The 128,247-nt window shown below is 51.8% G+C and overlaps 39 protein-coding genes and 2 non-coding genes across 43 annotated transcripts; 15 read left to right on the top strand and 26 right to left on the bottom strand.

Moving 5' to 3' along the window:
* Window positions 1-1,740: 1,740 nt before the first annotated feature.
* Window positions 1,741-2,248, bottom strand: NCU07751 (hypothetical protein; the record flags this gene model as incomplete). The annotated part of the gene is made up of 2 exons (XM_953451.2): window positions 1,741-1,796; window positions 1,852-2,248. 2 exons carry the CDS (start codon window positions 2,246-2,248, stop codon window positions 1,741-1,743), a joined length of 453 nt encoding a protein of 150 aa, XP_958544.2.
* Window positions 2,249-7,679: 5,431 nt separating this feature from the next.
* Window positions 7,680-8,799, top strand: NCU07752 (hypothetical protein; the record flags this gene model as incomplete). The annotated part of the gene is made up of 3 exons (XM_953452.3): window positions 7,680-8,019; window positions 8,216-8,258; window positions 8,343-8,799. The coding sequence occupies 3 exons, from the start codon at window positions 7,680-7,682 to the stop codon at window positions 8,797-8,799; spliced, it is 840 nt and encodes a 279-aa protein (XP_958545.3).
* Window positions 8,800-11,242: 2,443 nt separating this feature from the next.
* Window positions 11,243-14,154, bottom strand: NCU07753 (hypothetical protein). The gene is made up of 2 exons (XM_953453.2): window positions 13,576-14,154; window positions 11,243-13,498 (listed from the first exon to the last, which is right to left on the bottom strand). The coding sequence occupies exons 1-2, from the start codon at window positions 14,004-14,006 to the stop codon at window positions 11,383-11,385; spliced, it is 2,547 nt and encodes an 848-aa protein (XP_958546.2). The 5' UTR covers window positions 14,007-14,154; the 3' UTR covers window positions 11,243-11,382.
* A 590-nt stretch (window positions 14,155-14,744) lies between these two features.
* On the bottom strand, window positions 14,745-17,543 carry NCU07754 (methionine permease). Its single transcript, XM_953454.2, has 3 exons — window positions 15,636-17,543; window positions 15,495-15,574; window positions 14,745-15,426 (listed from the first exon to the last, which is right to left on the bottom strand). The coding sequence occupies exons 1-3, from the start codon at window positions 16,782-16,784 to the stop codon at window positions 14,952-14,954; spliced, it is 1,704 nt and encodes a 567-aa protein (XP_958547.1). The 5' UTR covers window positions 16,785-17,543; the 3' UTR covers window positions 14,745-14,951.
* Window positions 17,544-17,566: 23 nt separating this feature from the next.
* On the top strand, window positions 17,567-20,060 carry NCU07755 (tyrosyl-tRNA synthetase). Its single transcript, XM_953455.3, has 5 exons — window positions 17,567-18,239; window positions 18,312-18,326; window positions 18,389-18,870; window positions 18,925-19,230; window positions 19,305-20,060. Exons 1-5 carry the CDS (start codon window positions 18,059-18,061, stop codon window positions 19,548-19,550), a joined length of 1,230 nt encoding a protein of 409 aa, XP_958548.3. The 5' UTR covers window positions 17,567-18,058; the 3' UTR covers window positions 19,551-20,060.
* A 481-nt stretch (window positions 20,061-20,541) lies between these two features.
* On the top strand, window positions 20,542-22,483 carry tca-11 (tricarboxylic acid-11). Its single transcript, XM_953456.3, has 3 exons — window positions 20,542-20,923; window positions 21,151-21,208; window positions 21,657-22,483. The coding sequence occupies exons 1-3, from the start codon at window positions 20,884-20,886 to the stop codon at window positions 22,099-22,101; spliced, it is 543 nt and encodes a 180-aa protein (XP_958549.1). The 5' UTR covers window positions 20,542-20,883; the 3' UTR covers window positions 22,102-22,483.
* Window positions 22,484-22,677: 194 nt separating this feature from the next.
* NCU07757 (transcription initiation factor TFIID complex 60 kDa subunit) lies at window positions 22,678-24,561 on the bottom strand. Its single transcript, XM_953457.2, has 2 exons — window positions 24,063-24,561; window positions 22,678-23,971 (listed from the first exon to the last, which is right to left on the bottom strand). The coding sequence occupies exons 1-2, from the start codon at window positions 24,445-24,447 to the stop codon at window positions 22,959-22,961; spliced, it is 1,398 nt and encodes a 465-aa protein (XP_958550.1). The 5' UTR covers window positions 24,448-24,561; the 3' UTR covers window positions 22,678-22,958.
* A 398-nt stretch (window positions 24,562-24,959) lies between these two features.
* On the bottom strand, window positions 24,960-25,662 carry NCU07758 (hypothetical protein; the record flags this gene model as incomplete). The annotated part of the gene is made up of 3 exons (XM_953458.3): window positions 24,960-25,138; window positions 25,278-25,289; window positions 25,500-25,662. 3 exons carry the CDS (start codon window positions 25,660-25,662, stop codon window positions 24,960-24,962), a joined length of 354 nt encoding a protein of 117 aa, XP_958551.3.
* Window positions 25,663-27,571: 1,909 nt separating this feature from the next.
* NCU11038 (hypothetical protein) lies at window positions 27,572-28,346 on the bottom strand (the record flags this gene model as incomplete). The annotated part of the gene is made up of 3 exons (XM_001728039.1): window positions 27,572-27,581; window positions 27,656-27,899; window positions 28,202-28,346. 3 exons carry the CDS (start codon window positions 28,344-28,346, stop codon window positions 27,572-27,574), a joined length of 399 nt encoding a protein of 132 aa, XP_001728091.1.
* Window positions 28,347-30,142: 1,796 nt separating this feature from the next.
* On the bottom strand, window positions 30,143-31,165 carry NCU07759 (hypothetical protein; the record flags this gene model as incomplete). Its single annotated transcript, XM_953160.1, has 1 exon — window positions 30,143-31,165. One exon carries the CDS (start codon window positions 31,163-31,165, stop codon window positions 30,143-30,145), a length of 1,023 nt encoding a protein of 340 aa, XP_958253.1.
* Window positions 31,166-31,797: 632 nt separating this feature from the next.
* gh61-2 (glycosylhydrolase family 61-2) lies at window positions 31,798-33,572 on the bottom strand. Its single transcript, XM_953161.2, has one exon. It carries the CDS (start codon window positions 33,235-33,237, stop codon window positions 32,128-32,130), a length of 1,110 nt encoding a protein of 369 aa, XP_958254.1. The 5' UTR covers window positions 33,238-33,572; the 3' UTR covers window positions 31,798-32,127.
* A 1,424-nt stretch (window positions 33,573-34,996) lies between these two features.
* NCU07761 (hypothetical protein) lies at window positions 34,997-37,059 on the bottom strand. The gene is made up of 2 exons (XM_953162.2): window positions 36,339-37,059; window positions 34,997-36,184 (listed from the first exon to the last, which is right to left on the bottom strand). Exons 1-2 carry the CDS (start codon window positions 36,660-36,662, stop codon window positions 35,381-35,383), a joined length of 1,128 nt encoding a protein of 375 aa, XP_958255.2. The 5' UTR covers window positions 36,663-37,059; the 3' UTR covers window positions 34,997-35,380.
* Window positions 37,060-37,507: 448 nt separating this feature from the next.
* On the bottom strand, window positions 37,508-39,537 carry NCU07762 (hypothetical protein). Its single transcript, XM_953163.2, has 2 exons — window positions 38,622-39,537; window positions 37,508-38,559 (listed from the first exon to the last, which is right to left on the bottom strand). Exons 1-2 carry the CDS (start codon window positions 39,303-39,305, stop codon window positions 37,726-37,728), a joined length of 1,518 nt encoding a protein of 505 aa, XP_958256.2. The 5' UTR covers window positions 39,306-39,537; the 3' UTR covers window positions 37,508-37,725.
* Window positions 39,538-41,396: 1,859 nt separating this feature from the next.
* On the bottom strand, window positions 41,397-42,583 carry NCU07763 (hypothetical protein; the record flags this gene model as incomplete). The annotated part of the gene is made up of 3 exons (XM_953164.1): window positions 41,397-42,293; window positions 42,364-42,418; window positions 42,474-42,583. The coding sequence occupies 3 exons, from the start codon at window positions 42,581-42,583 to the stop codon at window positions 41,397-41,399; spliced, it is 1,062 nt and encodes a 353-aa protein (XP_958257.1).
* Window positions 42,584-43,340: 757 nt separating this feature from the next.
* NCU07764 (hypothetical protein) lies at window positions 43,341-44,103 on the top strand (the record flags this gene model as incomplete). The annotated part of the gene is made up of 4 exons (XM_953165.1): window positions 43,341-43,436; window positions 43,763-43,798; window positions 43,926-44,001; window positions 44,057-44,103. 4 exons carry the CDS (start codon window positions 43,341-43,343, stop codon window positions 44,101-44,103), a joined length of 255 nt encoding a protein of 84 aa, XP_958258.1.
* Window positions 44,104-45,737: 1,634 nt separating this feature from the next.
* Window positions 45,738-47,293, bottom strand: NCU07765 (hypothetical protein; the record flags this gene model as incomplete). The annotated part of the gene is made up of 5 exons (XM_953166.1): window positions 45,738-45,847; window positions 46,080-46,264; window positions 46,502-46,592; window positions 46,702-46,804; window positions 46,913-47,293. 5 exons carry the CDS (start codon window positions 47,291-47,293, stop codon window positions 45,738-45,740), a joined length of 870 nt encoding a protein of 289 aa, XP_958259.1.
* A 260-nt stretch (window positions 47,294-47,553) lies between these two features.
* NCU16920 (hypothetical protein) lies at window positions 47,554-48,411 on the bottom strand. The gene is made up of 2 exons (XM_011396501.1): window positions 48,383-48,411; window positions 47,554-48,263 (listed from the first exon to the last, which is right to left on the bottom strand). Exon 2 carries the CDS (start codon window positions 48,204-48,206, stop codon window positions 47,955-47,957), a length of 252 nt encoding a protein of 83 aa, XP_011394803.1. The 5' UTR covers window positions 48,207-48,263; window positions 48,383-48,411; the 3' UTR covers window positions 47,554-47,954.
* A 540-nt stretch (window positions 48,412-48,951) lies between these two features.
* NCU07766 (hypothetical protein) lies at window positions 48,952-51,111 on the bottom strand. Its single transcript, XM_953167.2, has 2 exons — window positions 51,015-51,111; window positions 48,952-50,932 (listed from the first exon to the last, which is right to left on the bottom strand). Exon 2 carries the CDS (start codon window positions 50,727-50,729, stop codon window positions 49,125-49,127), a length of 1,605 nt encoding a protein of 534 aa, XP_958260.2. The 5' UTR covers window positions 50,730-50,932; window positions 51,015-51,111; the 3' UTR covers window positions 48,952-49,124.
* Window positions 51,112-52,890: 1,779 nt separating this feature from the next.
* Window positions 52,891-56,777, top strand: NCU07767 (hypothetical protein; the record flags this gene model as incomplete). The annotated part of the gene is made up of 7 exons (XM_953168.2): window positions 52,891-53,163; window positions 53,261-53,290; window positions 53,370-53,568; window positions 53,739-54,188; window positions 54,269-54,851; window positions 54,970-56,115; window positions 56,278-56,777. 7 exons carry the CDS (start codon window positions 52,891-52,893, stop codon window positions 56,645-56,647), a joined length of 3,051 nt encoding a protein of 1,016 aa, XP_958261.1. The 3' UTR covers window positions 56,648-56,777.
* Window positions 56,778-56,808: 31 nt separating this feature from the next.
* Window positions 56,809-58,290, bottom strand: NCU07768 (short-chain dehydrogenase/reductase SDR). Its single transcript, XM_953169.2, has one exon. The coding sequence runs from the start codon at window positions 58,012-58,014 to the stop codon at window positions 56,899-56,901; it is 1,116 nt and encodes a 371-aa protein (XP_958262.1). The 5' UTR covers window positions 58,015-58,290; the 3' UTR covers window positions 56,809-56,898.
* An 854-nt stretch (window positions 58,291-59,144) lies between these two features.
* NCU07769 (hypothetical protein) lies at window positions 59,145-61,808 on the top strand. The gene is made up of 4 exons (XM_953170.3): window positions 59,145-59,915; window positions 59,966-60,070; window positions 60,129-60,514; window positions 60,573-61,808. The coding sequence occupies exons 1-4, from the start codon at window positions 59,697-59,699 to the stop codon at window positions 61,492-61,494; spliced, it is 1,632 nt and encodes a 543-aa protein (XP_958263.3). The 5' UTR covers window positions 59,145-59,696; the 3' UTR covers window positions 61,495-61,808.
* A 1,312-nt stretch (window positions 61,809-63,120) lies between these two features.
* On the top strand, window positions 63,121-63,602 carry NCU07770 (hypothetical protein; the record flags this gene model as incomplete). The annotated part of the gene is made up of 2 exons (XM_953171.1): window positions 63,121-63,300; window positions 63,390-63,602. The coding sequence occupies 2 exons, from the start codon at window positions 63,121-63,123 to the stop codon at window positions 63,600-63,602; spliced, it is 393 nt and encodes a 130-aa protein (XP_958264.1).
* Window positions 63,603-64,736: 1,134 nt separating this feature from the next.
* NCU15074 lies at window positions 64,737-64,810 on the bottom strand. Its single transcript has one exon. It is a non-coding gene; the product is annotated as a tRNA-Asn (tRNA).
* An 886-nt stretch (window positions 64,811-65,696) lies between these two features.
* On the bottom strand, window positions 65,697-69,070 carry NCU07771 (hypothetical protein). The gene is made up of 3 exons (XM_953599.2): window positions 68,460-69,070; window positions 67,471-68,359; window positions 65,697-67,347 (listed from the first exon to the last, which is right to left on the bottom strand). Exons 2-3 carry the CDS (start codon window positions 67,553-67,555, stop codon window positions 66,149-66,151), a joined length of 1,284 nt encoding a protein of 427 aa, XP_958692.1. The 5' UTR covers window positions 67,556-68,359; window positions 68,460-69,070; the 3' UTR covers window positions 65,697-66,148.
* A 2,241-nt stretch (window positions 69,071-71,311) lies between these two features.
* Window positions 71,312-72,283, top strand: NCU07772 (hypothetical protein; the record flags this gene model as incomplete). Its single annotated transcript, XM_011396421.1, has 2 exons — window positions 71,312-71,332; window positions 71,810-72,283. 2 exons carry the CDS (start codon window positions 71,312-71,314, stop codon window positions 72,281-72,283), a joined length of 495 nt encoding a protein of 164 aa, XP_011394723.1.
* A 1,156-nt stretch (window positions 72,284-73,439) lies between these two features.
* On the top strand, window positions 73,440-76,424 carry NCU07773 (thymidylate kinase). Its single transcript, XM_953601.2, has 2 exons — window positions 73,440-73,989; window positions 74,108-76,424. Exons 1-2 carry the CDS (start codon window positions 73,697-73,699, stop codon window positions 74,742-74,744), a joined length of 930 nt encoding a protein of 309 aa, XP_958694.1. The 5' UTR covers window positions 73,440-73,696; the 3' UTR covers window positions 74,745-76,424.
* On the bottom strand, window positions 74,805-76,945 carry gch-1 (GTP cyclohydrolase-1). The gene has a single exon (XM_953602.3). The coding sequence runs from the start codon at window positions 76,405-76,407 to the stop codon at window positions 75,466-75,468; it is 942 nt and encodes a 313-aa protein (XP_958695.3). The 5' UTR covers window positions 76,408-76,945; the 3' UTR covers window positions 74,805-75,465.
* Window positions 76,946-77,770: 825 nt separating this feature from the next.
* NCU07775 (hypothetical protein) lies at window positions 77,771-79,619 on the top strand. The gene is made up of 2 exons (XM_953603.2): window positions 77,771-78,769; window positions 78,835-79,619. Exons 1-2 carry the CDS (start codon window positions 78,080-78,082, stop codon window positions 79,375-79,377), a joined length of 1,233 nt encoding a protein of 410 aa, XP_958696.1. The 5' UTR covers window positions 77,771-78,079; the 3' UTR covers window positions 79,378-79,619.
* Window positions 79,620-80,706: 1,087 nt separating this feature from the next.
* NCU16918 (hypothetical protein) lies at window positions 80,707-81,430 on the top strand (the record flags this gene model as incomplete). The annotated part of the gene is made up of 2 exons (XM_011396500.1): window positions 80,707-81,073; window positions 81,168-81,430. 2 exons carry the CDS (start codon window positions 80,707-80,709, stop codon window positions 81,428-81,430), a joined length of 630 nt encoding a protein of 209 aa, XP_011394802.1.
* Window positions 81,431-86,785: 5,355 nt separating this feature from the next.
* acw-5 (anchored cell wall protein-5) lies at window positions 86,786-88,277 on the top strand. The gene is made up of 2 exons (XM_953604.3): window positions 86,786-87,449; window positions 87,515-88,277. Exons 1-2 carry the CDS (start codon window positions 87,230-87,232, stop codon window positions 87,865-87,867), a joined length of 573 nt encoding a protein of 190 aa, XP_958697.1. The 5' UTR covers window positions 86,786-87,229; the 3' UTR covers window positions 87,868-88,277.
* Window positions 88,278-92,175: 3,898 nt separating this feature from the next.
* On the bottom strand, window positions 92,176-96,643 carry NCU07778 (hypothetical protein). Its single transcript, XM_953606.3, has one exon. It carries the CDS (start codon window positions 95,974-95,976, stop codon window positions 92,719-92,721), a length of 3,258 nt encoding a protein of 1,085 aa, XP_958699.3. The 5' UTR covers window positions 95,977-96,643; the 3' UTR covers window positions 92,176-92,718.
* A 4,435-nt stretch (window positions 96,644-101,078) lies between these two features.
* On the bottom strand, window positions 101,079-105,106 carry ccr4. 2 transcript variants are annotated; one of them, XM_011396423.1, is made up of 3 exons: window positions 104,543-105,106; window positions 102,763-104,420; window positions 101,079-102,707 (listed from the first exon to the last, which is right to left on the bottom strand). In XM_011396423.1, the coding sequence occupies exons 2-3, from the start codon at window positions 103,874-103,876 to the stop codon at window positions 101,440-101,442; spliced, it is 2,382 nt and encodes a 793-aa protein (XP_011394725.1). In that variant the 5' UTR covers window positions 103,877-104,420; window positions 104,543-105,106; the 3' UTR covers window positions 101,079-101,439. The 2 variants fall into 2 exon arrangements, with proteins under 2 accessions (XP_011394725.1, XP_011394724.1); XM_011396422.1 differs by having other exon boundaries at window positions 104,921-105,106.
* A 650-nt stretch (window positions 105,107-105,756) lies between these two features.
* Window positions 105,757-106,357, bottom strand: NCU07780 (hypothetical protein; the record flags this gene model as incomplete). Its single annotated transcript, XM_953608.1, has 2 exons — window positions 105,757-105,913; window positions 105,972-106,357. The coding sequence occupies 2 exons, from the start codon at window positions 106,355-106,357 to the stop codon at window positions 105,757-105,759; spliced, it is 543 nt and encodes a 180-aa protein (XP_958701.1).
* Window positions 106,358-106,865: 508 nt separating this feature from the next.
* Window positions 106,866-107,973, bottom strand: NCU07781 (hypothetical protein). Its single transcript, XM_953609.2, has 3 exons — window positions 107,792-107,973; window positions 107,426-107,728; window positions 106,866-107,338 (listed from the first exon to the last, which is right to left on the bottom strand). Exons 1-3 carry the CDS (start codon window positions 107,837-107,839, stop codon window positions 107,177-107,179), a joined length of 513 nt encoding a protein of 170 aa, XP_958702.1. The 5' UTR covers window positions 107,840-107,973; the 3' UTR covers window positions 106,866-107,176.
* A 1,490-nt stretch (window positions 107,974-109,463) lies between these two features.
* Window positions 109,464-111,904, bottom strand: NCU07782. Of its 2 annotated transcripts, none has more exons than XM_011396425.1 (4): window positions 110,923-111,904; window positions 110,287-110,457; window positions 109,781-110,222; window positions 109,464-109,720 (listed from the first exon to the last, which is right to left on the bottom strand). In XM_011396425.1, the coding sequence occupies exons 1-3, from the start codon at window positions 111,292-111,294 to the stop codon at window positions 109,863-109,865; spliced, it is 903 nt and encodes a 300-aa protein (XP_011394727.1). In that variant the 5' UTR covers window positions 111,295-111,904; the 3' UTR covers window positions 109,464-109,720; window positions 109,781-109,862. The 2 variants fall into 2 exon arrangements, with proteins under 2 accessions (XP_011394727.1, XP_011394726.1); XM_011396424.1 differs by having other exon boundaries at window positions 109,464-109,717.
* A 217-nt stretch (window positions 111,905-112,121) lies between these two features.
* NCU07783 (NADH-ubiquinone oxidoreductase complex 1/LYR family protein) lies at window positions 112,122-113,188 on the top strand. Its single transcript, XM_953611.2, has 3 exons — window positions 112,122-112,349; window positions 112,594-112,750; window positions 112,888-113,188. The coding sequence occupies exons 1-3, from the start codon at window positions 112,292-112,294 to the stop codon at window positions 112,982-112,984; spliced, it is 312 nt and encodes a 103-aa protein (XP_958704.2). The 5' UTR covers window positions 112,122-112,291; the 3' UTR covers window positions 112,985-113,188.
* NCU07784 (SAM binding domain-containing protein) lies at window positions 112,984-119,179 on the bottom strand. Its single transcript, XM_953612.3, has one exon. It carries the CDS (start codon window positions 115,872-115,874, stop codon window positions 113,481-113,483), a length of 2,394 nt encoding a protein of 797 aa, XP_958705.1. The 5' UTR covers window positions 115,875-119,179; the 3' UTR covers window positions 112,984-113,480.
* Window positions 117,513-118,810, top strand: NCU14055. Its single transcript, XR_897920.1, has one exon. It is a non-coding gene; the product is annotated as a ncrg9 (non-coding RNA).
* Window positions 119,180-120,574: 1,395 nt separating the features above from the next.
* Window positions 120,575-120,989, bottom strand: NCU07785 (hypothetical protein; the record flags this gene model as incomplete). Its single annotated transcript, XM_953613.1, has 2 exons — window positions 120,575-120,732; window positions 120,869-120,989. 2 exons carry the CDS (start codon window positions 120,987-120,989, stop codon window positions 120,575-120,577), a joined length of 279 nt encoding a protein of 92 aa, XP_958706.1.
* A 764-nt stretch (window positions 120,990-121,753) lies between these two features.
* Window positions 121,754-122,456, top strand: NCU07786 (hypothetical protein; the record flags this gene model as incomplete). Its single annotated transcript, XM_953614.3, has 2 exons — window positions 121,754-122,188; window positions 122,331-122,456. 2 exons carry the CDS (start codon window positions 121,754-121,756, stop codon window positions 122,454-122,456), a joined length of 561 nt encoding a protein of 186 aa, XP_958707.3.
* A 1,300-nt stretch (window positions 122,457-123,756) lies between these two features.
* Window positions 123,757-126,604, bottom strand: ccg-14 (clock-controlled gene-14). Its single transcript, XM_953615.3, has 6 exons — window positions 126,322-126,604; window positions 125,717-126,018; window positions 125,360-125,555; window positions 125,261-125,295; window positions 124,602-125,199; window positions 123,757-124,531 (listed from the first exon to the last, which is right to left on the bottom strand). Exons 5-6 carry the CDS (start codon window positions 124,660-124,662, stop codon window positions 124,176-124,178), a joined length of 417 nt encoding a protein of 138 aa, XP_958708.1. The 5' UTR covers window positions 124,663-125,199; window positions 125,261-125,295; window positions 125,360-125,555; window positions 125,717-126,018; window positions 126,322-126,604; the 3' UTR covers window positions 123,757-124,175.
* Between the last annotated feature and the right edge of the window lie 1,643 nt (window positions 126,605-128,247).

Genomic DNA, 128,247 nt, shown 5'->3' with positions numbered 1-128,247 from the left:
CCCCCATGGGGAACCCACATCTTACAAAAAAAAGGGAAGATCGCAGGCTGGATATCTAAGCGATCCCCACGCAGATATATTGAACCTTGTACCTACAGGTTACTCGAGATACCTCTCTACCTTACTAGGAAATACGGTGTAGAATGGAATAGAACCTAGGAGCACCGGCATGTCGGGATAGAAACCCTACCTACCTCTAGGTACCCTAACTACCTAGGTATCCTCGCCATCAATAGTCAGCCAGCCAGCCAGCCAGCGTCAGTCCACCAGCACCAGCATCACCCACAGTTCCCATACACAACCAACATCCTCAGCCACCCAACCATCAAGAGCCGCCATACCTACCTCTAGGTAGGTACCTACGTAGAGGTAGGTATATAAACGCCAAACATGTGAATCTGGCGCACGAACTGCATGAACTGCATGAACGAACTGCATAATCTGAGACCTTGTATGTTGACAAGTGTGCAAAGCCGCCGCATATACGAATGCTAGATGTCGGAGGAAACAAGGACAGGGTAGGTAAGTTGAGAAGGCAAAAGTTATTCTACCTCTATTCTACCCCGAGCTGTTACTGCAAGAAAGGCCAGCGGATGTAAGGGATTCCAGTGCAAGAAAGACTAGTGAAGGAGAGGAATCTCAAATATAGAAGGTTCAGGAAGTTAGGAGAAGGCATCAATCACCGGACAAGGCAGACATGTATGGTACAATGGAGATAGGAATGGCAAAGACAAGGACAAGGACAAGGCACACAAAACCAGGCAAGGAAAGGGACACAGCAAGTAGAGAAGCTGAGTTGAGTCTTGAGCAAGGCACGATAGGTGACGCGACCTGAACTTGGAAATATCGATGGGTAGAGGTAAGTGACGACGTTATCGAGAGATCCGGTCCATCAAGGACGAAACCCAAGGAATGAAATACCCAGGGGAACACCACTGAAGAAAATAACCCAACAACCAAGCCTCCACGCTATCCTGGCATTCAAGAGTCTGAGCCTTGAAACCCACATTCACACCGACATGACCACACCGACCAAGTCCCTGTATCCGACGCCGTCTCAAGTTCCAGCCACACCAAAAGCAACCCAACAAAGATGTGCGCCACCATGCGCTCCAGTCTTGGGTTTTCCGATGGTTGAATCTTCTCCCCAAGATATCCGAGGACTTTTGTTTTTGATAAAGTCCCGTGCAGCTCGTCGTCAAGATCCTCATCGTTACCTACCTGTTCAATATATACCTTCCATTGTTTTGTGTATATAAACCATTGGTAGCTGCTTTAGACTCAACTTATATAGGACGATAGTCAAGCACTTCTCTGCTTCTACCCATACCACCAAACCTCCTTCTCACCGTTCACTTCTTTCCCCTCTTACCATCGCTTTCTTCCCTATTTTCCATACCCTGCTCATGTTGAACATTATCCCGCCAATCCCCGCCCCCGTGCCTTACCTGCCTTGGTTTCTACCTCTACCTATAGACTCATACTCCAGCACTATGTCTTCCAATCCAACAATCAACGATATCCCCACTCCACACTTCTACCTACAGTATAGACCTAGAAAGCAACGTTTTCACTCATTGTTACTCTCTTCTCCCAGCCAACTCCATGCCCAATCCACTTTCCACCGTCTCTTTCCCAGATATTTAATCTATCGCCTCCCCTTCCCCTTCTCTGAAATCCTCGTCGCTCCACAACCCCCACAAACAACATGATAACAAACCATATCCGGATCCGCCCCCCTCACCAGCCCCGGCCGTGCTTTACACCACGCATACTCATTCCCTTTGCCTCCGCACCTGCAGCACGTCCATTTACCGCCTAGTTGCTCAAGTCTGCATTGCCCCGAGGAACACTCGAGGCTGGTCAGGCATGTTGAGGAGGCGCAGGGGTTGTTGAAGTCCATTGTCTGTGGTTGCGTGTTTTGTTGATGGCTGAGAGACATGGAGGCGGTGGAGGGATACAGAGAGCTGTAGTCGACGGGGAAGGGGGTGCCGTCTTCGGAGTAATAGAATGTGGTTGATGCGGAAGATTGAGAGGAGGTTGGGGAAGTGGAGAGGGTTGAGATGCTGTTAGACATGGCTGTGGACGCAAGGTGAGAGTCGTCGTAGATTGCGTTGTTGCAGGGCTGGCGGTTGCCGGTGGTGAAGTCGATAGTGGCGTCTAAGCAGAAGAGGTAGTGGATTACGAAGTAGAGGTCTTTTGGGCAAGGAGGGATGTGGTGGTGGTGGAGGTAGTGGTAGGTGCACATTTTGTTGTTTGTGTTATTCCTTCTCTTCCAAGCCTCGAGATCCGTTGTATCCTGCCTTCTTCCACTTTCTTGAAGTAGTTAAACCCTGTGTTTCTTGACTTCAAGTGGCCGAAAAACTAATATTTCACGTCTCAAAATAGTCCGCTGTTGCTCTGTTGTCGGCTACAATGACGTTTGGTGTGGAAATGGTGCTTCTTCTTTTGTCTCTCTCCGGGTTTGACAGCAGACAGCAGCAACTGGCCGTCCTTGATAAGTCTGCGCCTATCTGTCCGAGAAGTCAATTGATGTCAGCTTTCTGTTCATCAATCTTTGATACTGCGGTAGATCTTACAGGATGTTGCGGGATGAACTTTGCTGTTAGCTGTGTTGAAAGTGCGTTGTGGATCAATATTCTTCGCAAGAGCGTTTGTCTAATGTTTGGTCATGGCCGGAATAGTGATAAACTTCAAGTTGAATACTGTTGTCGCTTACAAGCCTGTTCAGTCACCTGTACACTTGAGATGCACCCCGCCATCTCCTTATATCCTTCCCTTCCTCTGTGCCTGCCCATCTCGATCCTCACGTATACATCAAGTCGGCATGTCTCGTCCGCTTCATCGAGCCATTCCTTCGGCTCGATGCCGATTCGGTCTCTCCCTGAAGCTCCGTGGGGCAGCACAAAACAAGTGAACCCTGGCGCAGAATTCGGAAGCGCTGCCCGCTGTGTACATCGCATACTTCCTATTCTGGTTGATATATGGTAAGCCATCCTCGAAGATGTGGTGCCATTTCACAGCCAAGTAAGCGCCGTTACGGTCAACAGCTCGGAGGAGCACGTGGGTGCCTCGGTGAACGATGTGCGAGTGTTAAGCGTGGGAGAAACGTGGGTCTGTGGATGTAGTCGGGCTAAACTCTCTATGATGGTTGTACAAGCTCTGAGACAGCTGTGGTAGTGCCTCTTCTAGAGAGCCAAGCGCCGGGTACGTCGACTTCTCGGCTCTTCTGATGTATACGAGGCTTGAACTTGCGACAGGACATGCGATTTGTCCATTTTGAGTCGGCGATGTCCAAAACAGGCCTTGAAGGTTCTTCAACATCCTTATCTCTCTGGACCAGACGAGTATGGCGGGAATAGCCTCTCATCATAGACGCCCTCCAAGAACAGGTTGGCTATCAAAATGCGTTGGGCGATCGCGGCGTCTCAGCACGGCGTCGCCTCGTAGGCTCTCGATTCGGCGATTTGCAGCCTTTCGAAACAAAGCAGCAACGGCGCGGAGTCTGTGATGGTGTCGTGGTGATCCAAGCTTCGTTTTCCTCTTGAGCTACGTCCGTAATCTAACGGATCTTGTAATCCGAATGGCTGTTGAGTCGAAAGCAGCCAGGCCGCCGAGGGGCCCGACTCGCATAAAGTATCGATGCTGAAACAGCCGTCGTGTCGTTTTTCTACTCTTAATGGTTAGTCGCGGGATATCGCGAGAGATTCGGCAGAAGCCAACTTCTCCGGCGTCTTGACATGAGCTTACTGCATAAAACCGAGACAGCAGCTGGGAGCTCGACCGGTCTCCCATGTCCAAGGTTGGTGTCGTCACACAAACTCTTCCTCTTTGGCCGCCTCCCGCCGTCCCATGCTGCAGACTGCAGAAGCGTTGAATGTCAGAAGAAGGACAGCAAAGGGCCCGAATGGCGTTTCCACTGAAGACTCCTTGTTGCAGGATCCCTGGAGACCGGCCGCCGGAGCATGCGAGGGACACGAGTGGCTTGCCCCTTTCTCTGCCAAACAATAAAACATGCCACGGCAACGGCCCTACCTTGTCGTATCTCGCCCCTCGCTTCAGGTAGAGAGGGATACCTAGCAAAATGTCTTGGAGACTTGCAAATTTAGCTCAGGCCTCCCAAGACAGTTGGGCTTGGCCGGCAATCGACATATGCTGACGCAAATAATGGAGAGTTAGTAGACTGCTTTCCGGCAGGCAAAGTGCGGCAACGTACAGAATCAGAACAGTACCTGCATGTGAATTGTACGTACCTCTGAGGAAGCTCCGTGTGGTTGATGAAGCAGGATCAAAGACCTTGGAGGGGCAGATCTGGACAGTCTAAGACGGGTATCACCTCACAACAGTCTTGCTTCCGCGCTTGTCTCCCAGATCTTTCCGACCCCTCGCTGTCCACAGATGGCTTCTCTTTGGACCATAGCTCTTTCAGTTCTTTCAGTAATCGCGCTTAGCCCAAGTCAGGGAATGAACGGCCAGCGTAAAGCAGCATGGCTGGTCTTTCAATAGCGCGGTTGTGGATGCGCCCACCACGTCTGTGGCTGGATATCGAGTTGGGAAAAAAGCAATGTGAGAGATACAAGCTGGGTTGTACCTTGGTTACACGAGGAATTTTGGCATATCGCGATATCTGATCCCAGATTTGCCTTCCAGGAACCTCGGTGAGGCGCAGGAAGACACACTTTCATCGTTCAAGGGAGCCCAGACTTTAGCGGCCATAAGCGAGGTCTCAGGAGTACACGGAGGCGGACAATATATCTTGATGCGTTTTGTGCTCCGTCCGCTCAAACAATGTCTCGCGTGGTGGACAACCCAATAAAGAGTCTCCTGACGCCTCTTTGACACGGCGGCATCCGCTCAGCTCCAATTTGTGTAGTGTATTTACGGAGGTGAAGTTGTAGTGGTTCAAAGCTCGGTGTGGTCGTCGAAGGCAAATACCAAGCGGTGCTGCGCGCGCGGGTTACGACGAGTAACAAGGAGAGAAGACGTTGACTACCACCAAGCCCGAGGAGCAGGTATTACGCTAGCTTCCGCGGGCCCCGAGAATGAGTCGATTGTGGCTCAGTTGAGCCCCGGTGGAAAGCCGGAGTATTGTCGTCGAGTAGGAGACGGACTCCGGGCTGAATCCCAAGGCTGAAACCACACGTGAAGTATTTTCAGACCGGACTGTGGCAATGTAACGGCGTCTCTCGCTGAGGCAGCCGAGACCAAAAGGCCTCCTGTTACAGTCTGTGGGGGAAACAGTCTAGTCTTTGCGGCCTGGCGTGGTATTGGTTCCGATACGGACTCGTGATGATGATGGTGACACTGGACTGAGGAGATCGCCAAGGATCGAGATAGGTTCTGTACTGAGCGGCAGGCATTGTCGTCTATCATGGAAGCGAGAGGGACCGGTGCTGAAGAATAGGTAGGAAGTGGTTGAAATCGGATCGCATTGTCAGCCGCATAGGTTGGTGTCGTTAGAGGCATAGAATGCATACATGACCTACAGCAAGGAGGAGAGCTTACCTAGGCGAGTGCTTTGCTCGTAAGAGCGGTAGTGTTCACTTTCCTACCCATGAGCTCTTGGGCATGGAGAATCGCTGCGGGCGTAAACCAGGAAAACCGGAGAAGCGGTTGAAACTTTCGATCGGCAGAGCGCTGGACGAGTTTTATGTGGAAGTCGTCGCCCACCGGTAATTTTCCACCATTTCTTCAAACTGCATGGCAGTCTGTCGTAGGCGGCAGGCTCGTCCAAGGTAGCTCGAGCAGGAAGGACCAAGCCGAAACACGAAAGCAAGCCGCTAGAGGCGCTCTGACGGCGGGAATCTGGGAGGATGAAGAAGGAGGAGCAAGTCGCGGCACAGGCCCACATCAGTGAACGCCATTTCATGTACGAAGACAAAGACCACGTCCACATTGAAGTCCTTGCGGTCAGCTAGAGGTGCTACAGCGCGAGACGAATGAGAGAGAGTTCAGAATCAAATGAGTATCTCCTAATACTGGAACCGCTCTGGTTTCCACTTGTGAAGGTGCTTTCAAGCTTTTACTTGGGTTTTCCTTGATGGGTTCCTCTTTCTACATGGGTTCAATCACGCCAATCTCACCCATTCTTTGCACTTTCCTTTTCGATTTTTCGTCACCTTACCATCAAGCTTCCTCACCCACCGGTCATCTCTTCCAATATATGGATGATTGTAGCCTCCTAGCTCTTTTTCCATGCAGCCGTCGCGAGCGACCATCGCTGAGGTTGGTACTCCATCAGAACTGCTTACCTGTACCTCTACCTCCTATCATTTCCATCATGGATCGACTACCACAAGCAATAATCGACATCCCAAACGAGATTGAGCAAATTTAGTACCGTCTCCAAAGGATGGTGGCGTGCTATAGAATGGCGGCTTTTCACTAAAAATGATGGTATTGTCTCTGGCTCCTTCCAGTTGTTCTTCTTCAACGCCATCCTGAAGGGGAAGACAACAAATATCATCGGGACTCGATCAGAAGCTTTACGTACACTACCTACCTCGTCACTTTCTTGTTAAATTCTCTTTCCCAAGCTGTTGCTTTAAATTTCTCGTCCTATCTCGGATGAAGCAACTCGCTCACCCGAGAGCATGAATCTCCATAGCAACGTCATCAACACAGGGAGTGTCGACTTTCATCTCATCGCCAGCTCCAGGTAAGGTGTTGGATGTTTCACAAACATTCTACTTCTTTGCTCCTGACAAAAGATGTAAGCAAGTCAGATGAAGTGACATGGACAAGATCACGGTCTGGACTTGGATATATTACCTAGCTATCAAGGTCCTAGTCTCTCGGGGCCAGTGGCTGGTCTACTCACACCTCCGCAGGATTTACTTGTAAGAAAGCCAACAGCGTCGCAACGTCTGGAGATTCTCTCTTGGACGTCTGGAGAGTCTGTTTTGGATATTCGCAGAGTCTAACTTGGACGTTGATAATCAGACGGCGAGTGACTCACATCTTGTTGGACTATATGATTTTCATCTCTTGTCCCTACCTTATGCTCCTAATTTGATCTTGGCCTGTCGAACTCATTTATGGATCATAGTAACAAAATGGTAGGACGTTGATACAGCATCTGGTTCACAGGTGTAGGCCGCTTCAAGTAGGAGACAGAGAGATCCATATACGGAGTTATCTTTGTTCTTTCTAGCGACGGCTGAAGAAAAAGCGTGCAAAGTTACCGTCGACAAGCCCTTCACCAAGTAAAAAACAGATGCGCAGAGACAACAAGGAAGGTGCGGGAGGTCCTGCCTAGAAGTTGAGAACAGCAAACATGCTGTACTCGCAGTATCTCGCCCCGCTCTACTCATCTGATCTAGTTCAGACGAGTGCTTCCCCTTAAAACTACCCGTGGACACGCATGACAATAGGCAACAGTGCTTTCAAGTACCTTAGACAATATCGGACTTGAGTGGGGCGTACGGTCTGTGCCTGCCTTCCTTTCTTCTATAAGTTGACGACTCCCCTGCTTGCCTTCCTCTTCTTCCTCTTTTCTTCTTTTTCAACTTTCTAGGAAAGTCAAACCTGACTCACTCACTCACATCGACGTGACCAGATCTTTTCTCACGGAAAGTTTTTACACCTTTACAAGCTCTCTCAACTCTCAACCACACTCAACCTCAACCTCACCAACTCTCATCAACTCCCACATCTCCTCCAACCATATCTCCGCAACCATGACTTCCCAGTGGGTTTGCTGCCAGTGCCTCGCTACTGGGCGAACCGGCGACCACTGCGACTGGGTGCTTCACGAGGAACCCTACTCTGCTGCTGCCCTCGAAGCACTCCAGCAGCAGTGGTCGTCGTTTGACGATGAGTACGTAGTCACCGAGGACGATGGAGAGATCGTGGTCTTCTGCAACCACAAGAGATGCGAAGGCTGCCCGGTCTGGCATCCCCAGCACCAGCCCCAGCCCCAGCCTGCCGTGCCCCAAGTTGCCCCGCCACAGCCGGTCATGTTTCCCCAGCCGCCGCCCTGGCTTTGGCCTCCTCAGCCGAGGAACAACGTTCCGCGTGGTAAGTTGACTTGAACCTGTTTTCGTCTATTCCCGTTTTCTCGTGTCAAGAAGTTCCAGTTCCGATCCATTCCAAACATCACATAGCAGAGTGAAAGACAGTGTCTTTTGACTTTCATTTCACCTTGGCCTCTACCTCAGAAACACATTCGCACTTCATCAAACAGTAGATGCTAACTTGCTTCCCGCCTTTTCAGTCTCCAACACCATCTTCGGCGACCTCGCGGCGGCGAGGGGAGAGTTCGGGGGCTATGCCCAAGAGACCGGGGTCTAGCGCTCCTCGGCTCTTGGAGCAGACACCCTCGGCTCTCCCTCGTCTGCCAGAGCAAAGCGCCCTCGCTCCGGCTCCGACAGCAGCAGCAGCAGTAGCAGCAACAGCAACAACCTCAGCCCTCCCTCCAAAAAGAGGAAGCTGTCTGCGTCCGGCCCCGGCCTCCCCTCCTCTGGCGAGGAAGAGGAAGAGGAAGAGGAAGAGGACGAAGAAGAAGACGAAGACGAAGGCGAAGAAGAAGAAGAAGAAGAAGAAGAAGAAGAAGAAGAAGAAGAAGAAGACAACGACGATGACTGGGGCTCCGGCCCCGACTCTCGCCCTGGTCCTGACCCCGGCCCGGGCCCCGGCTCGTCTGGCGCTGGGAGTGGCTCCCTCTCAGGCTCCGATTCTGGCCAAAGGAAGGTATACAACAAACGCCTTCTTCTGGTCAGGGCCGGGCGCCGCGAAGGGGGTACACGACGACGACAAGCTCGGCCGCAGACGGGAAAGCCGCCCCTTGTTTTGTGGTGAGGTTTTTTTTTCTTTTGGGTGTGGGAAGGGTGGGTGGTGGCGGCGGTGGTGGTGGAGGAGGAGGACGTGGTACTGGTGGTAGTGGTAGTGGTAGTGGTGGGAGTGGTAGTGACAAAGGAGCATAGTATTGGCATAAAAACCATACCAGCCTTCACCGTATCACAACCGTACGACCACGACTATAACTTAAACTTCTAATTGGAACGGATAATGTCAAAGTGACGGGATATTTTTGACGGGATGGTCTGGGGTTCGTCGCGGAGGGAAGAGAGGGTGGACGGGAGGTCTTGGGATGGGAGGTGTTAGCCGGGGGGGTGGGATGGGAAGGTGTTAGTGTGGGGAGAGGTTGGCGCCGCTTGCGGAAGGAGGAGCGGAGGAGAAAAGAATATGAGGGTCGTTTTCAGGAACGGCCCTCATGATTCGGTCCGGAGTTCATACATCAATTATCTTTTGTATCGGTTTGGGTCTGTGGAGGATTTATAGACGAGTGGAGTGAAGGTTATTGATATCGCGGAGAATGAAATCTGAACGTGGTTTGACGGCATCTTGTCCGTGCTGTCTACGAACTTCAAAGACTCTTTTATGAATGAACCTCCGTGATTTTACGTGCCTCTTTTTGTGGTTGGCACTGACGCATGGCATTTCCCTCTAAATGGGTCCGCTCATTGTCATTAAATAGTTCATCATCTTGTTCATGATGGGATGGTTTAGCGTTGCAGCCGGCGTTGCGAAGGAGGATGAGCTCACCTTGACTGGAGTGGCGGCTGTGTAGGTGATACCTAGCTCTACAGAGAGCGGGCTTGTCGCCCCCCTAGTTGACCATTTTGTTCGGCACGTCGGAGTGCGCTGATTCCAAGATGGGCAAACGATATGATGTCCGCCTTGCCGACAGACATATTGCTATTAAGCAATGTTGTGTTCATGAGAGTTATCTCTTGGGGCAGGCGACGAGCCAAGCTACCTCTAGGTAGTCTCGGAAAAGGAGACGTAGTTCTTGGAGGACATTGCGACGTCAGACTCGACGCTGTCATAAAACTTCTCCAGTTCTTTGCGCACCTCTCGGTACCTAGAGGGCGCGAGCTGGGCCCTTGTGGATGCGAGCGATCTCGTCCAAGTCGGTACCTACCTACGCAGGCGAGTGAAGGCGAGAGAGAGCACGTGGGGCCATGTTGCCACGCGAGGATGTCGAGTGCCTTGACCCTATCTCTGTCCCGGTAGTGGAGTGTTGCCAGTCCATCTATCTATGAACTTGATGGACATCAATCTCGTCGTCCCACACTCGGACATGCATGTGCGTGGAGATCTTGGTTCGTGGCTGGCTGGCTCAGTGGTGGTTGTCTGCCCTGTGGTGTCTTCGTATGGGTCGTGGTTGCTGAGGTTGCCTTTCCGTTGCACGTGGTCTTCTGTTCTTTGTTGAGTTAGTGCAGTGACAGAGTTGGTGCAGTGACAAATGATTTGGCTGATAAGGGCTGGGCGTCAAAGAATGTTGAGGAGACTGTGCTGACTGCGGTATCTAAAGATGGGGTCTCTCTTCTTCGTTGACGAAGAACATGATTTTGCCGGTACTGAAGCTATCGATGGGATCAGGCGTGCATCAATGGCTCCGGCACCAGCCTTCCTTGGTCAAACAAGCCGGTCGAGCTCATGCCACTCAATGTCACCCCCGATGAATTCGTCCTTGGTTCCTTTCCCTGTTGCGGCTAGAGGTCAAAACTTGAATAGATTGAAGCATGCTGAACATGCTGAGTGTCTCCATGTTTTGACTCATACATTATCTTGACCAACGGCTCTAACGCTTCGTCGCGAGGATAATGGCCGTAGCCGTGGCTGGTGGTACCGCCGCTGCATTAATACCTCTAGAGACGTAAGTAGTCATCTCCAAGTCGGTACCACTAGGTACCTGTAGGTAAGGTAGTGAAGCGATGAGGAGGGTTGCTACCTGTACTATGGTAGGTTGTTGCTGTAAAAAAGGAGCAAAGAAGACGCGAGGTTCACGAACTGGTACATGGCCTAGAGGTATGTGGTACCTTCCTTCCTTCCTTCCTTCCTTTCTTCCCTCCTTCCAGGGGCACTCCTTTCCTTCTCTTTGATTTTAGACGTCTTAGCAGTTTTCCCCGGCCGGGTCTCATTTAGCAAATAAAGGGAACATACGTACCTCTAAGGTAGGTAGGTAGAGGTAGGTAATAGAAGAAAGTAAGTACAGTAGAGGTAAGGTATTCTCGTTTCCCAAACGCTGCGTGCTGTGAAGGACCTAAAGAGGGTGCAATTAAGCAAACGAGTGAAAGAGGTATCGGGACTGGCGCGTTGTGTCTTTTTATTCTCTTTATCTGTTTTCTTTTCTCTCCTTTAAGGTAGTTACCTTGCTTGTCACTGCCATTTGTCTCACTGCTCTGAATCGAAAGACTTCCACTGTGATTTGGTACTCTGGTATTACATCCTTATTGTTATTTGTATGCTACCTAACTAACATCCAATTAACCCCCCCAAGCTCGCCAAATATGCTGACTACATGTACTGTACAATGCAAAAACTAAGCTAACGTAGATAAATACACTATATATACACAATATCTTTGTCTGAAGTTCAAATAAAGTCACTTCCCTCCCTATTAGAGGCAGCAGAACCAGCCCTAGGGCTCATCATCCTCACACCTTGCCCTTGCTGTCCTTTTAGCGCCGCGTACCCATGCTCTTTTTCACTCCCATTACCATTTTTCTCCCCAGGACTGATTTCCAACCAGGACTCATCCCCACTGTTGTCCCCCTTTCCCACATTCTTTTTTCCATTATAATTACCACTAGCCCGCTCGTAATCCTCATTATCCTCTGCATCCCACACATCCCCCACTTGCCCAGGTCGTGGTGAAGTCTCGACCTTGGCTGGCACAGGTGAATGTAAATCCCTTGTTGCTGTTGTGGTAGTTGTGGTTGTTGTGGTTGTTGTTAATGGTGCCGCCACGTCCTCTTCATGAACCTCAGCAAGTTCAGCAGCCATCAACTCCCGCATGATACTCAGCCCTTCCTTGCTTTCGGCTTCGTCACCCAGTCCTTTATTCAGTCCCCAAGCGGTCATAAAGGCCGTGATGCCGCGGTAGTTGCGATGGAGCCAGAGCATCTCTTTGGAGGAGAGGCTGGCGCGGGGTCTCCAGGTGGGGGTTGATGGTGTTGATGATGTTGGTGTGGTTCTACCTCTCGAGGAGGCAATAGAAGAAGGTCCCTGGACGATGGGGGTTGGGGGAGTGATGGTGGGTGAATAGAATCTGTGTTGTTGGAGGGGAGGGGTGGGTGCGACGGTGGTGGCGGCGGCGGCGGTAGTGGTGGTGGTGTCAAACGCAATCTGTTCTGTGACGCTAAAGTATCCTGATTTCTCTGTAGTCCGGAGGGAGGAAGTAGAAGCGGTCGATCTTAACGCTTGGGGTGCATGGTACGGCTTCTTGGCAGATCTGGAATAACTCAAGCTGTCGCTCCTCTTGGGAATCATGTGCGTCGGCACCGAAGACGCGAGGGCTGGGGAGGTAGATGCCGGTAATGATGGCGAAGTCGACGGTTTCTGCTGATGATGCTGATGCTGCTGCTTCTCAGGTGAGGCAGTCGCCGATCGCGAGGGAGCAGCGGAATTTGGAGACTGAGGCCGAGTTTGAGACAGAGAATAAGAGGGAGGAACGGGCCACATGCTCTCCCTTATTCCTCCACCAACTGACGATTCAGCATCAGTCTCCTTAGTTTCTGGCGGTGTCAAGGGAGGCGACATTACTCCCAGTCCGACTCCTCCATATCCAATTCCCAAACCAGAGACGTCGTTAGAGAAGGAGGAGGAGGCGGAGGGAGGCGGCGATGGCCTGTCGCGAGCAGTCCGACTTCCACTGCTGTTCTGAACCATGGCATTGACGATATGAGGAGCTCCCTGGTTGTACCTCTCCCTTGGAGTTGGAGTATCTTCCCGTTCGCCAAACTCCGATTCGGATTCAATAGAGGTGAGTGGACTGCCATAGCAGATAGCGCCAACCATGTTGATGTTCTCCTCCGCCCTTCTTCCACCGTCTGCCAAGGGCGTGATACTACCGGGGGCTCCGGGCGGTGGGGGGACCGGAAGAGGTTTCCATTTGGAGTCGCTCCTCGTGAGTCCTTGGGGCATCCACGCCTCTTCGGGCTGTGCGTTGACGGCTGCGCCACCGTCTTGGTTGCCAACTGAGGAAGACGACGACGAAGAGTTGGAGGGCAGCCTCAACGGCGCGGGATGGATGCTTCCATCGCTCTTGGTATGCCTGTGCCGCGACTGATGACCTTCGCCTTGTCCCTCCTGTTCATGTGGTTGGCCCCACCCTCCGTTATATACACCTCCCAATCCCAATTCCCTTAACTGCGGCCGTTCATGCAACTCGGGACTAGCCGGCCTCGGCGGCTTTCCCGTCGCCGTACCAGGCTTGGAGGTGACCGTCAGTGATTCGGGCGAATCGTGGTACAAATCCCCCCATTGCGTGACTCGGCTGTCGATGCTGTTGGCGAAGCTGGTTCGAGCCCGGCTTGGGGGAGCAAGGAGGGTGGGGGACAGAGAAGAGGTGTAGGTGGGGGACAAAGCAGAGGTGTGCACATGGCCGTTGGGGTCGACACGGCCGCCGCCGAGGTGGATAATTTCGACAGTTTGGTCTCCCGAATTGGAGTTGGAGGAGGAGCGGCTGCCGGGTTTCGATCTGGGTTCGCTGGTGTGCGTGTTAGTGATGTTTGGGTCTAGAGACCAAAAAGGAAAAGGCAAGTGGGGATATGAATGAACACGTACCGGGTTGAGTTAGATCTCTTGATGACCCACTCCTTTACCCTTTGGGTGGACTTGCCGCCTCCCATCATTCTTGACGATGATGAGGAACCCGAAGGTGACGGAGGCGAGAGAGGAGAGAAAGACCTGCTCAGTGCTGACGAAGGCCGTTCTTGTTCCGCAGCCGCATGCCGTTGATGGTTATATTGGGAGGTGGACGTAGAACTGGAGAAAGTGTTTGACCGCTTTGGGACATGCAAGTTCGGGATGTAAGCGTGGCCCCGCGAACCATGCGAACTGCCACTGGGTCTGGGAGGCAATTCGCCATTTAACGACTCCGGGATGGTCTCCATGTTGTACCTTCCAAAGTACTCGGCACTGGTATGTTGCTGGGTCGAATTCCAAGTGGTGGCTGTCTCGGTGGTTGTCAATGTCGGTGATGATGACGCTGTCATACCGCGTTCATTCCAGTCTGCAGCATCCACAAGCAGGGCAGCAAGGGCCGATGGAACACGATGATCACCGGCTCGAACTGGTTAGGGAGTGAACGATGGCGCAATATTACCGGTAATCGGGTTCCTTGGTGTCTTTGGTGATGTGCAGAACTGCAGATGGTGAGAGAGTTCTAGGCCAGGCGGACGAGGAATTGAGCACGGTAATATATTGAGCAACGCCAGGGTTCCATTGACACGCCGATTTGGGCTATACGCTACTGGAACTTTGGGCTCCGGGTCGTCGCTCCATGGTGGGCTGGACCACATGGGGTGGATGGGGTATCGACGTTTCGCTCGGAGCCTCGCTTTGTTTCGAGTTCCTGCACGGAATGGGGGAAATGCATCGTTGACGGCGCATCGAATGGCCGCCCGCCATGGTCTGGTATCACACTTGGCCCGTTGATGATTTCGGTCCCCTTTCGCCGATGTTTGGAAACATCCTGGGTTCGGTTGCATGAGTGGCCGATGTTGTTTCAAGCTTGGGCCCGTAGCTGTGGGTGTCCATGTGGTATTCGGGCGAGGAAGCGAGCCCATTGGCTGCATCGGAGCAAGACTCTTCCCAGTCAATCTCGAGGGTTCCAGCCAAGCCAAAATCCTAAAACGCCCCAGGAGGTATATCAAGCTCCGTTAAGAAAAACGTTCCCGAAAACTTCTTTTTCTTTCCGGAGTAACAAATGTCCAGCGTGGGAGATCACACATGACGTAATAAGCGATGCTTTTTGTGAAGTGATGAAGGCGGCCAGTGTCGCACAACATGTGAAATCTAGGTACTCCGATAAGCAGACCGCTCCCAAACGCCTGGGTGCCTGCAAAAGTATCCTTGTTTATAACATGTAACCTATATATCCCACAAGAACTCCAAGCCACTGCCATTTTTGGTATCATTCGTGTTCTCCTATCATGCCTCTAGTGTATAGCTCCGTAACTGCCGTGATCTGCCGAGGCTTCCGCGGTAGTGTTTTCCCTTAGGAGTGAGTCTCTTTCGGAAGACTCTCCCTCGGAAGACGGAACATTCCTCGCGGAAAGCTTTCTGTACCGCACCACTTCCGCCCCGGTCTCATCAAGAACCCTCTCGGCCACGAGTTCATAGCCCCCAAAGCGGGGCAGAACCTTGGTCCATACCACCCAGTATACTGCACCCAGACCCAGGACCCCGGTGCCAACAAGGGGGAAAGCGTAGTACGGGTAGCCGTCGGCATTCCAGTCGTCGTTGGGAGGGATGAAGGGGGTAATGGCAAGGAACATATTGAGGCAGAGGTAGATAAAAATAACTGGTAGCCAAGTGCGCCACGGTGAACTCCATTCTTCGGTCTTGCTGAGGCGGAGGTAGATGAGGCCACCGGCGACAAGGCCGTTGATCCAGGCACCGGGGTAGGTGTATCTGGTGCCACATGGTTAGACTTGAACGTGGCAACAACAAACGTGGCAACAAGGAAGGAGGGAGCATACAGATTGACAAGGAAGTTGTAGGCAGGTCCGGGAGGAGGCCCGACCAGGACAATGACAGTCACGATCCAATGAAGTAATAGCTATCACCGAGTCAGAAAATGACATGACGAAAAAAAAAACCAGATGACTTGAGCAACTCACTGAAGCAGCAGGCGTGTTGAACGGCTTGGTGGATGCCCAAAACTTGCTCCCAGGTAAAACGCCTTCCTTGGCCAGCTCCTGGTTCACCCGCGAGTGTGTAAAACTCACGGCCAAGACATTGCCAATGTTACTCAAGGCCACAAGAGCCGGGAGACTTCTGGCCGCCGCGCTCTCTCCAAACATGTTGCGGAAGAAAAGCCCGGCCACGATGACCTCAGACTTGGCCAGCTCGGCTTTGGGAATGGCAGCAAAGTAAGCGACGTTGGCGAGAACGTAAAGGATGGTCACGCCAACGACCGCCAAGGGCGCGGCGATGGACAGTGTCCGCTTGGGATGCTTCAGCTCGCCCATGACATAGTTGGCATTCTCCCAGCCCTTGTAGCTGTAGACGACCTGAAGGAGGGCAGTAGCATATGCATACGCCCCTCCGCCCCCGAAACCATCGCCCTTTTCGATAGACCACATGTCGTCAAAGTTGTGAGGGTCGGGGACTCGACGATGGCCAGCCAAGGCAGCAAAGCCCGAGAAGACAATCAATAGCAGGACTAGGACTTTGAAGACGCCGAGTGCGTTGGTGAGCCTCAACCCCCATTTGGGTAAGACGGAGTGGAGAAATACGACGAAAGTGATGCACAGCACGGCAATGGTCCTGGCCGGCCATCCATCAGGCAGGTTGTATCCTAGGGCCAGCAAGACATAACGGCCAAAAGCGAGCGAGTTGCCGGCAGAGAAGCCGAGAAGAACGATCTGAACAGCAAAGACGCTGGTGATGAGATAGACGGGTTGCCGGTATACTCGTTCGAGGTAGTTCTTTTCGCCGCCCGATTTGGGGATGGCCAGGCCGAATTCCAGAAAGACGCTGAGTCCGGACAGGGTCAGAAGACCAGCGACGGCCCACATCAACAGGCACACGCCAACCGAGCCAGTGGAAGCGAAGATGCTGGATGGGGTTGAGAAGATGCCTGTTCCGATCATCTTGTTTAGGATCAGGAACACGGCACCTGTGACACCGATTTTCCTCGACTCTGGTACAGCATATTGCAGAGACTCTCCCGAGATGGGTGAGCCGTCGACGTCGAGGATCTCGCTGGCAGCAACACTGCTGGCCGGAGATGCCACGGGCTTGGGCCCTTTTGTGTCGGTGCCCATTGTGGGGGTATGGTAGTGTATGATTATCAGAGAACCTCGGAAAGAAATGGCACGAAATAATATGAAGATGCCAGAGGTTCAAAGACGTGAAGGGGGGATTTGCTTGGTGGCGACTTATCAAGACACTATGCTATGTAGCAGCCAGGCTCTTTTTAATGGACCTCGCGAAACATGGTGACGAAAAAAGAAAAAGGAATCTCGACAAGGACACATGTCGGCGAGTCAAGAAACATGGCCATGTTGACATTTATGACAGATATGATATCTTTGGATGGGCAGATGACAAACCAAACCACCAAATGTGATGGTGATCACTAGGCCGATGGCGTGCTCGTGGGAAGCGATTTGCAGTGGTTGCACGGGGCTCCAACTCACCGACCACCATTCCCGATGCGGAAGTTGATGGTGTTCCCGGCCAGAGCACGTCTGCCGTTGAACCGCAGTGCCCCGGGGGTGTCCCGGCCAGGATTTGATATCAGGGTTGACTCCGTGTTCTGGCGCCGGATGGATTCCGAGATCTGACATTGGCGCTTACAGCTGAGTTGTGGTTGTGCTGCTCTTGGCATTGATGAAGAACCATCTTGAACGGCCAAGAGATGTTCAGATTGACGAGGGGCAGGGCGGGGTACGCAGGACAATATGGTCCGAATAACGTGGGGTATGAGTTTTGAGAGTGGGACGAGTTGAAACAGCAATTCAAGGGTCTTGGCTGGTATGGACTGGAAAGGTGTCGTCGATGGAAATGTCCATTCAAAATCCATTCAGGCGATGATGGAAGTAAGGTTGAAGCTGAAGATGCAGTCGGTAAGTATAGTGTAGTGTACATACGACGAACAGACTCCATCCGAGCGTGTCATGGCGCGTGACCCAGACCGATAAAAGAGACGACACCACACAGCAAAGACGTCTCGACGGCCCGATGCAGCCCGGCGGATCCTGCGACTGGCTGTATGTACTTGTACCTGACCCGGCGCTCCCGCCCTCAGCCGCCTTACCGATCCCTGTCACACAAAGGGTCCACCAAAAAGATGTCGCCCCTCCCTCTTTCAGTTTCAGCCCGCCTAGCCGTGGTGAGTGGTGACTCTTCAGGACCGACCGCCCTACACTACTTATCGACCCCGCTATCGGCCGGCCATTGGATCCAATTCCATTTGTGAAGCCATCTTCAATCGCAAATCCCAACCCAACTACTAGACACGACGCGCCGCCGTTGATTGTCCTTTTCCAAATCACCGCGACACGAGCCACGGTATACTTCGACACCCACAGCCACCATGACCACCGATTCCACTCTTGCCGCGACGGCCGACGCCAAGCTCGCCATCTCTGGCGACAACACCAAGTTGACCAAGGAGCAGCAGCTGGCCCTCATCAACGTCAACTTGGCCGAAATCCTCAACCCCGAGATTATCGAAAAGGTCATTGACGAAGGCCGCGCCCCGAGGATCTACTGGGGTAATTATGACTCCACTCCATAGGCTATATCGTCAGAAGAACCAAAGGCTAACCTCTCGCTCCCGTTTACAGGAACTGCCACTACCGGTCCGTACTTTGTCGCAAACCATGTTCCATGCTCGCAACATCTAGCTGACACCTGTTAAAAGGCCGTCCTCACTGCGGCTACCTAGTTCCCGCCATCAAGATCGCCCAATTGCTCGCCGCCGGCTGCCATGTCATCGTCCTCCTTGCCGATATCCACGCCGTCCTCGACAACCTCAAGTCCACCGTTGAGCTCGTTGGCTACCGCGCCAAGTACTATGAGCGCACCATCACCGCCCTCCTCAAGGCCGTCGGCGTCCCTACCGACAAGCTCGAGTTCGTCCTCGGCAGCTCCTACCAGAAGAGCCCCGACTACATCATGGATGTCTACAAGCTCGCGACCCTCGTCTCCGAGCACGACGCCAAGAAGGCCGGTGCTGAGGTTGTCAAGCAGTCCGACAACGCTCCTCTTTCCGGTCTCCTCTACCCCATTCTCCAGGTCCTCGACGAGGAGTACCTCAAGGTTGATGCTCAGTTCGGTGGTGTCGATCAGAGAAAGCTGTTTGCTGCTGCCAAGGACTGGCTTCCCAGGTTGGGCTACAAGGAGGTATGTCATGACTTGGCTGAGGAAGCGCACAACAGGATACTAACGTTCGGCTAGCGCGCCCACATCATGAACCCCATGGTTCCCGGTCTCCAGGGTTCCAAGATGTCTTCCTCCGACCCCGACAGCAAGATCGATCTTCTCGATGCTCCCGATGTCGTCACCAAGAAGATTCGCAAGGCCGAGGCTGCCCCCAAGGTCACCGAGGGCAACGGTCTCATCTCCTTCATCGAGTACGTCCTGCTGCCCGCGGCCCAGCTTCTCGGCAAGGAGGGCTTCCGCGTGGACCGCTCGCGCGACAACCTCGAGCCCCTCGTCTACACCGACATTGCCAAGATCAAGGCCGACTACGAGAGCGATGTTGTAAGTTGCCTTGCTTTATACTATACTACTATACGCTACACTTATAGTGAGTGTCCATACTGACATGACCATAGCTCACTCCCCAACTCGTCAAGCCCGCCATCTCGGCCGCCATCAACGAGCTCCTCGCCCCCATTCAGGCTGCCTTCCAGGCCTCTCCCGAGTGGCAGGAAATTGCCACTAAGGCCTACCCTCCCGAGATCAAGGTCAAGAAGGAGAAGAAGGTCAAGAACAAGGGTACCCGCTACCCTGGTGCTGCGGCCAAGCTCGAGGATGCCAAGGACGAGGCTACTCCTGAGCCTGCGACGGAAAACGCATAAAAGCATAGACTGCATAGAATGTGTTTGATTGATGAACTATTTTCTTGCATCTAGCGTCTTTTGTTTTTGATCATGTTTGGCTGGGTTTGGTTGGTTATGTAGGGTAGATAAAGGGAGTTATAAAAGTGTATAATGTCAGGGTTTGTTTGGGTCAGTTGCTTGTCGTTCGTTGATGTTTAAAGACATGGACCTATATGGCATGGATAGAGCTTTGGTTTCGCGACCCGGTGACACATATGCTCGTGCATTAAGGGATAGGAAGATACGAGCTGTGCTCTCTTCACGGCACAAAGGTTTTTAAGCTTGAGAAAGACCATGTATCGAGCCGTGACCTCCATCAGCAGTGGTCATCTTCCACAACCCGAGCATTGGCACAGACAAATCTCCAGCTATCACATCTCGAGAACTGGCGTCCAGAACAATGACGGCGGGCATGCGGTGGGGCATGACCATACATACAATGTACAAACAACACCACAGCACGCATCAACATAATCAGGGACTGAACGGATGAAAACACCCACATGACAGAGCATATACTACGTGATGAAATGTAGATCTCAGAATGAAACCACCGCCAGACTGATTAACTGACGTTAGAGATTAACGAAGGATCATTTCTTCTTCGAGCGTCCATGGGAACCAAAGCCCCCTTGCCACGTATGCACTGCTCACTGAAGAAACCCAATGCTATGGCTGGAAACACCCGGACTATCTGAAGAAGAAAAAAAGCAGAAGAAAAATTTCCAAGAATTCGCAGCGCGCGCGATTTGCAGATGTAGGTTGAGTTTGTGATGGTCTGTGCACTGTAGTGGGGTTGTCGGGCATGTGGTTTCTGGGTGGATTCAGTTCAAGTTGTGTGTCCATCATCACGTGCCGCCGGAGGGGGAAACGACTGACGAGACAAAAGAATGACGGTAGTAGAGGGTTAGGGTCAAGATTCGAATTAGCTTTGTTTCCATTGGTCACATTCATACCGAGGTGCCGAGAAGCTCTCCCAGTCTGTTGCCGCATCCCGATGTGTCTCTTTGCTGCTCTGGCGGCGGGCAGTGGTGGTGCGGTTCACAGGCCGTCGGTGCGGGCGGGTGCGACGAAGACGAATGCGCGACAACGGGTCCCGGGACGTCCTCGGGAAATGGAACATCGTTGATTGATCCCCCATCCACATCCACCCCTTCCGCAGTTCCAATCGATCCCGGTAGAGACCGTCAGTAGTCAATCTGCTTGCACCTTACTTAGTAGTTGTCTCCCAAACCACCACCACCACCGCCACCACCAACCATCACACCCCCTCCGTCGTCACCACTTCCTCGTCGTCGTCGTCGTCGCCAAAATGCTTGCTCAGCGCGCTGGTACCACCGCCCTTCGTCGGGGTATGTCTCTACTTTTTCTTCTTTTTCTTTTGTCCATGTTCCGTGTTTCTCCAAGTTGCTCTATGTTGCGCATTGGGTGGTGTAGCACATGCAATGATGCAATATCTACCCATCCTATTCTCTACTCCCGTCCCGTCCCGGCCCACGCGACTTGGTCCCCATCCCCCGTGATATATTTGGCGAAAAGAAGAAAGATGAAATGCTAATCGCGCTTCCAACATTCACAGTGGCCGCTGCCCCTAGCAGCGTCTTCAAGCTTGCTCCCTTTGCTGCTATGCAGACTAGGTAGGCACCGATCCCTCTCTCTGTCTCTCTCGAACATATACTCTCCTCCTCCTTCGTCACCGATATTGCGGTCCCGCGTCACCCGGTCGGTTCGGTCCATGCGGCTGCGATGGTTCTACATAGTCAACACTCATTCGTCGCCTATGATTACAACCCGTTGCGATGTATCGCAAGGAAAGAAAGAGGAGGAGGAAACACCAACAATCAGCAACCGGCGCAAGACACCACCAGTAAAGCGACCGAGATACCCGGGAGGGGGACACACGCCTGACCGCCGAAGCACCCGTCACCCATACCTATCATGTCAACCACGAAAGACCAACACCACCAACCAGCATGGACATCAACACCACCCCCATCACCAACCTACACCCCAAACCAACCACCTCGACTCAACCCATGAAACCTCTACTAACACCCCACCTCCCCCTTTCACCAAAAAATCCAGACCCATCCAAACCGAACGCCTCACTCCGGCCGACGAAGCCGCCATCCTCGCCAAACAGCGTCTCAACCGCCCCGTCTCCCCCCACCTCGAGATCTACGACCCCAAGCAAACCTGGTTCGGCGGTTCCGCCTGGCAACGCATCACGGGCGCCTCCTTCTCCGGCGCCCTCTACGCCTCCGCCGTCGCCTACCTCGCTGCCCCTCTTGTCGGCTGGCACCTCGAGTCGGCCTCGCTCGTGGCCGCTGCCGCTGCCTTGCCCGTGGCCGTCAAGGGCGCGCTCAAGTTCCTGGTCGCTTGGCCGTTTGTGTTCCACGCCATCAACGGCGTCAGACACTTGGCGTTCGATCTGGGCATTGGCTTCTCGAGGGCGACGATCATCAAGACTGGTTGGTACTTTTGGGGAGCGAGCATTGTGGGCGGTGTGTATTTGGCTTTTTTCATGTAGATCATCATTTTTCTTAGGAAGAAGGGTGGTTTAGGTGTGGTGAAGCTTGGTAGATAAGAGAAGGGATTGGGAGGAAGGAAGGAACGGGGGAAACTACTCTTGGACATAAAACTCCTGCGGTCATTTCCACGGAAAAAGATTGGGTCGTGTGCTGTATGAGTAAACCTGTTACCTAGAGGGGAGGAAGAGGAAGGGGAGGGAGGTTTGTTGAAATGGAGACATTCACTTTTTTTTTTCGTCCTTCGCGTGAAGCAAAGCACGCTTGAACCGTGGGTATATATATATGGTCTAGTGAGATCTGTGCTGCTGGTACGCAAACACGTTCCCAGGAACCTGCCATTAGTTTGTATCCAAAAAAAACTAAATAGAAGCTAAATCTTCGATGATCCAGCTCAGGGAACCATCGTGTTGTGTGGTTGTCGAGTGTCCAAGCACAAACGAACGAACGATCAATGATCACAACGAGTACATAAATCATCATGGAACAGTAGCCCGGAAGACAAGCATAGAAGGACGAACTGTTTTTAGGTCTAGTTCTCAAAGTATATCTTCAAGCCATGCAGTGAGCCAACTTTTCATCAATTTTGACCGACCCTCTGTACCTATCCGACTAACCAAGTCCATTCATTAAAACTCTCATATGAAAAACCAAACCCAAACGCCACGCTGTATGATTAAAAGAAAACCCCCAGGTAAGGATACAAAGTACGGGAAAATCTAAGTCCCGTAGGAATTCAACTTTTCGCGTGCTGCCGACCATTTTCCCTCCCTCCTTCAGTCTTTCTCTCACCTCCTTTTCAATCTCTTCTCTTCCATCATGATCGAGCTCTCATCGCCGCGGCGGCGGCATTCAACCACTACTCCAAATGCCTCACCTCCAAAATCCCCCGATTCAAATGCTGGTTCCCCAACCTCGCCACCCTTTCACCAATCGTCCTTCCCAAAAACTCAATCACCAACTGCCCCTCCCTCTCCAACTCGGCCACGTCCGCAACAACAGGCAGGGTGATCCCCTCCACCAGCGTCTCAATGGCCTTCATGATCCCTCCCACCAGCGCCTCGTACTCGAAATGGCTCGCCTCGCCCTTTTCGCGGAGCGGAGTCAAGATCCCCTCGTCAAACATCTTCAAGTTAGGAAGAACCAGGATGCGCACGGCCTCGGGCCCGCCGGCGGCCGCGAGCCCGCTGATGGCGCCGTACAAGACCGCAGGGGACTTGCTTGGGTCCAAAAAGAACTTGAGGCACGTGCGCGTGAGTTTGGGGCGCAACAGGGCGTTGGTCTTGGAATATTTCCGTGCGATGGTGCCGAGCAAACTGGCAGCCACTTCGCGGAGGCGGTACTGGTCTTTCAGGGCGTCGGTTCCTTCGAGACTGGATTCGGAGCCGCCGAGTTTGCGGGCCATGAGGCAGGTCAAGACGGGCGCGGCGAGGGAGGAGGCGTACGGGTCGAGAAAGATGGAGGGGTTGTCGAGGATGGCGCCGGTGAGTTCCATCATTTGCCGGAGCACAAAGAGGTCGTCGAGTCGGTGCGTCACTTGGTTGTTGATGAAGGACACAAAGTAGGGCACCAGTTGGTGGAGACCGGGGTCGGAGCGGACCGAGTCCAGAGCCGCGGAGCGCAGGCGCGTCTTTTCTTCGTCCGGGTCGTCGTCCATGATGGCCGCTTGGACTTTGTCAAAGTAGAGGATGAGCTCTTTGCTGATGACGTGCTTGACGGCGGGGCGGAAGGCGACGTTGTCGTTGCCGGCGAGGGCGGCGACGGCGGGGTTAGCGCCGGGACCCTTGGGCAGGAGGTCCTTGGAGGAGGTCTCGGCTGTGGTGGGGTTTTGGGGGATGGAGGGCTGGACGCCGTCGATTGCGAGCCAGTGGGCTGCGCGCGAGAGGAAGAAAAGTGTTAGCTGATGCGACTAGGTTGAGGTGAGGTGAGCACTGGGTGAGAGAGAGAACTGAAACAAGCTTACCAGTAAAGCTCATATCGCGGGGCACCTTTGGTAAGGGAGCGTTGATGACCTTCTCAAAGTCCACCTCCTCGTCTTCAATGTAGAACAGCGGTTGGCCGGGACCGATGCTGGCTTCTCCGTAGCGAAGTGGCCGCGTGGAATCGTATCCGTAGAGGGGCTCGACGTCGAGAACTCGTAGAGCTTGCGAGACATCTTGGACTGTCAGAGTGGTGCGATTGGCGGCGCGCATGAAGCGTAGGGCCTCGACGACGACCTGGCCAATTCGGTATTCGACATCTTGGGTGAGGACGCGGAGGGGCTCTTCGGTCAGGTTGATTCCTATCGACTCGGCGACATCCTTGACGTTCTCGGGGTTCCAGAGGAGTTTGGGTCCCTCCCCTGCCATGGTTCGTGAATTCGTCGGTTCGGTGTGATAATGTGGGTGGTAAAGTCTGTCTGGGGTGGGATGGTGGTCTGCAAATCGTCGATCCAAGTCGCGTGGAGGGAAGCTGTCGCGTTCATGGAATGATGTATGTACAGGTCAAACATCACAGTGGATGGACACACAAGGGCAGCTGACGAACCACGGAGAGCGGCCCCGCAGTGGGTTAGGGTTAGCGCAGTACCGCCAATGCTGATTTAGATACTATGTTAGTTTGGCACCCCGAGTAGAATCATATAGACTCGTCCTGAACGCCGTAATTGTCCTTCAACATGCAAATTTATTGTTGACGACATGGATTATGGAGCTTCGAGTGGCCATTTTCATCCAAACTCATGCCCTGGGAGTCAAAGAGCACTAATAACCACATGTGGTACCGTCTGGACAAGTTGACAAGAGGTCTCGAGCTAACAGACAACCCAGTATTGGACTGTACAGTGCAGACACTCCACACTATCCAACGACGTCCTTCGACTTCATCTCTTCAACCTCACCTTCCATTCACTCAGCATTGTCGTCCACGTTGTCGCCCGCACCCGCGATGTGGAGATATCTGGAGCATTCTTTCTGTACAGATTGTTGTACAGGATTCCGGAAATCAACAACCTCGCCTCGAAGGCGCCGCCAAACAGACGATGTATCTGGTCCGTCCCATCTGGAGTTACCAATCACCATCATGATTTGTAAACAACATCAACCTTCGACCTCGCTGTTCCTTCATGCAAGATTCGATTCCCAAGTTCCCCCCATATACGGACTTCAAGATTTCTGCTGTATTTTGCTTTGATACCTACATAAGCCCTTTTCTGGGCCAAATCATCAAGTGATTCATGAGTAACATGCCTCTACGTACGTTTGTTATTTTCCCATTAGTTGCTAGCTGACATTATTCTATCCTTATGGTGCTCATCTATGTCTGGCAGTGCTCCTTCACTTTTCTTTTTTTTTTCTCTTCAATTTTCTCTCCTCGTGGGGCTCTTGAGCCTTTGTCCAGTCTTCCCCCAAACTTTTCGTACCTGACTCGGGTAGCGGGTGTTGACAACGGAGGGTAGCATATAACGGCTCGAAGTATGGCTCATCACCATACCAGCGAGGGTTGGTCATCGCATAAGATGTGAGAAAGTTCCGCGCCGTTTCGATTCTCCCCTTTGAAGTATTTGCCGAATTATGAATCGACATCGCAGATCCTCCTGCCCTTGTCACAGAGCTAGCTGTACCAAACACCAGTGGCTAAATCCCATCCCATCAAATGTCCTTTATCCCAATATCTCCATCAAACGCTCAACGTTGCCCTGATATCCCTAGTAGGTACCCTAGTCTGGCTGGGAAATCCCCAACTACAATCAGCTCCTTTCCCATATGATGGCTTACACCAAAACAACAAAACTCTTTTGGAGACGGAAAAGGCTCCATGGACTATGTGCAGCTTTCTGTCCCAATACCGTTGCACACAGAAAAAAAACATTTCAGAGAAAAGACTGGACTGCTTCACTCCATTTGCAACAGGAGGCCACTGCAGACCCAACTTGATCAGATCTGCGTGAAACCGAAAGTCTATTCTAGGCTTGTGGCCTGTCAAGTGCATGCCCGTTATGTACCATGCTGTCGGCCCCTAGAAGAACCAGCCCGACTTGTCCCCTACCTAGTCCCTGGTAACGCGCCGTATACCAGTCATCATAGCTCCATCTTATGGTCCGGATGAACAGTAGGCTGAATCGGACACTCGCGGCTCCAACAAAGAAAAAAAATTACTGGATGGCGACCTCTTACAACCTCCAACTCAACTTCACACCGGCATAGCAACGGTAGGTAGGTACCTAGGTAGAAGGGGGATCTGGGCTGTGTGGGGCATGTTGCTTATGGACTTTCCAGTCAGAAAAAAACAAAAAAAACGAGATCAGACGTTCAGCCGTTAGACTACCTATGTTGTCCAGGATGAGCAAGCCTCCTCTTCTTCTTCTTCTTCATTCCCTTTTCCCAACGTTATCCAGATTATGGAAAACAGACACCCACCTACCGAACTAACCCTTGAACCAGCTGGCGTCAGCGTAAGCGTAAGCGGATCCGTTATTTTTCTTTTCGAAATTCAAGTTTCCGCTCTCTCTCTTCACCTTTCACCTTCATCTGGTTCTCTTCCTCTTCGTTCATTTGTTTGTTCGTTTTATTCCAAAATGGAAGTCTTTGGAGCACGGCCCCTACCAACTGACTACGAATACTGTACAACAAGCACGAAAACTTCTACTCCTCCTCCCTTTACGCTCACGTCTTCATACAACTACCCTCCCCACTCTCCGCCGTTACCTTACCTTCTGTTGGTGCACCTACTCCAAAGTCAACAAGCAGGATTGGCACGTGTAAATCGGCGTGTAACAAGGCCGCCGAACCCCTGCCGTCACCGTTCCCAATGTGGACTCCACCGCTTACGCTCATTTAAAGTACCTACCTGTCATGTTCCTGATTTACGACTGCGTGAATAGGTAGGTAGGTAAGAGGATGTATCCGGATGAAGGCACGGCTTCGCGGCCATCCGAAACTTTGTGGGGAACGCAGTCCCAAATAACATTTCGATGGAGGAGTAGGAGATGTATGTCAATTATTCACATCCGCAGATGGAGACGGATGTGGCGCAGAGGAAGAATTGGGGAAGCACCTGGACAGATTGAGGAGTGTGAACGGTAGCGCGTATCTAAGGGATTCATCAGCTATCTGCAAAGGGTTGTGCTGGCTGTGTGAGAAGGATGCTGGGGAGGGTGTGGATGGTGAAATGGTTACATGTACGTTGACATGTGGTGAGTGAGCTGGAGTCAAGCGATCAAAGTGGATGATTTGTGGCCATAGATATGGAGTGTTGTTATCGCGTGGCTCCCTACGGACTTGCTCGTGAAGCATACAGACATACATGAAGACTACAGACACAACTCTTCCCTCTTCCAACGACCCCGCCCCCTACAGACAGATCCAATTCGCAACACTCCCCGAGACAGTGCAACCCGATGTTTCAATTGCCTTCTCAATCAAATCCTCATCTACGGTGAAAAGACCGGCTGCCGTGGAGGCAATCGAGAGAGCAGTTCGAATCGGTGGCAAATTAGGCCGGCCTGTCAAACACCCGGTGATCCAGCAATTAGTCAAGAGGGTATCGACAACGGGGGAGGATATGGAGAACACTCACCTTCTTGGTCTTTGACTCGCCGAAAAGGTCCCTTCTTTAGGTGGGAGTAAGTTGGGAAGTAGATAGCCGAGAAGGGAAACGTCGCGGAGCCGGCCGTCAGAGGGCCCTTGTACAGTCCAACCAGACTCGCGAGACATCAAATCTGTAAACTTGGAGCGTCGGCTGAGGCGAGGGTACGGACTCCACATGGCAGAGCGCCCGGGAGCGTCCTCGACACTCTTAGCAACTTCACCCCGGACCCGCTCTGATTTTACAATTTCCAAAGGGGGGGGGGGTTGTGAAAACCTGGTTGCATAAGGAAATTGTTAGCATTGACGTCTCAACAACAAGAGAAACGGACACAAAGATGATTCGAAGGTGACTTGCAACTTGGCAACCCCCCCCCCCCCCCCTGGCCCTACTATCTATCCTACTTCATCGTGTTAGTTCTGTGCTGAGCTTGGACTGACGAGCGGAAGCCATGTGTTTACTCACCTTGTGCTCAGTCTGGGAGCACAGGAGCATTACCGCCCGTCACAACAGGAACAGCAAATAGGACGCCCTTACGGTTGCGAGCCGGGCAAGAGCAAGTTGATGGGGCCGGGGCAACCGGAGCAGCTGGTGGTGCTGCGGGTGCAGCTGGGACAGCCGATGAAGCTGTGGGTGCTGCTGAGGCAGCCGCAGCAGCACCCGTAGCCGATGTTTGATCCATGGCGGTGAAATTGATGAGGGGCTGAAGTGGAAGGAGACGTCAATAGGTAATCCTGTCATGGACGCCACGGAGGTAGGAGGCAGCAGAGCTTACCAAGAGAAAGTGCCAGCGACGAGCGAACCGAGGAGGGCACCAGCAGGGAGCAGGGCGACGATGGCACCCTGGCGCTACGCCGAGTAACTGGAGGTTGAAGAAGGTGGTGGTTTTTGGTGGTGTTGTTGACGTTCTTGAACGCAAGCAGCGACGAAGAATGGTGAGGAAGTGGTGGTGAACAACGATGGTTGTGTTTGATGTTGAAGGAAAGGGAAGAGGAGAAGAAGAGAAGAGAGGAGGGGGAGGGAAGTTAATAACGGGTGGGGAGGGAAGAGAGAGGAGGGGAAGGGAGGGAGGGGAGAGAGGAAACGAGGGGAGCAGCCGCCTGGAAGGCGCGTGGGAGAGTAAGAAACTGTGGGAGTCGAAATTGGTTGCTCGTAGAGGTACGCGTTCCTTCCCCTTCCTCCTTGTTTCTAGACGAGGGGAACAGACAATTTTTCTTGTGTCACGCTCTCCCGTACCTGGCAGGAACCCGACGGTCACGAGTGTACCGACTGGACTGAGAAGGGAAACAGCACCTGGACAGCACGGTGATCCTATGTGCTGTGACAGGACTGCCTCTACAATAAACGTCTCTTGTCAGGAACCTGTTACCTCTAGTCAACTTGTCCAGGCATTTCCAACTCTTGATAGTGCTCTTTCTTCCATTAGGAAAGCATACTCCTACAGTGATTGCGGTGATTTGGGTCAGGAGTACATGTCTTCGATTTGTACGGGAGCATTTCAAAATGTACGATCTCCCTTTGGAACAAATCAGACACATGTATGGCTCATTCGAAGTATGGAGCTGGTGGGAAAGACCAGAATAACACTGGGAAAACGATGATTGCACGATACAGTACATGTCCTTTCGCCTCTTCGAAACACTCTCTTTCCACTTTCGGGACCAGTTCTGGACTTGCTCCTCTGTCTAGGTATGCTCTGCTCTGAGTGAAGCACATTTTCCTTTGGCAAGCTTCGGGTGACGGCCTACCACCAATTACCCGCGCCTTCCTTCCAAAGTGGTTGCGATCCCATGCACCCGGCTGTCAAGCCTGCCCTTAATATCGATTCATCCAGCATCACTCTTTCTCTGTGACTTTGCTGCCGCCGGAGTGGAACTACCTTCCGCGCGCACGTCAGGACACTGAATTCGAAGCAAAAGAAAATGTCGTGCTGTTATTTATTCGTTGGCACTTGACAACAACCAGTTGTCTCGAGTTTGCAGGCTGAGAGTCCGCTGATCTTCGGATGAAAGTGAAAGGATGTAGAGGCAAAAGACGACTTCCAACACGAGCTCGAGAACTATGCCAACATTTTTTCCCCCCAGGTCATTCGCCGCTAGTGGTGAAGCCTCAGTATCTGAACTCCAGTCGCTTGTGTCGGCCGCTGGTTGAGCTGGTGAGCCGTCGATAGGTAGGTAGTCTTTGAGGAGTGCGAGTCTGTTTGATGGCGAGTGCGGGGATAAACTTCAAGTACCTAGGTAGTAACTACACTCATCGAAGAAGAAGAGACGGACGCCAGCAGCACAACAGAGCCAGAGGGGGCAGTGGAAGCGCACGAGCCATCAAGTTGACAAGTTCCGTCGTGATCGACTGCAGTAGATGACGCATGCAGGAGAAAAGTCGCGATGTATCGGGGCAAGAGCAACGGTGACAAGCACCGGCCAACCCTTCCGCTTGATGCATCTAATTTCATTGGCGATTGACGGTTTTGTCAACCGCTCAGAGCCGTGGAAGGAAAAGAAGGACCGAGGATGCATTGAGGCGGAAAATCAAGGTGAACAGCGTCATGTACACGGCGAAAAGGAAAAGGACCGATATTGCGGCGGCCGGTTCTGCTGTTGACGGGACTTCCTGATAGTTCTGAAGGGCACGAATCTCCTTTTTGAACTTCTCCACAAAAGGTGCCATTTTCGAGACAGTTGTCTTGAGCACGACAGGCACCTTTTGCATGGTACTTGGTACGTGTACCTTGTTGACGAAAGGTGTTTCCTTCATGACAGACATCTTCTCAATAAGAAGTGCTTTCCCCGCGATATGAGTGTTTGGCATGACAGATGTCTTCTCCACGATGGGTGCGTTCGTTTCTGCAGCTGCCCCCTTTTCCACCGGTGCCTCCTTTTCCACGACAGATGTCCTTTCTGTACCATGTGCCTTTCCCAGGGAAGACGTTTTTTCCACAACAGATGGCACAGATGGCTTTTCCACGACGGTTGGCTCTGTCGCGACAGTTGGCTCCTCTATGACAGGTTCCTTTTCTCTGATGGGTGATGACTTTTCAGCAATGGGTGGCGTATCGATGCGATAGTATGGCGTTTCGATGGAAGGAGATGTTCTTTCCTCGATAGGTTCCTCTTTGAGGACAGGTTCTTTCTCCGAGATCGGTGACCATTCCGCCTTGGGTGACTCTTCCCCTTCCAAAGTGGGTGACCCTTCGACGATAGGTGACCATTCCGTCACAAAAGGTTCATGCGCCTTCTCCATGACAGTTGTGTCCTCCATAACAGCAGGTTCTCTTTCAACGACAGGTAAATTTTCCTCGTAAATTTCGTCCTCTGGCCCGTGCGATAATGAAACCTCTTGCAAATGGATGTCTACGCTGGAATCCATGGCATTAGGTCCTTCTTCCATAGCATTAGGTCCTTCTTCCATAGCATTAGGTCCTTCTTCCATGGCATTTTCCTCCATGTCTTTTGGCTGGAATGACTCCTTTTGAGAAGAAGTGCTGTCTGTGCTGAACTCCATGGTAGCGAATTCTGAAGTTTTAGTTTTTTTTTTCTTTTTTTTCTTTGGCAGTGCGTGTGGAGATGGTGTTGAGGAAGTTGCGTTTGAGCTGCACGCATACACAAGATGAATGACAGCCCGAGAGATACAAGTGTCCTCCGGGGAAGAAAAATGGACGCAATGATAAGTTGAAACAATAAAACAACAAACTGGATACTAGGTAGGTAAGAAAAATTAAAGGCGAATGGGCAGAGCTTCAACTAAAGTCATGCTAACTCGTGGGCAGATCATAGACAAAGAAAGCGGGCTCGTTTCTGGTCTGTTCCATTCCATGCTTTGTGGCCGGCCGCCTTTCAGTTAGCGGCCGAAGCATGACATATTGTTTGGGCGCTGCATCCGGAATATCACTCATTTCACGTTAGAGGTATCATGATTCAGGTTTCTTTGTCGCTGGACTTTGTTTGCTCGTAATTCCTCACTCGGGAAGATCCGACAACGCCACCGACATCCCGGATAGGATGGCACTTAGCAATCACGCGTGGCTTAGGAGGGAGACTTTACTGTTTCCTGTTCGTTTCAAATCATTAGAGTAGAGGTAACAAGCCAAGGAACCTCTACATAACCCAGTATCAAAGGATAGAGACAAACAGCAATGGATATGATATGATGTATGTTTCTATTTGATGCAAAGCTGTATATGTACAGATACAAAAATTGGTTTGGAAAAATTTGAAAAAAATTGGCCTATGTTACAAGATTCCTTCATCCTTCATCCCTCTCCCGTCTCGTCTCCGTCTCCGTCGTCTCATCACTCCAGACGGTCAGTCATGGACATCAACCTTGTGCTCATACCATGTCATGCCATACTATCTTGTCATGTCATGCTATGGCATCGATCACCTTCTTCTTTTTCTCCATCTCCCCCTCTTTTCTTTCCCATCCTTCAATCTAGATACTCTCCCTTAAAAGGTAAGGTAAGGCACTTAGACGCACTGAGAGTACCAGTCGTTGTACTTGGTGCAAGTAGATCCGCTCTCGCACTCAGTAGGACCAGTGAAGCCGTTACCACCGCACTGTCCCCACTTGGTCTGCTTAGCCTGGACCTGGCCAGCACCGCCCGCCGCGGCCGAGGTAGCGGGAGCAGCAGGAGCAGCAGCAGAAGTAGCGGGTGCAGCAGCCTTGGTGCTAGTGACCAAGGTGGTAGCAGGGGCGGCCTGGACCTGGCTAGTAGCAGCCGCAGCGGAGGTAGCAGGAGCAGCGGCGGCGGCGGAGGTAGCAGGGCTGTTGCTACCGCCAGTAGCACCAGGGAGGGTAGCGGACGCGGTGGCAGTGGCGGCCATCTTGCTCTGCGCGATGGAGCTGGAGGCGCCAGCAATGAGGGAGGGGCCAGGAACGGGGTAGGAGATGTCGTTCTTGTAGATATCAAAGAGGATACCGGCGTCGGTGGCCTTGTAGAGCTCGGTGCCGGCGACGCCGGCGGGGACGGTGGAGCCGGAGCCTTCGACCTTGAGGTTGAAGCACTGGGGGTAGTTCTGGGCGCCGTTGGCCTGGCCGGCGCTGTGCAGGGCGATGATCTCGTGGCGGAGGACGTAGTTGCCGGGCTTGATGCTCTCGGGGATCTCGACGACCCACGAGTTGCCGTCCTTGATGAGGGTGTCCGAGGCCCAGCCGTTGGTGGCGTCGTAGCCGGCGCCGTCGATCTTGAAGAACTTGAGGGCCGTCTTGTCGACCGACTCGCAGTCGCCGTCGCAGGCGGCCAGGTAGTCGATGACGGGGCCCTTGTGCGACTCGGGCCACTGGTCCCACTGGAGCGAGATCTTGTCGCCGGCCTTGACGGTGGCGTGGCCGCCGGCGGGCTTGGCGGACTTGTGGCAGATGATGTCGCCGGAGTCGAAGGCGTCAGGCGAGACGAAGCCGTTGTCCTTCTGGTCGATGGTCCAGCCGATCACGGTGGGGGGGTTGGAGTTGTAAGGGAAGGAGGTGGGGTCGTAGTTCTGGTACTCGACGCCGTTGACGATGACCTTGGAGACGTGGCCGTGGGCGGCAACGAGGGAAGCGCCAGCCAGGGCGGTGAGGATGCTCATGCGGGCCATTGTGAATAGTGTTATATCGAAAGAATGACGATGGTTGGAGAATCGAATAGAAGAGAAGAGAATGTGGTAGATGTTCAGAAGCTGAAGTCTGTTGTCTTGCTTCTTCTTTTTTTCCTGATGACTTGGAACCTGTCGACGTCTTTATACCCTTTGGATGGATGTTGAACAACACAAGCCTCGGCCACACCAATGGGCCTTCTTCACCCATGCCATCGTTGCGGCGCTTGCAGTTCATGGGCAATGATGCAATCGCGGCGACACCGCAACGTCTGACGTTTGCCGCAACGCGTGGAGAAGTGGATTATTGGCATCCTGTTATTAGAGATTAGATGAGCAGGACCAGAGACCAAGGGGAAAGTGCAAGCGCCTCGGAAAGCCACCATGTTTGAAGACGGGTAGGATGTTGGAGGTGGACGGGAGAACTAGTGGGGGTGGATCGTCAGAGACAGGATTGCGTGTGCGGAAACTTCCAGTATTGGTGGAAAGGCCCAAGTCTGAGAGGAAACTTCGGTTAGCATTCCGTCTGAGGCTCTGAGTGACTGGGTTCAGGGCGATAGGAGTGCCGGGTACCGGACAAGCGAGGGGTGTTGGAGCAGGCTATTGTTTTCCTGAAACCGTTTTGTGGTAGACCCTGGATAGCATTTGAGCCGCCGGCCGAAGAGTCGATTGAACATCTGCCTTGATTTGGAGTATGTACGGGTCAGGCAGCGTAGTTATTGTGGCGTTGAAATTCCTCTGTAAATGTTCCTCATACTCGGATCTATACCTCGCCTCAGCCATGTTTCTCATTCACGACATTGAAGACCCTAAACCATCGAGTGTCCAAAGACCCTTTCGCGGCAAAAGACCCAAAAAGATGCCAAGACCGTCGAGACGCCTACTGCGATGCCCCTATTCCCGATTAAGTATACGGAGGCATTTCTTCCCCAGTTCCCCCTGGACAGGGATCCGTGTTTGTACCGGGGGGGGGGGGGGGGGGGTGTTCCTCGCCGTTTCATGGGAGGATGTAACGCTGCGGTCTATCCGAAAGGGGAAACATCCATCTGCTAGTGGGTCCTCCACGTCTTAGTGTCTTCGACAACGACAAACCGCGGCACAACTTTCCATTCCAGAACACGGTGATCGCGGTTGTCCATGTTCCGTGGTACTGGAAAACCGGTCTCTCTGGATTGGAAGACAAGTTTGAGAGGCAAGAATAGGTATGAATGCAACAGTGGTATCATGATGCAACTCTAAGCGAGCGATGGCGTTCAAGCGGGAAAAAGGTGAAGCCGCCATGTCTTGTATGTTCCGCCATCCAGGCTCCCGGAGCCGAAGTATTATCGCGAGAGGCAGCAAGCAATACCGGCATGCATACGCGAGGAGCGGTGCGGTACTTTGGAGTCCGTCTCCTATCGGGCGGTGATGAGGTTGATGCAACGGTTGGAAGAAGAGTTGGCAAATGTATTGGGATTTGGATTCTTTGCCTGGGCATGGGGAGGATGTGTGGAGCTTCATATTCCGGGTAAGCGTTACGCTGGAATTATTCAAGCGCCCGTTTGATATCGCGGCGTCACGCCCGAACCTCAATACCAGATGCATAAAGACTGGGTTAGACATGTAGAGGCATCTGGAGTTTTCGAACCACTTGATGGTTTGTGGGGCCATCGGCCGCGGTAAAGCGTTTAGATCTTTCAGTCGGAACCTATTTTAGAAAAACTCGGTTCGGAAGGCCGTACACCAAGACGGATCAAAGGCTGAAGATCTGGACGTCATCCTTTTGTGGTTGGCATAGCGGTGGTGCCTTCTGGTGAATTTTGGATGCTGTGTTATTCTTCAGCTGAAACTGAATAACCTTGAGACGCCCTCGTGTTTGTCACACGGGAGGCATCTTCACCCTTCATGTCCTGATAACAGAGCCCGAAGGCTTCCATGAAGATGTTCATTAATTCCTTTGAACGCGTGCTGCAGTGTGTAGGTGCTTTTTTAAGTGAAAGGAAAACCTTGATGAAAAGTTCCAGGTCTAACCACTGTCTGTCTTGGCCGAATTTAAGCATCCATACGTAGGTAGAGGTAGTCTCGTCCACCTTTGCTGCTAATCAAGACGAACAACAAGGCTGACACCAGACTTGAGCACCTGCAAGCCCCGAGCACTTACTCAGCCTCACTCACTCCTATCTTCCATGTCCTCACTCTTAACCTTCCGATACCCTTTCCCTCTTTGGGCCCGCCAATACCTCCTCGCCAACCACCCCATCAATCCCACCAACGATGCCAGCACCATGGAAAATATCCACAAATGCTCTCCAATCTCCAAAAACAACCAATTATCCCACCCATGCCACGTCCCTCCCCTCCCCTGCGTAAAGAACACCCACTCATCCATGCCCGGCCGATTATCCATCATGAGCCTATACAACCTCCCACTCACCTCTTCATCAACCACCACCCCTTCTACTGTCTTCCCCGTCATGACGTCCTGTCCCAGCTGCAACATCCGATGATACTCATCCCACGCCCCACCAATAAACCACTGTCCAACTCCCCAACTAATCTCCACATACCGCAACACCCCCCACAAACACCACCACCGCTTCCAGAACCCAGCTAACCGTTCCGTCAAGCTCCCAAGCGGCAACGCCCCCCTGCCCTCTATCAACTCCGCCACCACCCGTCCCCAAAACGGGTGGTTAGGTCTAGCAGCCAGGATATTATTACTTAGCGCTCCCCTGCCGCCATCGGTGATCCAGAGCGGGAAGTACGTTAAAGCGTCTAATGAGTCTGAGCCTGGCTTGATGGATGGCAGACACCCGTTGTCGAGGTCGAGGTAGATGCCGCCGTAGTGGTAGAGGAGGAAGTAGCGGAGGGCATCGACGCGCTGGACGGGGTGTGGGTAGGAGAGGTAGGCGGGGAGGAAGGTAGGGTAGTGGGTTGACAGAAAAGCGAGGGAGGATTTGTGTGTCCAGAGCTGTTTGTTCGTTTGTATCCATAAATCTATAATTAGCATGGGGTATGGACAGATTGGATGGGTTACAGGGATGGAAACAGGAAAAAAAAAGGGAGGGGAAAAAAGGGGAGGGGAAAAAAAAAAAACAAAAAAAAAAAAGAAAAAAAAAACATACGCGATATTCCCAATCGGGATTGATATCGATACAAGTATGCCTCTGTTGGTCCCAATCACTCGGCAGCGTTTCGTTCGCCGGGTCCTTCCAATTGTGAAAGATCTGGTGGATGATCTTGGGGATCTGAGGCGCCTTTCGCGATTCTTGGAGGGTGCCGTTGAGGTAGGCATTGGCGACTTCGCGCTGGGTGATGGCGATGCCGGGGTGTTGGAAGAAGATGTGGATGAGGGCGAGGACGTGGGTGATGAAGTAGTGGAGGACGAGGAGAATGGGCGTGGCGATGATGGCGACCCGGAACACGGAGCGTAAGAATATTGGTCGCATCTTGGTGGTCTCTGGCGTAGCAGCAAGACGGAAGACGGAAGACGACGGTTTAGTTTGGTCAGGACTGGAGCGGGATCAGTCCATTGGCGTGCCTCTGCCTCGGCTGTTCAAGACCGGAAAGATGGGTACGTGCCAAGCAGAGTGAAGGGAGTTCTCAATCTGTCGCAAGAAGGCGCCAGACGCGTATGTAATGCTTGAGAACTTGCGTGTACCGTGGTACCCCAACTTCCTAGGTGCATTTGGCCCCTCTCCTTTTGCTGTCGCCGAGTACAACTAGGAGTCCGAGTGCGGAAGACACGATGGCGTGACTGTCGGTGTGTGTCGAGATCCCCAGGGTCTGTCTCTCCAGTCGCTCTCAACTTCCAGTCGTTGTCCATTCAGTTTCGTTAGCGCCCGGCCTCCCAACGTTAGAAAAAAAAAAAAAAAAAGGAAGCGACATGTCGGTACCTCTCACGGGATCTTATCGCGGCATTTCTCAAGTATCACAAGGTAGCTGATAAACAATTCTTACTGTTACGTCTGCACAGTCACTTCGACCCCTGTCGATCGCTTAACTGTGGTATCAACATGCGCCAGTGCGTGCCCCTGCAGATGACCAGGCAGGTAAACTGAGCCGCATTCGCACAGTGACTCGGGGTTTTACATGCTTCAAGACGTTTGTGGCAGACGAGATGGCATAAACTAACTGAGTAGTACTGCTTGAGTTCAACGACGATAGAGTCGGGTCTGGTGATGTGGGAGGTGACGTTGACAACTCCGTGTTTGTGTTCACGTACGACACTCGCTCGATGATGGGAACTCCTGCGTCGCAAAGGTTTCAACCGCATGGGCAATCCAGTAAGTACACCAAGTAAAACATTATAATTTATTAACCATGTATTTATAAGAATACTCATGGGAAAACATGAGCCGGGTATTCTGCTCTTCTAGCATAGGATCTCGCCATACTCCGCCGCACATCTTTTCTGACTGGAGCAGTATGTGTAATGTAGGTCGTGAAGGTGTTTCATCCCGCTGAACAGCAACACGTTTGTTCATAGCCTTTCTGTCATCTCCCGGTCTGCTAATACTTTAAACAGACCATCTCCAACTCCCTTGCCAACTTTCCATTCGGCCCGCTCACCTTCCCTTCAACCTTCTCTCCCACAATCATCCACGGACTGAGATTACACCTTCTTGTCTCCTTCTCCCACGTCCAAGCCATGCACTCGCTCCCCTTCTCATAACACTTCTTGCCGCACTCCTCCGCCTTCTCGACACCCTCAACTACCGCCACCTCCCCACCACTCCCACCTGCATGATCCCAATTCGCATACTCTATTGGTTTCGCCAGCTCGTCTTCCGTCAATGTACTCTGCCTCCACGGCCTCGACATCCCATACACGTCCCAGATATCGCTCCATAGTAGTGGCTTGCTCACATTCCTGAAGCTCTCACCTGCCTGGTGCATCTTCTCCGGCTGGCCCAGTCCATGAAACGTGATAATAGGACTGCAGAACCGACCCGGGCGAATCTTGGCCCACCATGGAGGTTCGCCGCTGAACAAATGGCTGTACTCCTCATCCAGATATACCCCGGCTCTTATCAGTGTCCTGGCCAGCAAGCGGTCGCCCCATGTTTCCGACAGTGATTCGAGGTGGGCGGTGCGCACGGCGTGTGGATTGTCGAGAATGAGGGAGGACATGGCGCCTTGTGATAAGATGATGCCGGAGCCGCCGTGGGCAAAGCGAACGCGAAAGTCGCCGACTGCGTTGCCGAGGTAGTAGGGGACTTCGGAGTCGAGGTGGGCGAGGAGGGGTTTTAGGGATGGTTGGACAAGGTAGGTGTCGTCGTCGACGAGGAGGTACCACTTTTTGTTGGGGAACTTGGAGTAAGCGAGTTCGAGGCCCGAGATGAACTGTTAGGCCAGTGTTAGCGGGTGTCCGTGGTTATGAGAGATGACCGTGATATGTGACGTACCTTGAGCGCGTCTATCTCCCAGCCTGTGGACTTGGCCAGACGGTCTGCTTCTTCTTGTTTTCCATTCTCTATCGCTTCGGCAAATCGAAGGTATTTCGCAACTCGTGAGTTGGACAAGCTGGCGGCCGGTCCCAAGGAGCTCAAGGTCTGATTGACAACGTTGTGTATCGGTAGAGGCGTGCCATGGTTATTGGCCTCTTGACCTGGCTTGGAGGCATAGTCGGCGATAACGAGGAAGTCGCGGAACTCGGTGGAGGCGCTGAGAGCTTCGAACCAGGCGTTTGCCCTTGCGCGCGTGCCGTATCCGGTCTTGACAATGACGACAGTGTCTATGCCCAGATGGACCGGGTATGCTGGCGGCGCAAATAGCCATTTCTCGACTGGGTGTGAGTTAAGGTAGTGTTGGAACTTCTTGACATTAAATCGGAGGCCAAGACGGACAAGGTTGTCGTATGGGAGCATGATCCAGCCAAAGATGAGGAGGGTGCCGAGGAAGAACAGAGCGTTACGCAGTCTTCCGAGCGGACCGTATCGCATTTGCCGGAGCAGCGCCCGCATCCTTTGTCGTGGGGTAGGGCTTCGTCGCTGCTGGAGCAGAAAGTCGTCTTCGTTTTCAAACTCCATGATCTTGACGCCTAGATCGGGGTCGCCGATGACGACGGGGTGTTGTGATGGGTGCTGCATGGTGGGATTGTCCAAGGTAGCATCATGTCGTCAGCGAAGATGGACACAAGAACAATCCATTGGACCAAGTATTTGGTCGCGACGACGGAAGGCAGTACAGTAGGGTACTAGCTAGCCGGGCATTTTGCAACGGTGCGTGCCTTTGTGCCGGAATGGAAGCGAAAGGAGGAGAGGGGGAGAGATGGATCTGATGGACGGGTGAAAAAAGGAGGGGAGCGACAGGCGGCGGTCACAGGGCGGCAGTGGATGCAGGCTCGCGGCAGGGAGGGTGGACGTCAAGGTGCCCCTCCCGTTTTGGCTGCGATAGCCCAGGTACCTCTAGAGGTAGGTAAGGTCGCACTTTGATTGCCCGATAACGATACGATTACCGGTCAATTACCTACCTACCTCACTGAGGTATGGTAAGGTAGGTACCTCCAGATACGGATAACACGGCTCAGACATTTCATTGAAATGGTGTCGTAACGGAATGATTGGCCATTTCCATTTCTTGCTGAATTTACAGGCTTCATTTGAACCAACCGTATCGGGAGATTAATGTGCCATGGCGCGCCTAGATCCTAAAAGAGGTTGGCGTTTTCTGGGCGTTTCTGGGCATTGAAATCCGTCCTCATTCGTCATCCAATTTCCTCCTTCCATCTTCAAGTCTCGGCATCGATTGAACTGAAAGGAATCATCAACTTCTGGATATCGAGCCAGAACGACCTAATTGCCATGTGCTGATGTTCTCTCAATTCCATCCGTCGATCTGATGTGCGCATTTCCCCGGATTTTCCGGCAGCGACCGACAGCTGATCAACAGGCACCGTCTGTGCGCTAACCACGCTAGGTGGGGCGCCCTTAACAATCATTCAGGTCCGTCCCGTCGCGAGGGACAGCGCGTCCATCAATGTGGATAAGGTAGCGGGAGGTACCAACATCGAGGGGGACAAACATTGAGCAAGTTCAGATAACTTTGAACCATCATCATCACCTTCGATCGAACCCTTTGATTATATCTCTGACGTTAGGACACTCATGGACACAAATCCCTTTCTCCAAGGGCTAATTAAAAAGGGAAATACAGCGCACAAAGGGAGACCACGCGAGCACCGCGTCGATCATCGCCAAAGCTTCAATGACGTCACATTCGATCTACATACTCTGAAGGTGCTCGTCACCTTTAATCCCAACACTTCACTCATCACACGCACACCTGTGAAATTAGACCGTTCGGAGAAGTATTGCCCTTAAACTGCCGATGACTAGTGGCAAGTTCAAGACAGCCAAAGCTGCTCAGCATTACCAACCCTCTATCACAATCACTGGTTGTGTTGATGTTGAGCAACATTCTGGAGATACAGGTATCCAACTTGGTGGAGGTGAGGGGAGCGAGTACCTAATGATTTATGTTTATGTCCCCAGAGCAACCTCAACACCTACCTACGTTCATCTCCCGACGCACTCAAAATCTACATCATCGACTCTCTCTCCTTCTCTGACTTCCTCAAGTGGGACGGTTAGATGTACCCCGGACCTTTATTCTTTGTTTCTTCGATTGCCGACAAACGACCAGGGTGGGCGGTGGCAACTCATTTATAATATCATGCCGGGTAATCTTTGGGGTTACAACTCCCGTCACGCTGTTCGCCCATCTATCTACACCTTATACTTGCCCATATATTGTGCCGCAGTTTCTCCCTGTTTCGTTGCTCACGTGCTTCCGTCCCAATGGTAGCGTGGGGATTTTCCCTTGTTTCCATTGAAAGAGAGACGAGCAAGTGCCGTTCTTGGCTCCATCTGACGTTTACGACACCATTTCATAGGTGAGATGGGTTTTTAGCCGGCTATGGATGTCCTTTGCCTCTTTTTGTTCAGGGTCCACAGCTGCACAGCCGGAGAAAAGAGGTCAGACACTCGCTTGTTACGGCCGCTTTCAGTGTCCAGAGAATACACAAGGAAATTCATGTTCAAGGTTTTCGAGGTGAATCATGGCGTGTTGCTACAAAGGATCGACTTGCTAAAAGAAACGGTTGGGCAAAGGGGTATTTGACATAAACGAACGTTTCATCATCACCAATCAAACCTTGCTATGCAGAAAGACGAGCGTCTTCACTTCTTCATCGGATGTTCCGCCATACCCGGCAACGCCTCCAACCACCCATCCGTATCCTCATTCACCACGCTCTTCACCGTGCACTGATTCGCCTTATCAAACGTCTGCGTCTTCAATCCATTGCACGTCGGCCCAAAGCATCGATTATCCATCGCATGCTGCAGCCTATCTCCTTCCCACCCAAACACGTAATCACCATGCTGTCCGTACCCCGTCGTGTCCCCATTGCTCAACACAAACGGCTGGCTGCCATCGGTAGGCCAGTCCGCCTTGTTATTAAACTGGCGCGTGTCCCATACGATCTCGTAGTGCACCTGCGGGATCTTGACCGGGTGGCTAGAAGGGCACTGGGCGCCCACGACAGCGAACTGCGCTGGCCCCGAGACCGGATGGGCAATGTGTTCCGTGTGCGAGGGCGAATCGAGGTTCTTGCCGTCCCAGCAAATAGGAAAGATGACGCTCGACCGTATACCGCCCGGGCACGGCTGCTTAGGGAACGTCTCGGTGTCGCGCTGCGGGTCCTGGCAAGGCGCGTACGTGTTGCCGCCAAAGTTGGCGCCCGTGTAGCACCGGAAGCACGATTGCATGTTCTTGCCGAAGCCGGGGGAGGTGCGGCGGCTGGAGTCGCCCGAAAACATGCGGAAGCCGGGCTTGAAGGCCGTCACGGTCTTGGGGCCGGGCGCCGTGTAGTAGACGGTGATGCCGGCGTTGGCGGCGCCGATCTGGTCGTTGACCATTTGCGGGACGCGCTTGTAGGTGCCGTTGCGGGCGCGGAAGTAGACGTTGGCGGTCCAGTAGTTGGAGAAGTCCTCGGAAAAACTGCACGAGGTGCAGGTGGCGAGCTTGGAGATGTCGGCGTTGGGGCCGGAGGGCATGGTGGCGTTGAAGGCGTTCTGGGTGGTTTGTTGTTAGTGTGAGCTTTAAAAGGGGGAATGACCGGGAACGGGGAAGAGATTGACGTACGCCGCCGACGACTTGATGGACGTGTGAAGATGGCAGCATGCCCGGTTCGACAAGTCTGTGGTGGTGTTAGTGCTATTTTCTGAGAGAATAACTTTGGGAGAGGAACTCACGGATCGATACGGTCGATGACTGCTTGCGAACAGCCGAACCGCAGCATGTTCATTGAAAATCCTTGGGCCTGAACGGCGGCCACGAAGGAGAGGGCCCCAAGCCAGTACATGGTCACGATGATAACAATGCCTTGGAGGATTGACAGAAAAAGGAAGAGATGGAAAGCAATCTTTGACCCAGAGAACTCAGGGACACGGCAGCCTGAATTGATGGAGAGAACAACTCTGGGTTTTAAACAGGCCCATCTAGCATCGAGCTTTCTGGCGTCATCGCCCAATACTCTGTGTTGCTAACGGACAGGAAATTTGATTTCGAGTCATTCACAAGTGCCGAATCATGAACAATTCGGTAGTGGAGGGTATTTGATATTGCAAAGCATTTATGCGTGCCTATCGGAAGTCGAGATCCATATCGACGCTGTCGATCCTGGACATTTTGCCGGCTCTTGATGTTGCGTTCCAGAGTCACTAGCCCGACTAGAAACCGGACAGGCAGCCATGTGAAATGATACTGAACGTCTACCTCTTATCGCACCTCGCATGGGGTCTCGGCGAAGGAAAATTCACGATCACCATCATTGCCGGCTTCTGAAGTTTGGACGTTGGAGTTCGCCACATCAAGCTGGCCAACACTTGCACTCCATTTTGCCGCCGAGGTGCGATGGGCCATTCAATGGACTCAAAGGAAGGAAGTTTGACCTTGCCAGTCTGCCGACAAGGACCACACAGACGTGGAAGGAGTCCGGTCTCTCTCGCGCATGCTTGCCTTCAATTTGTGTGTCACAGCGGCAGTTGTCGGCTTTGGTACAGTTCTCCTTGGCTATTAGCCGATGGCTACGATAAAATTCACTAGGATGAGAGGACACGATGGTCGATGGACAATTCCATGTTCAGGCGTTCTCGATCCAACAGCCCGGTAGCAGATGGATGCTCCTGCTTTTAGGTTGCAACGCCATGATTTCGGTCAAACTTTGGTTTCTTCGCTCGGTTCCCGCGTCCATGTGGAAGTGGGATCTCCCAGACGCCTACTGCAGGGCAATTTTCCTTACCTCACTTACGCGCAGATGCATTTTAATATCCCAGAGGATGCCCGGAGTCCACACAACTATGCATTATGCAGCGCACAGGTCTTGAGAAAGTCCTCTCTGGAATCCGTTGGGTCGTGCATCTTACAGACCTCATCAGCTCCGAATAAACACCGTAGGTGGTGAGGAGTATCATGGCTGATAACATGGCATCGACGTGGCCCATCATAATGACAACCACAACACTCTCCTGGTGTTTCCTAGGGAGAGTGGCAAGACTTCAATGTCACAAAACAGGCGGTACGTTATTGAGCTCTCACGATCGTGGAACATTATGGGTTTGAGTGTCCGGACTGAACTCGTGCTGCTTCTGCAGATGATAACTCGGTGATCTTGACTATCCTGTCGTTACCTTTTCTATCCCCAGGAAGCTGCGAACAACACCTGCGCATCATGGCCGCCGAACTTCTGGAGACACTTCTATCATGCAGTTACAAATCGAGGTCCGTCCATACAAAATGTCGGACATTGTGTTGCATGCCCTCCTCTGATCAACAGACATGCAGAACAAAATGAGAAAAAAGCCACGTCCACTGATGTTCTGAACTGTGATAAAGAGCAAAATGATACGCTCAGTCTTGTTTCGTTCACATTTTCTTTTCCCTATTCATCACCGCACTTTTCTTCAAGTTCTGACGATATCCCAATAAAAGCCTAACGACTTGAGATACCCCAAGCAAAGAAGTCATCCCAACAATCATCACTATCCTATACCGTGTCCCAGAAAGAAACAATGCCCCAATCAAGAGACCAGTTGTGCATTTCAGGCCTTCAACAGCCCTTCCTCCGTCGCATGGCGACTTTCCCGGTCATTTTAGCCGCAATCTTCTTCAACCTCCTGTAAGTCCCGTCCCCACAGCCTCTCCCAACCTAACCCACTCTTCTCTTCTAGAGCGATATAACCACAGCTGACTGAATACAACCTCTCGGCAACACCAGAAAGCAATGGATTGCACAGAATATACCTTCAGTCTGGTGGCTCACATCCCTCCGTGGCCTCGGCGGTAATCTCTGGACCATTACCACCGAGGGGATTTCCATATCTGCCTTTCATGTCTCTTCGTTCCTCAGTCGACCATCACTGGCCTTATTAAACAGTCCAGAGCCACCACTCCCCCTTTGCCAAGATGACGATTCCTGCCTGGCTCATTGACGATTTTGACGGGCGGCACTTTGTACGACGGATCTCCCATCAAGTATCCTTGGATCGCGATTGCCCCGATGTCCGTCCACGCCGGTACTTAATCCGCACGTCCGGGGTTTACGATTGGCAGTACCGCTTGGTGTTTAGGACCGTACAGGGACGGGGTGCCGCTTGTTCGAGGAGCACAAGCCCGGCCAAGGTTGGCTTGGGGAAGGATCCCTCCCCCTACAGTTGAAGAGGATACCTACGTGGAGAGTCTCAGCTCCGATTCATGACGGATGAAGAGTTCAGTTGTGACTGAAGAAATAGGGATCGATTATCGTAGTTGCGGGAATAACTAGAGGTAGTTGTTGTTGACGAGCGGAAAGACCATAAACCACTTGTCAGGGAGATCTTGTATCACTAACGAGTGCAGGTAGATAAAGTAGGGGAAGAAAGCTGGAAAGAGATCAAGAAAAATGCATAATGGAAAATAGGGGATGAATCATGTATCATGGGAAAGAGATCAAAGAGGAAAAGACGTCACGGGGTAAGGGTTGTGGAAAAAGGGGTTAGAAGAGTGCACGGTGCTCAGGATGGAAGTACCAGGCCTTGGAGGAGATACCCTTAAAGAGATCTCTGCCATCAATGGAATCAATATCAACAGTCATTTATATAGAAAAGGTCCGCCTTTAGAATGGACAAGGCTCCTGGAGAGCCTTTCAGATTCTTTATAGGTTTTCTCTCTCGAGCTGCGAGATATTTTCTTGTCGAGTGTGTGTCCCGCTCGAGTGTTGTACTTGCATTGAACTGGAAATCTGTCGAAGCGTGGTGATGACTTGTAGGTACCTACCGCTAGGTAGGTCAACATCGACATGGAACTGAAAGTCATCGAGCGCTCGAGCTGAAGGTGATTACTTGACCCCTAACTCTTTTTTTATTATTTCATCATCCCATCCATTACCGGTCTCCATCCCTTTGTTTTGCTTACACAGAGGTACTTCTAGAACACCATAGCGGGCCTTCTCCCTTCCCCCTCCACTGAAGCTCTCCATCTCAGCCCCCATCTTTCGAAAATACCATAGCCCGGACTTCTATACTCTCCCTGGGTGTCGGCGGCTTGCTACAACAGCTTCCCACCTCAAGTTCGCCGCTGCTAGGTGGTGCTTGTCGAAACGAAGTATGCGGGCAGCCTTCCGTCATGATGAGAGATACCTGTTAGCAACTAAGGTACGTCTGTTTGTCACAGCAACCCCCCTCCCTCCTCCTTTACCTTTCCCTATACCCTGCAGGCTACCCACCTACCCAAGGTACCTGACATTGGCTTTTCGTGCATCCGGATCCCGCCCAACATACCTCTACGGATTTTAGAATCGAAAGAGACGGGACTCAACTTACACCCAGCTTTCACCCCCTCTTCGGCAGACATGGAATCGAACGTCTTGAAAAGCAGTACTTCGTCCTTGGTCTGCCTATTGAGATAATACCACTTCATTGCCTCATCGTACAGTGGGTAAAGCCCTTCGCCTTGGTAGTTTTTTCTGATGTGGTCGACGGCGATCAAGTTGTATGGCTGGAGGGTACTGCCGTCGCAAACGGCAAGTGGATAGTCGGTGATGGGGTGTCGAAGGGGCCGCCATGCGCTTTTTCATGTGCAGGGGATTAGAGAGAGGTTGTGAGCTTATCTGGATTGAGGTTGGAAAAAAAAAAAGAAGAAAAAAAAAGAAAAAGAAAAGGGAGAGAGAGAGAGAGACGTTAGTCGGGTAGAGGCACCTAACATATAGACCGGAGAGGTAGGTAGGTAAGGTAGGTGTACGTACTTGATGATTCGGAAGCGTCGTTGGAGGAGCTCTTGGGCCCGAGCCCCCATGTGGTGGTTTACTCGTCTGGTGGCGGCTAGGGGGCTTTGATCTAAGATGATGAGGTAAGATTAAAGTGAGTCAGTGTGTTGATTGGTGTCTGGGCTGACTGAAAAGAAAGAAAGAAAAGAGTGAAGAAAAAGAAATAAAGAGGTACTGACCAACGTGGACAGCATGCACGGGCTTCAGTATAAGCATTGGATCGTCGAGATCGATGACACTTCCGGCTTTTGCAGTAGTCCGCGTGTAGTCACTCGTTCGGAGCTAGGGATCACGGAGAAGTGAAGGTTAACGATGATTTCTTCTACATAAAATCCGCCGACTGCACATGGTGTCGAAGGATCACTTCATCTCGACAATACTCGCACTCACTCTCCAGTCAAATACCACCACCTCTGCCCCCGGATCAACACTCTGCAGTAATTCCACGATCTTTGGGAGGTAATCACACTCGATCCCTTTCTGGTCAGTCGGTATGGCTCCAATATCCTGCCTCACTATCTGGAATGCGTGGTCGTCTAGGTTGAAAAGCTCTTCACTGCCTCTGATATCGTGGATGGTCTGTTCTGGGGAAGCGGCGAGAGTGAAGTTCTTTCTGGGACAGCCCTCAGGGGCTTGGGAAATGAACTCGTAGGGCTTCTCGGTGAGGAACTTGGCTTCCCATTGGATGTAATTAAGCCTCGCTTTTTGATCTGCCCGGTCTGGCGTGGCGTCCCTTGGCCGTGGCGCATCTTGCCCGTTTCTACTATCCATTGGCGTTGTTCGGAAATGATGTCTTTGTGATGATTCGAGATTGAGATGAGACTCTTGTGTTTTGGTGACGTGCTAGGACTGGCCCAGTCTTTACTCGCAGAAGGAAATCGGTGTTCAATGGTGGCTCAGTTCAATGCCTGGCGTCTGAGTGGAAGGAGGAACGAAGAGCCAGCCTTTGTGCACAGCACGCGTGAATTGGAATTGGACATGAACGATTTCAAGATGATCAATCATCGTGACAATCACAGAGCGTGAAAAGTGATGAGCAAATGTGCAAATGTTATACGTTAAAAAACCTCGTCGTTTCTTGTTTGCGTTTCCTGTCCCGTGTCGCCCAGCCGCTAATAGCCGCCTTGTGTGTCTTCCCTTCGAATCTGTACGCACTCCTTGAATCGTTTGGTGATAGGTAAATTCTTGTTGGTGTGTGGTATCATGTCAAATTGTCCCCCTTTATGCACCTGCATGATATCCCAAAAGGACTTCACGAATCAGGCTCTAGCAAATGCACTGCTGAGGTTGCGTGGTTTCAGTCGATTTGCCTGCTATCCTGACTCGCCAGCTGATCCAGCCTCGAGATGCCTCAGCAGACCTGATTTCTGCAGGTAGACCAGACCGCATCTCACGGATGTTGTCTCCGCAGCGCAGTTTCGTCGTCAAAACCTCAGGCCGCGATGAACCCAACGCCGCAGGCGCACTCCGCTGAGTGTTTCCCACACTCTTTGCATACGTAGTCCTGCGAACCAGAGCCGCTTTTGGTGCCTGATTGAACGACAAGAAGGTCTCGTTTAGCGTCGCCGTTGCGGGATGTGCTTTTGTCCTTGCTGAAGTTCCTCCACGGTTGTGATCTGCCACCGGTAGACTTGGCGAAGTAATCGCTGTTTTTGGGGTCTGCTCCTGACGAAGTTCCAGACATTGCGTTCCGATGTGACTGCTCTTAAACAATTAACGTGTGATGTTGAGCTCAGAAGCCCTGATCTGAATTAGTACCGTGGCTGCAGTCTGAGGCTAGAGGTTTTGATCCAATGCTCCAGGCGTCTGTACTGCCCGACAGTGTTGATAAAATAGGTGTAGGTAGAGGTAGGAACTGACTGGGAGATGTGTCAATTTCGATGTGCCTTGATAACCGGGGGACGTTTGGAGATCTCACAACTATGCTTGTCCGAGCACTTACATCAACCCTTTTATTTCCTGTAAAAGCTGATGAAATGTCGGAAGAACCAGTGGTCTAGCGCAGCCGTTTCCGAATGCCGCTAGGGGAATCTCGCTGCTTACCTATCCATCATATCGCGGCCTAAAAGTGTACAAGGTGACTGACGGCTGCCGTGAAGATAATAAGAAGGGTGTCACTGCATAGCTGCCTTACTTGTAGAGGGATACACGACACGGCCACCGCCAATGTTGAATGTTGTATGGACACATCAACGCGGCTCAGTGCTTGGAGCCTTTCCCCGCGAACGGGCAAAGTATGCAGAGGGGTGGTAGCGCTGAAAGTGAGTGGCTTGAGAATCGGAAGAGTCATTGGAAGAGACCACCGAATTTGTGCGCACTGATATGGCACATGCTTCACCTTGATCCGAAAGTTGCCATAATCTCCCGTGTCTCTACACCACTTTTTTGATTACCAGTAGTAAGCATGGGTTTGAACTCGAAGTAAATCGGCTTACTGGTCATTTGATGGATGATGTCTGTCTAATAACAGGTTTTGAACACATCATCAAGTTACGCGTGAAACGCCCTGCGAAAAGACGCAGAATGTCTGGGGTGGAGGAAACGACTGAAATTCCACTGCATGTAGTGCGTGCGCATGTAAACCTCCCTCCCGACTAGCATGTCACCGTCCTGGACGAGAGAAGTGTGCCTTTTCGGGTAAATATCCTGAGGACTTCCGCGAACCTCTCGAGACCAAGCGCCAGCTCCTCATAACCCTGCGAAGTGTCTTTTGGAGAAACGGTAGGACTCCCTTTGAGTGTTTTAGAGGATTCTGTGGGAGATACAACTTGTCCTCACATCGGGTAAGAACCATCCCATTCCCTGCCCAGTTGAGCGTAACAGCCTCATGGGACCGCTTCAGGCTGAAGTTGAACTGGATCTTAAAATACTCTGGGTCCCATACTGTGAAACGTGCTCGCCGGGCTTGCTGGTTGTAGTCTAGTGCCCACTCAAAGATGTCATCCCTGAGGTGACGGAGCTCATACAGTTGTGAGTCCCACCCTTGGAACCTAAGCTCCAAAGAATTGTCCTTTTCCCCCCAATTCTTCGGACAACGGATGTCGATAAAAAAATTTCCTGGCCAGCTACCCTTCGAGTTGTAAAATCTCCCGGTGTATAAGTCCAGTTCTCGCGGACAAGAGTAGTTTGTGTTGTGCTCGCTGTCAATGCCCGTTCTCATTGTTCTCACAAGCCTGAGTTTCTGGTCTCGACTTTTCTTCGCCAATCCAACGTACTTCTTTGCCAGGTCAAGGTACGTTTTCCCTCCATCTTCAAATTGAAATAGCGCGGTGATGTATATCTGAGCGATCCAGTCTGCAACGTCGTTGAGTGGCATCGAATTCGTCAGAACCACCACAGCGGAATTGGATTCAGGGAACATGAAGATTGCGGAATAGTACCCAAGCCCGGCGCCTTGATGATAATAAGTCATCATTGGTTGTGATTTTGATCCGAGTACTGGAAGCTGGTCCCTATTGAACAGTTCTGCGTTGTCTCCCTGGAGGCCCACAACGTTTGGAAGAGCCGTCCGAACCCACCCGAACCCATAGAAGCGATGATCTCTGGATGGATTGTCCAGAGGCACTTGGTTGCTCAAGATGGTTGGGACATCTTCAAGAGGACCGGAGTATGACCTCTTTTCAGCAGCAAGAATCGCCTTCGCCCATGCAAGAAGGTCGTTGACGCTCGAGTAGATTCCCCCAGCAGTTTCGAATATGCTTTCCTCAAATGGTGGTGGTATCTTGTTTGGCAGTCGATAAATGTCGCCGTTGTCCAGTGCTGCATGAGCAGACGCAAAGTCGCCGTTTGGGTCTGGAGTTGTTGTGGTGTTGTGAAGTGATAACGGGACGAGTACATAGTCTCGCAGGCAATCTTTAAAGGACTTCCCCGAGTATTTTTCCAGAACCTTGCCGGCAAGACTGTAACCCCAGTTGTTGTAGATCCAATCATTTCGGAAATGTCCGGCCTTGCTGAGGGTTGCCACTGCTCGCAAAACTTCATGCTTTGGAAGGAGGAACTCTTGGTCTCCTTGATAGGCGATAGACATATCTCCGTCAAGCCCAGTTCGGTGAGAGATGAAGTCGGAAAGAGTGACCAAGTGCTGTAATCTGTCATCGGTGTTGAAACCATCAACCAGATCCTTCATCGGTGTACTCCATTCAAACTTGGCTTTCTTTCCCTCCAAACGGACCTTTGCGAGACACGCAATCACGAAGCTTTTTGTCATGGATCCTATGCCGTAGACTGTATCTGGACCAGGTTGCCGTGGCTTAAGGTTGAGCTGATTGCCGGCAACTGTTCCATGGCCCTTGGTGAAGATGATCTTATTGTCGTGGAGTACACCCACGGATGCTGAAGGGGCACCCGAAATCTTACACACATCGTCGACGATGGAGATAACGGATTGGAGACGGTCGCGTATGATCTCGTCTTGTGCGCAAAACATGATGATGAAACGTAAAAAAAAAAAAAAAAAGGGTCAACGGGAACGAGCAGGGAGGGGGAACACTACCGAAAACTGGAGAACGCCTTCATGCAAGTCGAGCGCAATGGCATCATAATATGGGCCGCTCTACACTGACCCTTTGCGCACCGTTCCAGTGGCTTGGCTTTGTGTGGGTTGATCGACCCAGTGAGATGAGAATATTCCAGTCCGAAGAAGAAAGATTGTAATCCTTTTTTACGTTCCTATCCTTTGCTTTCGTACGAGGTGGCTTGTATTATTGGAGGTCAATAAGCAAGGTGTTTGTTTGGCTGCTCGGTTCACGGATGTGCCTGCCCAACAAGTTGATCAAAGCATACCTGCAATGTACTTGGGTGGGGGACAGTCACACTTGAATGCCTGCGTGTGGATGAGACCAGTCTTCCTACTATCTTTGGGTAGGTATGATGGAAGCGACCGGTCGTACCTACCCCCTCGGGCTACAACGCGAGCTGTCATCGTACCTTAAGTAGAGGTAATAACCGGAGTACATATTGAAACGTTTTATGCCTGCATCGATCTTGATGGCTAGGGTTGAGGAGCGTACTTACTTCGAGAGTGATTGCAATGTTCACCGGCTTTCTGGTTTGTAAATAGTCGCGTAGTACGGGAGTGAGTGGCTTACACAAAGGTAATCAACCGGTCAGCAAAGGGTAGGTAGGTATGTACGCCCCCACCTCCCGTCGAGATAGCCAGAGTAGCCAGGTGTCCAATCAGTCGGTTATGAATTCTTGATGCTGGGTTTCTCAAAGCTGATTGAGACGAAGCGCCTCTAAAGTTGTGTTCGGGGCCGCTGTATAGCTGCAGAGAAAACCCAGTCCTTGTGTTCGCTGGAATTTTGGTTGACTGAAGGGTAGAGGACCGTAGAAATGGTCAACGAAGAATGTAGCACATCGCGGTACGGGTTCTGGCCTTTTAATTGGTTAGATGGAGGATTTGGGGTAAGTGCAGGTGGTTGCGGTTGAGTGCAGCGACTTCCTGGTTTCCCTATTATTGAAGGGGAAGGCGGGGAGGGGCGGGGAAACATGAAAAGCGACTGCATAACTGTGCCTCTACAGCCATCAATTTTGGTCCTGTTGCTTCCCCTCCATCATATCACCTACCCGGACACCCCCAAGTGTAAGAAGACAACGACGATGGGTTCTTTCGAACTACCCTTCGGCATCAGACCCAACGGGATGTTGGACAATACAAGGGCATGGAAGAGGTGGCCTTCCTCCAAACTTTTTTTTTACCTTCATCATGTTCAATGCAGCCTGCTTTGATATCCATACCTACCTTTTCATCTTCTTTCACATACATCTTTTCGAGCTACTTGCGGTCGTTATCTTTGGTGTGTGGTAGAGGTATGTTATAAACTTGATGTTGCCCAACACCGTTTTTCACTTTTAATGCCCAGGTAACCTACAACGTATCCCATAACACTCAGGGAGGTTGAAAACAGCAGAGTTGTGGCATACATCAAGCAGTTCAGGCTTCTTATTGCTTACCCATCGGAACAACGATTGGCAACAACGGTCACACGTTGACATGTACTACCCCAAAGCTCTGCCGTCAACTGGAGGACCCACGCCTTACTTCGGTCAACGATGCGAGATTTCAACGGCACTGGGGTGAAGGCTGAACATACCTCTAGACATGCCGTCGACAAGCCGAATGAGGCTCTTTGGCCGAATGAGGCTTTCTCTGGGCATTATAAAGTGCTGGCCAGGCAATGTTTACAGTCAGTGTAAGATCGGGGCCGTCGGCTTTCACTATCGGTTGTACAATATCACCATAAACGGCCAATATCGCGTCCCGATTGTGTTACGCACACACGCCTGTCGCATTGACCAACACTCGTCCTACCTGACCGTACGCATCAATCATGTTGGAACTTCCACTTCGCAGTTACGAACGTACCAGCATGTCTCAGGTAGAGGCACTCTTCCCAACGGATGTAGCACTTGTACATCAACACACACGGGCTCAAGAGGCCAAAGACAAGGTGGACAAACTCAGAGCAATACTGCACCGGCATGATATTGAAGCCCCCAAGGACGTTCTGGATGGTTTCATGTCAAAACATGCGTGGCGAAAGCCGAGATGGTTAGACAAGCTCCAGACTGTTACCAACAACGTCCAAATATTCTCACAGGCCATTGGTTCCATCTGTCAAGCACATGGAATTGCTTCAGTGGTGAGTACACCATGCTTAACGTCATGACCTTTCTCAAGAAGCAAGAATGATTGGGTGAAGAGGGACTAGAACTGATGACATCTTGTTCTTAACACAGGTTTGGGGAGTTTTGAGATTTATATTGGATGTAAGTCAACTCATGCTATGCTTATCCTACGGCTGTGTGCTACAACTGCACGCGAGATTGACAAGCAATCTACATCTAGGCATTTGGCAAATATTTCGGTCTTTTGGATAGAGTTGTCGACATCTATGATGAAATGACTCGAGCTATGCCGGTGCTGAAAGACTACGCGAGGCTTTATGCCGCTTGGCCAACCGTGTCGGATTCTCTCTTGGATATCTACTGCTCTTATCTTGATTTCTCTCTAAATGCGGTCGAGATATTTAACCGCAATCCACTCAGTAAGACTTCCTGCCTCTATCGTTCGATCTGCAAAGATTCACTGACAACAAGGACACTGCTCCGTGCAACACAGAGGTGATCTTCAAAATGACAGTCCGCTTCTCCCCTATCGAACTGACCCTCAGGGACGCAGCGAAACAGATTTCCAGTGCAACTCAAACTTTTAGAGATCGTATCGGCTTTGTAAGGGACGTTATTGGTGTTGACATATGGGAGAGAGTCGGCACCAAAGAGGTAACATCGATTCAGGGACCAGCAAGTCAAGAACGTCTTAAACTTTCCAGAATTTTCTCTGTCCCAAAGGCCAGAAATGGAAAGTTCTGTGGGAGGAAAGAAGTGCTTGCACAGCTGGATCGCGACCTCCTCCCAGCCCAAAGCTCACCACAAAAGTCTTGCACCTTACACGGGGCACCTGGTATGGGTAAAACCCAGATAGCACTTGAGTTCGCTTATCGATGTTGCGAAACCTTCCCAGAACTCCACATTTTCTGGGTCCCCGCCGAAGATGAGGCCGCTCTTTCCCAGGCTTTTGGCAAAATAGCACGGCTTGTTCGGGCGGGAAAGGATGTTTCGGACCAGGCAAGACTTGTTGAGAATGCAACTGCCTGGCTGTGTAAAAGTGAGTCTTCAGTGTCATTTCATGGAAACCTAGCTTCGAATACGACACAGGTACTCACTCCCAGTGATTTTGGGTCACAGATACGTCATGGTTGATGATCTTTGACAACGTCAACAACCCCGACATCTTCAAGAAATACCAGCCATGTTGCAATCATGGCTCGATTCTCGTCACCAGCCAGTATCAAAGGACAATACACGCCACGACAAAAGAGATACCACTGAGGCACTTGACACCTCAAGAAGGTTCAGATTTTCTCCTTGACCATATTTCCGAGCAGCAAAAGCTGCATATGGGAGACCCAGACTCGCTGGCTCAAGTGTTCACGAACATGTCAGAAGAAGTCAATGGGTCCCCACTGGTCCTCGTTGGAATTGCCGGGTCCATCATTTCTTCGGCAGTTTCGGCGGAAGGAGCTCTCAAAGTGTTGCAGCAGTCAGGGAGTTTGGGCAAGAGAAACCCAATCACGAATGGTCATTCCGCCTGGGCATACGACCGACCTATTGACTCTGCATGGGATATGGCATTGAGAGCAGTACCTGACAAAGGTTTGACAATACTGAGAATCATGAGCATGCTTGCGGCGGATAACATTCCTGTTGACATTCTCAACCGCGATCTTCAAGGCAAGCTGAGTTTCTTGGGATATCAAGACTCTGCACGGTACGTACCTACCTCGACCTACCTTCCGCACTAAGCAACTCACTGCTTCCCTTCTACATTTTTGCAAAGGGCAGTTGAGGCGTGTACACTCTGACTAACGTGCCTTCCCCAATACAAGCTTCCGTCATGAAATCCAGGCTGCTCTTGTAGAACGGTACCTAGTTGAGGACAGCAATCCGGCGTTGTCTTGGTCCTTCTACAGCATTCATCGGCAACTACAATCCAAGATTTTGCGGGATCTGCAAGCCGTACCCCATCAGCATCAGCTCACATTCGATCGTGCCGTGGCACTCATTGCACGAGACTTCCCGGCTTTCCCAAAGTTCATGACGCCAAACTTCTCACAGTGGCCATCAGACGAGAAACTGATTGCCCATGTTCTCAAGCTTCATTCGGTTTATCGTGCCAACGAAAGAAGCCAATACCAGGATGAAACCCCAACGGAGGTTCCTCTTGTCCCCAGCATGGCCTTTGCTGAGCTTCTTACCGGTGCTGGGTACTACTTGTACGAAGTGGGACTCGCGGATTCGTGCGTAGCGGTCCTGGAGACAGCCGAGAAGATTTCCCATGAGTTTCGCACTTCCTCTACGGCCGAAGCCACCATTCAAGGAGGCCAACCGTCACTATATGCCGATTCCTTGAAGCTCGAAACAACTGCCATTGCTATATCCTGGGGCATCATTGAGCAGGCACAGGGGCTGACGGGTGCGCGCAAAGCCATGGCAAAGGCGAAGGAAGTGGTCGCTTTACGCGAGAACCATGCAAGTCTACCTGGCCTTTCTCCTAGCGATAGGTACGAAAGTCAAGTCCTGTTATCCAACGCTTACAACGACATTGGAATTGAAAAGATCCACATGCACCAATACGCGAGCGCTATGGACTACCTCCAAAATTCACTCGATCTCAAGAGGCAGTTGGAGGCACAAGGCCTCAAAATACCGGCGTTCGAATTTGCCGAATCCATCAACAACATGGGATTTGCAGCACTTGGCCAGAATCTCACGGAAGAGGCTCTCAAATACAGCGAAAAGGCTGTGTACCTTATCAACAAGGATGGCAGCCATGACAGCGACGTAACGCGCTTCACATTCAGCCATGGAGTTACACTTTTCCTTAACGGTCAACCGCAAAAGGCACTGGATGTCATGAAACAAGTTTACCAAAATCGTAAGGACGTCTTTGGTGAATCGGGGCGTCAAACAAGAGACGCCAGTTACGCCGTCAGCTTCATTTACTACGCGCAAGGCCACTTTGAAGACGCCAGGTACGTTTCCTGCCATTTCTTTATTCTCTCTCACCGCTTGATGGCTCATGATCGCATCTCATACAAGTGCTCAAGAACTATCCTCACCTACCTCATCACTACAGCTCCCTAGAGGCACCGAAGAGATGTATTGACCCCTGACTAACCCGACTCACCCCCAAGCAAAACCATTCAAGGATGCTTCATCAAACAGGCCAAGAGCATTTGGCCAGCAGAATGCCTTACCCGTGCCAAGTACCTGGAGTCGCGGATTCTACAAGCGCTCGGAGACATGACCGATGGTAAAAAGAAGCATGACGAGGCACTCGATGAACTAGACGGCTATCTGTCTCAAATCTTCCCCAAGGCCCATGCGCAGAAGGCAGAAAAAGACACAGTTGCATGCAGCAGTTATGCATATCTCATGGCTGCTAATGAGGCACTACGGTTTGATTATGTCGTTCCGTTCTATGCGGGAAGATTTGCTACGGGTGAGAGTGCTGGACGTGGAAATGCGAGGGGGTGTTACCCGCCGCTGGAGGACCTGGAATGACTGAGTGATGTATCTTGGGCTTCGTTTGTTCCCCCTTTTCATGATCGCAATGATCATTTACGATACCCCTTAGACTTAGTTCTGGTGCCTTTCTATTGAAATTTGCTTGTAGATACTCGGTTAACTTTTCCTTGCTTCAGTTTCACCTTACTGAGGTATAAATTACTTTCATGATTCAAGTTCTGTGCATGCTGTCTATGACGGACCTTTCATCTTCACTCCTCGTCTTTTACACCCACGTTGAGCGATGGCTATAACCTGTCAATCTTCAACTGATACAACCCCATCTTACATATCTTGCTTTCCTTCCCCTTCTTTGCATCCTCCAACAGCGCTTCCACATCTCGTTCCGCATCCACGTAACGCCCGCTCAAAATCTCTGCATCCTTCCCCATGGACGCCAGCCGCACACAAACCTCGGCAAACTCTTGCGCTCTCGTCGCAGCATTATCCCCTTTTTTCCCTGCATCCTCGATCCGTTCAACCATCTGTCTCACCCGCTCACTCTCCCGATAACTCCTCTCATCCACACTACCCTCCCTCTTCAAAATGCCCGTACCGGAAATATTCCCCGGAACCACGTAAAAGTTGCGCACACCCCTATGTGTACCGCCGCCCACCTCCCTCTCGAGCGTCTCATGAAACTTCAACAGCCCTATCTTCGACACGTTATACGCCGCCATGAACGGCACCGGCACCACTGCGTTCCTGCTCCCCACGCTCATGATACATCCGTCTCCAGCAGCAGCAGCAGCTAGCATGCCCGGCAAGAACTGGTACGTCAAAGCCACGGGGCCCGTCAAGTTGGTAGCGATTACTTTGTTCCAAGTCTCCATTTTTTGGGGCTCTGTTGCAGCTGTCTGGTATTCAACGGCTTCGACCCGGGCTATCCCCGCGTTATTTACCAAGATTGTGACTGGTTGGTTCACCCATTTTAGAATGTCTCGCTCGAGCTGGGCGAAGGATGAAGGGGCGGTGATGTCGTAGATGAAATCCCGAGCGCGGTCCTTACACAGGGTCCCTGTAGCATGCATGTCCGGGGGGAAGGATAGGGACATGGAGGTGTTGATTAGTGTGGCGGTGGTGGGATTGGGATTGGAGGAGGAGGAGGAGGAGGAGGAGAAGGAGGAGGAGGAGGAGGAGGAGGAGGAGCATACGGGATCGAGAGGTAGACTAGGTAAGGAATGCGATACGCAGGCGACGAAGCAGCCGGCGCGGGCAAAGGCAAAGGCGAGGGAGCGGCCGATGCCGTGGTTGGCGCCGGTTATGAGGGCGGTCTTGCCGGAGAGAGGAAAGCTGGGGAGGGGTGAGGTCCTGGTAGAGGTAATAGGTGAGGAAGGAGGTTGGTGGAGGCATATGTCGGGCATTGTTGAGTCTTTCGTGGTTCAAACGGGATGCGCTGGTGTGGTAAGAGTGTTGGGAGAAGACATAGGGGAAAGGGGTTGATGTTGGCTTTGCAGTGGATGATGGGTTGGAAAATGGGATGTTCAAACTGGCGGGAGAAGCGAGGAGATGGATAGTTCGTGCTACGCGGGATTGGGTACGAATAGGAAGTAAGAGCTGTTTGGGAAGGTACCTGTACGGATGCATGCCGATACCGCTGTACTTGCAGGTGGCTTTAGCTTTTGTTGCTTACGGCATCGGCTTGACTTTGAACAAGGACGTCTTCTTTGCAGAGACTCTCTGGGGTCTTCTTGGTGAATTTTTCAAAGATTATACTGGCCAACTAATGTGGCAGCAACCGGCTGACTTCGGAACTTACACCGGACAAAAGTGGGTTCAGGGACCGAGATGGATCCCGGAACCGGAGTGGAGACACGGGAGCCCACTTCCCTGATGAGGAAGGCAAAGACGGAGTCGCGCGGGGCAGTCATGGGCCTCATGGCAGGCAGCTGTGACCTTTGGACAATCGATAAACGACGAGCTTGACAATACTTTCCACTTCCTCCACCGAACCATGACAAACCAAATCATATCAAATCAATGCGAAAGATCGACAACACCCATCAAAGTTATCGACGACGATGACTGTCGAGTTTAATGAATGGCCCGCCACATCACATCCAAAAACAATACCGACAACCCTCATAATCCCGAGTCACCCCTCCGGCCGAATGCCAGCCAGTCCTTAAACTCACCAGCACCGCCGCACCGATGCCATTCGATCGGACCAACAAAGCCATTCTCGGCATTGAGCCACCGGCTGGCTGAACCTGACAAGCGCCCGCCGGCGATGGGTAAAAAGCCAACATCGTAAATCGTCATTAGGTGGCCACCCGGCCTCCAGCTGGGTGGACAACGTCCGTTAACTTTACCACTCAGCGGCCGCGAAACAGTGGGAAGCTAATCGAGGCGCTGTGCATCGCTGTGCTGCCCCGCGAGAGTGGGAGCCAATCAGATCGTCGGAGGCCGCTTTTCCACGCTGAGTGGCTTCGCTGCTCTTTGCCGCTCCGCCAGTGATGGTGGTCCTGACTGGTCAACAAATCCTCAGAATCCTAAAAAGCATCCCGAAATGGTCTGGCCCTTGTCCTGTCCGAACCAGTTCCTGAGCTGACTGGACATGGAAATTTTTGCGGTGCGGCGGAGTCAGTGATATCGCGAGACTTGTCAGTTCATGATGTAAACAATGGGCGGGTCCGGTCTTCGTTTCGAGTTCAATCATGATGTCTGCCGAACCGGATCCCGGAGCTCTGGTCACACCCCAAATATGGGGTTCAACTGATCCTTTTCTCTTTCCTAGCTTAAACTATAGTTTGTTGGATTCTCCGTCCCATTCCTCTCCCTTTTTGTCTCTCTTTGCTTTTGCTGGGCTGCTGGGCAGACAACGTTCATTTCGACTTTCCTGTCCAGTCAACCCTGTCTTTCCCATGGTGATGCGCGAACACATGGACCGTGAAGACCTCTAACCAAGTTCACTCTTTCTCAGCAGGGTCACCATGTTTCGTTACTAAGGAGTCCACATAACCACCATATACCGGGTATATTTTCTATCACTACAACAGACCGGGTACACATTCCGTCCATCACAAACTCCATCGCCACCGTAACCATGGCTGCAGGTTGGACACTCCAAGACATGCCGGCCATGATGCCGCCGGAGGGTCAGATACCCAATTTTGTCAATCCGGAAACCATGCATTCTATAGTCCTAGGGGTTGCCATCGGGACCATGGTCTTAATGGTTATAGCACTTGTCGTACGAATCTTTACCAAGGCTTTCCTTCTACGAGAGGTCAAGCTTGAGGACTACTCCGCCATCTTGGGCACGGTATGGACACTGGACTAGCTCATGACAACCAGATACTAACCCAGATACAGGCTGGCATCATCCTTTGGGAAGTCATTTTCATCTATCAATCGAAGCATGGCTTCTCCCGTCATCTCTGGAACGTCCGCTTCGTCGACATATCGAATCTCTCATACGTCAGTATCAGTCAGCAGCATTCCTGTCGGTCTCCGCCAACTTGCTGACACATTGCAGTGGAACTATCTCGCCGAAATATCCTATGCTTCCACCATGTTCCTCGCCAAATCCTCGATTCTCCTCCAGTTCAGGCGCATCTTCTGCCCCGGCTCTCGAAGGGATTCCATCTGGTGGTGCATCCACATCCTCCTTTTCCTTAACGCCGGCCATTCGTTTTCCGCCATCTTTACCTACACCTTCCAGTGCACGCCCCGCGAGAAGGCATGGAATCCCTTGATGGAGGGGCATTGCATCAACATTGCTGCAGCAATTATCTTTGGAGGAGCCATGAATCTGTTCCTGGATTTGGGCATGTTGATCACCCCTATTTGGGCAATTTTTCGCTTGCAATTGCCTATGAGGAGGAAGGTTGGCGTTTCGGCGGTGTTTGCCGTCGGTATCTTGTAGGTTTCATGGCAGGACTTCCCTTCCCATCTTCATCTGCTAACACAGAAGCAACAGGACCTGCGCTATAGCAACCGTTGGCGTCGTCGTCCGCATCCCCCTCCTTTCCGACCCTGACCTAACCTGGATCATTACAAAAGTCGGAATCTGGACCATGATCGAGTACTGCGGCACCATTCTCGTTGGCTGTATGCCTTCGTTTCCCCGCTTCTTTCTCTTCCTGCGGGGCAAAGAACCATCGATCACCAACAATGCGACCCGTGGCTCTTACACCACCCGATCAAGACCAAAGACAGCCGGAAGCACAAAGTCGATCGCGACAGGGAAGAGGCCATGGACGGGACACAGTCACTCTATGAGCACCAGAACTGTGAACTCGCATACATACAAGGACTCTAATGCGACGACAGCCGTGGGAGTCGCCAGTCCTCAGTCCCATTCAGCAAAGAGGCTTATTTCCCCGCCTCAAAGCATTACCTCCAGCAACACCTTTGTCAGCCCGATAAGCCCGATGTCTCCGGTCTACGGGTCGCCAATCAACAACAGCTATAACAGCAGAAGGAGGGACTCGGAAATGGAAATGGGCCTCCACGTAGGAGTCGGCATCGCCATATCGACCGACCGCTACGAAGAACCTTTCGCTAGCTCACCTCGCATACCGCGCAGGCCAAGCTACGGCCACAGCTACGGAGATTTGGAAACAGGATACGGAGGATATGGTCCAGGGCCAGGGCCAGCGGTGACAAGACCGCGACAAGCCAGCCACGGCACAATAAGGAGTAACAGAAGTGTACAGTCGCAAACGCAGAGATATCACAGCAGGTGGAACTCTTCGGTATCAGCGGCGTCGGATATGTCGGGGTCATTTGGTGGTCGGTATGGGATTGGGACGTACTATGAGGAGGCGAGTGGGGAGGATGATTGGTCGCCTTTGGATGGTTCGAATGGAGGATATTGCCTGCCGGGCGGGATGATTTAATGGGGTGTCTGCGCTGGACGTAGGCGAATTTGCATTGACGGGAAAAATGAGAATCAAGTTACAAGGGCCTTTTCCTTTTGTCCGTTGGTATACTGCACTAAGCTACCGGATTTCAGCACTGTTTGTTTTTTTTCTCTTGCTCCAATATGATACCCTCCTATTTCGGCCTTTTGAACATTTGATTGAATGTATTCTTATGGTGAATTTTCATGTGACTGTGCCTTATGTTCGCAACAGAGATCAATCAGCAAGGACAAAGGACATGTTTGGTGTCAAAGGTACAACGCAGCAGATGGACACTCGAGCATAATGACACAATCTTTCTAGTCTGAACTACTAAAATGTTGATGGTTGGACTTTCCACCATCTTGACTGTTTCTTACTGAATCTCTACGGATAATTGAGTTGCCGCGGGTTTGAATCGCAATAAGCAAGTTGCGCGCCAAAGTCACTTCTTGTGTCTTCTACGAGCGGTGCACCGGTGCACGTACCACCCCACCCAGCCCAAAATGTAGTTGCCTAGATGTGCGCGTGTACCTATCTGGTAGGCAAGAACGATACCTTATAGTAAAGGCTTGGGCCGTTTATGTTTTTATAGGTTGCCTAGAGACTGCTTTTAGGTAGCTATAATCTGGAAGCAGGCAGCAACATCTATGCTCGCTAGAAGTTGTGTGGAAGACGGTGATGTTGGATGTACCTGGGTACCCCCGAATATCCTTGGAAAAATGCCTTGAGGGAGGAAAGGCGGGGCACTACGTAGAAAATCGAAAGTACCTACAATATTCCGGGGTGGAAACGCGTCTCTTACGCTACTTTGAGGATATGAAATACGTAGGTATATTCGGACGTATGGGTACATACCCGAAAACCCAGAACTTGATGGCCGTAGGTAGTTTCAGCGGTAGTTGCTCATTTCCATCTATTTATTAATTCGAGCTTCCCACCTCATTCTAATTCTTTTGTCGCCAGGAATTTCTTCGTTGCTCTTTTCAATTTTTCATTAACGAATAAGAACAAAAAACGTCTAGCTTCAATCAGATTTAGTCCCAAAAGCCGCACGCAGTCCAGTGCAGCACCACTCTACACTCACCTCCTCGCTATCTAGAGGTACCTCCTAACTTTACACCTCCGTCTAGTACCTACCTGTAGGTAGGTACCGACGTGTACCGACATTCTGGTCCCAGGAATGTGGAATTAATCACACCGCGATCATTGAGCGAACAAACCAACCCTCACCATTCTCATCTCCCACCTACCTACCTCTCTACCTCTACCTCTAGGTACCTCTAGGTACACACAAGAGTCAGCTCCCACCCACATAAGTACCCTACCTACCTCCCGTCCAGTATTTCCTACCTAGGTAGGTAACCAGACGTGTACCGACATTCTCTAGTCCCCACGCACGGTATTTTGCGATCATCGAAGGGAACTAAAGCGACATAACCTTCACCAACCTCAGCTCCAGTCTGGCCCTACCTACCCAGGGCAGTTTATTCCAAACTCTTTCAAGCTTTATAAATACCTCTAGGTACCTATACCTATCTCAGGTCCAGTCCCTTGAGATTTTCCTTCCAAAAAAATGCCAACCACATACAGGACGGACCGATCATCATCTCCATTTCCAACATGAAACACATAGGCAAAGACAACAACCTCCTCTCCCAAGAAGAACTCCTCTGCTACCGACCCATAAGCCAAGCATGCCATGCCTACTGCAAGGCCGCGGGTCTTGATCAGGACTTGGTGGTGGCCGTGACGACGATAATTATTTTTTTTCGTGGTGGTTATTTTGGTGGGGGTTTATTTGTGGGTGTATATGTATTATAAGGAGGAGTGGGATCGGCTTCCGGGAGGTACATGTAGATGCACATGTGTAGGTATGTGGTCGACGACAGAAGGGGGACATGCACCTGAATCTTGAGAGGCAGGGTGTACATGGTGGAGGTGGGGATGTACAGGGAGAGGGGGAGGGAGAGGAAAAGGGAGGTGACGGTGAAGGGGGGAAAGGGGGATATATGGACGTGTTGTATAGTGAGAGCGATGGGGACAGGGACGGGTACGGGGACAGCGGTAATGAGAAGGATACATGTACCTCTAACGAGAAGTAGCTAGTTGGAGATGGAGAACGAGGAGGGGAACCATCGTCATGATGAGCAAAACACGAGGGGATTCCATTGAGGGGTATGTGAATTACAAGCGACTACTGCCCTCGCACATGGGAAGAAGGAACTGAATATGTCATGGGACAAGGTGGTAGTTTATACAGCAGCGGAAGCGGGTTTAGTGGCACAACGAGGAGAAGATGACAGGGTCGACGAGGAATGAGAGGTGAATAGAGTCTTGCGGAAGGTAGTTAATTCGTTTGGGTTATCTTTGGTGGTTCATTGCATTTCGAGTTCAATCACAACCGAGCAGAGTGTGAATACCTACCTCTATAGATATATCTATGAGAAGTTGCGTTGGTCATGAGACAGGTGTTGGAGACGGATATTTCATAAGTTCTCATTTGGCGGTTTAGTGTACCTCAACGTACACAAAGGGAAGTTCTCTAATATTTACCTATTGTGCAGGTACAGTTCACTTATCGAAGTTGTGAGTCCCATACAGTCAGTCTGCAGTGAAAGACTGGCAACCTATTAACCCAGGCAGGTGTAAAATATTCGGGTTAGTTAGCTCTATCTAGGATGGTTTCTCTAGTGTTCCGTGGGCCCTGCTTTGTTCATCTGTAAACGCTATCAGTGAACAATCCATCTAGCTATCGCAAACGCTCTTGAGTACCGGTTTTTCTCAGGGACTCGATTTAGCTCCGACTGGAAAAGGCAGCGTGCGATCAAGGTCAAAAACAAACAAAGTGATTGAATCGCGGGGCCTGTTGAGCCTGCGAACTCCCTCTTTTTGCTTGTTGATGGTACTACTCGTCTTTGAACCGGCAACTTCAAATTCTGTCTCTCGATGCTTTCTTTCTTATCTCAACAACAACAACAACAACAACAACAACAACAACAAAAAAAAGAACTGTTTCCGTGCTGTTCATCGTTGAAGCACCGTCAAAGGAAGTCATAGCAAGCAAGCAGGTGAAGTGGGAGAGTGGGAGAGTGGGACCACAGGGCCCGGGGCCGCCAAGCCATTCCCTCCCCAAGCCAAGCACTGCCCTGCATCGTAGGCCTCACTTATAGTTAGGTTAGTTAGGTTACATTCATTCCTCTTACAAAAAACAAAGGCAACAAAAAAAAAAAAGATATCTCCTTCGGTAAGGATCGAACTTACAGCCTCCAGATTAACAGTCTGACGCGCTAGCCAATTGCGCCACGAAGGATTTGAATGCACTGGGGAACAAATAGCACGCGCGCCCATTTCGCCACGGATTGGACCCGCGATTTGGTGCGCCGCGATTCGTTGCCAGGCGACTTTGTGTGCTTTTTGGAGGTAGATGTGGTGGTTATATACCACGTATACCTACCTCTGCCTCTGCCTCTGCCTACCTCTATCTCCACCTACCTTCAAAAGTCACACCACCTACCTACCGACCGACTGGACTGGACCGACACTAGACACACAATACAACGTTGGAGGGCAAAACTACCTCTACGGCGAAGGGAAGACCAAGATTACTTTTCGAATTAACACTAATTTAGTTTTTACCGATATTATAATCAAGTACATAGAGTGATATTTCCTCTTTTTCTGGGCTTTCTGTTCGTTCTGATGCAGCACTTTTTCGTTGCACCTTTTCGTTTCGGCTTGTTGCTTTAGCACATCTTCGCATATTTTCGCACATTTCCGTAAAGGTACCATTCCTTCATCGTCCAGCGCCATCACCTTTTTCTGCACCGACCCTAGACCAACGAAAAAAGACATGAGGGATTCCGGCACGTCCTCTTAACTTGTGTGGTGGCTTTTGTTCATTCCATGCATGCAGAGCTCATCATTCTTTAACACCCCTGGCGATCCTCCGCCTCTTCAACTCCTCCCTTGCTTCCACCCATCTACACATCTGTTCATCTACCGAACCGTCGACAAGGGCCGGCAAGACGGCAGGGCGGGTATCGATCTTCAGCATGATTGCAAAGATGCAATGCAGAATGAACAAAGATCCCCCCCGATCGGTACCTGCATCAAGGGTTAAGGTCCAGCCACCCTTCCACTGTCAATGATCTGGATGACGATTTACTTTCACAAAGTCCAAAACTCACATGGAAGCTACAGACAGCAAAATAATGAATACTATCTATCATTCGTCAAGCTATCAAAAAGCTCCTTTAGCCTAGCTAGCTCGTAATCAACACTGTACACGTAAACCCAAGCAAGCATTTGTTCGTTCAAACTCCAGTACTCCAATCGTCTGAAGCAAATAATCCCCCAATCCATGATATCTTCATCATTTCCATTCCACAATCCTCAAGGCGTAAGCAAACGCCTGTAAACTCCATTCACAGCCACGTAGCGTGTCATGGCTCTTTCTCGGCCTTGACGTTCAGCCCCAGCTTCCGAGGACGCCTGCCCCTCATGATAGGGACCACTGTTTTAGACATGTACTGTACTGATCCAATCATCAAGGTTGTCCGATGATGATGTTCATGGTGATGTCGTGACAAGCGTTGAAGGTGATGCTCGACTTTTAACGAACAACAGAAGAGGATTCATCCCAAAACCACTAGCATTCAGCAATATCCACCTCCCCCAAAACACCCTCACGCGCAGGCGAGGACGGCACGCTCAGCTGGTCCTTCGCGCTCTCGCTCTCCCAGAGCTCAAAGCTCTCACCCGTGCCCTCAATCGGCTCCAAAACCGCGGCCTTGACCGGTCCGTCGTGAACGCCCATGATGCCATCGACGCTGTCCACATCGTCAGAGTCGCTGCAAGAGCTGGTATCGGCTTCGTCGGCTTCGTCGTCCTCAAAGTTGTCGACGAAAATCTGGGGAATGTCGCTATGTTGCTTCTCTTCGCTGTCTCCTGTCTTGTCGCCTAGAACCTCGGGACCAGCAACAGTAGCAGCAGCGTCATCCTCATCTCCGGGCACCACAAAGAAATCCTCATCATCCGTTCCCTCAGGCCAGAAATCCTGGCTGACCATCTCGTGCAACGGACCCCTGTTCTTCTCCACAATCATGTCATCCGCATCCGAACCTGCATTCGAGTTTGCACCTCGTGTCGAAGGAGTCCGTGCGGACTGGGTCTGGCTGACATCATCGGTAGGCGGCACGTTCTCCTTGTCGCGTCCCTCTGCGCACTCGCGCGTCTCGCGCTTTTCGGTTTCTTCGTCACTGCTGATGTCGAGGACGCAGGTGCTATGCTGCAGGAGGTTGGTCATTTCCTGCTCTGGAGTGTCTTCGTGGATGTCGAAGAACCAGTCAGACTTCATGGTTGAGGGGGTGAAGGATTCGGGTTTGGTGGTGGTGGATTTTGTTGACTTGGTCTCGCCAAGGTCGCCGGAATAGCTGGGAATGGTACCCTTGAGGGCGGCATCGAGGGAAAAAGGTGCAGAAACTCCTCCAAATGAGGGGGGATCGACGCGCTGGATGCGGCGCTTGGGAAGGATACCGCCCTTCTTGGAGCCGCGAGTGGGGGATCGGCCGGCGGGGGCAGTGAGAGTTGTGGGAGTGGCAATGCGAGTGTTGAGACGAATCTGCTGAGACTTGGCTTGGAGGATATGCCTGGGTTGAGTGGATGCGTTGCCGAGAATGCTCTTTCCGAGAGAAATGACTGGTGTGCTGGCCTTCTTGAGGACATACTGGGAAGGCTTCATAATGTTGGAGTGCGAAGACTTGGCCCGCTTCGAGAACATGCTAGGGTCAACATTTTCGGCATCGTCAAGGGGATCAACCTCGGCGGCCTTCCTCTTGGTAGAGAGGGCTAGATGACGGTGTTAGCTATGTGATGTTGCGGGTGCATCGATACGTCGTTGATAAGGAGACAAATGAACCGAATAGAAGAGGTGCAGTCGAGGCGGCAGTAGAAAGCAGGAGACAAACTTACCATTCTGTCTGTTCTTCAAACTCGTCAGTCCCGACAACCTCCCCTCATTAAGGGGAGCAAACGGTTGACGACTAACGGCAGCCATTGTGATGGATGGTAGAATATTACTGTAAGGGGAAGAAAAGAGGGGACAGCTGCGGAGTTAAAAGGGTGCAAGGTACACACGAACGCCGCGCGCTGTTTCGCGGAAGCGCGGGTATGACGGAACTTGCCAGGCGTGGTCCCGCGAATCTTCGTGTGGGTTTCGCTGCTGCTTCGCGTACTGTGAAGGAGAGCGGGCGTAGAACAGGCGCAGAACCCGAACCCAAAGAAAAGGAATGCAAAAGGTATAGGTAAGCGCCGAGACACAGGGGCTTGGCTCCAAGTGCCCAGGAGATGGGAGGAGAGAAAAATGCGGGGGTTGTGTGTGTGTGGATGATGTTTGAGGTACAGTTCCAACCGATGGACGTGCAGGGTTGGTAGAGATATGATTTCTTATCCTCCTCCTGCGACAAGTTGTGTCTTTCGACTTGGTCTAGCTTCCGGGAGCAACGAGAAGAGCAATGTGTCCAAGAGCAAGACAAGAGATGTGAATTGCTGAAGAAAAGCAAAAAAAAAGAAAAGCGGCAAGAAGACGACCGGCAGTCGACGGAAGCGAGCGATTCTTATCGAAGTTCGCAAAGGAGAGTGCCAGTCATCAGTACCAGTATCTTTGGCAAGGTAGTAGAGATGTCTGTAAGTCGGGCTGGTGGCCTGGTGTTCTGTTGGATTGGTGCGATGGTCTCCTCCAATGCAATTTGTTGTCTATAAGGCGCAAGTTCGAAGACTGCCTTGGCGTTCAAGATGGTGGTGGTGGTGATTGTAAGGGCAACTCGGGAGGTTGAATGTGCAGCAACACCACAATCTGCGACTGCATAACTGTTAGCGCAGGACTTGTGCAATGCATGGCTGCCTCTCGACTACGTCCTACGTAGCGTCGCAACGGGAGGTTTCCTCCGCAAGAGACATACACTGAGATAGCCCGACCGACTCGATATCACTTTCGGGATGGATTCTACGACCAATTGATTGTGTGTTTCGAGTGTCGTAATCGTTGACCTGGTATCGTTCTGCCAGGCAACGTGCAAGTCGGTGATGGTTGGATGTGGTTTGGCGGTCCAACTCGAGAGACGTCGGCAGTGGCAGATCGGCGGAAACGGGATTGGATTTCGACTGTCGGGTACCGAATGACTGTGCGGGTCTGGCCGAGTCGGTATTGTCCCTACCTACCTAGGTGTAAGTAGGATAATTCGTCCTTATGTATGTCGGCGACCGTAAATTGGGCGACAGAAGGTATTGTCGATGCAGCTCACGAGAAGGAGGCTTGCGGATAGGACAGGGGGGAAAAAGAGCGAAAATTAAGGTGATGGATTGAAGTAGTGTGTGTGTGGCAGTTGTGGGAAAGACTGGTGGTCAGTCACCGGCGGTCGGGTAAATCGGTGGTACAACTGGGCAGCCAAGTGCAAGTGAATTCCACTTGGTCGAGAACCTGAAGTGTCCTTCTTCTCTCTGGTGGATTCTTCTCACTGCGGGCAGTGCGGTGGAGGTTGGAAGGCTGAACTTCCACTTAGGTAGCTCTGAAAGACGGCTGTGAATGGCCACTGGTCAGTGAACCTGACGTGCCTTTTTCGTGGTAAAACACCATTTCGCAACGCGCGCCGTCGCCACTTTCTTCCAATCAAAAGGTGCGACGAAATCGCGGGAGCGGAGGACGAAGAGGCGTCTGGAAGCGCAAGGGACCGCAGAGAGGTCAGTGTCATCCCTGTGCCACTTTACGACAAGAATGCGCGGTGGGAATTTGTTAAAGTGCCTGCAGATGGTCTCAATCCTTCACCCCTGTGCAACCGCCGTCATAGGCACATAATCTGAACCAGTTGTCTTGTTTGTATGTAGTCTACTCTTTAAGAGCTTGCAGGTTTTGTAGACTCCAAGAAGAATTGGTACGTTCAGCCTACGCAGTAGATCAGGTCGTCCGCCCATGCGCCCATCAAGGTTGAGGTGTAATCCAATCCGAACCTCTCAGACTTCGAGCCAAGCAACGAAAGTTCCAAACTTGAGCATCAGTGTCCGCACACAACCTCGACATTTTCTTGTAGGTACCGTGCATCCGTCTGGCGCGCTGCCGTACAAGTTGAGTGGTCACCTCCAAGAAATCCATTTATTCTGTGCACCAATGAAACGGCATGGTGCCCCTTCCATGTTCCCGCCTCACACACGCCCGCGCGGGGAACACCGCACCGCACCGCGTCTCAGGCCCCGCAGGCGTTAAAGTGGCTGCCCCACACCACTTCCTTGTGCAGGGTAGGTTTCCACCTTCGCAAATGCGGGCCATCGCGGAAATGCAAAAGGGCAGCCATTGTCTGGCCCGTACACTACAATTTATGCAGCATTCTCTGGTCTTTCATCCCGTCAGGGAGCAACATATCATCAGTCCGTGGAGATTCCCGAACCCAATGCGCTCGGCTGGCGGCTGAACGAGATGAATGTCCATTCTTCTGCTTAATGAAGAGCAGCCATCCGGGCCGTAGAGGTCCTCATGCATCTAGGCCCCGACCATGGCGTAAGTAGACTAGGTTCCAGTCAGGTCACGGCAGCAATGGAGGCATCATCTTCTTACCAACGGCCATGGTAGTACAACGACCTGTTAGCCAAGTTCAGACATGAGACTGTTCGTGGTTCCCTATCAGATCTCATCGCCGTCCACCCCTTCACCAGTCTTGTACTCCTCTGGCGCCCAATCCTTGTGCCCCGGATATCTCGACATGCTTCGAGATGTCTCGACCTTGCTGTGCCGTCACATTTGGACAACGTTAGGTACACAAGATCTCGCTGAACCGGTAGTCGCCCTGATCCTCGAACAAACTTGCCTACTGTGTACAGGCAGTGTTCGACGACATTTGGCCTTTATGAACTCTGTAGCTCAAGGCGTTATCTGCAACCACTTTAGCCATCTGCAACCACTTTAGCCATCTGCAAGCACTTTAGCTCTTGAGACACTTTCATTGCTCCCCCATTGCTCGATGTTGCGGGAACACCTTGCCTTGTCTCACTTGCTCACACATCTCTTGCACAGCGGTAATGCTGGTACTGCTATCCCTTACACATGTCTAGGACATTGTGTCGGTATCACGCTTTGGACGTTGAATTCTTCGCTGAATGGGCACTCCCATATCTGGTTATCATGAAGGCTCCTAGGCAAATGGCATGGCCCTTGTGCGGCTCTTTAGTTGGATTTCCTTCAAGCTTGAGCTGAACTATTGTGAAAGCAACCAGGCTTCTTGTATCAGAAGGACATGGTGTCGAATTAGACCCGCTCATCATGTGGAGACTTTTTTTTTTGAAGTTATAAATGGAGGAAAGAAGAGAAAAAAATATGGGCGAACTTCGCAGTGTCTGTCTCCCGGTGACATATGCAGGGGATGGGGCGCATTGTCGTGCAACCCTAACCCTGCTAGTGGTCGAGCAGAGAAATTGCCCCTGAAATTCCGTCTTTAGCAATGACAGCGACGTTTCGAGCACTACCTTCTTCATAAGCTTAATTGTGCACGAGAAGTAAAGCTGTGTGCTTGAGTTTTCCCTTAACATTTGCTTGTACTTTGTTAGTCTCTCCCAGTGTCCGTGGGTAAAGCTAGAGATGATGCCAGCTTCAGACTCTCCAACTCAACTCTGGGGCAAAGGGCATCATGCAAGCCAACCGCTACAGCACTCTCACTTCCCCGCGGTGATTGTATGCAAAGCAGTGATGACAGGAGCACCCACTCAAGCCATCTCGCACCACTTGGAAAACCCCGGCTAGCGTTCCCGGGGACATGGCTCGCTCAGAATGCCCGTCTGGGCCGGTGTGGTAAGCCTCGCAGCAGCATCTATATGTTATCTGGACTTCGTGGCACCTCTTCTGAAGCTTTCTTGCCCTCTTCAGCTCCAAGCTGGTTCAGGTGAGCTTCCAGATCGGGTTCAATGTCTCGTCGTCCTGTAGTCGAGATGCGATGATGCCCAATGCTCTCCTGAGGCGGTTTCATCACTTGAGTTACATATTGAAGATGGTTGGAGCAGATGATATCTCTCAGGGAAATCCGAAAGCAGCTGAGACAGCCAACTGAAGATGTGCCACGAAGCGAGACCGAGACTGTGATCGCAGCACACGATCCTTCAACTCGACGATGGTGGTTGACAGGTGCATGAATGATGACCGTGGATGGACGTCTTTCCTTGCCTGGTCCGTCTGGATGCGATGGTACTGCTTTCAGTGGCGGATCGCAGCGTCCCCGACCCATCTCCGCGTGTGAACCACCGTAATCTAATGCTCTTGACAGTTTGATAGAAGCGGGAAGAACTGACAGATAATACCACGTGGTTGGCACTGGGGCATTCACGACGCTGTCGGGAGGGGAGGTGGGACGTAAGGCCTGGGTCGCTGCAGGATGGCGTACTCTACGTACCCACAACTAGGCTCCTAGGGCAGTGGATGGGCAAGGCCACTTTCTTGGTTGCCGAGGCTTTTTTCCAGAACGTCTCCGGCTGGGGAGCCTCGAGCCAGTCGGTGTTATCATCGCCGATTCTCGTTCCCAATGGGCGGGTACCCAAAGGGCATTCTCTCCGCGTCCTCCTCCTCGGAGTCTTGAGCGATGACTGGATATCATCAGATACAGGACCTCGCATATCCTTGCCGGTGGTCATCTCAGAACAAGTCAAGGCCGTAGGGTCGACGGGTGAGGAGAAGGACGCCAAAAAATACGCCGGCGCACAATCTAGGCCTTGTCAGCGGCAGTTTTCATGCGGGACATCGCAGGTTTGACGCTTACCCGGTATGACAAGGAAGGCCCTGGGAGGGTTGAGCGTGGTGACCAATGCAATGGTTCAGAACCCAAGACGCCAAACCTCAAATGCGCTCCCGTTGCAACTCTATGTTCATGATCAGTGGGTCGATGATGTCGGATTTGAAGCGTACTGATGATGGCGCCGAAGAGCGGGAGGGTAGAAGAGCTGCACAGCAACACTCCCAGCAAATAGTTGGATATTTTCAGGTCGTCATGACAAGCCGAAGTCTTCTGAAGACCACATTGGCCGAGGAGGAGGAGGAGGAGGAGGATGATGAATCATGTTGCGGCTGGCTCTAGCAACTTTCGGTGTTTTGGGCATTGTCTGAGTTCTGGGCTATCGGCACTCAGCGACAGAGCGGCTTGAACGGCGCGACGTATCCGAACTGTGGACGTTTTCCTTGATGTTCTTTCCCACCCATAATCATTTCCCGATCTTAGAGGATCATCTGAGCAACTCCCAAGGCTCCAACGGCTTGGAAAGGCCAAGATTTGCTCCAGTGACCCAAAGACGAGTATCAAGGAGAGCAGTCGAGCTGCGAACAATTGCGCCCGCAGAGCTTGTCAAGGTGCGATGTCCATCCGCAAATTGTAAATTGAGATACTTTGGGATTTAGTACATCTTGTGACATGTTTTTTTCTCAGGAAATCTTGAACTGAGATGAGAATGTCCAGGTAACCGTTCCCTGAGGGTGAACTGGTACCGTCAGACTCGGAGCTGGGGAGTCGGAGGTTTCGCGGGAGCGGGTTTCAGTGTTGACATGAACGGATTGGTGATGGACAGATGAACAGAAAAAAATGCGTTTGAACAACGGAAGGATATATTGGTTTCGCCAGAGAATGGAAGTTTTCCAACTTCAAGAATATTGTCCACCGCCATCATCATGTCTCCCAGGCGATGAGGAAGTCGCAACCCAAAGCGGAAACCCCCAAATATCATGATGCCCCGGTCACAAAGCGTGCGTACCTCTACATAGTACAAGGTTGGCAGCTGCGAGACATTCCGCAGCACTTTTCTGTCACCTGCCCATCAACAGCCCCGGCAGGCTTAGAGGTATTGCCGGCCCTCAACTGTCCCCGGCCACTGTGAGCGCTGTGACTGGAGCTGACCCGAGACAGTGCGCACCTTCCCCCCAGAATTGTCCACTTACAACTGCAGCTTCCTCCCGTCCCCCGCGAACCTTGCTGTCCCACTCCGTCATCTTATCGCACGATAAGAGCTTGGGTCGAGTCCATCACCAGGTCGTCCATCATCGCATCAACACTTGCATCAATTCAGTCCGTCCCACCTTCCAGTTCCACCCTCTCAACTCCTTTTTAACCATCCCTCCAATCTGTTGCAAGATCAATTGATACCTCACACAAACATAATCCCGGAAGCAGACCACACAATGGCCTCAACAACCACAGACCCAACGCCAGCCACCCAGTATGGCGGCAACAACAACCCCATTGCCCGCGGCGCCCTAATAGTCATCGAGGGACTCGATCGCAGCGGCAAAACGACCCAAGTCAAGCTTTTGGAGGACCGCTTTCTGAAAGCCGGGAAAAAAGTCAAGACCATGCGATTTCCCGACCGAACCACGCCCATAGGCCAGATGATCGATTCGTACCTCAAGTCGCAGGCGCAAATGGACGATCATGTTATTCACTTGCTGTTTAGTGCCAATCGATGGGAGGCTGTGTATGTTTTCTTTTTTTTTCTTTTTTTTTTTCTTTTTTCCCCTCTTTTGGATTGGGGTGGTACATATACAAACAGACAGACAGACAGACAGACTAACAAGTTCTTTTCAATTAACCAGAAAGAAAATCACCTCGGAACTATCCCAAGGCACCACCCTCATTCTCGACCGCTACTACCACTCGGGCATCGTCTACTCGGCCGCCAAACAAAACCCTTCCCTCTCCTTATCCTGGGCGCGCGCCCCCGAAATCGGTCTCCCGCGTCCCGACCTGGTCCTCTTCCTCGACCTCGACGAAGAACAAGCGCGCTTGCGCGGCGGGTGGGGCCACGAGCTCTACGAGAAAGCCGAGATGCAGCGCCGAGTAAGGGAGTTGTTCTGGGGATTGTCGCTGGGGAGGGTGGGGACGGTGACGGTGCCGGTTGGTGGTGTTTCGGCCTTGGGTGGTGCTGGGACGGGGGGTGAGAAGAAACGGGGTGGGGAGGAGGTGAATAAGAGGGAAGCGGTCATGCTTGCCGAAGGACCAACGGAGATGGAAGAGGTGGCGGTTGGAGCGCCGACGCCACTGGCTGGGGCTGCGGGCGGTCCGCATATTGATAGGGAGTATGCGTTTAGGCAGGAGGAGGAGGATTTGCATGTTATTGATGCGAGCGCGAGCGTGGAGGAGGTGGCGGAGGAGTTGTGGAAGGTGGTGAGTGCGAGAGTAGACGCGGTGGAGAGGGGGGAGGTTGGCAAGGTTGTGAGGAGGGTGTTGTGATGGACACGATGTTTTCTTGGGCGTTCGGCGATTGGGTGTGTTAGCTGTTGGATCATATGATACCGAGATCAAAAAGGACAAAGCTGGATGTGATAAGTCCATCTCATGCCAGTCCTATGAGACGAACCTTGAAAATTATGAGCTGAAAATATCTACCTGTGTCTAAAGCTCTACATTTACCCAGGCGATGGTAGAGTTGGACCTTCCCTTCCAGTCTCTTTCTTGTTGTCTTTCTCCTCCAAACCAAATCGCCCCCGAAAAAGTTAAGCATGGACTGAGAGGAATGTTGATGCATTAAGGTTGGAAGCAAGCAACATAGCGAACGCCAAAAGGGGATATAATGAGAGATTATATAGACAAACATGCCATACTGTGTTTTTTTCTGAAGAAGTAGATTTCTCGCCGCCCCCCGCCTTGATGTTGAGATCCTCGCTGTTATATGAATTTGCCCGGTTGAAGCCCCCCTTGAACGCCAGATTGATGCAAAATGTTTGCATGCTTGAAAGAAATATGTGAAGAAAATTGGCATGCCGTTGAGGCAGATCCCTGTGTGGGTATGTAAAGATCCAGTTCCCTGTTTGTACTTTTCCTCCTTTTTCCCTTTTCCTTTTCCCTCTTCCCTTATCTTTTGTTGAAACCAGTGTCCCCAGCTAGACCTGGCCGCGCTCGACTAAAGGGTTATGTCCGATGGAAGCACGACCTGCTCGTTAGGAAAGCACGTTTAGCGGTTGACGCCAATCAAGCTCAAGAACTCGAGCCTCGTCTTCTCCCTCGACTCAAAGCACCCCAACACACAGCTGGTAATGGTACTGCTCGTGGTCTTCTGAACGCCTCTCATGACCATGCACAAATGGCTGCTCTCCATGACGACCGCGACACCCTGCGGCTTGAGGATTTCCATAATGGCATTCGCCACCTCCTTGGTCAACCGCTCCTGGATCTGCAGCCGGCGCGCAAACAGCTCCGCAATCCGCGGCAGCTTGCTAATGCCAATCACCGCGTTGCTGGGGATGTACCCGATATGCATCTTGCCCGTGAAGGGAACCAGGTGGTGCTCGCACATGGAAAAGACCTCAATGTCCTTGACAATCACCATCTCGTTGTGGCCCTCCTGGAAGATGGCCCCGTTGACAATGTCGCGCACATTCTCCTGGTAGCCCTTGGTCAGGAAGAGCATGGCCTTGGCGTAGCGCTCGGGCGTGGCGAGGAGACCTTCGCGGTCCGGGTCCTCGCCGATGCATTCGAGCAGGGTCCGGACGGCGCCCTTCATCTTGTCGAGGCGCTCCTGCTTTTGGGCTTCGGTTTCCTCCAGACGCTCGCGGGTGCCACGCGAAGGGCGACTTAGGCCGTCAAAGTCGATGACGGGCGAAGGAGAGCGGGTCACGGAGGTGGATGGGGAGACTTCTTCGGTGATGGTGGAGGGGACGGCGGCGGCGGCGGTGGAGGAGGTGGTCTTTCTCTTCTTCTTCTTGGAGGGCGACTCTTCGGGCTTGTCCGAGGGGTCGCGGGCGGGCTTGCTGACGCTGGATCGCCTCTCGCCGCTGGAGTGGGCGCGCTTCTTGCTGCTCTTCTTGTCCTTCTTGTTGTTGGTGCCGTTGGCGATGGGGGGACTGACGGAGCCCGAGGGGCTGTCGGAGCCGTCGCGCGTCGTCTCTTGAGCCATTGTGTATGTATGTGTAAGTAGTACGTGGGAGGTGATGGGTGGTAAGAATAGGGTGGTATAAAATGATGTTTCGGTAGGAATTGGCTGCGTAGTAGAGGGAAGAAACGAAGAAAAGACCAGAAGATCAATTGCGAGAGAGTCGGGTGACTGACTGACTCTTGCAATGAATTCCGAACAGCTATGAATGGGTGGGTGAGTGGTCAAGCAAAGTCCTGACTGACTCTTGTGCGGCAACCCCAATGTTTCGTCGGTCCAGGGAAGTGAAGGGGAAAATAAAACCGGGGACTTGGTCTAGGCAGGCGGAGGAGTGGAAATTTTGAGCGCCGATTGCAGGAGGGCAAACCAACAGTTTTGGGGAATCTAGACGCGCTAGACCCAACCAGGCCTGTTAGTCTTATCTTATCGCCGTTGACGTCAACTTTTCTGCAAGGGCAAAGCCTGCGTTCTGGACTGATTCTGGGGACGAAATGGGGCGGGCTTGTTCGGGGTTCAATTCTGTGTGGAATCGATTCGGTTTTGTTTCACTTTTGGAGTTTTGGCCACTTTGACCTTGGTGCTGCCAGCGGAACTGCGACTGCATCGTGCATTCATGGTCTGACTTCCATTGTGCAGAAAAATAAGCTTGATGGGGTCAACGGTTGCCAAGGAAAGAAGACACCCAAAAAAGGGTCCTTTTTAAGGTTCGGCCGAGGGTTCCACAGAGTGTCTTCCAACGGGGCCGGGCCGATGACTTGTGTGTGTTGTTTCTTATGTACACTAGCTTGGTACTTCCTGGTATACTTGACGAGACCTGATCTATCCCGAATTGTCCCAACCCTCACATGGATATGATGAATATCGGACATGGAGTTTTCAAAGAGGTGATTTACGGTCTGGTTATGGATCGAAACCGATTGATTGGATTTTGAAACGCCCAAGCAAGTTGAGCCGAGGTCTCGAGCAAGACTGTAGTTGGGTCCTGATCAAGACCTTATTACCACGACACTGGCTTGTCAAAGAGTACAGTACACTAGAATCGTCAGATACTGTAATCTGGAGGATTAAAGCTGTATGTCTAGGTGCTACTAGATTTTGCACACTCCGCTCCTGAGTCCGGCAAAGACTCCCTTTATACAAAGGACGGTTTCACGCATAAAGTTGAAAACAGCGAATACGAACCCAAAGCGGCTCAAGGCTACAGGTGAAAGTCATGGCTGTATTGATGTCTCAGCTTCTGCAGAATTGACAGGTAAGGGAAACGTTCAGACAGCTGGGCTCTGGGGGGTGCGGGCTGCCCGTTGCTGGTCACGCAGATGCCCCACTCTACGTGACCACGGGTCGCAATTGCAGTAATTACGTGTAACGTACCGCGCAGCACCGCATGTCAACCGCGACAAAGAACTTCAAGTTCCTGTTCAACATTTCGACAAACAACCAAACTCGCCATCAGCTCGCCGCCAACAACCAAGTACGGGCCGCTCCGTCGTCAACGAACCAAACCTTACCCACTGCCGAATGCTAGTTTTGACGACCTCGCTTGCGTATCAACACCAAACAATCAATTCGTCACAGAGCGGTCTCCGCTCCATCACCGAGCTCAGCCAACCCATCATTCTAGCTCGCCCCGCGTCATCCGCAAACACCCACTCACTACCTCAACACCCCACGATCACATCCCCAGCAAGCCGTCACCATGGCCTCACCACCGCACAACAGCTACTCCTTCCCCGGTGGTGCTCGCTCCCCACCACACCTCCCATCCCTCACCACTTCGTCTCTGTCTAAGAAACGCGCCGCCGACGGCTCTGGCCCCTCGCCCAACATGAAGCGCCGTAAGGGTTCCGTCATGTCCGTTGGCTCCGCCCACCCACTCCGACAAACCTCCTTCCCGCCCGACGAAGCCCCTGGCGGCGCCCGCTCCCCGTCCGTCGACATAGACGCCATGTCCTACGTCAGCGGCACAGCCCAAAGCGTGGTCAGCGCAGCCGCCAGTGCCGCTCCCACCGTGCCCGCCGGTCCGCCTAAGAAGAAGCGTGGCCGTAAGAGCAAGGCGGAGAAGGCGAGGGAGCAGACACCTAGTGTTGTTGGTGCTGGGGCTGGTGGTAAGCCGGGAACGGCGCCGCCTAGTGAGGTTGGTGGGTCGACGGTTGGTAGAGGGGCTAAGAGTGCTGCGGGCGGGAAGGACCAAGGTGGACAGCAAGAAGATCAGGATGATGATGAGGGCCCGACGGAGGTGGCGGCTACGGCGGATACGTTGACGAAGGAACAGAAGGAGGAGGAGCATAGGCAGAGGGGAATGCTGATTAATGCCTTTTCCCCGGATCAGTTTGATCGTTTTGAGAACTGGAGGGCGGCGAACTTGAGTAAAGCTGGTGTTAGGAGGGTATGTTCGTCGTTGTTCCTGATCTGCTATGCTTGGGATTTTCATCGCTGACTTGACGGTGACAGTTGATCAACGCAACCATCTCCCAGTCCGTTACCGAAAACGTGGTTATTGGCATGCGCGCGGTAGCCAAGGTCTTCATCGGCGACATCATCGAGGGCGCACGTCGTGTGCAAGCGGAGTGGATCGAGAAGACGGGCGAGAAGCAGACCGATTTGCCTAGTCCGCCGGCGACGCCTCACGCGGCTGCTTCCAACAACAATAACAACAACCTTGCAGGCGGCGAGGGACAACAGCAGTCGCAGACGCTAGGAAACAGTGCACAGACAAACGGCGAGAACGGAGAGGGTGGAGATGCAGCAGCAGCAGCAGCCGACAAGGGAGACGAGACCATGCCCGACGCTTCCCAACAGGAGAAGGAAAAGGAAAAGGAGCGGGACGATCGTCGCGGTCCGCTACGTCCAGAACATCTCCGTGAGGCTCTGCGCCGCTACAAGATGGGTTTCGAGGGTGGTGGTGTTGGCATGCAGTTGATTTGGCATCAGCAGCAGCAGAACGGTGTCGAGAGGTTTCCTACGAGGACTGGTGGCAGGAGGATCTTCCGCTGAGAGTGTGGTACGAATCCCGCCAAGCACGTTTACCAACAATGCGGAAGCGGGAAGATTGTGTTTCGGTCGCATTGTTGTTTGTTGGCGTTTCATGGGCATGATGGCCAATGTTCATTTTGTTTCTTTTCTTTTTTTTTTCCGGTCACAGCGCTTCAAAAGCATGGATAAAGACGGACAGATAGCATGAGGAGTAGGAGCATTGATACCCACTAAAGATAATTATTTGTTTATTTCATTGTTACACCCGGCTTCTTTTCTTGTTGCTGACATCGTGAGGACAATCGAATCATACTGTCTAGCTAGCTCCATTGCTGATAATGATTGTTTGGACTGAGCATTTTCACCCAGTTAAATGTTGTTTTCTTTTTTTACCAGTGAAACGAACTATCACATCCATAGGTCTGCCGCTTTAACATTTGTTTCCTAGTTGTTTGTTATTCCTCAGCACATTCGCACTTGTGTGCGGGAGAGATCCCAACAGAAATCGACTAGAAGGAAATACGAGTAGTGTTGGTTGAATATTCGTTTCAGCTACGACAAGACGTGAAGTCAAATGCTAACTTAATGTAGTATCGTTACGAAGATGACCCTGAACCCCAGAAGTTGAGTGACTTGTGTGTCTGAAGACGCAACGAATGTTGTCTTTCTTTCTTTCCACCAACCGTTCGCATAAATCAAGTTTATTTCAGATCGTCCAAGTCCCACACAGCTAGGTTATAATATTTCCTTCAAACCGACAAAATACCCCAGGACATCTAGACTGGGTGATAACATGGACTTTGTTAACTCCAGTTCCCAACACGAGAATCCGTTATCAAGCACCGAGTTCTCTAAAGGGACCACATATCACAATCTAGTCTGCGCGATATTCGCGACGCGAAATCCTTTCATTTCTCGGATTTATCTGACTGTTCAAAAGTTTGGCATGTCTTGGTATCAGCAGTATCATACACTCACTCTCTTGTTCCCGCCGCCATAATGATAACGAAAGATGTGACCGCGCCATGTCGATCCAAAGGTCCAGTCCGCTGCTAAGCTGCACAAGCACGGGCAATGTCGTTCCTTCCTCACTTGTACAGTATTCTCCTACCGCCCCCCATACCCCGTTCAAGTTCTTTGCCTTGCTCATATAAGGCAGGCAGTTGGAAGGAGCACCTTGCGCACAAGCCGTAAATTGAACCAGTCATTCCTTGGGGCATTCTCAGGTTCCAATACTGGGCGTTTGGGACGATGAAGGCGGTTTTGTCTTTGTGTCCCCTCGCCATTGGGACTCCCCAATAACCGTGTGCTCCGTCGGCCTGGAAAAAGATTCGGTGTTCTCCGGTCGCGATGCAACGAAATGACCCCGACTGGCCGTGCATCGGCCACTGGAGCCTCATTGTTACGCCGTTGATCGGTCGGCAATCCATGACCACCCGCAAGTCTCCATTGCTTTTGAGAGGGAATTTGGTGTATGCTCCCCATGAGTTGTTGCCTGGTACGATCCATCCGACCGCCTCCATCTCCGGTAGGATTCGGCCAGCAAACTCCCTCATCCGTGGTGTATATCTTGGCTGCTTGAGTCTGTTAGGGAATGACCCCGGGCAACACGTTGACCGTGTGTTGGATCAGATCTGTCGCCTTTGTGTCCGCCAACTATGGTACACCGCGAACACATCTCGCCAGGTGTATGCCAGTCGTGCCGCTTTTTCCCTCTGTTCGTCCGACTTGCATCCATCTCCCAATTGGATTCCCATTTCTCAGTGACTGGGTAGACGGACCGTTGTGAGAGGGGCAGGCCATGGATCTAGGCTTTCTGGAAGGGTTGGGCGACTTTTTGAAGCCGGCCCGCAAGGGCAATGGCCCTCTCCCCGCCGCCGCCAGTCCTTCCTCTCATCTTTCCCGGGCTCCATCCTCTCCTCTCCGGGCTCCTCTCCCCGCAGCTGCCGCCAACCTTTCCTCCTTTTTCCCACCTCCGTCCTATCCTTCTGTTCCGCTGCCGGCCTGGTCTTTGCGAAAGCATCCTCGCCAGGACGACGAGGATCATGAGGATGATGAGGAAGAGGAGCAATAGCCGGTCGACGTCCTGGAAGAGAGTTGGAACTCTTTTTCCCATTCAGAAGACCGGACAAGCCGCAGCATCAAGGGCCATATACGTCTCCGGGACACGTGGGACCAGCTGACCGGCGGCATCGCGATACTGCTCAGTGGCCCGATAGATTTGTCCACGTTCCCGATTGTATACACGCACGTTCTCCTTCTTGGCAGCCGCGACCTCTTCCCTCTACTCGTCGGTCATGTCATTGTCGTTGTAGATCCCTTCGAGCAAGGGGTTATGGCTGTTGAGGCCCATGTATGTGAAGCTCTTTTTGGGCCAAAGACACATGCTGTCGCCGAGCAAATCGTCGAAGTAGTCATGGTGAGGATCACGGTTCCGAAGGGACCAGAAAATACAGTGACTCGGGGATGTCAAACTTGTCTCGATCTCGCCCGCCCACGGTTGAGGATCTGAAATCCCTTCCAACTCTCCCTCGGTTTCCGCAGAAGTTGTTGTGAAGGAGCTGTAAAGTCTCTATAGTCCTTGCCTTTTCCCTTCTGTGGTTTTGAGAGTTGTTCCTTCTGGTCTGCTGGGGAGGGCAAGTTGGAATAGTCGCCGGGACGATAGCTTGGGAAACAACAGGAGAAACAGCTATAGTTGCGGCTGGATTGGCGTTAGATGGAGAGCCAGCTGGAATGCCTCTTGCAGCTGGAATAAAAAAAGGAGTGGGAGCTCCAAGATATCGTCCTGAGTTGGGTTCGAGGGCCTGCCCGAACTGATCTTCGAACGGATTGTACTCCTTAGCGTAGTGTAATGTGTTCTCGGTCGTTATAGCGGTTTGGTTGAGTGGTCTTGTGGGTTGTCCAACCAATCTATGGTGCTCGTGGGTGAAGGGTTCATTGGAGCGAGGTTTGGTTGACTGGACGAAGAAGTTAAGTTCAGAACTGAAAACCCCAGGAGAAACCACCTTAAATACCCGACCGACCACAGCCCAGGCCACCAATTGGTTCCGTCTAAAGGGGGATGTACTCTCCTACTACCAGGATCCCAAGGATCACTACTTTCCCGCGGGATGCGCTTCTTTCGACGTCCTTCAATCAACACACCTTCCGGTTGCTGGATAGCAACAGGCGGGGATGGGGGTGAGTGGAAGGTAGCGCCCCGGTTACCGTTCGACACTTCCAGTCACTTTCCGGAGGAAAGATGGCCTTCGGCGGGGAGACGGGCTGGTGTTGATCAATACGTGAGTCTGTCTCTTCTGTTCTTGGTTTCCAACTCGTGAGGTTGTCCATCCCTTTACACATATTTTCAGCCTTCGCCCTGTATGCGGCGTGTGCCTCAGGATTATCCTAGAGTTTATCCATCTTCGCCTTCAAGCGAGTCAGAAACATATGGACAGGACGCAAGAATATCTCGGGATAGATGCTTCCTGGTTTCGTCTGATATGACAATGCATATTGACTCGGACAAAAGGGAATCTTGCTGGTTTGTTAATTACATTGAAGGGGGAACATTTAGTGTTGTGCCCGAATTTTCGGAGATGTTGTCTTGGCCTCATCCGCCAACGGTGGATGAGTTCAGATCTCAACCGACCCTCCCACCCCACAGGCCCCCAGCATTGGGGTGTTTATCTTTTGGTGTGGGAGAAAGAGGGAACGTCCAGCCGTTTACGTCGGCACCGGCACGAATTCGACACTCGGCATCAAGCCGAAATTCAACGGCTACGACAAGGGACAAAACTTGTCTGTGAGATGCGAAGAATGGACCCAAAAGGGGTATTTACTTACCCATAAGGCGTTGGTATGTACCTACTTCGCCGTTGCCACCCAAACAAACCCGTTGCACGCTTCGCGCGGTGTTTAAGGTCCTAGAGACACCATGGCAGCGCACTGAAGACCAGTGTGAAGGTGTGAGCAGTGGGTAAGAGTATTGTAGAGGTAAAGGAGGAGGGTAGGGGGGACTCAAACTGGGCATTGTTCGTCGCAAGTCCATTTGATCGTACTCGCGTCTGTTCAGGTTCTTGGCCTTGACGCAGTTATGAAGTCAGCCTCAAGCTGAGCTGTCATCGGCGGTTTCTGTAACTGAACACCTACCTCTAACGATGATCCACGGTATACACGTGAACGCTCATCTCTTCCCCAAAGCGCGGTGCTTAGTTCCAACATCTTCCTCCTGCTTGATGAAGTTGGCCGCTTCGATCGCCTTCACGTTTGGCAGCTTGCCGTGCAACTTGGCTCTGAGCATGTGTTGAAGCTGCTACTGTGACCACCCAGATCATCGATAATTTTCAAGCGATGGTTTTCGGCACGGGGATCAAGATGGGTGAGCCATTCATCCAATGTCATGTAGGTAGGTAGGTATCATACGTCTGCGATGAAACAAGCAGCAGCAACGCGAGCGCCGGCACTAGCAGTAGGAGTAACATGAACGCTAGCGCTACTTCCACAGCGAACTTCCCGTACAAAGAACTTTTGTGGCACAACCAGCCCCTCTACGAAGCGGCTACCGATTAGTACGAATCCGACATAAGTGACGAGGAAGTCACGGAATCCCTTATCGAGCAGGCCAGAACCTGTACATTCGATGACGCTACAGCTATTCTTTGGCCGTTCCGTAGGCGATATAGCGGTCACTTCGCGATTGTAGGTATATCAAAATGCGAGGTTTCATCGTTCTGGCCGCAACCGGTGGAAAACGGAGGAATTCATTCAAGGAGTCACGCTTTCCTTCAAGGCCGAGGCGAGGTGCAAGCTTGGCCCGGAGCAGTATCTAAGTTTGATTTCGCTCCTTTAGGGCAGTGACCGGGGACCTGACGGGTCTGACGGGTTGAACTGGTCTCGTGGAGGACGTGGGACGGTGGACGACGACGAGAGGACTCTTGCTCTGGGCGGATCAGCGGCCATCACCTCCGGATTGGGAGATGGTGGCCGGCGGGGGATGACTGACTGACTCTCCGACTAGGTAGGCCGCCCAGGAGTCCTTACCACAGAATTGAGGAGAAAAAGCTGGGGGAAATTGGCAGTTGGTTGCTTGATGAGGGTCTTTTTGAACGTCACTTGGTCACTTTTTGTTTTGCCCTTGTTTCCTCCGTAGTGTGGTGTAGAAATACGCCCCGGGATATGCATTTCCTGGCCTGGAGGCAATGGAAGTTGACCAATGATCTACACCAAGATTTCCCCGCATTACGCCAAGCTGGTCCACTCACACCTGGGTTTCTTGCCCTGTTCTGTCGCCATTGACTACTGACTTCGAGCTGGCAGACCACACCTCCTTCGAACAGCATTTCATTCCGTCCCAAAGACGAAACACACCAAAGCTGCTACAACGGGCAGATCACGCTTCTTTTTCTGAGATCAAGTAAGGGCATAATGTTGAAGATGTGGCCCGATACCGTTGAGATCAGTAATAACGGCCTCACATGATGAATTCGGGCGGCCCTGCTGCCACCAAGCTTGAGAGAAGGACCAGCGGAGGAGGACATGAAAGCGAGCTGATTTATTACTTTGGAGAAGACATCAATTATCCGCACACACCACACCGGGAACAGTCACACCCTCCTTGATCGACAGCCGACACGAAGCCACACTTGCTTTCCCACAGCCCCGGTACGAAAGTAACACTACACCAATTTTTATGTCAAGGGTGACGTCGTCGGTCGGAATGAATCGAGGGAATCTCGCATCTGGCTACAACCGGCCTCTGGCAACCAATCGCCGTCCAGAGGTAAACTTCGGATTCGCATGACAATTTCTCCTTTGTGCTAAATCCAGAGTCCATTCGCAGTCGGATACCATGTCTTGGTCGCCGAGGTCGTCGCAACAGAGTCATCAGTCAAGTGGCGGGTTGCAGTTCAATCTCCGAAACTTACAATCAAGACCGCGACGACTTTTGGCTAGCTCCGGGTGCTATTTTCGTTGGGGGTTCTCGTCCTCGGCTTTATGTAGGTCAGCGGTTTTCGTGGTGTGGAAGTGTGGAACCCCAAATGTCACAGTTTCCCCTTGTTGGCGCATACTATGGTACATTTATACCGCTCAACCGCCATGTTGACTACATCGCGAGTGAATCAACTCGTATTCAACCTCTACACCACGTGATATACGACACAGGTTACGGTTGGGACAGCAGGTAGCGAGTGCTGTGTTGCCGTTTCGCTTGCCGATTTTCTGTTGATCGTCGTCGTGGCCGCTAAATCATGATATTCAACCAGGAATTCAGAAAATCCGACAAGGTGGACACCCGACCCTTCAATCCACTTTGAATCTTCAAGGGGATCCATTTTGTTCGTGGGTAAGTGAACCCTGACAGCCCTCTTCATCTCGGGTTGTGAGACAATGGGAAATACACTTGAACATGACAAGTCTCGAACCTTGCACGCTTCTGGTGTATCCCGAAACCACTATCACCATCTCCCATGTGAAACTTCAGAAACATGGTCGGAGATATTATGGCATGTGTCATCATGCACGGAAAAGGGTGTCATAATTCCACGCCTGGTCGGCCAGGCCTCTCAGGGCTGGTGTCGGCTGTGTGTCTGTGTGCGTGTCGCCTTGGACAGGCCTCCCCCCTGTGAAACCATCCACAACCTGCTCCACGATGCCGAGGCTGACAGTGACAATCATATGCATTCATCCACTTTCCCCAGATTTTCAATTCCCGCCCGAACTTCTGTCAGCTCTTCCGTCCATCCCCAGGCCAAACCAGTCCTGAATGGATGCAAAATGTGATGAATTCCAACACAATCGCATATGTCAATCGTCTGGGGATAAATCCTCATTGGGTCAAGCGGCGGCGATTGAAAGGACGACATGGTTACAATCCCCCTTCTTGCCGTCGTCCGTGCATCTGAAATTGCTACTGCGTAGTACATCATTATTCGCAAGGAGCACCTGGTGCGATTCCTGATTCTGCGGGCGAACCGGTCCACGCTGGCCACGCCGGTCCAGGACTGCAACCAGCAGTTCGTCCGGTCCTTGTCCAGTTCCTGGCAGGTCCTGCCTGTCTGCTTGTTCCGTCCTTCCGCCGCCGCAATTTGCCCGGCCGAGATGGCCGATGTAGGGCAAGTGCTCCGCAACACGAGCCAGGGACATGACATTTAACGGCTCCATTCTGCTTGATCCAGCCATTCATGGGAGCATCTGTACGTAGCCCAGTGGAACTATCGCCTCAGAATCCAGGGTGCCTGCTAACAAGCGGATTTTCCTAGTCCCTCCCCCACAACGCAACGAGGACGACACTCGGGGTTCTAGTGTACCGCAAAGACTCGGGCCATTGATATTCGACTTTCCTGGAAATTGTGCATAGTCTGCAAGCATACTCCAACATTCAGGCCCGCCAGAAGTTATATGAAAGACGATAAAATTGAATATATGTCTAATGATGCCTAATTTCTAGGAAAATTGAAAATCAATGACCCAAGTCTTTGCGGTACGCCGTGTGCACGTCAAAAAGTGCGAGGCGTGGAATGTGTGAATACCACCTCTACCGAGAAGACACTACTGTGTAGTATTCGGTGGGCCCGGATGGGATGCTACCGTCGGGCTGCCAGCCACCCCCGTCTTTTACCACCCTCCTTTCTAGGGCCTTGGCTTGGGTCTTGGAAGCCATGGGAGGCAAGGAAGGAAGCTGGTTCGGTGCCGTTCTTTGACACACACAACCTTCCATCAACATAAAAGGGGCGTCATCCTCCCCACCTTGCACCTTCTATTCCCTCTTTTGTCTCTCCACCACCAAAATACACACAGTCGCTTCTGTATTTCCAGCCTCCAGCCGACTTTCGTTCAGCCAAACAACCTATTACATCTAATAACAACTCTACTACAACAACTCTAATTCAAAATGAAGTACTCCGCTGTCGCCCTTGCCGCCTTCGTGGCCATTGCCTCCGCCCAGGACATCTCTGTTATCCCCTCGTGCGCCCTTCCCTGCGTTGACGACGCCGCCACCAAGGTCTGCACTTCCAAGACCGATCACAAGTGCCTCTGCGAGAACAAGGACGCTCTCGTCAGCACTGCCACCTCCTGTGTCATTTCCAAGTGCGGTGCCGCCGTTGCTCTGAGTAAGTTTTCACCTTCTACATCTCTCGCAAAACCCACTCATACTAATATCAATTTCCCTTTCCAGACGACGTTCTCCCTGCCACCGAGAAGTTCTGCCAGGAGGTCCTCGCCGGCGGCTCTGACGCTGCTCCTTCCAGCTCTGCTGCCGCTGCCACCACTGCCACCACCTCCGCCATCGCCACCGCTACCGCTCCCACTTCCACTGTCGTTGCCACCACTGTGACCACCTCCGCCATCGCCACCGCTACCGCTCCCACCTCTACCGTCTCTGCCGCTCCCTCTTCCTCCAGCAGCAGCAACGGCACCGTCTCGATGGCTCCCCCAGCCTCTTCCAGCCCCGTCAATGCCGGCGCCGCCTCTGCCGGTTACATTGGCAGCTTCGGTGTCGCTGCCCTTGCTGCCCTTGCTGCTTTTTAAATTATCAATTTATGATGGGTGGTAATTCTGTGGTGCGGTGGAAATAATCACGATGGTTGGAAAAGAAAATAAAGAGAAGTTGGATGCCGGGAATGGAAGGTGGTGGTTGCTTGAATGATACCTTTACGACGACAAAGAAATGTTGTATGAAAGTTCCTTAGGTGTACAACTACAAATGGATTTTGTGCCGGAACTTTTTTTTCCCCTTTGAAATGTGACTGTGAACTACTGGGCGAGTGAATAAATCACAATCACACGAAAACATTGCTAGAGGAGTCGAAAAAACTACTTTCTTCGCCGAAAAATACCTCTCAACTGAAAAAAAAAAGTTCAAATTAGCAATGCGAAATCCCGATCAGTCGTTAAGCATTTATCGTTGAAACACAAGAAACAGTTTCCAGGAATCATAAACAAGCGCACAAGCGCCTCAAGAGCGTTTCAAATGACTCCAAGAAACGTCAATTGGAACCACACATACCGATGTCATGTCTGCCTCATTTCTCTCAGCTTCAAACACCCGTGCCGCCCCAGGTCCGTCCGAGCCGTGATCCTTCCTTCCTTCCTTCCAAAAAAAAAAAATGGATCCATCCCTGCCATCCAGTGTGTCTGGACTGCGGTGTCTGCGGCTCAATCAATGCCGCCTTTTCCCTTTTTCTTTTTTTTTTTCTTTTTTCCTCCGCCCCCTGTCCGTCGGGTCCATGCCAGCAGCCAGTGCAGCCAGTGCAGCCAGTGCATGGCAAGGTCAAGCATGTCGGCCGATGGATGATGCATCGGAAAGATGTACTGTGCAGGTACCTTGGCATGTATAGGTACACTACAGGCAAAAATAGGTAGTGGCAAGTGGCATTGTGGCAGTGACAGGTGGCAGACAAACCTGGCAAGGCAAATTTGGTCATATTCATGAAATCCAGACTGGAACTGGAATCTGGAACTGGAACTGAAGCCTGCCTGCCATTCGCCTGAGTAGGTACGGATTTCCTCACCTCGCTTGGTCCAGTTCAATGTCCAAGCGGATTTGTTTTCGGGGTTTTTTTTTTTTCTTTGGGATCGCGAACCGGTCAGATAAATGACTTGAACTGCCCAAGACATGGAACGAAAGAGCAGGAAGTACAGAGTTAACCTACTTGGTGTGTGTGTTAGTTGAGGTAACGTGAGTGACCAGACCAGACCAGAGCGAGCAAGCGAAGTAGAAAGCGGTTGCAACATTTGATAGTAGGTACTATGTCAAAAAGACTCAGCCACCTTGGGGTCTTTTTTTCGGGTACAGGTAAATTTTGGGTGGGCTACCTCAAGCTCTGAACGGCTGGATCAATCGTGGATCTTTGGATCTTGGTAGACCGATTTCTCTGGTTGTTGCCTCTATGTACAGGTACTGCCAATGTACCTGCGTAATTGTAATTGTACTCTACTTACTTAGGTATACTGTGCGTTGCAGGATGCATCGGGGATCGTTTAACCACTGATGAGTGCATACATAGGTACAGTGCATGTGGAGTTTACGAAGTGGTTTTTGTAATGATTGGCCCTGGGTTTTACCTAATGGGGCAGGTGGCAGAATGGGTTGTGGTTGGTGAGTGAGATGTTCGCGGCGAGGTGAGGATTTTACGTTTTGGTTTTGCACAATGAGTAGGTAGGTAGGTAGGTACAGTAAAGTAAAAGACAGCAAACTGAACAGGGTTATAGAAAGAGGTACGGTACATACATAGGAGAAAGGATGAAGAGGAGGTGTAAAAGTTGCGAGAGACCAACAAAATGGCAACCTTGGAATACTGTTTTGTTGTGTGGGTTGAGGCTGAGTAGAGGCCCTCCTTCAACTCGGAGAAAAAGCTGTACGACATTCTCCATTACCAACTGAATGTCAGCTTGACCTGTGACGCAAATCTACCGCAAAACTCCAGCCCGGCCCGAAGAGGTGTCGTCGTAAGCTTAACAACCCGGCAGAGGGGAACAAAGACATGTTTACTGTGTAGTTGTCCTAGGTAGAGACGTGGACATGTCGATCAGTCCCACCAAATTCCGTCCAACGCCGCCACCGACGAGCACCGAGTCGATTGTCTGCGTGGCATAGTGTGTACACTACAGACGGCCTTCCTAGTATTTTGCGCCGCATATGTCGGCTTGGCGGGACCGACGGGATACAAGTGTACCTCTAGGGAACCATTTTAGGACTGGTGTTTTTCAGAATTCAGCCTCGGGTGAGGTGGCGTTTTGAAACATTTGATCTTGGAGAACAAAGGAAAAAGCATATGAAGACGGACAGAGACGGACTGGGGAATTGCATGCATTCACTGGAATGGAAATCGGATTTGGGTTGGGAGATGGTTGAGACAATTGGACGGATGTGGCTTGTGGCGTTTCTGGGGAACATGAACATGAACCAGACAAGAAGGAAGTTCCGTCATTGGGGAACCAAAGTTTTGACGGATGTTTTGGGAACTGAATGCGTCCCTCGGTTGCAATGACTTTATTACATAATTAGGTAGGTATGTATGCCCATCCATGTGCATGTGCATGCAGACTTGCAGACACGAATTGAAAGTGCAATTGACCCTTTGAGAGCCGCCGTTCCAAGAAAGCACGATCTTGCAGACCAGACCATCGTTCGGCAAAGAAAGGACTTCATTCTCAACAGAAATATCCGCAAGCGTAAGGAAGACCATCGCAAGTGAATCACCATCCTCTCCCACCGTCCAGCTGCAACGCAGTAATTTCCAGAACCACACCAATTGCGCAGGGTGATGTCACATTGGTTCGCAACAGAAGCATTCCCCAAGGGGGTACTAAGTACATAAATCGAACGCGCTTCGATTCGATGCGTGACAAGCGCGGTTCGGAAAAAGTAAAGAAAAGGGGGCATGTTGTATTGTACATAGGTAGTAATGCCAATATAGGGGTGTGCAGTAGTGTACACAGTATTTAGTACAAAAGACAGAAGAAAGGTGAACGAACGGGAAAGGAGAAGATACTACCCTACTTACCTACTTGATTATGTAAATTCAACGGTGAAGTCTACGCAATACCGCCAAGATGGGTGCGGGACACAGAGACCTCGCAGGAATGAATGGAGGAGGTGCGCAGGCAGGATCACTAGTGTACCTAGGGAAGGAGCATGCAGTGCTGAATGGACAGCAAAGTACACCACACCACACCGCACCGCACACAAGAGACGAAGTACTTTTAGGTAAGGTACCTAGCGGCAGGCAAAGTGCATTCATTAACCATTCGGAGACCGGCTATGTGGCCGGGTTTGATGCGGCTCTAGAGGTAGAGGTACCGCCATACATGAGGTGCACGTTGATCGTTGAGGATTTGATAACAGTCGACGAACAACGGACGGCAGGCGAGAAGATGAGATGTTTGGATGCAAATTGAACCCTCTAACACCACACGCTTAGCAAAGGAGGAGGAGATAGCCGCCAAGACTGAGCGATGGAAACGTGTCGCGGATGACAAATGAGCGCGCACGCGAGAGACAATGATATAGAGGTTAAGAAGTTCACGCGGACAGAACACGCCAAGTAAAGCGATAAATTTGAGAAGAGGGACTAGACCAACACTGGATGAAATGATTCATGTTGGATGGGAAAACTGGCAACATGTCCAAACCTTTATCTGTTTAATGAGAGTAGGTAGGTAGGTAGGTAGTATATGCAGCGAAGAAAAAGAAGAAGACGAAAAATAGGTATGTCGTTTGGTCGATGTGATGTAGAGAGAGAACGCCAGGAAAACAGCCTACTATGGCCTATTATAGTAACAAGGCCTTTCCTCCCGTTACCTATCTACCTATTCTTGTAGTTCTAGGCTTAACTAGGTGAGTATGTACACTCGGTTAACAAAGGCAAATATGCCATCCCTTACGTTGCGAGTAGGTAGAGAGAGATGAAGCGGGATGGAGGTCTCTCGTCACTGGCAGATCAACGGTTTAAGAGGTCAATGGAAGGCCTGGGCTGGCCTGGCAAGGCAACCCGAAAGAACATGTTTTCATATGTTGTTATCATAAAAAATCTCAAGGGGATGGTTGCCTTGCAAGCTTGTTCAGTAACAGGACTGGAACGGGCGGAACTCCGATCTAAAGCAAGCAAGCATCTTCGGTATCAGTACCCGTACGACAAACAGAGCCGAATTATGGCACCCTGGGATGTTGGACATTGGCACATTGGCACGAAGCTGCCTGGAATGGAACCCAGCACATAGTGTAGATAACCGGAGCATGTCAAAGAAGTGGAAAGACGGTTGTATTTGAGGAGTGTGATAAAGGCCAATGATCGGGCAGTCTTGTGAAGGTATAAAAGGGCGCTCCCCATTCTGCGGTGTATCCCTTTCAATTGAGCTACACAACTTCTGCTCGGTTTCTAGCATTCAGCCACTACACGACAGTCAGTTCAAGATCCGACAGCGGAGGCAGAACAGAATCACTTGAGAGGATCGATGAAGATGAAGAGAAAAACAAACAAGGACTGGTCCGCTCGGATTATCATACTACGCTAGGTACATCTTTTCCCGGCTCAAGTGCCGTCAACACATCAGGCCAGCCAGATAAAGCCCACATCGTCCACAACGAGGATCCACGACAAGCGACATCAAGTTTCCACGGCCGACAAGTGACGTCGCCTTAGGCACATCCACCACATCGCCGGTATGACTTCAGCCACGACACTCAGGCGGTCAAGCGCACCAGCTTAGCAATCATCCCAGCCGCGATCTATCCAAGACACGAACGAACGGAAGACACTGGTCAAACAGACCAGCAGACAGCACTCAAGCAAGCACAAGCAGAACGAACAGGCAGGCCAAACAGGCGCAACAGACAGGCAAGGCATGCAGGCCAAGCACGGCAGACTAAAGGAAAGCTCAACGATCGCTAGGGCTACCAGGATCTTTGGAGCTTCCTCCAGCACTAGCACTACCAGCACTGTCTCCGGCGGACCTGACGCTGCTACGACCAGAGTCAACACCGGAACCCAAGGCTGAACCTGAAACAGATCCCGACCCAACAGAGACAACGGCAGACCCGGAACCCGAGCCGGAGCCGGAGCCGGATCCCAAGGCAGTACCACTGGTGAATCCGTTGGAGCCCGAGGTCGAGCCACCGCCGATGGGACCAAAGGTTCCGTTGTTGCCGGCGAGTCGCTGCTGACGAGTTGGGAAGCCAAAACCGGGCGGTGCTCCGCGCATTGAGCCCGGGGTGCCGAAGATGGTATTCGGGTTGCTGTGCTGATGTTGATGATGCTGACCATGTCTTAGTGCAAGTCTTTCGCGTTCGAGTCTCTCACGCTCATCTTCATCTGTGGACTCGGTAAATCCTGAGATGTCACTAAGCATCGACGAGGATCTGCCTCTTGCCCTGCGTTGCTGAGCCGGAGTGCCAATAGCCGGTTGCTGAGAATGCTGTTGCGGCTGAAGGGGATTGCTGAAGGGTCCTCCAATCGGTGGCGGGGGGAGAAGAGCTGCTGAACCAGTCTGGGGTCCTAGAGACGAGGAACCTGATGCCGCGGCAGTGGCTGCGGGCCAAAGAGTCTGAGCCGGCGAGTGGGCAAAGGTGCTATTACCAGCTGCTGCTGCGGCGGTTGGACCAACGGGAGGCATTCCCCAGCCAGTGCTCGCATTATTTGCTTGCGGGTACTGACTGCCAGCAACAGCCGCCGCATGGCTGTACGCCATATCCTCCTGCACACTAGACAGATACGCGTGAATCTGGTTGCTCAAGTCGGTGATCTGTGCCTGCTTCGCCATGTTCATGCTCTTAACGGAATTGATGCGATCAGTGAGATGCCTCTCGGCCGTGGCAATGTCTGCTTCGAGGGTGGCGCGGTTCTGGCGCCGGCGTTCAGCTTCACCAAGGCCCTGAGCATTGGCGTCCGTTATGCGCTTGTGCTCCTCCTTGACCTTGTTGATGCGCGATTCAATCTTCTTGTGCTTGGCTTGCAGGCTGGTTTGCTCATCTTTCAGGACCTTGACCTCGGACTCGAGCGTGGCTTTGAAGCTCTTGAATGCAGAGCGGGCTTCCTCATAGCGACCCTTCTCGGACTTCCAAGTGCTCTGTTTGGAGCGGTATTCCGCAAGTAGTTCCTCGGGGATGGATTCAAGCTCCTTGAGTTCGGCTTCCAGCTGCGCAATGGCCTCCTCGGCTCGCTTCTCCTGGATCTTGTTCTGGGCCACTTTTTGCTTGAGCTTGTCATCATCACCTCCCGCGGACTGGACAGCTGCCGTGAGTTTCTCAATCTCCTTCTTGGCAGCGTTGACCCTACGGTTGTTTTCCTTGCGCGCAGTCTTGAGCCGGGCCTTTTCGTCAGCCAGCTTGATCTCGGCAGCCGCAATCGAAGCCCTCAGGGTAGTAACCGGGGAGTCGTGGCGAACGTTATCAACGCGCTGGTTAGTAGGTGCTGCCTTTGCGGGTGCCTCGGGATCCCTACTCTTGGCCTGGACGGTCCTGACATTGGCCTTGTAGATAACCTGGTCGGTTTGAGTGCTGACAAATTCGCATGCATAGTTGGATAAGGGGGTAAGTCCATAGATGTCGCCTGTCCAGCGGGTGCCTTGGTGCTTGTCTTCTTCGGTGCCTTCAATAGGAATGATGCGTGTCGGTTGCCATTTCGCGTTGTTGACTCGGACATAAAAGGGCTTGGCGATGCTGACGCCAGGGGTTCCAGCCTCATCAACGGTTTCGTCATCAGGAAAGTCGGGAAAGTAACTAGTGTTGAAGCAGACTTCGTCGCTGCCAATGTAACAAATCCAAATCTGTTCCGGCTGTGTATTAAACGGCGCGTTCCCCAAGTTGTGGATATCCGTAGCGTTGCTACCGGCTGATTCGGAAGCCGCATGGGAAAGCTCATACTCCTTCACCATAACAATTTTGGTGCTAGCCAGGGCGGCCCAGAGAGGCTGTCGTATCCTCACTTGGGCGCTCTGCTTTCGTCTCTTCTTGTTCGAAACAGTACCCGTACTTGTTTGCAGATGGGCGTCGCTATCGGCTGCCATCAGCGCCGCGTCGGAGCAGCTGTCTGAAAACGACACAGTCTTGCCAGCCTCCGGATCCAGTTGACTCTGTGACTGCAAATCTCGCCGTTCCCTGCGTAAATACCACTCCCGAATGTACCGTACCAGTCCCTGTGTAAGAATATGTATAGCCAAAACGCTTCTAACCCAGCCATATGGTCCCTTTTTCTCGAAAGCGCGTACGGTGTGCTCGAAAGGATCACCATGGTTGGTTGGAAAGAAGCGATTCGTGCCAAAGAGGGTACTCAAATGGGTGAGACCATTCCACCTAGCCTGTCTCGTCCATTGGGAAGCTGTAATGATGGCGACGCAGAGGAAGATGCTGTTTGACGTGCTCGTCCTTGAGCTGCCACCTCCTCCGAGGGTAAGGGATATGACAACCTGGGCTAAATCCAATATGAATTGCTGCATGGGAGCCCACAGAAATAGCCATATACCCAACACAGCCACGTCCATACAGACCAGCGTCGTGAGCGAGGGCGTGCCCTGGTTCCCATCAAAGATGTCGGCAATGGTCAGCCCGGAACTAGTGGTAACAGGAGGAACAAAGGTCAAGAGGGTGAAGAGCATGTAGACAATGGCGAGGAAGGCTGGAGACAACTGCATCAGGATGATGAGGATGGCGATGGTATCGTAGATCGGGCAGGACTTGAGTACGGTCAGGGCATATTCGACGGGACCGGGGTCACGGTGAACGTTTGTGTTCTTGGCATCGTTCACGTTGATCTGACGGTGGTTTTCCTCGTGGGAAGACTGCAGGGGCGGAAAGGTGAGCGACTCGGCGGACTCTGACTCGGAGTAGGCGCCGCCCAGGGAGCCGCGGCGCAGAGACTCGGCGGCCATGGTGGTGTTGTTGTCGTCGGGCAGGGCGGGGAAAGCATTGGCAGCAGTCGTGCTGTTGTGGTTATTGTTTTGTTGGGGGACGGCTGCGGTGGGGACAGCATTATCGACGACAGCAGCAGTAGGGCGTTGATCGAGGGCGGCGAGCTGCTGGTGACTTCTTTGATGCTTGGGAATGCGCTTGCCCGGGCCTACAAGGCCACCTTCATGTCTCGTGTCGCGCTGGTTGTTCGCACCCTGCTGTCGCTTTGCGGATTGGGACACGCGAGGCATACGCCTATGCCGACTCAGAAGCGTGTTCTGAGCCAGCCGGGATACCGGTCGGGGACTGGAAATGTCGACGTGGTGGTCGTGGTCAAGGTCGGGACCGAAGGGGTTCTCTCTCTCGCCGGACGACTAGCTCGTGGTCGTGCCAGAGCCTCCCTCGGCGGACTGGCGTGGCGGCCTGCTGTGAGGGAGCGGTCGCCAAGGCCAGGAAGACAGATGGAACTCGAGATGGTGCGGGAAGGGCATAAAGGTGGACCGCAGAATCGCTATATGCTCTGGTCTGATTTGCCCATCGGGAAGATGGTCTTTTGGGGGAACCAAGTCTGGTGTCGGCTGGCTCTTTTTCTTTGAATTTTTGAGGGTGGGCGGAGCTAGCCGGGTGGCGGGCGACGGCGAGCGCAAAGTGTCTATCGAATATCAAGTCTTTACTGTAGATAGGGATGGTCGATACAATGTTCTCTCTTAAGCAAGCTGGCGCCGGCCAAGGTGGGATCGATTCCAGGAGAAAAGCGGATTTTTGGATCTTGGAGAACAGAGGTTTTCAACGGACCAGACACAGACACGGGCGGCACAAGGCGAAGGAACTGTCAAGACGGGACCCGACTGGGGTGGCAGGCAAGGAAGGGAACCAAGCAGTGGACAAGAAACAAGGGCCTTTTCTCCAGAATGGCAGGTCCGGGCAGGCCACACACACAGTGCAGAGGTGGTCCACAGAGGGAACGTGAACTTCACAGGTTAAGTTCAAGTTGTCCGCACCCACCGAGGACAGTGTGGGAAGGCAGAGGGCAGTCTCGTCACTCAGTGTTTGCTTGGCTCACAGGCTCACAACGCTCTTTCTCTGGTGGAACCCTAGGCCGTGGATGCCGGGCGGTGGGGAAGTCGTGTGCCCCCCAAACTCCCAAAGAAGCCACGGGGAACCATGTCTTTTGCTGAGGTAGGAACTGAAAGGTACCGTCAAGTCTTTGTCTCTCACAATTGAACACGTTTTGCAATGCAAGGTACGCGGCAGTACGTGAGTGGGTTAATCTCAACCTCAGCTGAAGCCCCGCCAATCTGACACTGTGAGCGGAGTTGGTTGTTGTCGCTGAGGCGCCTGGACAACATCTCGGTCTTCTACCTCTATGAATACTACACGATATCGGGTACAATATTAGGAGGATATGGAGACGGGAGTCGAGATGGAAGGAATTGATAAAGAGCACGACTCTTCAGTGAGGTCTTCACCATCCCTTCAACTCTTTTCTGAATACGATCTGCAACGGATATCCGCATTTCTCAGTCCGTCTCACTTTTTCCCCCATTCAACATGAAACAGGCGCAGCATGGCAATTGCAGTGTGCAGACGGATGATGTGATATTCGTCAGCCGCCACTAAAAGTCTGTCATGTTGTTGTTGAACCCTTCCATCCAAAGTCCCAACAGCCTCCAGTCTTTGTTGTCTATTGTTCAACACCCAACGTTGCCATCCAACGCAATCGATATCGATTGAGTGCAAGAGACGAAACGAGAGACGACGCCTGCCTGCACCGACATGCCCGCAAATCCCCCATCTTCACATGCAGACGTCAACCCACCTTTCTGCCGACGTTTGTCAAGGATCAAACCGCAAAGACGTCAACGTCAACGACTGCCAACCCCCTTTCCGACCAGCAGCGGACAGCGGACAGCGGGTAACATCATGATTGCCAACATATCCCGTCTCCGATCCCATCAGACCGACCCAACATCAGACATCAGCATAAAGAAGGCGGGGAAGGAAGCATCAGCAAGCTGCCCAACCATAAGCGACGGAATCCTCAAAGCTTGATAGCGAACCAACCGAATGGAACAAGGGAACCGAACTGGCTCTGGCTGGCGCACCAACCCGCCGCACCCGCTCCAGTCGCAGCCGCATCCCATCCATCCCTCCTTTCCCCCCCGATGTCCCGATCTCACTCCTTGTCGATGATGTCTCCTTGGCAACGTTCTTGACTACACTAAATGCTACAGAAAAAGCGGCTGCGGCACAGTGTGCAAGTTTGTACCCGGTCCCTTTTCACAATTTAGCGCTGCAACTACTATGTACACGCCCGGTCATTTCATTCTCCCTTCTTGTATTGTATTGTTTAATTGTTGTCTTGCTGTTCTGTTTGCAAGTGATCAGGTTGTTTGCCGGCTTGTTTCGGTTGACTTGAGATTTCTCGTTACCTAGGTACTTATCATACCTATAGGCCTGTTTGCCCCTTCACTTCAAAGATTCCCTTCCGATATCGCCAGCCCTTTTTGCCTTGGAGTTGAGCTACCTAACAAAAGTCGTAACCCCCCACCATCATTTTCTCCCCCCTAGCATCTCAGATGGCAAAGAGACACAACGTCCTGCCATCTTGAGTCTTGGCTCCGCCCACAAAAGACAAGGGCTTTATATCACTCTCGACCACTGATACCACCTTCTACACCCTCCAACTCGCCAAAACTGACCATAATACCACCCACTCCCACCTACAGCATTGAATGAACTAGAATTAAAACGGCAAAAAAGAACGGTCCAAACTCAAAAAGACTACCACCGAAGATCTTGCTGCCGGCATTTGCTCCCGCAGCAAAGCCTTCCCATTGGTCAAAGGGAAAAGAAGCAACTCTTGTTCTTTTCATGGCTCATCTCATTTCTTCTCTGCCCCTGTCTTTGGCTCTTCTTCCACTATCCACACCTTGCACCCTGTCAACTCCGTGGTTCCAAGGAAAACACAATGGTTATGATATGAAGACGGATCTTGATCTAATCGATTAATACCCGGCGTGTCATGACTGGCGGTTTTCTTCTACGTACAGTAAGTACCCTACCTATGTTCGTCCGCACCTTGACAACAGATGAATATCATACAGGCACCATATTAGGTAGCCTTTCTTTGTCCGGAGCATAAGCCGGCGGCGGCGTTGCACCAAGATCTAGTTACCTCTATGTGTGCATGCATGCTTTAAAGAGTTTACACTTCGAAATACTGCGACTGCTGGCATTAACCCTGTGAGCCCTAGACGGCCCTGGATAGGGTGTGGGGTTTTTCAATAACACGCGACACCCACCCCAATGAGCGATGGCATGCTTTGGCATGAGCCGGTAGCCGAATGAGGCATCATGCGCTGTGGTGATACTTATCAGGGACTTGACTAGAATATTGTCGATTTTGTTCTGCCTCATGATGAAAATGGTCATGGTCAATTTCCCGTCTTTCATCCCCAAAGCTGACCGGCAGTCATTCGGATCCCATACCGACCAAACGAAAGACACCCCTACTTCCCATCTGCTCACCTCCATTAGGATAGGTAGTATAGGTCATCACGACATCACCAGTCCCACCGTCCCTACCAACATCACCTAACACACCCTCCACGAGCTTTTCACAGTTACCCTACCAGAGCCCTAAACGGAGCCATGAAACAAACTCCTCCGCGATCATCAGACTCATCCGTCCCAACCACGACACAGAGTTACAGAATTAAAGCCGACGATATACCGTGACAGTGTAAATGTAAATACCGGTCATACCACAACGGAGGTATAACAGGCTGGGAATATAGCGTCGATGTCCAGTCGGAGTACGCGTACTTCGACTTCGTTACGAACAGCTCCCGATCAGGCCTCCCGTCAAGCTACCCCGCGATTCTTTAAGTTAGGTAGGTATAAGAGGAAGGAACGAAGAGAGAGGGGTGACTACCAATCACGAGTGCGCGGCTGCCTCAAAGCATTAGTCTAGTTTGCAAGGTCACCTACCTACCTACCTGCCTGACGATTGAATTGAGAAAATATAGTAAGTAGCAGCCTGATGACTGCTGGTGAGGGGCGGGTCACTCGGGCAAAAGTTGTAGTTATAGTTTTCTTCTCGACGACCTGGGGCGAGCTTGGTTATGTTGACTTTAGTTCAGTTCAATACCTATTGATGAAGGACCGATCGATGTGACGATAGATTTCAATCAGCATAAGCCGACGCTCATGACAGTGATTACTGAACTGATACTGAGGTGGATTGTACCATTTCACATTCCGGTTTCATCATCGAACGTCGGGCAGCTGCACGGGTACAGCTCCCGGTCCGGCTCCTACGTAGTTTCAGACAAGATATACTATGTACACACAGTCCAAGCACTATAAGTACTGACTTCAGTTATGCAAAAGACGCAGTGATTCGAAAGACAATATTGATAGAGGTACCTAGAGGTAGGCAACCTTTTTTGATGTTCTCCGTTCATACCTACCTATGCCCGTACTGGATCGCCCGGTTGCCTGTGCACAGCTACCCACAGCTACCTAAAAAAACGATGACGCGTCAAGTAGATTAGTTGAAACGCACGTTTCGAGCGCCTTTCGGCGTATATTCGAGGCGGAAGAGGCAGATGTTGATTTGGGCTCTCTGAATGTTTCATTAGGTTCCCACTGATTGACCGGACAAACATAGGCACCTAGAGGTAGGTACCTAACTTCGCGCGAGGTGTATGCGAGCTCATGGGCAAATTCTGGTGGTGATTTGATGGAGATACACTATTTCGTAAGTGAAGTCGATCATGTCATCCATGATAGAAGGTTCTACTTTAGTTTTTTTTTTTTTTTAAAAAAAAAAAAAAAAAAAAAAAGAATGCAGTGCATAATTATCGAGGAAAGGAAAGTTGATGGATGTAAAGATGGAACAAAACTAATGAACCTAGTAGAACCTGATAACCTGATGATAGTAGAGGTATGAAAAGGCACTGCAATACAACTCCCCCGGACCAAAGCTTTTGTGTCTGTACCTACCTACCTCTATCTAGTAAAGCCCAAGACCTGGTCTAGTAATCTTGTCTCCCTTCTACCTGTATTTTCTACCAAGAAATGGGTTATGTTGCTCACACTTCAACGAAAGACACCCAACCAAAAAACCGCAAGAAATCAAAGCTAAAAAGACCTACAATAAAGAGACCCCAACACCAAACAGTCCAAGATGTGCAGGTAGCTAATGAAAAACACCTCCATATACCTACCCACCCAGCCATAGAAAGACAGGAACAACGAGGGAAAACAAAAAGAGGAAGCGCATTTGAGAAAGCGAGTGCGAAAAAAAAAAAAAAAAAAAAAAAAACCAGAAAATAAAAAGACCGCTGCCAAACTACCGCTTCAAACTATAGAATAGACTTCAACAGACATTTCCGTTCAGTCGCTTGTCGTCGATATAGACTGAACACTGAACTTGAAAACTGGATTGAAACAAACATCACGAGAAAGTTCATTCATTGCTCCGAACGAAGTAAGTCAAGTCTCCACTTGCAAAAAAAGACCAAACCAAACCAAACCAAACCAAACCTACTTTCTTCTTGCAACTTCCTCCCAACTCCATCCATCCATCTCTTCCTCTATCGTACGTACGTATCATCCACATCACATTTACACAACTTCCAAGCACAAAATCAATCACTCCTTTGTCCATTCCATTCCTTCCACACTACACCCAATCACCCAGCTTGCTACTTGGAACCAGATCCAAAATCCTGTCCACCTTCCAGTTGCTGCTGCTGCTGCTGCTGACCTGATGCGCCGCCACCACTTCCATGAATAACCTTGACCTTCTCGCCCTTCCTTTGCTTAATCACAAACTCGGCCATAATCTGGATATGATCCGCGGGGAAATGGTAGTTAGGGAAACCCGGCACCCTCTTGAGATGGTTCTGATCGGGAGGCCCAAGCAACTCCACCACTTCGAGCGTGTTGGTCGAGTACCAGATATAATCAATGACTTCTTGGAATCCGGGCACGTAGTTGGTAAAGGACAGCTCGTCGGGCGTGCCATTGAGATGGACGTACGCGGACCGCATGCTAAATGGATGGGCGACGCCGTCGCGCGTAAAGTTACCGTACTGGTGGCCGCCAAAATCGGACTGCTCGGGCGTGACGCGGCCCATGGACAAAAGCTCGTAAACCGAGGATTCCTGCGTCGAGTTGTAATCGCCGCAGACGATGAGGGGAATGTCCGTGTTGGAGCGGTACTCCTGCGAGGGGCCCGGCTCGGGCATTTCGGGTTTCGGAATGTCGCTCTCGACAGAGACGGATTGCGGGATCTGGATGCCGCGCTTGTCCTTTAGGGGTTGCCAGCGGACATACTTCTCGGCATACTTGGTGATATTCTCCATAAGAATAGCCGTCTGGACAAGCTTGACGTCGGCTAGTGTTGGCTCCCATGCCAGATGCGTGTTGGCGACAATGACGCGCGCGCCCGTGCGCCTGCTCTCGAAGAAGCAGATGATGCCGATGTTGTCCTTGGGCATGACTCGGTTGAAGATATCGTGCTGGTTCTTCATGTCCGGACGGTTGATGGCAATGTTGGCGTAGTCGATAAGCTGCTTGTCGAGCAGGATCCACTTGCTTCCCTTGTAGAAGATGGCGCATCCATCTACTGCTGCCGCATCCTTCTCGTTCATGGTCTTGGCCTTGGGCCGTGGCCAGTGCACACCCTTATAGTCATTCTGAGCCAGCTCCGGGCTGAAGAAATCCCTGAACACGTCCGTAGCAATTTCCTGCAGACACAACATGTCCACATCCCGGTCCCGTATTTCCTGGAGAATCCTCTCCTTTCGGTATTCCCAGGAGAGCGCTCCCGTAGGCGTATAACCATACATATTGGTTGTGGCAAACTTGTCGCATAGGATATTCCAGGTCATCACCTTGATCCGCTCGAGACTGGGCGATACGTCTTCTTGTACGACGATGGGTTTCCTAGGACTGGGAGGAAGAGGAACTGCAATAAGCGCGTTAGATTGACAGCTGGTACGAGCTAGAATTGTGGTACTCACCTGGTGCTTGTTCAAGTAGGCTATTGATCAAGCTCTTTGTTCCACGTTCCACGATCTCTTCCCTGAGACCCGGGTTAATTGGGTTTCCTTCAATACCAAGAATGTCCAGCTTGTAAAGGGAGCCCAATTCGTAGGGCAGATCTCGGATTTGGTTGTCGAATAAAAGCAGTTTCTCGAGGCTGGTGCACATGCCAATCTCCGGGGGAAGCTCGGATAGTAGGTTGTTGGACGCTTCTAAAATCTTGAGGTGACGCAGTTTGCCAATCTCGGCGGGGAGGAACGTTAATCGATTGGAGGCGATATAGAGCTCTACCAAGAAGTCATAGCTGAACAGCGCCGAGGAAAGAGCGCGCAGGCCCTGACCACTCATGTCCAGGTTGTGCCAGTCTTGTCGTCTATTCCTCTTTTCCACTTGGTAGGGTCTTCTCCTCACCTCCTCCTCGGAGTCACCCGAGGCGTTTGCGCCACCCGCAGTCAGGGAGCCTCCTATCCCCTTATTTTCGGGCGCCTTAAGCCGCGCGTAGTAGTGGGGTTGGTGTTGCTCCGTCATTGCAGAATGTGCGCGATCCGACTCTTCCTTTAGGCGCATTTGCTTTTGCCAATGCTCGTTGGCGGGTTGCTCAGCCGGACCGCCCCTAGCGGCGACCGAGTGGCCGTTCTGGAGATTGTTGGTGGTGTAAGGGCTGGCGTTGCCCATGATGCCGCTCGAGAAGGTCGAATGGCTCATCAGGTCGTTCCTCGCGCCGTGCCCCGAGTGGCCGGCCTGGAGGACCTGGTGGTGCGCATTGTGCCCCTGGTGTGGATGGCCTTGCTGTGGTACATGGTTGTAGAACATGGGCATGTTTGGTTGTCGGCCTGGCGCGGCGCCATTGAGTCGGGGGTTGTGCCCCTGCGGGTGGTTCTGGCCGTACATGCCTCGATTAATCTGGGTCGCAGAGCTATGGGCGGGGTTGGCTTGGGCGGCGGCTTGCTGCTGGGCGGCGGAGGGGTCGGCGATAAACTGGTTGAGCAGGGAATTCAGGAGGAGTCCCGTCGCGAGGTTGTTGTTAGAGGCGAACTGGGTGGGCAGAGGGGTCGAGAAGGACTGCTGCATATAGCGGTGACCATCTGCCATCTAGCGACGACGAATGGCGAGCAGGCCTGTGAAGGTTGTGGGGTCGGGCGCGAGGGTCGCGCGTGAAACAGCTATCTGGGTCGACCAGGTTCGGGTAGTCGATGTTGTCGGGTGGTGGAAAAGCAAAGTTGGCATGGAGCACAGCAATCTCTTCTTCGGGCATGGATGCAGTGTCCTAAGCGTCTGCCGTTGGCGGGGGATGGTGCCAGACGTTCAGACGGCCATCCAGCAACGACAGCAGCGCAACAGCACAGCACGCAGCGGGGGGGCACGAGCTAGTGTAGTAGTCGTAGCAGCGCAAGGAGGGACCGCACGTGGAGTGCCGCGGGGATGTTTGACGCGCGCGGTGAGTGCTCGCTGAACCGTCGATCGTCTCGGGCAGAGAAAGGTGACGTCGGTCGGTGTAAGTGGTAGTCGGGTGGGCTCCGTTTCAGTTCTTCCCGGAGGGGGGGTTGAGTTGAGAAGGGGGGCAGGAGGTAAGCTCGACGATCGACGCAAGTTAACGGTTGTCTAATCGCATGTAGTGATCTTTAGAAGCACAAGCCTAAGCACGAGCGCAATGGACGAGACCAAAGTTAGTTCATGGATCAGACTGATAACGAGCAAAGGGGGGGGGGGGGGGGTGTCACGCGTGGTTGGTGAGGTAGAGAGGAGGAATATCACCACCTTGGCTGGAAGAGGAGCTTGGTCTTTTGTGATAAGAACAGGTCAGGGAGGGACAAGAATGAGAACGCGATCAGATAAGATACAATGCGCCGCACTAGCAGCTGATCCAAAGAGAGAAAGAGTGAGACTGGAGATAGACTCGATGATGGTGGTGGTGGTGGGAATAGGAGCAGTGTGCCGTTGCCGTGGCCGGGCTGGCTGGGTGGCACCCGGCTGTTCCTCCACTCTCACACTGACTTGCCAACAACTAACCAAGTCTCCCACTCCCGTCGCTCGAGGCTACCTAACCTCTGGGGCTGGTATCTGGTCTGGGCCAAGGCTGGATGGATGGAGGTCGGAGCCAAGGAGTCTGGACTGGACTGGAGGGCAAAAACGTACGGTAATGATTGTGTACACTATGCGTCCTCTGTCGATACTCGGCCGATAAAACCGTATTTGCTGGGTGTCGCGCCCGTCAATGGATACTCGGGTGAAGATGCTGGCTGTTGTTGTGTAGTGTCGGGTAGTGTAGTGTACGGGTTGGTTGTGGTGTGGGTGTGGGTGTGGGCTGGGGGCGGCGGCGGCGGTCGCTGGTGGTCATGTCATTACTAGCCTGACTGGTCGGGGCTCCTGGGCTGTGGTTGGTGTCTCAGCCAGAGGAACCTGAACTGGGTCCCTCCTCTCGCGCAACGCAGCCGGACCCGCCTTTGGATGGAGTTCCATTCGCAGACCGCACTGCAGAGATAGCAGCCTCCACCGTGGCCCTGCTTACCTAATGTTCATTGGCTGCATCACGTGACTACCGGACCTTTGTCCGTGTGTTTGCTTTTTGAGCTATGACCACCGGCTGCCACCTGGCACGGGCCCCTTCCTGGCCAGCACTTACTGGCAATGGCTGGCAAGGGCTGGCATGGTCAACCGGCAACGTATGGTTGCCCGCCCTTTCTGATGCCTCGAACTGTTCTTTCTCACGACCGTCACTTTGACTGTTTGCGTCAACCGATGGTCCCTTCATCAACGTAAAATAACAGAATATATGGCTGTCCATGGAAATTGCACATCTTCCCATCATAACAAAGTTTTAACCATCAGCATCAAAACGGGAGCCATCGTTTCACTCACTCCAGCCACGGCCTAGGTATGACGATATCAGACGGCCTCGCTGATTATCGACTTTATTTCCCCATTAGTCCACATCATTGCTTCTTTTTCTTTCCCTATCTGTCGCCTTGCATTCACTCGCTCCCCGGACAACTTGTCTTCTTGCACCATTCTCTCTTTGGATGATGACATCCATTCCAATGACCCTTGAGGAGATCAGGCCGATAACGAGCAAAGGCGCCCATTTGACCTTGATTAATAGGCTCCTGAGTACCCCTTGCTCTCTTCGTCCTATACAGAAAGCGTCAGTCGTGCCGTTGTGTCTTCCAATCTTGGGAATAAGGAGAACCTGAACTTATTGACCTTGACTCTTCTCGTCCTTGAGAGGCTGCTGGTCGAGGGTGAATTCGGAGCGGGATCCGGGGTTGACACTCTCTCCGCATACTGGATGACATCCTGAATGGTCCTCGTGACATTGATGGTAGAAATGCCCGCAGCAGCCTGAAGTGCCAAGACAATTTCCTGGATATCATACTTTAGCCGGAGATGGGGCTGTCGAGGTTCGTTCGAAGCAGCTGGCACTGCTGCGACAAGGAAGAACCTGTGACCCATCAGGTAGATGTAAGTACATGTTGGGCTGCTCAAAACTCGAAGCAAACCCGGAGTAGACAGATGAGTAAAACAGTTCAAATCGGCCAGACCTTTTCGTACAACATTCCTTTCCTGAGGAACCATGATGTCAACTCGGTGAGTTCCCATGTGCCCCTGAAAGGATTTCATGTTACAGAGCATCACGTCACGAGCAATATATCTTCATGCTAGAACAGCTGAAAGACGACTATACCGCTGGTTGCGCAACAACTCCGAGCCAGAGTCGGAAATCCATACTGGGAAGAGGAAAAAAAGTTGAAAGATGTGCTATGGACGGGAAAACCAGCATCATGAACTCGGAAGTCAAATTTGGAATACTCAGAGAAAAAACACCAGAGTAGGTGTCTGATAACCATCCCGAAAACTGGTAAGGGCTTGACATGGAAGCATTGTCGTAGCCTGGATGGCTCCGGAGACGATGACATGAGTTGAACACTGTGGCGGTTCACCGTGCGTTTGCCGGTTGAAAGAAGTGAAAAAGGGGCAAAGTTCTGAGTCTGAGATTGAGTTACAAGTCACGACAGTCTTCTGGCAATGGCCTATATGGTGAAGAAGAAGAAAAAGATCAGTTGTACCTCGAAGTGTCCGAAGACTGATATGACAAGTGGAATTTATTCTCTGGTAGAGGTATCCAAGTTCCACCTCAGCTTGTTGTTCCGTGAGATATCTATGTTATACGGAGACCCAAAAATTGAAACGCTGACCCAAAAAGAAAAGACCACCTTTTCCGATCCTAGTGTCGCTAACATCCTGCTCCATTCCGTCCTTGCGAACCTGTGCCCTCTACAATGCATGAACCTGTGATCAAGACTGACGCCCACTCCGATACCTAGCTAATGAATGCCCATGCTCCTAACGCCTTTGTCGTAAAAATGTCTAGAGAATAGGCGAACACCTCCCGTTTCAGCACGAATCTCCCTCAATAACGACACTCCACTTCTGCTTCGAATACATCTGGCCCTTGATATGCACTTCTTTCTTGCTCGCCTTGCACCACGCAAGGATGATCTCAGCGGCGTCGGCAATTGTTTCATACGAAGGGAGCTCATTTGAGTTGTCAGGGTCCTGTAAGAAGAAGAAGAAGTAAGTAAGTAAGTAAGTAAGGCATCAATAGATACGTATATACAGGTTCAGGTGGCAGGTAGGACATACGTGGTTGCACCAGGAAATGGCTGACCAGTTTGAGCAGCTGACCCGCTCGCAGTTGTTGGAACCAGGACCGAGCTTGGGGACGCCAGCGACATGTCTGAGGTACTCCATGCCCTCTCGGATGAACTTTGTGATGGCAATCTTGGTGCGGACTGCCGGCTCCTGATACCATTCGTCGTGGCAGTCGACCGTGTCGACATCGATGATCCGGCGCGCGAGGGTCATGCTGGCTGGCATCGTGGCGTTGGTAGAGGTAGAAACCGCGGTGGCATATTCATTGATGGGAATTGCGGCGGCAGGTTGCATCTGTGAACAACTGGATTAGTGTGTGTTTTGGTTTCAATCGACCGCAATAGATCAAGAGCTTACCTGAAGCATGGCAAAAACGCTGCCGATGACGATCTTGGAGACGAGCATTTTGACTGATTTCCAGTTGGATTTTTCGAGTTGGTAGGCCGAATACTGTTGATGAAGTAGATGGCAAGAGGAAACGGCGAAAGCTTTTCTTGTCGAAGTTCTTTGTTGATGAGAACAGAAGAAGTGATCAAGAGGTCTGGAGTGTGTGTGTGTGTGATGATGATGATGATGATGGAGGAGAAAAAAAACGGCCAGAAGGTGGGAGGAGTGAGTTCTTATACATACCTGGAGGAACATTGGCAAAGGCCACAAAGGCAAGATGTGTAAGAAGAAAATGGAATCCGAAGGACTTCCATACTGTTTCGGCGTACATGCATCGCATGGATGCGGAAGGGAAATTATAAAAAATAATAAAAAAGAGCAATGCCACGCTTGTTCTCTCACTCTACCTGCCATCATTCAGGGCCCGCTCTGCTGCTTCAAGGCTGTTGACTGTGAAGAAGGGTTTGCACATGCATCTTCTGCAATATGAACTTTCCTCAACCAGGCTGATCGCATGAAATATGATCTTCAGACGCACAACACGGGCCAAAGGACCACGAAAGATGTAGCATTTGTTTCTCACACAAACTGCCCGGCTTAGGCTGGCTGCCAGACGTTCGGGCGAAGGAGCCATGTTGCCATGCACGACCGATTTTTGTGCCTTGGTTGTGATTAAAACACCACGGCAAATCCAGGGCTAGGCCATGCACACCTTTTCATGCAATGAATGCAGTATGGCCACCGGTTGGCACCAGCCGCGCCCTATGAGCTTCGGAGTCATCTGTATCGGAAGACTCGGGCCATCCGGGTGTAGCTTTCCTGGAAATCAGGCAGAATCTGTAAGCACACTGCACGCATATGTGCCTTTCATGCCAGAGGGGGAAAAAAATTGATGAATATAGCTTGCGAGCCCGATATTCGATTCTTGGCTTTGAGATTCTTTTTCGCCTACCGATTTCCAAAAGGACACTTTCTAGATCATCGTCTTGCATCAAATTTCTGGTGGGCAGAGGATATGACTGTCTTGGTACCTATGCTTGCAGATTCTGCTTGATTTCCAGGAAATACTCAAGTTGTATTCCCCGAGTCATTGCGGTACGGTGGTGGTGGTGGTTTTTTTTACTTTTTTTTTTTTTTTTTTTTTTTTTTTTTTTTTTTTTTTTTTTTTCGGTGTATTGAGTGACGTGTTTGCTAGTGTTATCGGTATCTCGGCGGTGTTAGGGCTACTTAGTCCGGAACCTCCAGGTGAGGATCTTCGTAATGCCGTAGCTGGACATATGACCATCGTGGTTTGGAGGAGTTCTGCAGACGATGACTGGGATGGTGGCGATGTGGATGGTCTGTGAGTTAGATGTGACCACATGTACCTGTATTCAACAAGATATCCCGTCGAAAACAAGTGGCCTTGAACGCAGGTTCACGTCTGCAGCAGGGCAGGCCAATGTAGGCTGGGAAATGAATGTCGAGTAGAGCGTTATTGTGGCGATGTTTATGCCTACAAGGCTGAAGGTCTTGGTGTCTAGTGAGTCAACGAGTGATAGTCAAATCAAGGTTGGACATCCAAGGCCGATCGCGGATGAAAGTCCTGGACGAGATGACGAGGAAAGCCAGGATGGAAGACTAGTATCGCATCACATGCATGTGGACTGGAAATTTTGCGTTTGTCATTGCAAGCTGATTGCAATGTCTAGGACTAAGCCAGAAGAAAGTCGGGAAAATAAGGTGGAGTCTCCATCGGCCTTGTAAGTGGGATTCAAGTTGTCTCGAGAGAGGCCTAACACCGGCTGCCGCTGCGGATCTTTCCTTCCCTTCTTTATCAACTTACATGCTGGAATCGGGCTGCCCATCCAACATCGACTTTCAAGTGGTGGCGTTACGATTCTATTGCTATCAGTTCTTCTTCGTGTCCCTGTCAGCATATCCTTTTCGCCATGGGATCCACGGGTATCAGTGACTTACCTACTCTCCAAACGCCTTCTCCATCCACACGACCCCATCTCCATTCAACATTCCAGTCCTATGTCGCTCCCGTCATGCCCACTCAAGACGACGACCCCTTGACCGCACTGCCCATGTCCTCTTTCGCATCTTCTCGATCCCACGTCTCCCTCTCTAACCTCTCCACTCCGGAAATCAACTCCCATATCCTCTTGCGAGCCCTGATTGTCTCCTCCTGCTGCAACTGCCACGTCTTCTCAAACTGAGTCAACATAAACTCGGGCATGGCCGTCTTGCCTGCCTTGCGGTAATCGTAGATGACGACGTCTTCTTCCAGCCGGGCAGCGGCGCGGCGATGTTGGTGCGAGAGGACGATACAATCGAGGTGGAAGCTGGTTTGTCCATGCTGGGGAGGCGTGGAGAGGCGGTGGTAGACAGAGATCCGGTCGGGGTAGACCATTGGCTGGGGGGAGGGTTAGTAAGGGGGTGAATGGGGGAAGGGAATCGTGGAGGGGAAAAGGACATACGAATTTGAAGTCACACTTTAGGGACTTCATGATTAGACCGATGGCCTTTGGCTGCATTAGTTCCGCCCACTCTTGCCTGTGAGCTGGGTCGACGTGCACGGAGAAGTTGGTGATCCAGTTGACTCGTGCGGATTCGGCGTAGCGGTAGTAGTTGACGTTGTTTACGTGGCCCTATTGCTTCTCGTTAGCTCTTATCCTGCTGTACTTTGCCGCCCCATTAATTCATGTATATTGCTTCACACTCTCTCCTGTCTGTCCTTCGTATTCTTTTCCTTTTCACCCTGGCCTTTTCCCTTCTCACCACATCCACCTTTCGACCATTCCCACTTATCACCTTCCGCCATCACCCCCCCTCTTCTCAATCATCCATCCCCTTGCACATCTCCCAATATGTTCTCGTCCAATTTGTTCTTCTCTGTCCGCTCCTTTCCCTCTTTCTCACCCCCCTCTCTTCCCCATCTCCTCCTTAACTTCCTAGCTCCCCCTTCCAGTCCCATTCTTTCTCCGACCCTTCCCACCCATCCTCCATCTCCTCTCCCCCTTTCCCCCCTCCCCTTTTTCCCCATCCCGCCCTCATATCCCTCAAACTTCATTACAAAGAGAAAAAAAAAAAAAAAAAAAAAAAAAAAAACTCACAAAACTATCCATCTCTCCCCACACCACCTCCCTTGAATCCACCCCCCTTCTCCCGCCCGTCAAGAACCCTTCCGCACCCGCCAACAACCCCCGCCACTCCGTCGCCACCGCTCTCAAGATCACCGACGCCTCTCTAATCTGAGCGGGAGAACAGCCAAAGATGATGCATTTCCCCAGACGGGCAGGGAGGTCGGTGATCCATTTCTTGGGTGGGGGTTTGGGGATTTGTTGGTCGAGGGAAGTGATAATGATAGGGGATTTGCTGTGGTGGTGGTGGGTGGTGAGAAAAGGGGATGTTGAGATGTGGCGGGTGGTGGTGCGGGCAAGAAGATACCGGCCGGAGTGTGGGATAACGGGGAGAGTTGGCGGCATGGTTGCGTTGCGATGAGTGCGATAACGGAGCAGTTAAGGGACGTGTGAGAGGAACAAGGGACGGCAGGACAGGTAAGTTTGAGCAAGTATGAGAATGCGAAAAATCAATCAATTCATGATGTGATCAATAATCAAGATGCTGTAAGTGAGCGGAGCGGAGCCAAGGAATGGGAAGTTATGGTAGGTAGTTCGGTTGACGTTCAATCCGGTGATCCGGGCCTCGGCCTGGCCGTCGTCGTCAATCGGTAGATCGAGCCCGTCATTCGCGGCAGCGGGGTTGCCGGGGTGGGGCTCCGCTACCTAGCAGATGGGATGATGGGCACTTGGGCCGATTGCATCCAGAGAACTGAGAATACCAAGAAGACCTGAGCCGCTCGGGAGTGTGGTCATATTTCCAATGGGAAATCTAATAATCCTTTGTATGGCAAGCCATCGTCAATATTGGATTCGCAATGGCAGTCTGATGACGACGATGGTCCATGGGGCTGTTAGTGCTTGTCTCCGTCAGATCGGGTCAGGGTACCCGGCTCAACCTGGAAGCCATCAGTCAGAGAAGTGAAGATGTACGAGTCGCCCTAACGGTTCAAACAAAATATAACCAGTATAGAGGATATACTCCTTCAAAGGTCATATTTAGCGAATGAAAAAGGCTGTTTGATTCCAGGGTCCTCTCGTTTGAGAACAGGATGGCAAAGCAATCGGTTAGTCAGTCGATCAGCTCGTCAATGCCGCCCAGCATCCAACCGATAAGATAAGAGCTCCCCAACTTCCACTTCCTTTCCCCAGGCCGGGCTATGGCGTCACGCTACGGTACTCAGTGATGTGCACGGACTTTCCTCTTTATCAACACCAACCAACACCATCATCATTGGATGCAATGTAAACACTCATCATTTACACCACCAACTACCCTTACAAAATAACCGGCATTTTATTTTTTATTCCAAAATCACCTGTAAACCCCAGTTACTTGACCCTTCAGTAACAATACCCAACAATGGCCCTCCCACCACCTAACCCCGTCCTCCGTCGCCAAGTCATCCAATTGTACAAAGGTACCTTACCTCTTTCTTCTACCTTCCCTCTACCCTTACCTCTCTCTCTCTCTCCCTTAAGTTACCTACACCAGTGTTCACCTCCGGTTATCTTCCCATCTCAACATATCATCCATCTCTTCATCCTCCGCCATCCACCCACATCACATCACTCATCTCTTAATTCAACATTAGTGATCCAAGCATAATAGGCAACAGCAGCAGCAGCAGCAAGACAACTGACAAAAAAAAAAAAAAAAACCAGAACTCCTCCACATGGGCAAAGAATACCCCCAAGGCTACGACTACTTCCGCCCCCGCCTGCACCGCGCCTTCATGTCCAAGTCTGGCCTGCGCGACGAAGGGGAGATCAAGCAGGCGATTGCCACGGCGCAGTTTGTGCAAAAGGAGTTGCAGGCTTTGTGAGTACTATATCGATGTATATCTCTACGTTGCCCTACCTACCTACCTACCTACCTACCTCTACGTTGCCTTACCCCCCCCCCCCGCCAAAAAAGCGATAAATGGGGAATTGAATTGACTTGACTTGAACATGTAGATATTATCTCAAGAAATACCGAACGTTGAAGAAACAGTACTATGAAGTGGGGGAACCACAGGCTGCTTTTGGGGGAGTATCATCAGGTTTGAGATAAAGGGTTAGTGTGCTGATTCGTGCTAGTTATACCTCTACATACGTGTGAAGGAAGGAAACTTGTATTCTTTAAAGTGCGATGCGATGGCCTGGGATCTCTTCAGGTGTCAGTCGAACTACCTCTAGAGCTCCCGAAAATATACACATGACAGTGGTGTCATCGGATATGAGCAAAGTTTTGGACTCGAAATAAAGGGATCTTGATCCGACAGATGCGACTGGACTTCACAGGTCCATCTTTCCTATATACCTATCCATATATAAGTCCATCCAAGACATCTTCCACCAGACCTACCCACCCAGATGCATCCCATCCAATCCCATCCACCCATCCATACCTATCCAAAACACGCTCACCCTATATCCCGGCCTCCTTCCTTTCGACTCCAGAAACAGAGGCCACCATTAAGAAATTACCATTCGATCCGTCACAAATGAAACTACACCTCCCTTGACTGCTCTCCCTCGTTACTTCCTCAACCTCAAACAGCCTCACCTCACCTCCTCCTGGCCCACCATACTCCAACCTCCAAACACTCTCCCCAACTCGTCCCATTCCCCTCCACCAAATCATTCATCATCTTACCCAACCACGCATCCCACTCGTCCTGACTCTTTCCACTCACATCCCTCAGTATATGCTCCAAACTCTGAATCATCTGCACAACCGTGATCAACGCCGTCCTCCTCAGTGCCCGCGCTTCCGGCCCCAACGTCTTTCCCATTCCACCATTCGCATCCATTTGCAGATTCGAAAAACTCGGCTTCGTCGAAATAAACGCCTTTCCATCCTTGGTCACCACACCGCCCACGCCCTCGCGCTCCCAACGGACTTCTGATAGCGGGACAGCCAGCCGCTTGTTGCCCATCGCCGTAAGGGTCTCGGCTTCTTGCAGCATTATGGGGCCGATAAGGGTACAGGGCATGGACGACAGAGAACGGGCTTCGAGGGCTTTGGACAGCCAGGCGTTGTATTCCACCAGGAAATGGTTGAGCGGGGAGGAGAGCGGAGTGTTGGGTGTCATTACGTAGGCTCCCATGCGGGCGGCTTCGGCGGCTTCGATTTCCTCGGGGCTTTTCTCGACTTCGTTGTCCTCGCTACCTTCAGCCGGCTGCCCATCCTCACCAGCGGCCGGCGCTGACGAGTTCTGCATATGTTCGGGGACGTGGGGCCTCAACATGCGCAGGGTATGATCGCTTTCCCAGATTTCGATGGCACCGCCCGGCGCAAGAAGGCGAATGTACTCGTCAATCAACGGCTGCTGCATGGCAGTAGTGGTGATGAGAGACACGTCCTTGCACATGATCAAATCGAACGAGCCGTCGGGAAAGGGAAAAGGGAACTTGCGGCAGTCATGCTGAACAAAACGCCAATTCATTTGAGGGTCAGGTTGCATCCCCGAAGAGCTCGTGGCGCCACCTCCACCTGCTGCTGACAAGGTAGCAGACGAAGAAGAGGCGCGGTTGCTGCGGCGCCCTTCGCTACTGTCGCTGTTGCCTGAGCTACTGGGTGGAGCCAGGGGAGCAATGTCAATACCCGTAAAGGAAATGCCGTCAGCCTGGCCGAGTTTCTTGTAGTGCTTGTAGCAGAGCATCGACCAAACGCCAGAGCCGCAGGCAATTTCCAGAATGCGCTTGGGTGGCTGGTCGGCGAACTCGGGCGAGCATATGGGCTTGCCAAAGAGCTGCAGAAGCAACAGCGTCCTCAGCGTCTGCCTATGTATTTCCTCGAGATCGACGGGCAGCGGGTACGCCAGCGTCGGATCCGAGATGTAGGTTCGGCCGCTGCGCACAACAAAGGGTCGGGCCTCGTTGTTGGCGAGCTGATCGGGGTTCGGAAGCGGGTCGCTCGAGAGGAATGTCCGACTGCTTACCGTGGTGCCAGCGATGCTGGAGACACTTTCAGCGCGGGAGCCATCGTAACCAGAGATCTTGGAGCTGGTGCCGGACGAGAGAGGCATGGCGCCGGCTGCGCTACTGGCATGGTGTTGCCCCTGGGAATGGGGCGGCGGCGGCGGCGGCGGCACGTGACGACCACGCTCGAGGATGCTGGAGGCGGCGTGGGCGGCAAAAGCAATGGAGGCGCCAGCTCCTCCTCCGACAAGACTGAGGTTGTTGCTCGCAGTGGGCGCGAGTGTGCGGGTTCCGTCGCGAGAAACGGGCGACCGGGCTGACGAAGGCTCGGAAGCAGCGCTGGCAGTATTGGAAGAAGTCCAGTATTTGCTATCGTGCGTATCGATGCGAGACGTCGCGGGGAGCTGCCTGTGGCCGTGGTGTGGGTTCGGGTGTAGGCCAGCCGTAGGTATCCAGTCGGGATAGTAGCTACGGTGCTGGTGATGGGATGATGAGGGAGGGCTGAGGAAGTCGCGGCGCGAGGGGCGATAATGTTCGAGAGACGAGGTCGCACGGGGTCCCGGTCCCGCCGAGGCAGATGAGGCAGAGTTGGCCGCAGCGCTTGTGGCGGCCGCGTCGTCGCTGCGATCTGATGGTGGGTGATGTGTTCCACTTGGCTGTAACCAAGCTGGCTTCAACAGCCTGTGCTTGCTGGAGGACGATGCTGGTGTCGATGAATGATGATGATTCTGCTGATGACCGGCGGCGCTGCTGACCACCTGCAGAGGAGCACCCGAGCTGCTGCCGGTGGTGCTGGCACTGTTGGTGCGGGCGTGGCCGTACTGACGATGGCGTCTGTGCGAGTGAGCACCCGAGGTCGACTTGGAGCGAGTGACGGTGGGATGGAGAGGATGCGGCGGCGGCGCTCGACGATCGGAGGAGGAGGAGGGCTGCAGCAGCTGGCCAGAAGATGAAGTCGACGGTGGAGGCGGCGGCGGCTCGACCTGGTAGGCGGATAAAGGGGCCCTTGCGGCTGCATAGCCTGACAGGAACTCCATCTTTACGGTACGGTAAGGTACGTGAGGGAATCTGGGCCGGTCGTCCTGGTGGACATGGAAGGCAGGGAGGGCACTCAGCCAGGCAGCCAGGGCAGCCCAGGCCAGACACAGAGCCAGCAGGGTTTCAGCTACCTCTAGCTAGGTACCCGACGTAACGAAGTACTGTATGGAGGTAGGGAGTAGTGTACGTGAGGTAGGTAGGTAGGCAAGGTAGAGGTAGTGGGTAGGTGTTCCTCACTCGTTTCCCGAGACGGGGCGGAGGATGGATGGAGACGGGGTCACGGTCACAGTTTGGAATGAAACAAACTCTTTTTTTTTTTTTTTTTTTTTTTTTTCCCTCCCTCTCGTCCCTGTCTCTTTCCCGCCCGTCCCTCGTCTCTCTCTGCCCGCTTGTGTGTCCCAGTTAGGGTGTTCCCCCCTCCCCCCGTCTCCTGATTTTCCAATGGAACTGCCGGTGTGTGGGCAGGGGTTTGCTACAAAGCTGTGCCTGCCCTCTGCCCTCTGCCCACTGGTCGCCCGACGGGAATGGAGATTCCTCAGGGTGCAGTGCTAGACGGAGGGTAGAGGTAAAGGTAAGAAGGTCCGTGCACCCCCTTCCACTTCCCCCCGCTAGTGTAGCCGACCCCGCTGTGTAGGTCGTTGGAAACAGCGCACTAAACCACTAACAGCGGAAGATCCTCCACCCTATCCGACCGACGGGACCAAGCCTGTAAGGTACACCCGAACCTTGTGCACCTTAGCCGGGGGGGTAGAGGTAGAGGTACCTACCTCTAGGGTCAATTCGGGGTTGATAGGACAGGACCTGCACCCGGGGGGCGTGAACCGCTTCTTCTTCGTTGGTCGAGTTTGTTCCCTTCCCTTGCACTTGCAGCCGAGTGAGTGTTCCAAACAGCTGGAGCAGCCAGCCAGTGAGCCAGCCAACTGTAACTGTGGACAGTGACCAAGGGTTGTTTCTTTTGTTCTTTTGACCGACCCGATGCGATGTGAATGCGATGCTACCTTCCCTTCTCTTCTTCTTTTCTTCAATCCAACCCACCCCCCTGTCTCCAGGCTGTACGATGGCTGCCGGATGTTGCGATCCTGCGGCCGCTATCGTTGTAACCCCGGCCGGACTTCCCGTCCGTCTTGTTTCTGCAATGCAAAAGCACCACCTTCTGCACTGAGAAGGGATTCCGAAGCGCGCTAGGTAGAGGTAGGCACGTAGGTATTGGGTCTGCGGTATGTAATCTTTTGAAATATAGGATAGGGTGATTGACCCCTATTTGATGAGGCTTTGTTTCGGCCGGTCGTCTTCAATCCCGCTTCGACAACAATGACAAGCGACGACGGGACCTCCTTGAACTGAAGGATTCTCAATTGTCCCATCCGATTGGATCCCCTACACGGTCGTCACTTGTCGTCCCGTCCTTCCTTTGGATGATACTAGTATGGTAGTTGACGGGACGGAACTTTCCAAAATTTCACTTCTTCCTCAACTCAGCTATCGACATTCGACCTTGGCTTCCTTTCTGGCAAGTGGAAAGATGTTGTCATTCGCTTCAGTTCCAGTGGAATCGATGCGTGGAGTTGGACACGGGAGATCCAAACGACCCGACAAAAATAGAGTTGGCACTTGGCTTGCAACGCTTGGAAACAAGGCAAGGAGTAAAAGTGACGAAAACGCCGGGGGAAGTAGTATACACTATTCAACACAGCCCTTTTTGCTGTCGATCATCGATTCAAACGAGGAGTGAGCGGGCCCCGAAAGGTGCACTTGTTAGTGTAGTGTCGTGTAGTGTATGTGCTTTTCTCAAACAATTCCAGAAACCACTTCTTGCAAGCAGCAGCAGCAGCCCCGCCGTCTTTGTCTCTCGGTGATATCGGCGGACTGAGACCGGGAGGGGATTTTGGAATGTATTTTGTTTGCCCAGTACCGGTCCGTACTCCCGAACACAAAACGCCACCGTCCTTGTTTCGCGACGGACAAGTTGGTGTCGTGTTGAAGGCGAAATTGCCTCGCTGAATCGCAATGTTTTCTTTTCCAAATAAGCAAAAAAAAAAGAAAGAGCCCTAATGTGAGGCGATGCCAACGGTTGCGGCGCGGCTTGTTTTCGTTGCTTTGCTTTCAGGGCGGCGGGCCTTGCACAACGCTTGTCTTGTCTTGTTCGTTTCTCGCTTGCTGAGGCCGGCGCCCCCTGTCCAGTGTCCGTAGTTCCCCCTCCACCCCCTGGCTCAGGGGTAAAACACACAGAGCACTGACGAGATCTTTCACTCAATTCACCCTGCCCAGGGAAAATCACACACACACGGGCGGGACAGTGAAAAGCCAAGTTTGTAATGACTTTTGTGTGTCCGTGCCTGCGCCTCGCTGCTTCTGGACCGGACTGGATTGGATTGTAGTCTGCCTTCTCGGTCCGTTACACCATCTGGTAACGGTCTGGTCTTGTACTCGCTAGCGTTCTAGCGTAGTAAAAGGCATTTCCGGAGTCTATTGTAGTGTAGGTACGGTCTCGTGAAATTTTGGGTCTGGGCGTTCGTTTCTGCTTGTGTAGTGTAAGGCCAGGGCCAGATCCAGAGAGCAACGGGGCCACAGGGGGGAAGATTGTATGTCTCGGGACAAGATTAGGTCTTGGTTGAGAGACAACCAGATGCACACACCGTGTGTGATGTGTTCGAGTCAGAAAATGGCAGCGGTGCGGTCTTGTCCGGTAGACCTTTGTAGACTACAGCTCCGCTTCACCAAAGGAGGGGTCACGCGAGCAGCGCAATCAGCATGTGAGCGGGTTCTGGAGACTGCCTCGGTTGTTCCGAGTATGACGACGGTGACGGAATAAACGACTCGCTTAAACAAGTCTTTTTCATCGCTCGAGTTGCTTACGAATCGTGGAATGGAACGTCGTTGAAGGTGGAAGATCGGCCTCGTCCTTAGTTTTGGCTACCGCAGTGTCGATTTGGCTTCAGGGTCGATTGTGTCACGTCGAACAGGATTCGATGCGGCTAACGCGGCTGACCGCGGTTGTTGACCACCTTTGGTAGGCTTTGAAATCTCCGATTGACAGTTGCTTCTCTGGCGATTTTGTTTCAGCTTCGGAGAAAAGAATGAAGCGATAAGACGTATGATCTGAATGAAGAAGCAACGAAGAAGCCTAGGCCCGAGGCTGTGGTCGACCCTGGAGAGAAGCTCCGACCTGAATCTGGAAGAGACCCTCCGATCAAGACGGAGCGAAAGGGTACTATTTCAAAGGCCATGAAAAAAAACTCTGATGATAAGAAATAAAGCACAAGCGAGGATTAGAAGGACGACGACGACGAACGAGGCACGGGGCGAGACATCCAATGACTGCTTCAGAGATATAGGTTATAGATAGGTGTATATACATCAACAACGGGGGTCACGGACGACGACCTCAACCTTACCCTACGACTCTCACATCTCTTTCGAGATTGACACATGATTAACAAATCGGCAATCAACTTGCAGGCGGCCACTTTGTCGCCTCCAGAGCCGGGTGACGGATCCTGTGGTTCGGCCATTAATGTGCATGCTCACCAACCCAAGGCCATGGGTCATGCAATGTTCGCTCATCGAGGTGTTATCAAGAAATCCCATTACTCTGGTTCTGGCTAGATTCGGTCGTTCGCCGGCCTGTGTTTTGCTTAAATGGAAAAGCCACACTCTGGAAGATTTTCCCCGCACTTTTGAACGTCACGGATTGGCTGTCTCGTCGAAGGTGGGTGGGCGAGTCGTGGAATGCTTCCCAACTTTTCCAACTTTCCACACTCCAATTCGCCTGATCATTGAACTTCTTTCTTGGTTAAAACGATGTTGGGTTCGGACAGGGAGGAGAAGGCTGGTCCTCTCTCCTCCAAATCCCCTGTCTCACGGATATCATGATGTTGTAGGTATCCTGCGATGCTCGTTCGACGCAGTTCACACACTACGAGACAGATAGAAAACCCCGAAAATCGAATGTCTCGAAAACCGGCACGTCCAAAATCCGAAACAGAGGCGTCTAGAACATTAGGCTTGTGTCCGCCAATGCGCTCGTTTACACTCAATGTTTCTCGAGGTGAGCGGTGGGTTCAGCCATTGTCGAATCAGCGAGACAGGAGTGAGACTGCTTGTTGCAGCGCAGCAAGTCATGGGAAAACAGCATTGAGGCTCAACACAGTCTGTCCAATTATTTCACTGCAAACCCACGATTTTTTAACGTCCATTTGGTATTGGGACTCGATGTTGACGACTTCATAGTACCCTTGGACCAGAAATGGAATTGAGGGGTACAAAATCCCGTGAAAAAGCACAAACGGATATCCTGCGTCAATTAGAAACCTCGCAGCGCGGCAAGTGACGGCAGGTTCGAACTTCCATGACCCGCATCGACAAATGTGACATGTGGGACATCTAATCAGGCCTGGCAAAATTACATCGTAAGACGGGACGTCGTGGAAAGAGCACATCGCACCTTCCTGAATGGCTTCATCAACAAAGACCAAAAGGGAAATTGCCTGCCTGAAGTCTGCACAGACCAGGTGCTCCCCGTTGGTACATACTTCTACAATAAACTCGGAGGAGAAGGCCCTATTTTGCAGGATACTGCAGGATTTTATGCAGCTCCGCGAGCCCGACTCTTTCCATGTTCCTAATTCTTAATCGTACAAACACGACATGTTCTCCCCAACCAACATCAAAACATCCATCACCATCCTCGTCACCAACATCACATCTTCTGAATCCAAGCCAAGTGGTAGAGGGTGATCCTTTGGACTGCCAATCTTGCTTCTACCTTCCTACCTACATTGCACTCCATCAAAACCATGAGTAATTTGGTATGCTCCGCGACATCCAAACCGTCCATCGGCCTCTTCGTCTCCCATCCTATAAAGACATTTGGTGGCCCGACGTATTGATCGTCATGAGGTGGCCGAACCACCTGCTCAGTTCGAATCTATTCCTGACCTCTCACCTCGTTATCACCGAGTTCACTCCCATTATTCTACAAGGTTTACTTAACCTCTATCAGCAACTTCCCGCGACGTTCTGGCTGGTCCTGAACAAATGCGTTTCTTCAAAGATTCGAACCAGCCTGGCAAGCTCATCGGCGTCTTCCAATCCGTACGGGCTGTGTTCACCATGTTCTACATGCCAACATGTAGGCGATTTCCCGGGAGATTCGTTGTTGCATCCGCAGTCAAGTCTGGCCCGTCGAACAGATCAACCTCTAGCTGGAGCCATGATAGACTATCATGGGAGTCATGGGCCCCTTGGCCATCGGCTGAGAGGGTGAGTGCTTGCTTGTGCATGCGGCTCCCAACATTCGCCGTTCCTGGCGTACCAAGTCGAAGCAGTGGAACATCTCTCCGCCAGTGAGCTCAGCCCGCTTCTTTTATATTCGCGTACACTGTGATTGTGTACGGTCTTCTTTGCACCTCAATCTCCCATTGCCTTTCGCCGATGAATCACCGCGGCTTTTGTCGTAGTACCGCCTAAAACACCATCGTCGGTTTGGAAGCCAGACCAACTCACATGAGGCCGTTAAGCGGAAGTCTGCAAGTGTCCTTCCCGGATGAACAAAGTGGCGAAGTGGCTCTTATAGGCCACTTATCATCGCAGCCAAGCGTAGAAGGTGAGCAAGGTGTCGACAACAATAAGGTCTACAAAAGAAGTTTGAGAAACTCCATCTTAAGTTCTCGTATAAATGGAACGAGTAATCCGTCCTGGAAAAACATATTCCTTCTCTTATGCCAAAGCTCGCCGGTACAGACCACTCAATGGCTCTTGCTGCAATATTCCCGCGAGAAATATCGTAAAAATGCTGTCCTCGTTCATCCACTCCGGCCTCGTCCTGGCTGCTTTACTGGTATGAGTCTGACCCACCAACACAATTCATGACACTGACATGATGATACATGTTCTTCCTGCTGTCGCCGCACCCACCGTTGCCAACAAAGATGCCTCAGCCATTCCCGGGTACGGCATCGAAGAGCTTACCTGGGAGCTTCAGACTGCTCCCGGAGGTCCTGCCGTGAACGTCACAGGCACCATCGAGCAAGCCTTTAAGCACATGAAAACCGTTAACCCAGGCTTCATCTCCGATTTTGGCTTTGACCAACCAGTCAACGTCTCTTCGCTCTCCATGCCCCTCGAGTCACGCGGATACACGATCGATCACATCACTTGCGACGTCGTCTTTGAATGGGCCTACCTGGTGGAAATCCAAACGGGCATGTTCTACCTAAACAACATTCCCGGCAAACCGACCAACGGCCCTGGCCCTGGTAACTGTGGTCGGATCAGTTGCTCATCCGATGCTGCTATCTACTGGTGCAATGATGTACGTCAACGCTTCCGTTTCTCTTGAGATTTGAGAATGAAATTAGGTACATCTTGCTGACGTCAATGGTCTTTGGCATATTTCTAGAACACTGTTAACAAATCGATTGACACGTTCGGCTAACATTACTGGCGCTGCCCAGACCGTTGTCAACAACTGCCCTCAAAGAATAGGTTTGTTGAACATGGGGCCGTATGCGGAATTGACCAAGGGTCAGATCTTCATGACGGATAATTGGAATGTCATTGTTAGGTATGACGAGTGCTAGCTAGGCAAACAGCGCAGGGCGTGTTGTGGGTGGGTTCCTGGCTGTACGTGGTGCAAAGAAAGAGGGGAGTCACCCATGGTTTGAAGCCCATGGGGAGGGACTACGAGCTTGCTCAGGAATGTTGGCGATGGTTAGGTATGATCAAAAACTGTCACGGGAGGAAATATTCACATTCAGATGTTAGGACATGAGCTAGACGGTCCGCTATTAGTGGCTCAGCGTCACGATCAAGCGCCTACTCATTAACTTGTTGCATCCGTCTTTGTGAACTATGGATGCGATGCCATGTATACCTAGCCGAACTTTGCGTTTCATACTACAAACCTAAACGTTAGAAAAGACATAGGGCGGGATCGCTATTGACAGCGCTAAGTGCGTCTACCTTACCTGACTCAATCACCCTTGAAATACTAACGACGACGATAATTATGAGAACTCAACATTGATTACACTGATACAAGGTGTGATTTTCCAGGCCATCGGAACCCCTGAGGCGAGTTGGTGATGCAGAATCATCGATTGCCTCGAGCACCTACGGAGCATTGTACACTTTCGAGAATCCGATGGGAGGACCAGAGGTGGTGTTTCATCCCAACCCTCCCTCCACCAACACATCTCGTCCCAACCCTCCGATCCCTCATTCCGATTTTTTTTTGCCTGGCAGCGGCCGGCCCGGCCGGTGTGGTATCTCCCCATACGTGCTTAGACCAACGTTCCTAATTTTTTAACCTTAATTTGACTACCTCCCATTACACGCTCATCAGGATTGCCACCTGCTACTTCTTCCTCTTCCAAACACATCTCAACGAGACCAAAATGCCTGGAACAATGTTAACAACCGTTAAATCCCAAATTACGACAACCCGGAAGATAGCTGTCACATATAACATAAGGCGGCACAAGACGGCTAGGAAGCAGGGGAAAAGTTGGCAGATCCCTGAATAATTTCCAAGGTAGACGGTTTGCAAATTTATAGGCTTGTGATAGTAATGATAAGGGGAAGTTCAAGATAGGGGCATCTATCTAAGCAGAATGGGAACGTTCACTAGTGTCCGTAAGAGATGGACACATCAACCACAGAGAACGGGCAGTCAAAGTTAAGCTCATTTATTCATTCATTATCCCTTCTACACTCTGCCTAGCCATACCCCTCTTTTTCTTTCTGGGTACCTATAGTGGTGGGTTGATAGCTAGGAAAGAGACAAACGGGAGTTAGCCCGCGGCGGAGAGCGCCAGATGTTTGACGAGTTTCAATACAAACCATAGCAGCGAAAGCATCACGAAGAGACACAAACCCATCATGAACAAAAGTGACTAAGTAACATAAGTAATAACCATTCATTCATTAACCATAATACACCAGAATTAACGATGATAATCCGTAATCTGCCCAATCCGCACCACCAGCAAAAACGCCATCGTTAAGACCGCCGACTTAACAAAAAACTCGTCCCACGTCCCCACAGTGACGTCCACAAACATCATCTTCGCAAAGGACTCATTAGAGGCACCTCCGCCACTCTTCGGTGATCCCCCTTCTGTTATGCCATTTTCCTTTCCCTGCTGCACCTGCACCTGGTGGTGTGCTCGAGGCATATCACATCCAAACAGCTCCTTCCACCATCCCGCCACCCACTTCCCAAACTTCACCTCCTACGTCAAGTTGGAATTGGAATCCTCCTTTTCCTCTCCATCCCTCACACTCCTTGCTTCAATCCCCTAAAGCCCACAAGCGCTCAACGCCACCTGCTGAACCTGCGCATCCACACGGCCAAACTGCTCGGCGTTGCCGCCCGTCAACTCATTCATCGCCTTCTTGCTCAAGTTGACGCCCGCGCCGGCATGGTCAATCGCCAGAATGTTGATCGTCTTGCCGTTGTACGTGACGGACCAGCAGGTGCCGCAGTTGGGCGAGTTCCAGCCGGCCACGGCCTCGACGCCGCCGATGTAGGGGAAGTTCTTGACTTGGTTCTGGAAGTTCCAGTGGTACTTGGTGATGAGGCCGTTGGAGCCGTCTGAGCACGAGACGACGGTGAGGGAGCGGTTGGGGTCGTCGTAGCCCGTGTCGTAGGAGACTGTCATATGTTTGTTAGGAACTTGAACGTGCAAGAGAGAGAGAGGAAAAAGGGAAGGAAGGAGACATACCGGTGGTAGCAGAGGCGGCGGTGGCCAGGGTGAAAAGGCTGAGGATCTTGGAGAGCTGCATTTTGGGATGGATATGGGATGTGATGTGATGGGTTGGTGATTATAGTATTATCCAAGAAGACTTGGTGGTATTAAGGTATAATAGTAGTAGTAGTGGTTGTTGTTGTTGTAGATGGAGGCTGAAGCTGGATGCTGATGTGGAATGCAAGACTCAATGTCTCAGAAGGAGGGAGTAGGACCCTTATATGCACCCCGAAGATCCCTCCCTTCTAGTGTAGCTCCGTGTAGCTCCTTCTTCTCGTTCACGGACACAACATTAGCACCCCAGAAATGGAAAGAACGGACTAAACGGCATCGTGCTGGTGTAACTTGGTGGTGGTTGGGTGCGGAGATCCACCAGTCAGTCACCACCCATGACACGAGGGACACTGCGAGAGCTACGTACCATACGGGCACTTGCAACATCTTGTTACCGCAAATAGAATTCCCCAGTCTCCACACTATGCAGCCAGCAGTTCCGATTGCCTTCTTGGACGTCATGGGTAGGGAAAACGGCAGAAAGCAGTGGCCGATTCGAAGGAATGGGGTACTTAGATTTCTGCCGGGGTAGAAACAGTTAGCGTGATCCTTCTAGCCTACAGAAAAGTAGATTTTCTTGCCGGTATTGAGCGATATTCTTCTGTATACACTTCCACTTCTCTTTCATGTTTGTCACCGATCTTACTGACCGCGAATTCGCACAAGATTCAACTACCTACCCTTTTCTCCCCGGAAGAGGCGTCAATAGCTCGGGTGGGAAGTGGCAGGTTGTCAGAGCCGAGGAGGGTAGCATGCCGCCGCAGCCATCAACCATTGGCGATGCCAAGCCCGTGTTTTTACTCCATGCAGCAACCCATCTTGTCTTGACTGGCCCGGGTTTTGCAACCTACGAACTAGAGATAGCCAAGAACACCCCTAAAAAGATCTCGTCAGCAACTAGTGTAGACTACCTACTCTTATCGAGTACGAAGGCTTGCAACCTTTGATAATGGTTGGATGCCATGATACTCCGTATTGCCCATTGCTTTTGTTTTGTTGGTTTGACTTGAGAGTTCTGAAGGGGCTGGTGCACTCACCGAGCCTCAACAATGTTGTGTAACCATCAATTAGTAACGGCTTTGCAGGAGAAACACTCGGAAAGACAAGCAAACGCCAAGCGGTAGAAGCAAAGTAAGCTTGGCAGCTCTTTTGACATCAGAACCGTACACAAGCAAAACCAACACTTCGAGGGAGCGGAACCAAACGGTCCTCAACATTCGATTCATGCTCCCATCTCTGGAGTTTTCAGCCTTCGTATCGACGTACAAACAAATCCTCACACCATCCTCAGTCCTCACAGCGGTGACAGGACCATGGCAGCGGGTAAAAGTGGAGGTTTCTGGACACGATCGGCACTCAGCATTTCTCGTATTCAACTAGTTCCCACGACCGGTGCAACTCTGCCAATGGAAAACAACAATATCCATGACATCGAGGTATGGAGTCGCTACAGTCAGACAAATCATTGTTGCCATCGCATATTGACTGCCGCCTGATAAAGCAAAAAAAGTAGGCAATCATGAAATGGGCAAATGGGAAAAGTGCGGGGGATCACCAGAGCTGGATCGGAAGTAACATGACATCGGCCTGTTCGCATAATGTGTGTGCACTTGGATTCTGTACAGAACGTCTTGTTACGTACCTCTATCAACGGATACCTATTCTCCGAGGAGAATTTGGCAGATGACAACAGACAGAGGCTGGGGAGGCGTCCACTCGTGTGAGGCATAACAAGCTTGTAGTGCTTGCTTCTCTTCCACTGGGCTTCCACCAGTCACCTGCCATGCCATCAACCGCTCTGCATCTTTCCGTGCACGACATCGTCGTCTTGCTGCATTTCTTCAACGCCTATGCGGGAAGGTCTCACAGGGCTTTCTTTGGAACATGCTCGAATGAACTCGGCTGTTTCAATTCCACTGCTTTCCCCGGCACGGCATGTTGCTCGTTATCGATGTCTCGGCCAAGTTTGGCCACCACTTGGCTTGCCAACACGTCCTTTTAGGCTCGGCTAGCTCGGGCAAGCTAGCAGAAGCAGGGTCCCAATAATAATGGCCAATCCGATTATCCTCTGACACGTGCCGTCTCCGCCCCCGCTCCGGGCCGGCCGATTGAAGTCGGATCCCGCCACTTGCCCATTCAGTCACCCACTTCCCAGAGACTCCCAGGAATGCGGCTCAGCCGCCGCCGTATCGCTGAATGGATTGCGGAACGCGGCTGCGCGTTTCTAATCCGGGAGGCATCAGGCAGTAGAGGGAAGGCGCCGATACGTGAAGGCAGGTGACCGAAAGTTTCAATCAGGGCTGGAGGCTGGGAGAAATTCTGGTGCAAACAAAAACCTCCATGTTGACTGGATGTGGATGTCAGTGACTTTGCGATTCGGCCGATCATCGTCTGCAAAGAGATGGATTTTTAGTTTGAGTAACGTTGCGCATCGTACCCCAAAGTACACGAACTGGGCTGACGATGATGTAAGACGACCAGACCCGAACACGACCGGACACGACGGAGTTACTAAAACTGTCAACCGGTCGGCGTCGTGTATCGTATCTGTTTGTGTGCAAAGTTGCCTTACGTTAGCACGACAGCCTTGATTCTTTCGCTCATGTTTCCTACCTTCAGGTTCGCATTTGGTTGTCAACTGCTTTATGTTCACCGCTTTTGTCGGTTCATATCACGCTCCCTCCACTCCCAGTGACAGAGTGTCCAACACAGAGCTGTTTTGACGAGGCCGGGCCCAGTCGGTCGGTGCCTATTCGTTAGAGGTCCTCGAAGGATCTGGAAAGGGATGCATTTGGAGAGAAGCCGAACAGACAATGCGTACGAGTGTGCGCCGCCGCAGCGAGGCGGCGTCTTCCATCCAGCTCTGAAGCAGCGGGCGGTGAAGGGAGAAATAACTGGAAGATGAATGCAAGTGAAGGGTGAGGTTCATACTAGGTACCTGGTGTTACCCGGCCAGCAAGTGCTCGCTCGTGGTCATTTCTTTTGTTTTCTTTACTCTGCTTCTTGTCGGCTGGAGAGTCCAGATTTGCGACACGAGGACGTTCCGTCATGTTTCATTTTGTTGACTCTTTGCACAGCTGTCAAGGCCGGCCGCTCATGCCAGAATGCATGCACATGCATGACATGATGGATGGTATGGACGTGATGGCTTCCTCCCATTACACCAACAGTCGCCGAAGGAGCGAAGGAGCAAGCGCTCTCTCTGCTCAAGTCCACTGCAGTCCATGGTCATTCCAGTGTCCCTTCCTGTTTTCCCGATCTTAGCATCCAAGATCGTTTTCAGTTCTCGAGTTGGTGAAAAAGTGAGTGGACAAGAGTCGCGACGAACGGAGTGTCCGGAAGGCAGGCCTAAACAGCATCATTTAGGATGGGAGAGGAGAGTGAAAGTTGCAACAGAGTTGCTCACTCCGGTACGCGCTCGATCGATGCTGGCGTCAAGGTCAGAAAACCCCCTCGCATGCCCACTAGCCTGCCGAGATTTCCGAACTGATAGTGGTGATATTTCTGATTTACATTGAACGACGACGAAGTCTCTATCAAGGAAGGCATGAATTGGATGGGCTGGAAG

Source organism: Neurospora crassa, linkage group V (assembly GCF_000182925.2).
Source record: "Neurospora crassa OR74A linkage group V, whole genome shotgun sequence".
Taxonomy (NCBI): Eukaryota; Fungi; Ascomycota; class Sordariomycetes; order Sordariales; family Sordariaceae; genus Neurospora; species Neurospora crassa.
Note: the sequence above shows the minus strand (reverse complement) of the source record. Positions and strands in the feature narration are given on the sequence as shown.

What these genes read in the sequence shown, in the direction of transcription:
- ccg-14 (XM_953615.3), bottom strand. Translation starts at nt 124,662, where the DNA reads ATGCAGCTCTCCAAGATCCTCAGCCTTTTCACCCTGGCCACCGCCGCC. An exon ending in CGCCGCCTCTGCTACCACCG is followed by an intron (nt 124,532 to 124,601) that starts GTATGTCTCCTT and finishes AACATATGACAG; the next exon opens with TCTCCTACGACACGGGCTAC.
- NCU07781 (XM_953609.2), bottom strand. Translation starts at nt 107,839, where the DNA reads ATGCTCGTCTCCAAGATCGTCATCGGCAGCGTTTTTGCCATGCTTCAG. An exon ending in GCGTTTTTGCCATGCTTCAG is followed by an intron (nt 107,729 to 107,791) that starts GTAAGCTCTTGA and finishes AGTTGTTCACAG; the next exon opens with ATGCAACCTGCCGCCGCAAT. An exon ending in CCATTTCCTGGTGCAACCAC is followed by an intron (nt 107,339 to 107,425) that starts GTATGTCCTACC and finishes TTCTTCTTACAG; the next exon opens with GACCCTGACAACTCAAATGA.
- gh61-2 (XM_953161.2), bottom strand. Translation starts at nt 33,237, where the DNA reads ATGGCCCGCATGAGCATCCTCACCGCCCTGGCTGGCGCTTCCCTCGTT.
- NCU07784 (XM_953612.3), bottom strand. Translation starts at nt 115,874, where the DNA reads ATGGAGTTCCTGTCAGGCTATGCAGCCGCAAGGGCCCCTTTATCCGCC.
- gch-1 (XM_953602.3), bottom strand. Translation starts at nt 76,407, where the DNA reads ATGGCTCAAGAGACGACGCGCGACGGCTCCGACAGCCCCTCGGGCTCC.
- NCU07775 (XM_953603.2), top strand. Translation starts at nt 78,080, where the DNA reads ATGGCCTCACCACCGCACAACAGCTACTCCTTCCCCGGTGGTGCTCGC. An exon ending in GTAAAGCTGGTGTTAGGAGG is followed by an intron (nt 78,770 to 78,834) that starts GTATGTTCGTCG and finishes TGACGGTGACAG; the next exon opens with TTGATCAACGCAACCATCTC.
- NCU07783 (XM_953611.2), top strand. Translation starts at nt 112,292, where the DNA reads ATGGCCCTCCCACCACCTAACCCCGTCCTCCGTCGCCAAGTCATCCAA. An exon ending in AGTCATCCAATTGTACAAAG is followed by an intron (nt 112,350 to 112,593) that starts GTACCTTACCTC and finishes AAAAAAAACCAG; the next exon opens with AACTCCTCCACATGGGCAAA. An exon ending in CAAAAGGAGTTGCAGGCTTT is followed by an intron (nt 112,751 to 112,887) that starts GTGAGTACTATA and finishes TTGAACATGTAG; the next exon opens with ATATTATCTCAAGAAATACC.
- NCU16920 (XM_011396501.1), bottom strand. Translation starts at nt 48,206, where the DNA reads ATGTCTGGAACTTCGTCAGGAGCAGACCCCAAAAACAGCGATTACTTC.
- NCU07761 (XM_953162.2), bottom strand. Translation starts at nt 36,662, where the DNA reads ATGCGACCAATATTCTTACGCTCCGTGTTCCGGGTCGCCATCATCGCC. An exon ending in ATCCCGATTGGGAATATCGC is followed by an intron (nt 36,185 to 36,338) that starts GTATGTTTTTTT and finishes ACGAACAAACAG; the next exon opens with CTCTGGACACACAAATCCTC.
- NCU07773 (XM_953601.2), top strand. Translation starts at nt 73,697, where the DNA reads ATGGCCTCAACAACCACAGACCCAACGCCAGCCACCCAGTATGGCGGC. An exon ending in GCCAATCGATGGGAGGCTGT is followed by an intron (nt 73,990 to 74,107) that starts GTATGTTTTCTT and finishes TCAATTAACCAG; the next exon opens with AAAGAAAATCACCTCGGAAC.
- NCU07766 (XM_953167.2), bottom strand. Translation starts at nt 50,729, where the DNA reads ATGACAAAAAGCTTCGTGATTGCGTGTCTCGCAAAGGTCCGTTTGGAG.
- NCU07769 (XM_953170.3), top strand. Translation starts at nt 59,697, where the DNA reads ATGGCTGCAGGTTGGACACTCCAAGACATGCCGGCCATGATGCCGCCG. An exon ending in ACTCCGCCATCTTGGGCACG is followed by an intron (nt 59,916 to 59,965) that starts GTATGGACACTG and finishes ACCCAGATACAG; the next exon opens with GCTGGCATCATCCTTTGGGA. An exon ending in GTGTTTGCCGTCGGTATCTT is followed by an intron (nt 60,515 to 60,572) that starts GTAGGTTTCATG and finishes CAGAAGCAACAG; the next exon opens with GACCTGCGCTATAGCAACCG.
- tca-11 (XM_953456.3), top strand. Translation starts at nt 20,884, where the DNA reads ATGCTTGCTCAGCGCGCTGGTACCACCGCCCTTCGTCGGG. An exon ending in TACCACCGCCCTTCGTCGGG is followed by an intron (nt 20,924 to 21,150) that starts GTATGTCTCTAC and finishes CAACATTCACAG; the next exon opens with TGGCCGCTGCCCCTAGCAGC. An exon ending in TTTGCTGCTATGCAGACTAG is followed by an intron (nt 21,209 to 21,656) that starts GTAGGCACCGAT and finishes CAAAAAATCCAG; the next exon opens with ACCCATCCAAACCGAACGCC.
- NCU07757 (XM_953457.2), bottom strand. Translation starts at nt 24,447, where the DNA reads ATGGCAGGGGAGGGACCCAAACTCCTCTGGAACCCCGAGAACGTCAAG. An exon ending in CCGCGATATGAGCTTTACTG is followed by an intron (nt 23,972 to 24,062) that starts GTAAGCTTGTTT and finishes TCTCGCGCGCAG; the next exon opens with CCCACTGGCTCGCAATCGAC.
- NCU07782 (XM_011396425.1), bottom strand. Translation starts at nt 111,294, where the DNA reads ATGCCGCCAACTCTCCCCGTTATCCCACACTCCGGCCGGTATCTTCTT. An exon ending in GGGGAGAGATGGATAGTTTT is followed by an intron (nt 110,458 to 110,922) that starts GTGAGTTTTTTT and finishes GAGAAGCAATAG; the next exon opens with GGCCACGTAAACAACGTCAA. An exon ending in TAAAGTGTGACTTCAAATTC is followed by an intron (nt 110,223 to 110,286) that starts GTATGTCCTTTT and finishes CCCTCCCCCCAG; the next exon opens with CCAATGGTCTACCCCGACCG.
- NCU07778 (XM_953606.3), bottom strand. Translation starts at nt 95,976, where the DNA reads ATGCCTCGCGTGTCCCAATCCGCAAAGCGACAGCAGGGTGCGAACAAC.
- NCU07753 (XM_953453.2), bottom strand. Translation starts at nt 14,006, where the DNA reads ATGACAGCGTCATCATCACCGACATTGACAACCACCGAGACAGCCACC. An exon ending in AAGAGATCTAACTCAACCCG is followed by an intron (nt 13,499 to 13,575) that starts GTACGTGTTCAT and finishes CACGCACACCAG; the next exon opens with CGAACCCAGATCGAAACCCG.
- NCU07755 (XM_953455.3), top strand. Translation starts at nt 18,059, where the DNA reads ATGACCACCGATTCCACTCTTGCCGCGACGGCCGACGCCAAGCTCGCC. An exon ending in CCAGGTTGGGCTACAAGGAG is followed by an intron (nt 18,871 to 18,924) that starts GTATGTCATGAC and finishes ACGTTCGGCTAG; the next exon opens with CGCGCCCACATCATGAACCC. An exon ending in CCGACTACGAGAGCGATGTT is followed by an intron (nt 19,231 to 19,304) that starts GTAAGTTGCCTT and finishes ACATGACCATAG; the next exon opens with CTCACTCCCCAACTCGTCAA.
- NCU07762 (XM_953163.2), bottom strand. Translation starts at nt 39,305, where the DNA reads ATGCAGCACCCATCACAACACCCCGTCGTCATCGGCGACCCCGATCTA. An exon ending in GGGAGATAGACGCGCTCAAG is followed by an intron (nt 38,560 to 38,621) that starts GTACGTCACATA and finishes CTGGCCTAACAG; the next exon opens with TTCATCTCGGGCCTCGAACT.
- NCU07768 (XM_953169.2), bottom strand. Translation starts at nt 58,014, where the DNA reads ATGCCCGACATATGCCTCCACCAACCTCCTTCCTCACCTATTACCTCT.
- NCU07754 (XM_953454.2), bottom strand. Translation starts at nt 16,784, where the DNA reads ATGGGCACCGACACAAAAGGGCCCAAGCCCGTGGCATCTCCGGCCAGC. An exon ending in TCAACACGCCTGCTGCTTCA is followed by an intron (nt 15,575 to 15,635) that starts GTGAGTTGCTCA and finishes ACTCGGTGATAG; the next exon opens with CTATTACTTCATTGGATCGT. An exon ending in TACAACTTCCTTGTCAATCT is followed by an intron (nt 15,427 to 15,494) that starts GTATGCTCCCTC and finishes ATGTGGCACCAG; the next exon opens with ATACACCTACCCCGGTGCCT.
- ccr4 (XM_011396423.1), bottom strand. Translation starts at nt 103,876, where the DNA reads ATGGCAGATGGTCACCGCTATATGCAGCAGTCCTTCTCGACCCCTCTG. An exon ending in CCTACTTGAACAAGCACCAG is followed by an intron (nt 102,708 to 102,762) that starts GTGAGTACCACA and finishes CGCTTATTGCAG; the next exon opens with TTCCTCTTCCTCCCAGTCCT.
- NCU07771 (XM_953599.2), bottom strand. Translation starts at nt 67,555, where the DNA reads ATGGCTGCCGTTAGTCGTCAACCGTTTGCTCCCCTTAATGAGGGGAGG. An exon ending in TTTGAAGAACAGACAGAATG is followed by an intron (nt 67,348 to 67,470) that starts GTAAGTTTGTCT and finishes ACCGTCATCTAG; the next exon opens with CCCTCTCTACCAAGAGGAAG.
- acw-5 (XM_953604.3), top strand. Translation starts at nt 87,230, where the DNA reads ATGAAGTACTCCGCTGTCGCCCTTGCCGCCTTCGTGGCCATTGCCTCC. An exon ending in CGGTGCCGCCGTTGCTCTGA is followed by an intron (nt 87,450 to 87,514) that starts GTAAGTTTTCAC and finishes TTCCCTTTCCAG; the next exon opens with ACGACGTTCTCCCTGCCACC.